At 36.9% G+C, this 144,179-nt stretch overlaps 1 protein-coding gene across 1 annotated transcript; it reads left to right on the top strand.

Moving 5' to 3' along the window:
* The first annotated feature begins 68,120 nt into the window (after nt 1-68,120).
* Nucleotides 68,121-129,489, top strand: LOC149237183 (cysteine-rich receptor-like protein kinase 42). The gene is made up of 10 exons (XM_089369188.1): nt 68,121-68,132; nt 68,224-68,775; nt 68,932-69,019; nt 69,132-69,272; nt 69,373-69,512; nt 69,594-69,831; nt 69,929-70,163; nt 70,275-70,329; nt 70,531-70,683; nt 129,106-129,489. Exons 1-10 carry the CDS (start codon nt 68,121-68,123, stop codon nt 129,487-129,489), a joined length of 1,998 nt encoding a protein of 665 aa, XP_089225314.1.
* Nucleotides 129,490-144,179: the final 14,690 nt, after the last annotated feature.

Here is a 144,179-nt window from a genome sequence, read left to right as displayed (position 1 = left end):
GCGTACCCCGACTTTTTCCTATATAGGAAAATGGTCGGAGTACGCAGCCCACCTTCAGAACAGCTGCGTACCGCCGCTCTGTATTCTGAACGCGGGGTGCGTACCCCACGAAAGGCGGATTTTCAAACCCCAAACCCCAAATTTAACCATTCAAATTTTGTTCCATGAATTCTAATCATTGTTTTTTGGTGTGTAGGGCACTCACCATGCTAGATTGGAGAGAAAGAGAACACGAAGACATTGATTTGGCCGCAATTGGTCATCAACCTTCTATTGATGCGTTAAAAGCATGCGGTCTGTACAAATACTGGGCCATACCTGGCATGAGGGGCCAGGTGCCATTCCTTGAGTGGCTGGTTGAAAGGTGGAACATTCAGGATCAATGCTTCTACATCGGAGAGAACCAACTCGAGATAGAGCCCTCCGACATATATTTTCTCTCTGGCTTGCCTAATAGGGGCGAGCAACTGACTCTGTCCGGGACTAGGCCGGGTGGCCAATCCCTTGCTAGCCTCCGTCTAGAGTGGTGCAACAATCAAAACCAGGAGAAAGGGATAGAAATCAAGTACATATCCCTGCCCGAACTTATGGTGATAGCCTTTACTGTTACCAGAATCTGCGGCGCAGCCGCCTTGCACATTGCCACCGGGTCCCAAATGTGGATGGCGATAGATTGCTACCGAGGCACCATTTTCAACTGGTGCGATGCTGTGTTGGCCAATATGAAGGGCCAACTAACCAGGGCAAAGAACGGACAACTGAAGACCTTTGGATATGGGCCTTTAGTTGTGAGCTTTGCCCTAGAGAGAGTTCCAATGCTGATCCCCCAGCATCTTACTATTCTAGCTGGGGCTCCTTGGGAGCCTAAGTTGACGAGATGGGTTGTGGTAATGGCCCGGCATCCTGATGAGGGCGCGACAATTGTTCGATTTCCTGATGGTTACTTTCACTGGCTAGAGGGCCAGGTCTTTGCTATTCAGGATTTTCCTTATGCCGGAATGGATTTTCGAAATGATCTGGACATGGTTCTTCCACAGGGAGAACAGTGGGATGACAGAGGTACTTCATTTTTCACAAGTTTTTAAATTATCTATTTTTTTTTTATTTTTTTTATTTTTTTTTATATATCGTCTCAAAACTGACAGTAGCAAATTTCCAAAATGCAGATGTAGGTCCACGGCATCCGGCCAATCTCCGGGCTTTTGAGAGAAGAGTACCAGCTGTACCAGCACCAGCCCCACAGGATGCGGCCGCAGAGACCTTAGCCGAGTTGGAACAAGATCTAGAGCGTCTGACGGCGGGTATACCAGAGACCACCATAGATGACATTCCTATTCGACTTCAGCGCTATGTGGTCGCAGTCCCAGGACCTTTCAGGAGGTTCCTGTGTAGGGTAGCGCGGGCAGTGGTCTCGTATAGAGAGCACCATCAGTGATTGGCTAGTCACTTTTGTAGACACATATGACATTTTTGGATTTTTGTACTTATCATTTTTGCCGATCATAAGGTGTTTTTCAACCAATGATCGAAGACGATGTATATTTTTGACACACTCCTATCTATATATATATATCATTATTACCGGCTTATCTTGTTTAACATATGTGATGAAATGTTTTTAAATTTACTTGCATGATTATCGCAAATGTTTGTCCAACATTCGAGAAGCAATTGCATCTGCTAATGTATTTAAAGACCTTGGAATATGCTGATATTCAATGTAATCAAATTCACGTTCCAAGAGACGCACTCTCAAAAACAACCTTAATAACACAAGATTTCTAATGGCATATACTCTATTAAGCTTTAATACAACGAGTTCAGAATCTAACCTCACTATCAAACGTCGAATTCCAAATGAAATAGATTCAGACAATAATTCAACCACTGCACTGTATTCTGCAATGTTGTTCGTTGTTTGACCGAGGCTCACCCCATGCATAGAAACTAACTCGTCAGAGGGCGAATAGATAACCCAAGCTGCGGAAGAGATATTCTGTGTACTACGACAAGCACCATCGGCAAATCCAATGTACGTTTGGAGAGGCGTTGACATCTGCAATATCAAGAGTAAAACCAAGATAAGCCAGAATAACGACGAAAAACACACTTTCTAAGCTAAGCACACTATCTAAACTAACAAACATACTAGCTAGAAAGAAAACCTAACCTAACTAAAAATTCTCCATACCCATCATTTAAGCATAATACCTCTTTAGGTAAAGTCCATTTCTGGGTTTACCCAAAGAGTCCCCATCAAAATCTACCAGCTCATAGGCCCCTTTTGCTAGCTTTCGCTTTACAATGTAGGGTCCATGCCACATAAGAACGAATTTTCCAACACCTAGCTTATCGTTAGCTTGATCATATAATAGCACTAGGTCTCCCTCCGAAAAACTTCGAGGGGTCACATTTCTATCATACTGAGCTTTCATTCACTTCGCGTGAGTCTCGATTGCCAATGCAGCGTCACGTCGAGTCTCATCTAATTGAGCTAAGTATAATAAACGTTTCTCCTCTTCGGAAGTAGCTGGGAGTAATTCGACAGCCATTTGAAGTGATGGGATTTCGCATTCAATGGGTAACACAGCTTCCAAGCCATAAACTAGCTGGAAAGGAGTGAACCCTGTTGAAGTTTTCACTGAAGTTCGGTATGCCCATAGCGCTGAAAATAACATGTTGTGCCAATTCGACCGATGAATACCAATGATTCGTCGGATCATGATAACCAGAACTTTGTTGATAGACTCAACCAAACCGTTGGCTTGCGGATAATAAGGAGTAGAGCTATCGTGGCGCAAACCAAGCTGGCTTGTAAGCTCAGTCATCATGATGTTTCGAAAATGGCTCCCATGGTCAGTGATGATCGCTTGCGGGACACCAAACCTAGTTATAATGTGATTGAATACGAAAACTGCAGCTGTTTTGCCGCTTGCGTCGAATGTAGGCATCGCCTCGGCCCATTTAGTAAAATAATCAACCGCGAGGATGATATACGCATGCCCCCTGGCCGAGTGAGGGTTACAAGTAATAAAATCGATACCCCATTTGGCGAAAGGACCAACGGCAATTATAGGATGGAGAGGAGCAGGTGGTGCGCGCATCTTGCGATCAAACACTTGACAGTTGTGGCATTTTCGGACCGCAATGATACAATCTTTAAACATGGACGGCCAGAAATAGCCAACACGCAACACCTTCTGAGCTGTGGCATACCTAGACATATGACCGCCACACGCTCCAGAGTGACAATCATTCAAAACCCTCTCAGCCTCTTCGTGAGTTAAACAATGTTGAAAAACCAAGTCTACCCCCGGCGATAAAGTGTATCTCCAATAATTCTGTATTGCTGGGATTGAAAACGAATTTTTCGACGCTCCGACTTTGAAGCTTCACGCCGAAAGGTTTGGGTTTGGAGATAGATGATTATATCCCCATACCACGGATCTAAAGTACTGATAAGAAACAAAGATTCGTCTGCAATGGACTCCTCTGCCACAGTCTCTGTGTCAGCACGCGGGAAATCACACATCAATTCCGCAAAAACTAAGGATTTCTTAGACTTGGACTTCTCGAACTCCAAGTCGAACTCTTGCAGGATAACGATCCATTTAGAGTACTTGCCCCCTAGCAGTTGTTTAGTCAAAATATAAATCATAGGGTTGCAATCCGAAATAACTGTAGTTTTACGGAGAAGAATGTAGTGACGAAAACGCTGGACAGCTTGAACGGCTGCCAGGGCCAATTTCTCCACATGCGAATATTTTAACTCAGTGGGATTTAACGTCCTACTAAGATAATATATCACATGTTCCGTTCCGAATTCATCTTCTTGGACTAACACCATTCCAATAGTGGAATGCGAAGCTGCGAGGTATAAGAAGTAGTCCTGGTTGTAGTTGGGAGGATGCAACAACGGTGCATGGGTCAACGCGTGCTTAAGCGCATCAAAAGATTGCTGAGCAATCTCATCCCAAGAGAATTGAGCGTTCTGTTTCAACAACCGGGTAAAACCCTTAGTGACCTCGGCGTAGTTTGGAATGAATCGGCGTAAAAAGTTTGCTTTCCCTTGCAAACTTTGGAGTTGGCGCAAACTCGAAGGAGGAGGCAATTTGATGATAGCTTCGACCTTCGAGGGATCGACGCGTATGCCGGCTTTGGAACAACAAATCCCAGCAATCGACCCGCTTCTATACAGAATACACACTTGTGCGGATTCAACCGAATACGATAATGCCTACACCTCATAAATATTGCTCGTAAGTGGACAAGGTGATCAGCTCGATGTAAAGAATGAGCAGGCAAATCATCGAGGTACGGTTGCACAATGTGCTTGATGTCATGAAAGGCGTAAGACATGGCCCGTTGAAAAGTGGATCCGGCATTCTTAAGCCCAAAAGGTAATTTGCAGTAAGCAAATGTCCCCCATGGACAAATGAATGTCGTTTTTGGTTGATCGGCAGGTAGAATATTGATTTGATTATAGCCCGAAAAACCATCCATAAAGGAAAACATTTCACTTCCAGCACAATCATCAATTATTTGATCAATATAGGGTGTAGGATAGTTGTCTTTTGGACAAGCTCGATTTATATCCCTATAGTCGATACAGATTCTTATTGTTCCTTGTTTCTTGATAACCGGAACAATATTCGATACCCAATCCGTTAACGGGATCGGATAAATGAAACCTGCTTTCAACAGCTTTTCAACCTCTGCTTTAATGGCAGCCACTTTTCGAGGGTGAATCTGACGCAACCGTTGCTGGACGGGTTTAGCGTCCGGGTAGGTCTTGATTTCATGGACAACAATAGCGGGATCGATTCCTGGCATTTCCTCGTAGGACCAGGCAAACACGTCACAGAATTCTTGGAATAGGGCCTTGTAAATTTGAATTTCATCATCTGTACACGAGGCACCTATATGAATGTTCTCAACAATTCCGGGCTTCACTGAAATGTCAATGGGAACAGTTCGAGAAATATTCCCTAAATTCAGCTCTGAATCAGGATGTTTCGTTGGACTTTGAGCTTCTTTGACATATTCAGCGGTAAAGATAGATGAAAAATAATTTTCAAAGACATCAGCCTCAGGTAAAAACGAAGATCTATGATGGAGATCTTCCCATGGTAGATCGTCTACACTTAGGATTTCGCGAAGTTGCTCGTCAGATGACACAACTTCGGGAAACGCTATCCGTTCTGAGGTTGATGTGAAAAGTGATTCCTCACTGACCACATTCATTTGGTCGATTTGGGTTGAACACGGGTCGGTAAAAGACATGACGGCTTCGTAAGAAATTTCATACGGACTCAAAGGCATAGCATCACCGAATGAGTCTATCTCAGATTCAGATGGGACAATCCAAGGATCATCGTAAATAATGGTGTCTGATGTAATCATATGAATTGATGCAAATGAAGGGTCTCGTTGATTAGAGGGAAAGGAAAAGTTCCCAGTAAACCGGAATCTTTAACTAAACCTACGCCAACGTCCCTATAAGGGATTGTCGTCTTACCAACATGCTCGATACTCTCTGAAGAGGCTGGGTCGGATGAAAAGTATGTCAGCTGATCAATTGTCACAATCTTGCCATTATGTGGAAACTTTATTACTCTGAAGACCGATGAAACGACCGCTGTCATAGCATATGACCAACTTCAACCCAAAAGAAGGTTGTAGTCTAGAGGGGCATCAACCACCTCCACATCCAGACTAACGGTTTTACCTTCTACCCCTATAGGCAATTCCTGTAGAATACCAAACAGACGGAACCCACGGCCATCAAAGGCCTTAAGGATGGTCGGGGATTGGTTCAACGAAGGAGAACCAAGCGATCTCCAACACTGAATCGACATAATACACGTGGAAGCTCCCTCATCAATTACAGTCCGATGAATAAGCCTGTTTTTTACTATCACTGGAATCTGGAAAGCCATTTGATGGGGTAGGCGCGGTGTACTATTTTCTAGATCGAAGATTATCAAATTCGGGTCCTGAACATCAACAGCTCCGATAGCCGACAAAAGTAATTTTCGTTGTGCTGGGCATGATTGCAGCACTTCTAAAGCCGACATTGCTGAGGGTGAAACAGCTAAGTCCTCAACAATGTTGTAATTCTGGGCCGCTCTCGCATGTGGATTGAAAGCAGACCTTCGAAGTACACCCTTGGCGGGCGGTTTTATTACTAAGTCTGGGTTAGGTTTTTCGATCTGTAGTGGATCGGAACTAGGAGCTGAGGTTGATGGATTAGAATGAGAAGATTCTGCTTCCTTACCATCAACAGGATTCTTACTACCATAATCTTGCGACCGATTCGCAATCCTCACATGAGACATCATCAAAATGGGTTCTTCACTGGTAGTCGAGGAAGAACCTATCATCTTACTCTCCTGCTTTGGAAATGGATCTTTCAACACAGCAGGAGTGGGAGAACCTTTGACTATTTTCACAACCTCGGCCCGATGAGGGCAATCTCTTGTAAAATGATCCTCTTCACAAATAAGACAAGGATATCAAGGTTTGCGCTTTTCGTCATTGGTTTCCGACTTTTCTGTTTTCTCCTTCGGAGCCTTGTCGTCTTTAGCCTTCTTCTTTCCTTTCTTCTTTCCACCGTTTTTTGATTTGGCCGTAGATGACTCTACAGCGTGAATATCGACGGAAAGTTCAGGAGAAGACTCTCCTGTCGGGGAATCAGGCAAGGTGATTATAGGAGTAGTAGAATTCTTAGAAGACTTATTCTTGCTCTTTGTGTTCACCGTACCAATCATACCATCAGCGGCATGAGATCCCGAAGGAGCAGCAGCGATTTGATTCGATTTTGAAAGATCCGGGATCTTCTCGTGTAACGTACCCGACTGAGTATAAACTAAGTCAAGGTACTGTGCCTGAGCAATGACTTGCTCCTCAGTAACTACTCCGGCCTTAGCTACATCTTCAGTAATCTTCGGTAATAATGATTTAACAAACCATTCAGCTAAGATTTGGTCCGGGATAAAAACTTTCACTAACCTTCTTCGACGTCTCCACTCATGAATGTGATCGGAAATATACGTGGACGTCGATTGTTTTAGTGAAGTTAATAACTCCGTGCCGTTATCGTATCTGACCGGCAACTGAAAGTGAGTTAAGAACGAGGTAGCTAACTGGCTAAAATTGTAAAAAGAGGCCCGTGGTAACTCAATGTACCACTTGGCCGCGAGACCAATGAGTGTATGCTGGAAAAGACGTAAGCGGATCGAATCATCCGAGATAGAATTTGAAGCACACCAGAGGTGGTAAGTCATCACATGATTCAACGGATCCTCTCCACACTTACCCTCGAACTTAGGTATATCACTGGGAAACTTATTGGGCATTGCCGGCCAAAACGGAAGATAGTTGATTGGATCGTTCGTTAGGCGCGACAAGTCTGGTAAATCCAAAGTTGCGATAAACAACAATTGCCGGTTTGGATCTCTAAAACTCTGAGTCATTACACCAGCTCCAGGAGGAGGATATCCAGGATAACTTGGAATAGGCATTGCGTTCGGGATATTGTATCCTCCTGGAAAACCAGGATTAACCGGACCGTACTGGGGTTGTTGAGGTTGTTGATAAGTGTACCCAGGATACGGTTGATACTGGTAAACCGGCTGCTGGACAGCTTGCCCATATTGGTACTGTCCCTGGTACAGTTGATAAACAAATTGTGGTTGAGTAGTGACAACCGTACTTATACCAGGCTGACCTACAGGCATCTGAACCGTAGTTTGAATCATAGATCCAGACAAGGGTACGAATGTCTTAGGAGTAGTTGCAGAGACAGTAGAAACAGGAGCTGTCGATACTTCAGAAGTGAGTGCGATAGACGAAACAGATGTTGCAGTAGTTGCAGCAGTCGTTTGAGATGGAGTGCTAGGTGCAATGGGCCCAGACTGAGTAACTACTAAAGGTACAAAAGCTTGAACATTTGACTGAACTGGTTGCTGGGGTGGACCAGAAACTAAAGGTTGTCCAGTTTGAGATGACAACTGTACACTTGGTTGCAACACTTGTTGACCTTGCGAAGGATCCCACACTACAGTCATTCCGGGGTATTGACCCATTTGACCCATGACAGGTTGAGGATATTGAGATCCATAACCGGATTGAGGATAGGATTGATAATTGAAAGGCACATTTCCCGTACCTTGAACGAAAGATTGACCTTGAGGCGGTTGATAACCTTGACTCGAGTATTGACCTTAAGGGAGATAGCCTTGAGGTAAATACTGATACTGGGGTTGGCCTTGGATAAATTGATACTGAGGTTGACCCTGAGGTACATATTGAGGTTGGGGTTGGCCTTGAGGAATGTATTGTACCATGGGTACATACTGTCCTTGAGGCTGCCCCCTAGCCACAACTTGAGTACCTTGAGGTTGCCCCCCAGGCGTTACTTGAGGCTGCCCCCCAGGCGGTAATTGACCACCTTGAGGTTGAGAACCGGGATTTGAACCTGACATAATATATATGTCTCCTACACCCAATAGTTTATTACCATTGTTTCCAGCTAATAACCCATGTTCAATGGGTTGAGGAGATGCTCCCGCAAAAGTACCAGACAAAGACTGATACCCAGTGGGAACAGAAGGACCGCCGTACAAAAATGATTCAGGAGTTTGAGTGAACACAGACGACTGACCAGACATATTTACAGGAGTATAAATACCTCCAGGTGGAAAAGGAGTATGAGGTGGAGAAAAACTTGACCCTGAGTTGTCTAAATAATTAGTTAACGAAAGGTACCAAGTAGTACTTCTAGGAGGACTGTAAAATATGGATTCACGCTCCCTTAGATCAATAGTAGGTTGATCAAGGTTAGAGATGCCTAATTCTTCCTCTGGAGCAAGTTCTTCAATAGCAATCAAACCAGCAGGAAGATTTTCGGTGATAACTCGTTCTACTCTTGGTGAATCTGGAACACTAGAAGTTGGAGTAACAGGCTCAGATATTTCAGGTTCCTCACCTAAATCAATAGTAGATGAAAAACTACCAGCAAGCTCGGAAACTGTAATAGCTTCGGGATTATAACATGTCTCTAGTCTTTGGTAATCTGGATGGACTACCAAGGAAGACTCTCCTTCTTCAGGTGAACCTACTCTACTGCCACTAGGAGGAGTTACAAGGACCTTCAATCCTTCGTACTGACCCGGGACGTCTTCAGGAGGTCCACCCCGCGATCTACGGAGTTTCCTCAACAAATCAGTTCCGGTAACAATCTCAGGTGACTTGCCCCGAAGTCTACGGGACTGTCTCGGTAATTCCGCCACAGCTAAAAACTTTTAACTACTACACACGAAAACAAAGTAAAATCTCAAATCAAACCACCTAAAGTCGCTAAAGAACCAAACAAATTTGAATCACACGCCTAAAGAATCTAGGGCGTCAAACCATGCACAAAAAGTAGCCTTCCGGACCGAAAACACTAGTTGGAGATGAAACCCAACATTGCCGAATTCAGTACAGAAGTGGAGGGTGGAACAGTTACCCCGGCAACCTGCTTAATGAATAGACCGGCACAAGTTCCTCCACTATAACCGTCTCGAGTGAAGTGAACCCCCCGGAAAATCCAAGTGAGTATAACCGACGTCTGCTCCAGGTACAGTGGGATCTTCCCTCCACCGTCACCTTGGGTAGAATCCTAAGATTATGGCCACTAAGGTTACCAACAGCGGCAAATACACCTGGGGGAACAGTCTAAACTCCGACAGCACGCAAGGGCAGAGTATCAAGCTCAATCCCCTTACCGGCTCCTTGACAACAATCCAAGGTTTACCGATAAGTGACCCCTGGCTCCTCGACAATGGTTAATCCGAGGTTTACCGTTTGTAATACGTGCGTGTCTGGCGTCGTTCCCAACGAGGGAGGATTGATCCCCTCACTGGTTCGGACACGAGATCGTGCTTCTCCTTTAAGAGGAGCTTTCCCAGAGTATAAATGCAACAGTTGGATTTATCCTACCACAAGATAGGCTACTTGTTTGGTTTTGTTGTCTTGGAGAGTTAATTACTCTCCTACTCCAAGACACTAACCTGATCTATATTGGGCTTCAGAGCCCTAGTAAAAGAAAAAGTTACTATGTTGATTTTACTTTAAGCGTTAATGTTTATGGTTTTCTTTAAAGACAAAAGGTAGCGGAAATGAAACCAATGGTGTGTAGACTTGACTCAAACCACTACAAAGATGCACTTAGGATGATTTACACTACTTTTCTTTTTCAATGAAATTCTTAGCTAAGAAAGTTTAGAGAATGCAAATTTATATAAAAACAACTCTCTTGGCAATGAAAATCAAAGAAATAAAACTCTTTATCTTTCCAAGCATACAAACATGACCACTCATTACATGCACGAAAACTTTTCAAAGGAGATTTTTTTGTATTTTTTTTTTATTTAATAAAGCATATAAATCTATTTTAACGAAAATCAATCTCAAAATCTATAAAATCTATGAAAAATTGACTCACAAGCAAATCAAAAGGAAATTTACTCTAAAGCAAACCTAACGAGGCAAAATCCTACAAGGATGATTCTAGGTTGTTTTACTTGACCACAATCAAGCCAAGGACCAGCTAATGCAGAATCAAAAAACTAGTCAAAACAAAACTCAAATCTTTTTGTTCTTTTTGTAAAATGGAATTCAATACTCAATCAACAAGCACTTCAAAATTTGCCAAAGAGACAACTCAAAGGTGAGTTGCTCTCACAGGTAGACTTTATGACAGGTCCGACTCCTAAGAAGACTGACAAAACCAGAGAGATCTAAGGCTTGACAACTTCTACCGCCAAAGTCACTACAGGACCTACTCAAAAATCAAACCCTAGGGCTTAAACTTCTATGAAATCCACTAAAACACTCAATGCTATCGAAACAAGTTCGGGTGAAGATCTTTGACAGGAGACTAATGGATCTGGGCAGTAAAAACTAAGAAAAAGCAAAATCTAAGAGGAAAAATGTAAAAAATGGAAATTTCTTAATTTTTAGCAGGGTACGCAGGCAACCTGTTAAGACAGGTGCGGGCCCGCTCTGTGCACACAGCAACAGTGCGTACAGGTACGCACTGTGCAATACTCAGAGGGTGCGTACTACTGGAAAAACCAAGAAAAACTAAATCTAATTTAACCCTAAGCTAGCCCACCCAAATACAAAGTCACACAGCAAAAAACCAGAAAATAAATGACTTTTCTCAGATCAAAGTTGCATACAAAGGAAAAAAATTTCACATCAATGGAGTCCCCAGCGGAGTCGCCATTTTGTCAGGCGGAAAGAGTCGATAGTGCAGACACAACCAACCTCCCTAGGCGCCTAAGACTCTCTAGTGACAAACAAGACAAACAAGAGCAATCCTTCTCTAAACATGCATTTACCATACAAGAAATCAAGTGTTTAGATCCTACCTATAGTCCAACGCTGTTGTAGTAGTCCAACCTCGCCGATCCGGATGAGCTCCTCCTTCACTTCGAAACCTACATTCACTAACAATCAAACGATTAAATAGCACTTGATAATCTCATAAAATAAAACATATTTAACATATAGACCAAGGAGTACATGAAACAACTCATAAATAACAAGTTATTGAGAAGAATGGACTCATTTGCATTAATAGGAAACAAAAGGAACAATTACAACCTGAGCCTTGGTGTTGTGCAAGTCCCTCCTAGGGTCCATCAAGAGTTCTCCTTTACTTTGACAAAGCTCACCCACTTCCAAATGAAACAAGAAAGGATGGGAATCTCTCCTCACAAGCTTCTAAATGGGAGTCCTAATTCCAGCAGCATCTACCCTTAGAAATGTTTAGCTTTCAACCTCTCCTCCTTCTGGCCCAATGCATGTATTTATAGTGCTCAAGAGGAAGTTAATCAGGTCCACCATCAATGGGATAATCCCCTCTTTGGATGGGATAGCTCCTCTCTTGATGGGATAAGTTCCTCTTTCATAGGGGTACATGAACCATCTGGAGGCGCTCAATACACGTCGAACAACCTTCTAGAATGCTCTAGAAATGACCACAAGTAATTTTTTAAAGATGAAACTCGTGCCTTTTGACCTTTACAGGGGTACGCACCTGCCCCTGTACATACAGAGCGTACAAGTACGCAGTTTTTGTGAACATTAGGTGCGTACACGTAGGTAAGGCCGAGAGAATCTGCGTACCCAGAGATAAACACATTTACAAAGACTTTCTCTCTTTTTGGAGTTTGACATGGAGAGCAGAGGCATAAGACTTGCCCAGGAGGATAGCATGACTGTTGATAGAGCCATACTAACTGTACATAGCCATGGTGACATTTTTTAGTGTAACACTTTCCTTTCCATTAATGCCAGCCTAACGGATAGTTTGATTGGGTCATTAGCTACCTTCTTGAAGATGGGGTAAAATATAAAGCAAGCAACCGTTGGTGTTCTTCATCTCAAGGGATGTCACAATATCAATAAAGCAAGATACCTTTAGCAAACAGTAAGTTTGATTGATCAGCATAGGTTCACTGCAGACTTGAAGTGTTGTAGTAGATATGGCTGCAATGAGATCAGCTTCATGGAAATACTCGATCATGACGAGTGCAATTTTGATCCACACCAGCTTCTATGTCAAATAGATCTTGTGGTAAAAAACTTTTGAACTCAGTGACCACAATGAAAAATCACAGACTTAGCCCTCTTTCCCTCTGCTCTACACAGCGCTCTGTTTTTAGTTGTACATATGGTTGTTGTTATCGCCTTTGGGCTTTCAATTTGTTATTGTTACCATTGCTAAATGCCAGATTTTGTACATGGATGCACAAAATGTTTTAGGTAACCAACCCTATATGTAAAAGCATGAGTACCTGTATGTTGTGGCCTATTTACAAATTGAGAACTGGAAAGAGGTTCACCATTGCAAAAGTAAATGTGGAGGAAGTATATCCTAGGCTTGCAAAAGTATAATTTCTGAAACAGAGTTGTCCTGCAGAATTCTGAAGCAGAGTTACAATGGGTATTCCCATAATTAGTGAGATAATCAAGCAATAATCTGCAGCAGTTGTAGATGGCTTCACTCGTCACTTACCAACAAAGTGCAAGTGAAAAAATCCATCTTCTAATCCACCAGAAGATGCTACAACTACTATGACTAATTCTTTTACGAGTATGGAATTATCAAAAATTGATATATATCTATACATATAAAAGCATGAGTACCTGAATGTTGTGGCAGAGAGGTAATAACATGCACTTGTATCAAACCTGTTATGACAGTAAAGAAATGGTATTCAGACTAGTTCTCAAACCTTAACAAGACTAATAGAATATGTACATAATATATATGGGATTAGCTTCGGGTTAAGTAAGCTAACAAACCATTCTTAAATCAATGTCAAAGAGGATCAGTACAGAGCTGGGAATGTCAGAATGAATGAAGTAAGTAGGAAAAAACTAACCAACACACAATTGAATATACACAATTCATCAATTCACTCCATTAGGTTTGTAATTTCCTCAAAGTTATGCCAATTAAATGACAAGATTAAGTATAAATCAATTCAAGATAAGTCAAAGAAGACATCTAGGAGATGAGCCGCTTCTTTATGTACTTCAGATTAGAGAGGAATTACACCATGAAAACTGAAAAACTCAAACCACACAGAGGGTAAAATATGAAACATTTGCTGGGTGCCAATGGAAAACACTGTGGAATGTATCCATATTTTTAATGAGGTTTCAAGTCTACGATCCAACCAGCCTATAGTCATTGCTATCAATGAGCCCAAGAAGTCATTCCAGACTAGCTTGTGAGCCAGCAATGATTATAGATTCACCGTGGTCAAAACTTCACCTTGTCCAAGTCCCCTTGGGAAGTAGTGTTCCAGCATATAGATAATAATGTCAACAGAAGGATTTCTCGGCCTTTGTCCATCATGACAAGACTTCACATTTGTTTTAAGATTCTAGTAGCCATTCATTTATTATAATTTATTTGTCATGTTGGGACCCTTCTCAATTCGCCTCTAAATTCAGATAAATGGAATTTTATTTGCATTAAAATCGCACTTAAATTTGCCTCTAAATTCATTCTTTTAAGAGAAATTTGCATAAATTTGTTTCTCTCAGAATTAAAGAAAAGTATTGTTCTGGTTTACAGTTTACCTAATGAGAGGGTCGAGACTACAACAACGAAGCCATGGATTATTCTTAACTGTACTGAAGCCCTTCGAATGTGGTGTGCATTTGTGTATGCCCTAACTCCTCCCTAGACAACACGTATGGTGAAGTCATGAAGGTTCTCAGTAATGGATGAAACGCAATCTTTGAAATATTTTATAGATTGGTCACAACACATGGGACGGGTGATCGAACAGCCTTGAATAGCCGAGCAAGCAAATTATATTATATATTTTATTATTTTCATTAATTTAATATATAATATACATGTAAGTTTCAATTATTTATAATAACAACTTCGCTTACATGCATTTTGACAGATGTTGTCTTGCTCCTGACGCTCAGCTTGTACTTCAGCGAACGGCCTCCCACTTCCTGAACTTCGAAAATGAGAAGCAAAGACGTGTGGAAGGTGACCCTAAACACGTTGATAGACGCTTGTCTAAAGCCACACCCTTGAAGCCTCAGTACCCGCAACGAAGGTGTCGTCTACTGCACCAGCCACCCCCATGGAGGCTCAGTACGCACCACGAAGGTGTCATCAGCTACAGCAATGTCAAAATAAAACCAGATGGGAGCGGCATATGCTTCTGAAACCTCCTTTACCGTTGGAAGAAACGTTCTTGGTCTTTGTTTTTGTATGCTTTCATAATGCAGGTCAGTAGACGTGGGAATGAATTCATAGTGAACCCTGAGAAGGCATTTGTTTATGGAAATGAATTCATAGTGAACCCTGAGAAGGCATTTGTTTATGGATATTGGAAGGGAATGAAGGTTTATGTATATGGGAAAGCATTAGTTTTTGAATTTGCTGCAAGACATTATAGTTTGGCCTTCTTGTTTGTATTTTGGAGGGTATTGAAAGAGTTCAAGGAGCCTCAGAAATTGATGAAAATGCCGAGAACAAGAAACAAAAGGTCGACCATGGCCCTACTGACACTAATTATGAACATTCAGTGAACATATTAAAAAATGAAGCAGTCGAATTTAGTGAGAATGGTCAAAATAGTAGGGCTTATCTAGAACCCTCTGATTTTCTTTTAGTCATCAAGAATCTTGCTTTAATGAAGACGTAGCCCAAAGATGGTAAGCCTATATGTGGGGGCTTTTCAGTTTTTATGATACGAATTCATGCCAGAATTCAATGTAATGCAGTACTAACATTGAAAGATTCCCCTCCCTACTCTGAACCCTTTAAGCAACTAAATCTCTTCGTGCCATAGCCTGATTTTTTCGTGGCTCTGCCTCTCTTCAGGTAGCAAGGTCGAAGTAGTAAGCAAGCCCAGGTCCGTTTCAATTCATCTCCCAGCCCGGGTTTGTTCGAGCCATCCTAGCCAAGTTCCGAAGCCCGAAATTTAGCCAGCAGCAGTGGCAGCCATGGGTTCATTATCTAGCCTACAAGCGATCCCTAGCTTTCCATTCTGCTCTTTCAACTTGATCATGGGTTCATTATCTAGCCTACAAGCAATCACTAGCTTCCCATACTGCTCTTTCAACTTGATCAAGGCTTACTAAGTAAGTAAAGCATATTTTAGAGAACCAAGAAACCAATCAGTTATTGCTTTAACTAGCTTCTATAGATAGCAATGGTATCATTTGTTCTCGTGAAGCCTCAGCCCTGACTTTATCTTTTGGTAAAATAGGAAAGCTGTTGCACAGGGAATGCCTTGACCAGCGAGGGAGGGCAGCATGAGAAACTAGCAAGGAATAGCAGCAAAAGAAGAAAGGAGGACACTTGCACCTGCATCTACCTGCACACCTACACCTGCACACGTGCATGCACACATTGAATAACCCATTGCTAAATCATCTACATGCACACATTGAATAACCCCTTGGTAAATCATAACATCTAATGTTTTCAAGTAATGCTAGCATTAGTTTCCCCCTCATTTCAGAATGAGAAGGAAATGCAAAACAAAAAGTTGATTATATTATATGGTTATAGCCTCTAAATCATAACATTTAATGCTTTCAATTAATGCTAGCATTAGTTCCCTAATTTCTGTTGAGATTTTCTGTTAATTAAATTTGGAAAAAATCTCATGAATGTGACAACAATAGGATTTGTTGCTAAATTAACTCCATTTTTCCTGATGGGGAGTTATGGCATCCTATATTTGTTGTGAGTGAATTTATGATTCAGTTTTCTACTCCCAGCTATAAAAATGTAAGCCCGTAGAGGATATGGGTTATGAGAGGGTGTGAGGAATTATGTTGTTGTAATCTCCTGTTGAGTAATAAGATTGTCGATGCCTCTGTTTGGTGGACGTAGCCCAGATTGGTTGGGTGAACCACGTTAAAATCTCTGTGTCTTCATGTTGGTTTATGCTGTGTATGCTTATTTAGTTTCCGCTGTGAGTTTTTTGCTCTTACAATTGGTATCAGAGCAATGTTGTTGAGCTGGTACATGCGTGGCGTCTGTTGCCTGTGCCTGAGCGGCTGAGAGGCCAAGTCTGCTGCGTGTGACAGAGACGCCGGCGGTGACTCTGGATCAGTGCAAATACTAGCGGCCATGGACTGCCAGACCGCAGATGGGTGGACTATGAGCCTGGCAGCGTTGGACTACGAGCCTGGCAGCGAGTGCGGTGGACTGCGAACCTGGAACCGAGTGTGGTGGACTACGATCCTGGCAACATTGAACGATGGTGAACTGCCATTGAAACAAAATTCGGTTTGCAAGTGTTTAACGGCATGGTGTTTTTCAAGTTTTTTTTGTTTTTTGACATCGATTATTAACATGGCGTTGAAGTGTTGAATGTCGTTGAACTGTTGACATCAATTATTAAAACTCCCTTGAACTGTTGAAATGTTTTGGAATGTGGTTTTTGAAATTGGTCTTTAAAAAGGACAAAAACGTTTTTCAAATGGTCACCTTTGTACATGAAATCAAAAGGTCGATTTGAAGTTTTTATAAAGTTGTTATGAAATGCCTTTTGTTTTTACGAAAAAAAAGAAATGATTTGTATGGGTTGTATTATATATGTTATTATATTTATATCATATTTTGTTTTTTAAATTGTAATATGCCATGACATTATAAGGCAAAGGCATTTTATTGATGAAGGGCAATTTTTAAATAAAAACTTCATTTATTAAAAGCTACAATTGGATATTTTGTGTGACACAACATGGAAAAAACTCAAAGTGCTCGATTTGAGATCGAGAAGTTTAATGGTAAAAACAACTTCGAGATCTGGAAAGTGAAGATGTATGATCTAGTCGTGCAACAAGGCGTGGCGAAGGCACTGTTGGGAAAAGCTAAACAACCTTACACCATGACAGATGATGAATGGAGTGACTTGGATGAAAGAGCACTGAGCGGCATTCGACTGTGTTTGGCAGATGATGTTTTGTTTAACATCGTGTCAAAGAAAACTGCTTCTGGTTTGTGGACAAAGCTTGAAAAGTTGTACATGACAAAATCCTTAACCAATAGGATTCTTCTAAAGCAACAGTTATACAGTTTGTGCATGAAGGAAGGTACATCTATTACTGATCATTTGAATACCTTTAATACTCTCCTGGTGCAGTTAGAAAGTATAGAAGTAAAATTTGAATCAGAAGATAAAGCTATGACTTTATTATGCTCGTTGCCCGAGTCATGGGATCATTTTGTTACTTCTATAAGTCTTAGTTCATCAAAAACCCTTGAATTTGATGATGTTGTTAGAGCTTTGTTGTCCGAAGAAACAAGGAAGAGGTCAAATTCAGAAACCTCTACATTAGAAGCAATGATGGTCAGAGGGCGTTCAAAAGAAAGACACTTCAGTAAGCACAACAACTCGCGTTCAAAATCGAAAGGGAAGAAGAGTAAGGTAAAGTGCTGGTTTTTTGGAAAATCGGGACATTTGAAGAAGGACTGTTGGAAGAGACAGCAAACATCTAAGGAAGACTCTTCGATAGAGAAGAAAGAAGAAAACATGACAGATACAGGTTCGGCATCCATTTTAGCTATGAGTGATGAAGTGTTATTAGTAAGTTTGTCTAATCATGATCAACATTGGTTGTTAGATTCTGGTGCATCAAATCACATGTGCATTCATAGAGAATGGTTTAAAACTTATAAATCAATCAATGATGGAGTAGTTTACATGGGTAATGATGTCACATGTAACATTGTGGGAATTGGAAGCATCCATATTAAAATGTTTGATGGGACAAATAAAATTCTAACTGATGTAAGACATGTACCTGAACTAAGAAAAAATCTCATTTCACTAGGAGTACTAGACACTAATGGATATAAAACCTTTATTCAAGGTGGAGTAATGAAAGTTTATAAAGGAATTTTACTAGTAATGAAAGCAAAGAAGGTTGGAAATCTTTTTCAATTAGGAGGAAGAACAGAATTAGTTCATGCTCTTACAGTATCTGAAAATGACAGTAATTCTATTCATTTATGGCATCAAAGGTTGGGCCATATGAGCAAAAGAGATTTAAAGATTTTATCTGATCATAAGTTACTTCCTAGTTTAAAGTCTGTTAAGTTAGATTTCTGCAAACATTGTATATATGGGAAACAAAGCAAGCAGAAGTTTAAAACTGGAAAACATACTAGTAAGGGAATCCTTGATTATATCCATTCTGATGTTTGGGGTCCATCTCCTACAATCTCATATGGAGGATCTTCATATTTTGTATCTTTTATTGATGATTTCTCTAGAAAAGTGTGGGTCTACATGTTAAAGAAGAAGTCTGATGTATTCAAAGTTTTCAAACAGTTTAGAGCATTAGTTGAAAACATCACTGGAAGAACCATTAAATGTTTAAGAACTGACAATGGTAGTGAGTTTACATCAAAGGAATTTGATAATTATTGCAAAGATGCTGGGATCGAAAGACATAAAACCACTGTATATACTCCTCAGCAAAATGGAGTTGCTGAACGCATGAACAGGACTCTTTTAGAGAGAGCAAGAAGTATGCTTAGTAACGCTAATTTGCAGAAGGAATTGTGGACAGAAGTGGTTTCTACAGCTTGTTATTTGATAAATCCATCACCATCAATTGCAATAGGATGCAAAATTCCTCAAGAGGTATGGAAAGGTCATCCTTGTGATTATTCTAAACTGAAAGTTTTTGGTTGTGATGCATATGCTCTAGTTCCGAAACATGAACGTTCTAAATTAGATGCTAAATCAAAATGATATATATTTGTTGGATATGGTGATGGGACTAAGGGATATAGATTGTGGGATCCTACTACTCACAAGATCATCATTAATAGAGATGTTAAATTTAATGAATCTTCACTTGAAAATCCAGATGTAGATGATAAATTTAAACAGGATAATGTATCTAAGCTTCAATAGATTCAGTTTGAAACCAGTTCAAATACTGATGATAGTCAAGATGAACAAGTTTCAGATGCAGATCATGAACAAGTTTCAGATGCGGATCATGAACATGTTTCAGATGCAGATCATGAAGAAGTTCCTACAGATAATAATCAGCAAATTGTGGAAGTACAAGAAACATCTTTAAGGAGGTCCACAAGAATGAAATGTCCTCCTAAAAGGTATGATGATTATGTTACTTCAGTTGCTTTAACCGCTAATGATGATGAACCTTTGTGCTATCAGGAAGCTGTAGAAGGTTCTAAAAGTGAAAAGTGGAAAGAAGCTATGAAGGACGAGATGATGGCATTAATCAAGAATGCCACATGGGATCTGGTAAAACTTCCTAAAGATAGAAAAATTGTGGGATGTAAATGGGTTTACACATTGAAAAGGGGTGTTCATGATACAGAGGATAGGTACAAAGAAAGGCTGGTCACAAAAGGTTTTTCTCAGAAAGCAGGCATTGATTTTCATGAGATATTTTCACCAGTTGTAAAAATTGTTGAATTGTATTAGCATTAGTTGCTTTACTTGATTTAGAATTACAGCAACTAGATGTTAAAACTGCATTTTTACATAGAGATTTAGATGATTAGATTTACATGGAACAACCGGAAGGGATTGTTCAAAATCACAACAAGAAATTTGTCTACGGGCTCAAGAAATCATTGTATGGTCTGAAGCAGTCGCCTCGACAATGGTACAAGAAATTTGATTGTTTCATGATGAGTCAAAATTATATAAGAAGTGAATATGATCATTGTGTTTACTTAAGAAATTAAGTAATGGAATGTTCATTATCTTAGTGTTGTATGTTGACGATATGCTTTTAGAAAGCAAAAGCATAATAGAGATCAACAAGTTAAAGGCTCAGATGGCTAGGACATTTGATATGAAAGATCTAGGAGCAGTAAGACAGATTTTGGGCATGGAGATTTTCAGAGACAGGAGCAATGGTAAGCTGTGGCTATCACAACAGAAGTATATTGAGAAAATACTCTTGAGGTTTGGTATGAACAATGTGAAGCCTGTTTCAGTCCCTTTAGCTTCCCATTTTAATATTTCTTCAAGTTTATGTCCTAATACAAATGAAGAAAAAGAATATATGTCTCGAATTCCATATGCAAATGTAGTAGGTTGTTTGATGTATGCGATGGTTTGTACTCGACCAGATATTTCACATGTAGTTGGGATTGTCAGCAGGTATATGGCAAATCCAGGAAAAGAACACTGGTTAGTAGTAAAATGGGTGCTTCGATATCTGAGAGGCACCAGTGATTACTATATCACTTATAACAGGAGTAGTGAATTTGTTTGTGGATATGTTGATTCCAATTTTGCAGGTGATTTGGATAAGAGAAGGTCAACATCACGGTATGTATTTGCTCTTGCAGGTGGAGCTATTAGTTGGATGTCAAAGCTATAGAACATTGTTGCTTTATCCACTACTGAAGCAGAATACATAGTTGCTTCACATGCTTGCAAAGAAGTGATTTGGTTGAAATGTTTGTTTGGTGAGTTTGGTAGGTTACAGGACAACATCAAGTTATTTTGTGATAGTCAAAGTGCAATTCATTTGGCTAAGAATCCGGACTATCATAGTAAATCAAAGCATATACCTATCAAGTACCATTTTGTAAGATAGGTTATCACTGAAAGGGGAGTCTCTCTTGAAAAAGTGCATACAAAGGAAAATTGTGCAGACATGTTCACGAAACAAGTTTTGTTAGAGAAGCTACGTTGGTGTCGGGCTTCTCTTGGCTTGCAGAAAAGATAAAATAATAATAGAACAGGGTATCAGGCTAATTGTTGTCAAGGTGGAGATTGTTGAGATTTTCTGTTAATAAAATTTGGAAAAAATCTCATGAATGTGACAACAATAGGATTTGTCGCTAAATTAACTCCATCTTTCCTAATGGGGAGTTATGGCATCCTATATTTGTTGTGAGTGAATTTATGATTCAGTTTTCTACTCCCAGCTATAAAAATGTAAGCCCGTAGAGGATATCGGTTATGAGAGGGTGTGAGGAATTATGTTGTTGTAATCTCCTATTGAGTAATAAGATTGTCGATGCCTCTGTTTGGTGGACGTAACCCAGATTGGTTGGGTGAAACACGTTAAAATCTATGTGTCTTCATGTTGGTTTATGTTGTGTATGCTTATTTAGTTTCCGTTGTGAGTTTTTTGCTCTTACAATTTCAGAATGAGAAGGAAATTCAAAACAAAAAGCTATTATATTGTATGGTTATAGCCTCTGACCTGGAGAAGAGGTGAAATAAGATGGCTAATAAACTACTTTGCGTGGCTAATAAACTACTTTGCGTGGTTGAAAATACATTTAAATCTAAAAACAATACACCAAAATTTAAAAACATTGCTTATTAGTTATAATTGATCCTTCAAACTAATGCTAATAACCACCAATTCGATTACTATAGTCCCTGGCCATTGCCAGATGGAAGGGACTAGTAAGCACTAATAATATGAATATGATATGAATCTTAATTAAAATGGGTCTATTCACTCGGTAGTGAGGCAATAATATTTTTAACTAACAATTTTCAATTAATTTAGTAATTGTGATCAAATTTAGTAATTGTGATCAATAACTAAATAATTTAGATTTATAAATTAATAAATTAAACCACTTATATTTAAAACATATAGTGTATAAATATATAATATTTTTAAAAATATAATTTATATAATTTAATATTATTACAATTAAGTAAAATTATATAAGATTAAAATTGTTATTTATAATAACATAATGAAAATTTTGTTTAAAGATTAAAAATTATAATATTTTATTAATTTAGCAAGAGAAAAATAAGATATTGGAATTTTGGTATTCAATATGTTATAATTTTTTATTAACTATCAAATTAAGGTTTTATTAACAATTTATAGAATTAGATATTGGAATTTTGGTATTGAATATGTTATAATTTTTTATTAACTATCAAATTAAGGTTTTATTAACCATTTATAGAATTAGATGTAACAAATTTTCAAATAATATAACTTAAACATATTAAACTATTTAAGAGGTTAGTTTGTCTAAAAATATGGACAATGAAGTTCTACAAAATAATTCATAAAACAATACAAGTATAAATAGAATGAAATATTGTGTAAATCACCATGTTAAATATTTATGAAATGATTTGGTAAAATTATAAAAAAAACTAAGAAGATCCTCTATTACATTATGTTTTGCTTTATATGGTACATTATATATGTAGAAGTTATATTATATATTTAGAAGTTACCTGTGTCTATTACGCTACCAAAGGTGGTCCAACTTTTTAATAGTTAGTATTTGCATATCCCTTGGCATGTAACTTGTTATTGTCGATGCACATTTGCAATGTTCTTCATAATGGATTGAATTCTTAGAATGTGCAAAGTCTATAGGTGTCTAAGGTGGGTCTCCTTACAACTAAGGTGGCCATTACTAGATTGTTGAGGTGACACAGACACTTTTTTATTGACACCAATAACCATGCGAGAACCATAATTTTCCAATAATGGCTTAAATTTATGACATTGGATATGGATTGGAATATTGGAGTGACATACGCAATGTGGACATTCTCGAATATTTGTTCTGAGATTTAAAAAACCCAAAAAACATTTTAAAAGGTCCAAATATTTTTTTGACCGAAAACTACAAAATTTGAAATGTATTAATTCTTGTACAAAACTAGAACACTTGGATAGTTATACATATTACTTGTCCACCCTTAGAGAGTATTGAACCTCATTGAACCAAAATTTTCAATGAAAGGTGTAGATTGCTGTTGTCACTAAGAAATACTAACATGCTTGAGCATAATTTCTATGCATTGAAATGTTTCACTTTATGGATTTTATACCATCGTGTTTGAACCCATATATTGACATTTAATGGATGTCATCAATGAATCTCATGTGCTCTTGAAGGAATTGTTGGTCAAAGATGATACATGCATTTTTTAATTATGTAACATAACAAATGACACAATGTATCATAAGGTCGTATAAATACTATAACCAATATTTGCAATTGATACAAAATTGATTCTTATGTTCTTCCATTATAAGTTGAAGGTCGTGGACAAAGTCTAGCAATAAATGTTAATTTTTTTAAAGTATAGTAATTGAATAATTTTAGATATCAGTGTACATGATGTTATGTATATCATACTTATCTATACCATAATATAGTGTGAAATTGTCTCTCCTTTTTTGTATTTCTCACCTTTACAAATCATGATTTTGAACAATGCTTAAAAAAGATTAAAATAGTTGATACTTTTATTTTGCATCAAACCTCATGGACACCTAAAGAGTTTGAGGGTTGTACCTATTGATATATATATCTTTAGTAGGAATTTTTTGTTTCAACAAAGGCTACACTTGATAAATAAACCTAGATCATATCAAGACTAACACATTTGGCAATATTGGTATTTTCATCAAATATGGTATCCTTTCATGACGTGTTCTTATTCCTAGGTGTATTTTATTAAGAACCCATATTGTTTGATGTCTTGAATTCATGTTTCTATTTGAGATATCTTTTTCTTTCCAGTGCAACAACTTTTATTCAAACTACAAAGCAAACTGAATGTGTATGCAAGCATATTGACATTAAACAACTCAATATATAGTTGAAAATAGGGACTAAGACCACTTATGTACTTCAAAATTTTATGCTTCGAATCTACAATGTGCATATTTTCTAAGAGTTTAAAGGATTCTTTGACGTATCTTTCTATAGTTTGTGTTTGCATTGGTGCAATTGTATCCATTATTTGTAAAGTTTCTTCTTTTTCTTTGAATTTCTTCTTTTTCTTTGAATTTCATAAAACTTCCTTGACCACTACAATGTGGTTTTTTCTTGTGTTAATAAGGAATTTCTTTTATGTGGGACATCATCTATTGATTTTCTTCCAAAAAAAGTGCACTATGGTGGATGTCCTTAATGTAAAAATGACAATTGTATCACTTAAGGTGAAATCAGTCATAGTGAAGTAGAGTTAAAGATACCAAATCTAGTCGTCTACAACATCTGCATCAAAATTTCTCTTAAGGATGTTAAGGATCTCAAGATTGATACAATTATTGAAGGCCGAAACACCACTAAAATATTCATACCCTTGTCTATCATATCTTTTTTTTTCTCAATTGAGGGAATCCTAATTATGTCACTTGATTGAAACTATTGCGATCGTATCCTTTATAGTTCTCACAATGAACTTTCACAATCTTGTAGGTAGATAATAGAAAATAGAATAGGGTTGGTAGTTATAAAAAGTTTTAATATAGTCGACATTGGGAGAAAATGATCAACCCAATTGCAACAATTGTAGTGTATGGATATGATACCAATGAACTAATTGTATGATGGAATCAAAGGGATATTTAAACATATTGGACTATTTAGGTTACTAACACGAAAGAATAAACAATCATGAAGAAAAATAATGAATTAAAAAGAATGAGAAATTTTGGATCAAAACAATGTTTGTATAACCACATGAAATATTTGAGTCTAAATACAAATACAATGCTTGTAGAGTATGGCCATGATACCAATGAACCAATTCTAGAATAGTAATCAAAGGGAAATTTAAATGTATTAGGCTATTTAAGTTATGTCCTTGAAATAATGAATATTAATGAAAGAAAATAATGAATGAACCAACATAAATAAAATTAAATCACATAGTATTTGTGTCATTTTGAAAGGAGAAGATGTTATGATATCCCATAATATCCTTTTTATGGCATTATATATGCTAGAACATAATTGTAATTATTTTAACCGAATCAACAAAACCATGGGAAAAAACCACCTAATAAATTTCTTTCAGGGCACTAAGACCCCCTCCGCATACACCCCAACTAGGGGTGTACTAAGCCTCCCCTTGAACCCCTCCTTTGTTCGCGGTGCATATAATTTGTGCAAAGAATATAACATACGCCCAACAATGATTGATTATCTAAATCATTTTCATCAATGACAACACTCAAAAGTAAGTGAACTATAATATTAAAGGTAAATCCCCATAAAGTTCTTTCAAAAAATGTTTTTACCAACATAGTTCTTAGGGTAAAATCCATCAAGATGGGTTAATATTTAATTCAATAATGAAATTATAGTTGTCATAAAAAGGTACAATTTGTTTTAACCAATTGTTTGTAATTAATTAGAATTCAGATAAAATATGGGTGCTTATTAGTCTTTATGATTTCAATGAACCTCATAAATATCCAATAGACTAAATGTTTCTTTATGTCTATGATTAAAAATGTGTCTAAAGTTTTTCCAAGAATAAAATTGCTTTATACAATTAGACTTACTTCATAAATTAAAACTACAGATTCAGTGCATATCTAATAAAACACATCAATTCAATGGAAAGTTTCCAACATTGTTCGGGAAATGATTGCCACAAATCCCATCAATCTCTCATGTGGTGTTCACCCTAATAAACGGTTAAATACTTGTGTTTCCCCTACATCAAGTTAATTTCCTTCCACCCATGATTTTCAATATTATTGGAAGTATAAAGTTTGAGTAAGATTATGTTAATAACTCCACCATTATATAGTTTATTTTTAGAAACTTTTCCAATACAATTACTTCTTTTACAAAGCATCTTTCATTTTGCTTCTAAGAACATCATTCGATTGATTTAAATTTATTGATTAAGATTCTCCAAATATAAGAATTTGGTTAGAATACCCCACACACTAGATACATAGGAAATTCTATTATTTTTTGGATAACCAATTTTCTCTTCGGGCACATACACATTTACCTCACAACTACACTCTTATTTATGTGTGACAACTATTGATTAACAACGAATATTAATTTCAAATGGAGTCGCATTAGTAGGACAACAATGAGTGACTGCATAACAATATCTACCTTTGTTGTGAAAAATCCAAGTTGTCAAATCTTATGTTTATCGTCACTCTTTTCACCTTCTCTTTCATGGTTCCACTTCATTCTCAAGTAATTATCGTCACTCTTTTCACCTTCTCTTTCATGGTTCCACTTCATTCTCAAGTAATAAAAATATATTATTTAGGTGTACTACTTCACTTATGGAAAATTTTGGTATTTGTATTTGACCAACATTCTTTGTTTTCCCAGTCCTAGAAACTCTCCACTAAGTGGCGTACATAAATTTAAATGCAACAAGATAACTATTTCTTGGCTTCTAAGAATATAGACAAAAAAAATCGCTTCCTTTTCAACTTTAATTTCTAAATTGGAGAAGGTCATGACTACCTTGTGATCTATGGATCACATCCTTGACCATTGTTACTTAGGTCTTTCATACATTGATGTTAATCCACTACCTACAACAAGTGTAACTACATCAAGGTTGCAAAGGGCATCAAACCTCACAATCTTAGTCAATATTAGTGCTCCATGAGCCAACATGCATGCATCGATCTTGAATTTCACCTCCACTTCCACATCTAAAATTCATCTTGTGAAGAGATAATTTCGTGCAAAACATAAAACATGCTTCACATCAATAATTTGCTTGATCCTTCCATCTTTGAGCCTCACCTATATTCTTTGGCATCTAATGATTCCATATCTAAAATTTCCACTTAAGAGAATATTCCTTTCTCACAAGCACACTCTTCATATTCTACAAACTAGTTTTTATGAAAAACCATGTGAGAAGATGCTTTGATATATATCAACCAATTTTGAATATTCCCTTGAGAGACTTCTTACTTTTCTTGTGCCCGTTTTTATGGCATTTCCATTAAATCATGTTGACCACACTTTTCTTTATGGCATGTAACCAAGTTTAAATACTCTTTGGAGATTATATTTACTTTTCTTATGCATTTTGTATGGAATTTCCATCAAATAATGTTAACCACGATCCTCTTCATACTTTGATGTCTATCAGAAAAGGTGCTTAATTTGAAATTATAATTTGAAATAGATTATCATATAGAATGTCTTAATTTCATAGTTCTCTTTGGTGGATTTTCTTCTTGTTTAGGACCATGTAAGAAGGTGTTGTTGGTGTTGGAAATTTTTCATCCAAGGGGGTCTCCTCGATGAAAAGTCCTAATCATACTTCACATCGTTTGGTGTGGGATCACTTCTGGAAATAATGTCTAACTTCCATATGTTCATAGATATTTTCCTTGGCTATGATGGTTAGCACAAGGTAGTAATATACATGTATTTTTGGATGAACAAGTGAGTATGCCTTGTGGAATGTTCAACTTCAGAATGTATCAACGTTGTTCCACCAAAAGGGAGAGAAATGTGAGCCTTTAAAAGAAAAGTAATAGCATCGATCTAATAAAGGCATACGAGCACATACATATCAATGAATCATTGATCAAATAGAAAAATAGTTTAAATAGAAGCAAGATTGTTAGAACACGTACACCACACCTTCAAGAAGATAAGTACCAAAGCCATGGAAATAGTTCAATTTGTTTAGTACACATGAAAACAACATACATCATAAACATTCAAATAATAGTCTTACAATATTTACAACATACACATGAAAGTGCTTTGGCTCAAAAACTTTAAAATTGAGTAAAAGTTCCAAGATACATAAAAAAAGTGAACACCACTAACTCCAATAGTCGACCATTAGAGAAACCACTTGCTCCTCCAAAAGAACTATCTTCCTCTCAAATGCCTTGCAGGAGGAGCAAAGGAGAAAAGTCTGTTACATGAGCTATGAGAGTGTATATGTAACAAATGGGGTGACCATTCACCTCCCTTATGACTCTCCAACTATCCTCATGATTGTTTGACTGCTCTATGACTTTTTGACTCCTTCATGAACTTTCACATTCTATGGATGACTCTTGGGCTTCCACTGTACATTACATTCTCAAATATTAAAATTAAATAATCCACAAATTATGTGTTGAATGATGACCCATGACATTACATGACACTAATGACATGGAATGCATGATGATATGACAATGTCAAGACACTCTTGTTGCTACTATCTTTGTGTCTTCTTGAGATATGGAACATGTTCTTTTTCTTCCTCCTTCATAAGACTTGAAGGTAGGGAGTCTCCAATATGATCTTGATCTTCAACTGATATTCCAATTTGGTGTCCCTTTGTATTTCTTTTATTGATCAATTTTTCTTTGTAACCACAAAGGTGTCTTCTAGAAAGGTCTCTTTCTTCATCTCTTTCATCATCATCCTATCATAACATGATATAATACTTGCAATTGAAATCCACTCATGAAAAGACGACATCGATATGATAAATCCATAGTATAACATGCTTCACGACAATCATGAACTGAGATAGAACTAGGTGATAGGACGAGATAATGACTCAAGGATTGGAAACTTGCGCAAATCAGGAGGTCAGGGGTCTAGACTAAGCCTGCGCAGTGTAAAATTCAGGATTTCCAGGGTGAAGCAACTGAGTAGTTGAGGGTTTCAAGGGGTCAGGCTAGAGGCTTGAGGTTACCTATTAGAAATAAATTAATGGAGAAATGAAATACAAAAAATATTATGGAAACGAAGATATAGAAATGCATAGAACAAGAGAGACACAAATATATGTGGTGTTAGAGTCGGTCCTTACAACCCTCCGTCAGAGATATTTTCGCTTTTGCATATCAGTTTTAGGTGTCTCGCTTGTTCCACTTCATTGCATTTCGCTAGGGGCATGCCATTGACTGACGAGGGGGTCTGGTTGTCTTGTGTTTCCTCATGTTTGTCCCTACAAGTTTAGTGAAAAAACAAATTTTCTCAAAAATCACTGAAGTCCATAATCATGCATTCATTGTCATAAAAGTTTTGTTTCGTTAAAAAGTCCTAGAATCTAGTGTTGTGAGTCCTTTGCATATGCATAATAAAAGCCTGCAGGCCATGAGGTTGGTTTCACAAGATTTTCACTTAATATGTTTCCTCAGAAAGCATTTAAAAACATTTTAGGTCCAAAACTCTGTTTTGGAACGAAAAATTGTTATTGTAAGAAATTATATTTGTTTTATCTCAAAGGGTTTCAGAGCAAGCCTCTGATCTTCTCCAAAGCCAAAATGCCAGATCCCTGCAAAAATCAACAAAAAATGATCAGTCCAAACCTCAAAAAAGCATGAGAAAATCAAAAAGCAGTGTTGTATTAAAAGACCAAAGGTGAAAAAGTGCCAAACATTACAAAGTGGGTTATTGGATCAATTTAAATCAAATCAGATTTGGTGAGATATTTTGTTTGTATATAAAAGGGAAAACAAGTCTATTTGTTCACAAATTCCCAAAGCAAGATCGTGTTCAAATGTTTGAAGGCCAAAAACTGTGATTGCATAACCGTGGACAAAGTTGGAAGTGTGCACTGCACATTGGGTGGTGCGCTGCGCTTTGGGCAGCACTGGCCAACGTTAATTTACAAAGGCGCTGCGCATAGAAGGGTGCACTGCGCACTGGGTTTGCGCGATGCGCATTGAGTAGCAGCAACAAAAAAAACTTGGTACATGCGCCGAGAACATACCCAAATTCACTCCAAGCTTGCAAACATCTTGACACCAAAGCCATGTCGGACACGGATTCAGAGTATGAGCAGCAGTATGACAGTGATTCTACAGCAGAGGGTAATGTGCCACGAAGGTCTCGCAGAGGTGGCAAAGGTGGTAAGCCTCTCAGGGAAGAGCCTATTTCTTTGGTTCAATTGCAGGCTTGCCCGCTTGCAATGGATTGTTTTCGTCGTCAGTCATGCTATCACTATTGTGAGCTAATTTCACAAATTCAGCATCATCGTGAATTAGCTCGCTTGTTTGTTCTACATTTACATGATGGCCATGTAAACCTCGCCGGAGTTAATTTCATTTTGTCACCAGAGACTATTGCAGAGGCCACTGGGATACCAAATATTGGAGAGCAATGGAATAAGCGTCAACAGCTAGAGAAGTCCTATTATGAGCCATACATCAAACCTGGGTATATGAGGCACTTGAGCAGGGTTTTTCCTTTCCAATACCTGAATGATCAGTTTGCACCTTTGATGAAACTCATCATTCGGTATTTCAGTTGTGAGGGCAGATTCTCCCGTCTTTATGCATACCATGTTCGTTTGTTGATGCATTTTACAAGGGTACGTATGATGAACATTCCATACTTCATGTTTCGCAACATAGAGAAGATGGTGCCTCTTGTACAAAGGAAGACCCCAACACAGCAGCATAACAGTATTTATCATTATGCGTTGATCAAAATCATAGTGGTTCATCAGTTGGCACAGCAGGGCATCACTTGGGAGGATTTTATTTCTCGTGACCTTTTCACAGTGCCTCAGCCAGCTCCAGAGATAGTTCATGATGAGGGAGAGCCTTCACAGCAATTTTACATCCTCGAGACTGAGCATGTCAATGCTCCAGTGTATGTGACATATCAGCGAGGCCACAGGGCCTTATTTGCAGCTACACGACGAGTACTATCTCCACATGGTATGGAAGGGGTCTCACCTTCTTCTTTAGCACAGGTACAGGTACAGGTTCAGGACAAGGGCAAGAGGTCAATGCATGAGGAGGGCCCTTCAGGAGGCCATGATATTGATGCTACATTTACTAATGTGGATAGGAGCTGTCCTAGCTCGGAAGTGAAGGAGATCATCCAAGAGCAAAAAGCTGAGATTAATAACTTGAATGACAAATTGTTGAGAGCAGAATGGGTGATCAACTATTTGGAGCAGTGCAATAAATAGTTAGAGGATGAACACACACTTATAGAGCTACGACAAATCCGTGAAGACCGACAGGCTGCCCGAAGACATATACATGAGATGACACCTATTGAGCAGGAGATAGAAGCTGACCGGGAGACTTGGCTCGAGAGGGTCAACATTCACTTAGAGAAGTTGTTGGCGAAGGCCAATAGAGACAAAGACATGCTTCGTCACATGAAAAATCATTATTGGGCTCGCATGCATGTTGGCAAGGCAAAAATGAAGATTTTGCAAAGGAGGTTGAGCAAAGCACTAAAATGGCGAAAGAAGCTAGATCCACTTCGAGTTTTGGCCGAGGCTTTGCTGGCTGAGCATGACACATGATGGAGGGTCTTCACTCCAAATTTGAGTGAATTCGGAGAAAATTTTGTCATTTTGAAAATTTTGGTCCCCAAAAACAGGTTTTTTGGTTGTACGCGCATGCGCGCTCGCTTTTGATTGGGACACTTGCTGGAGGAAAACTTTATATTTTTGGGTTTTTCATGGTAATTTACACATGCTCATCTATTGCCGAAGTATTTCATCAAGTTCTGGATGGTCAAAAGGCACAAAAACACCATGAAAACCACCTTGCTGCCACCTTTTGCAACAGCAGGAAGTACCTCTGGGAGAATGCAGTTTTGAGAGGGCAAATGAGCTCCAAATTGGAAAATTCCACTTGGGTTGGAAAGTAGACATCCAGGGCTTTCCAACGAGCTATCGTGAGCTCAATTTGGATGCCGGGAAGTGCCTCAAAATCAGCCTGAAAAGTGCACTGCGCATAGAGATCAGGGCACTGCGCATAGAGGATTTTGGCCAATTTTTCACTTTCCAGCTCAGAATTTCGGCCATTTTTCACCAGTTTCACTCCTTGATGTGATTTTTGACTCAACATGATGTAATTTGATGTATGTAAGGTAACATGGCACTTGTCTACCTTCTTCTAGATGATTCATTCACAAATTAGCAAGAAATTAATGTAATGAATCAGTTTCCTTCTTTTTAGAGGCAGGTTGTTTTGGTCACCTAGATTCTTGCTCCATGTTTAGAATTTGTTCAAACTGCTCCTAGAAGGAGGAGCTCGACCCCTAGAGGTTAGGGAATGAGGTTAGCTTGATCTATATATGTAAATTTTCATTCAGTAGCACAGGTTGGACTCTTGGGAAGATCTTGGCACACTATTGTACATATTTTTCATATTTTGGCTAAGGAAAGATCAGAGGTTTTGCAGCACCTGTTGGGATTCTTGAGGCTTTCAGTTCTTGATGGTGTTATCTCTCAGTTTATTGTAAGTTTATTCATGTTTAATGTATGCCATTCCCATACATTAATGAGGTTGAATTCATTGTTTACAGTGCTCTTCCTTTAAATTTGTTTAGCTTTACATGTTTTCGCCAGTTTGGAGAGGATCCATGTTCTCCTTTGCCCTCTTCAGCTCCTTGTCATTATGATCCATCCATATACCTGATCAAAGGCATCAAGGCTATTGCCTACCTCGCCCCAACTCGAATTCTGCAAAGATCTGACCTCAATCCCCGGACCCAAAATTGTTCTTTCCCATTTCTCCAACAAAAACCCAAAAAATCTAAATCAAATTTTCCTATCAATTTACTAGCCTAAAATCAGTTCCCATTCTAGAGTCATCTCGCACCTTATTTCTCATTTTATCGAGATTGACTGGAGAGAGCCCTCTCCTGTCCTCGTAGGGCTAGCTACGAGGCTGAGCTTGGTTTGATGTTGCCTTGAGTTTTGCCTTCCTCAGCCTGAGGCAGATTTGAGTGCTAACATAGTGGCGACCATACTGGGGAAGAAAATGGTTTGTTTGTTAATGTCATTTGTTTTATAAGCTACAGACGGAGCCTGAAGATTAGCCAGGTAGCCTTCGAAACGCTTTTGCTTTGCATTAGCGGAAGTAGATAAACGCTGCTTCAGTCAATCTCCGGTCTAGCTTGTAATCGTGACATCTAACTTGTTAATTGCCCCAGTACATGTATCAAGTTCAGATCTGATTGTTGATGGTGGACAATGGTCAGACACATATGAAGGCTGAGACATTCACCTGGCGACTCCAGCTCGATCCAGAGATTCCAGTGCTCACTGATCCATTCATGCAATGGTAGGGTATGTGGCAAACCCTGCACTTTGTGAAGTTGTAAAAGAAATTAGAGATCAGTTAGCAGATTTTGAAATTGATGAAAGATTTTTCAGTGTCGTGCTTCAATGTTTAAAATCTCTGAAGTTTCCTCTTGAAGCTAAAATGGGTGTCTGTGAGTTAATTGTTGAAAGAATTGAGAAGGAGATTCAGTGTTTAAATGATCAGATCCAATCATATGATTTCCGAGATTCCAGAAAGTTCTTGGAAAGTCTTCCTCCTTCAAAACAAGAAACAATAGCGCTGCATGTAGATGTTTTCATTGGCAGTTTGCAGTTGGAGGTCTATGTTGAGGAATTAGGGCAGCAAACAGAGTCTGGTTTCTTTGATCCTATTGCAACATACATGGAAATTTTTTTCAGTTTGAATGATAGATCAAATTGTTTTTTACACAACCAGACTCGTTAGGTGCATGTAGGGCTGCAAGCAATTGCATCTGTGATCTGGTTGAAGCACTCTCAAGCAGAATGCTTCTGAGATTTACTTGATTGGTTGATATGGAATTACAACATTACTTGATCTATCAATTTTGCAGCAAAGTAGGTTAGATTTGTACATAAATAAGGTGCCCGAGGCAGCATTTCAGTTTGCGGTATTTGTTTATGTACATGTTGCAGCATGTATATGTTTTTGGATTGGTATGAGTTGTTTTGGGTTTGCAGTTGTTTGACCATCCATCGCCCAATGGATAAGGCATGGTCTGCTCTCCTAGAGATCTGTCGTTCTTGGCATCTCCAAGGAGTTACCATCCCCATTGGAGCCAATGTTAGAGTCGGTCCTTACAGCCCTCCATCAGAGATCGTTTCGCTTTTGCATATCAGTTTTAGGTGTCTCGCTTGTTCCACTTCGTTGCATTTCGCTAGGGGCATGCCATTGACTGACGAAGGGGTCTGGTTGTGTTGTGTTTCCTCATGTTTGTCCCTGCAGGTTTAGTGAAAAAACAAATTTTCTCAAAAATCATTGAAGTCCATAATCATGCATTCATTGTCATAAAAGTTTTGTTTCGTTAAAAAGTCCTAGAGTCTAGGGTTGTCATTCCTTTGCATATACATAATAAAAGCCTGCAGGCCATGAGGTTGGTTTCGCAAGATTTTCACTTAATATGTTTCCTCAGAAAGCATTTAAAAACATTTTAGGTCCAAAACTCTATTTTGGAACGAAAAATTGTTATTGTAAGAAATTATATTTGTTTTATCTCACAGGGTTTCAGAGCAAACCTCTAATCTTCTCCAAAGCCAAAATCCCAGATCCCTACAAAAATCAACAAAAAATGATCAGTCCAAACCTCAGAAAAGCATGAGAAAATCAAGAAGCAGTGTTGTATTAAAAGACCAAAGGTGAAAAAGTGCCAAACATTACAAAGTGGGTTATTGGATCAATTTAAATCAAATCAGATTTGGTGAGATATTTTGTTTGTATATAAAAGGGAAAACAAGTCTATTTGTTCACAAATTCCCAAAGCAAGATCGTGTTCAAGTGTTTGAAGGCCGAAAACTGTGATTGCATACCAGTGGACAAAGTTGGAAGTGTGCGCTGCGCATTGGGTGGTGCGGTACGCATTGGGCAGAACTTGCCAGCGTTAATTTACAAAGGTGTTGTGCATAGAAGGGTGTGCTGCACACTGGGTTTGTGCGCTGCACATTGAGTAGCAGCAACAAAAAAAACTTGGTACATGCCCCAGAACATACCCAAATTCACTCCAAGCTTGCAAGTAGACATCTTGACACCAAATCCATGTCGGACACGGATTCAGAGTATGAGCAGTAGTATGACAGTGATTCTACAGCAGAGGGTAATGTGCCACGAAGGTCTCGCAGAGGTGGCAAAGGTGGTAAGCCTCTCAGGGAAGAGCCTATTTCTTTGGTTCAATTGCAGGCTTGTCCGCTTGCAATGGATTGTTTTCGTCGTCAGTCATGCTATCACTATTGTGAGCTAATTTCACAAATTCAGCATCATCGTGAAGTAGCTCGCTTGTTTGTTCTACATTTACATGATGGCCAAGGAAACCTTGACGGAGTTAATTTCATTTTCTCACCAGAGACTATTGCAGAGGCCACTGGGATACCAAATATTGGAGAGCAATGGAATAAGCGTCAGCAGCGAGAGAAGTCCTATTATGAGCCATACATCAAACCTGGGTATATGAGGCACTTGAGCAGGGTTTTTCCTTTCGAATACCTGAATGATTAGTTTGCACCTTTGATGAAACTCATCATTCTGTATTTCAGTTGTGAGGGCAGATTCTTCCGTATTTATGCGTACCATGTTCATTTGTTGATGCATTTTACAAGGGTACGTATGATGAACATTCCATACTTCATGTTTCGCAACATAGAGAAGATGGTTCCTCTTGTACAAAGGAAGACCCCAGCACAGCAGCATAACAGTATTTATCATTATGCGTTGATCAAAATCGTAGTGGTTCATCAGTTGGCACAACAGAGCATCACTTGGGAGGATTTTATTTCTCGTGACCTTTTCACAGCACCTCGGCTAGCTCCAGAGATAGTTCATGATGAGGGAGAGCCTTCACAGCAGTTTGACATCCCCGAGACCGAGCATGTCAATGCTCCAGTGTATGTGACATATCAGCGAGGCCACAGGGCCTTATTTGCAGCTACACGACGAGTACTATCTCCACATGGTGTGGAAGGGGTCTCGCCTTCTTCTTCAGCACAGGTACAGGTACAGGTTCAGGACAGGGGCAAGAGGTCAATGCATGAGGAGGGCCCTTCAGGAGGCAATGATATTGACGCTACATTTACTGATGTGGATAGGAGCTGTCCTAGCTCGGAAGTGAAGGAGATCATCCAATAGCAGAAAGCTGAGATTAATAACTTGAATGACAAATTGTTGAGAGCAGAATGGGTGATCAACTATTTGGAGCAGCGCAATAAACAGTTAGAGGATGAACACACACTTATAGAGCTACGAAAAATTCGTGAAGACCGACAGGCTGCTCGAAGACATATACATGAGATGACACCTATTGAGCAGGAGATAGAAGCTGACCGGGAGACATGGCTCTAGAGGGTCAACATTCACTTAGAGAAGTTGTTGGCAAAGGCCAATAGAGACAAAGACATGCTTCGTCACATGAAAAATCATTATTGGGCTCGCATGCTTGTTGGCAAGGCAAAAACGAAGATTTTGCAAAGGAGGTTGAGCAAAGCACTAAAACGGCGAAAGAAGCTAGATCCACTTCGAGTTTTGGCCGAGGCTTCGCTGGCTGAGCATGAAACATGATGGAGGGTCTTCACTTCGAATTTGAGCGAATTCGGAGAAAATTTTGTCATTTTGAAAATTTTGGTCCCCAAAAACAGGTTTTTTGGTTGTACGCGCAGCGCGCATGCGCGCTCGCTTTTGATTGGGACACTTGCTAGAGGAAAAATTTATATTTTTGGGTTTTTCATGGTAAGTTACGCATGCTTAGCTATTTCCGAATTATTTCATCAAGTTCTGGACGGTCAAAAGGCACAAAAACACCATGAAAACCACCTTGCTGCCACCTTTTGCAACAGCAGGAAGTACCTCTAGGAGAATGCCGTTTTGAGAAGGCAAATGAGCTCCAAATTGGAAAATTCTACTTGGGTTGGAATGTAGACATCCAGGGCTTTCCAACGAGCAATTGTGAGCTCAATGTGGATGCCAGGAAGTGCCTCAAAATCAGCCTGAAAAGCGCGTTGCGCATAGAGATCAGGGCACTACGCATAGAGGATTTTGGCCAATTTTTCACTTTCCAGCTCAGAATTTCGGCCAGTTTTCACCAGTTTCACTCCTTGATGTGATTTTTGACTCAACATGATGTAATTTGATGTATGTAAGTGTTGTGGTCACCAACAACCCCCCTCTTTGATTGGTATTAGCAATAACACCAAGCAAATGGGGACCCTTAACAAAAATCCAGAAAACATTTTATCAAAAAAAAATTGTATTTTAACTCCCTAAAATCTATATCGCATCGCAAGAAGAGAGTGAGACGTTTTCCTGTGCACATAATAAGCTGCGAAGAAGCGACGTGAAATTCATCGCATCGCTTATATTATGAAGCGCTCTCAAATGAAAAACTTAAGGAATCGCCGACGGCCGATATGCGACGTCGCATATCGCAACATCGCATAAACAACACACAATGATTATGATTAACTGCGATTTGCGATCTGCGATCTGCGATGAATGCGATCATCAATTCCTGCGATGATACATCTTAAACGACGCAATCCTCGACACTGCGATGCGAGTCGCAGAAATCACTCATCGCAAAATTTCCTCGACACAGCGTTCAAGGAAAGCTATCTGCAGACCAAAATTGGGCGCGCGCCTTAAAAAGAATTTAATGATTGTACGCCAAAGTATCCGAGAAGGATTGTGTTGTGTTTTTCGAAGAGTCAGTTCATTATGAGTGTCATGATTATGCATTCATTAGAGCTTAAAGCTTTCACGTCAATATTTTCGTTGTTACTCTTTTTCTTTGCGTAAACTCCAAGACAGCAACTAATATAAATCAATGTGCAGGAAACATCTAAGGAGAAGGGGAAAGCATCAATACTCGGAGAACAGAGAAGAAATGCCTTCACAAACGGATGCCGCATGCAGCAGGACCGCGGATTCCAGAGTATCACTCAACGGAGACTGATGGAAATAGACTATCCAAGACTCAGAGTCAAAGGCGCACAAAAGCAGCATGTTCACAAAAGATCTTGAAGCTTAGACTGGGTAAAGCAAAAAGAAAAATGCTAAAGAGGAAAAACGCACCAGAAAAGCCTGGAACAAAGAACGGAAACAGTTTTCATTACAGAAAATTGTTCAGAGAGCAAAGTCCATAACTTGCTCAGTCATTCGCCAGGCTGGAAAGCGAAATAGCAATAGCACAATCAGTTTGAGATAAATTTGGGTTATTACCAAGAATACATACAGCGAATACACCGAGTCAGAGGAAAATATCTTCTAGTTTGTCAGAAAGCGGTGCCAGCTCTTGTTGTTTCTATTTTCGTAACTCAAATGAAATAAGAAGACAACCAGCCGACTCTTCCCAGGCGAATGTTGCATTTCTTACAGCACTAAGGATCAAATAACGGTTAGAAATTAGATTTAATTTTTAGAAATAAATTTGCTTTAGTAGAAGGGCGGTCATTTGAAGCCGTGTCCTAAATTTATGTAATTAAGATTAATTAGTTAGCAATATTTAAACCCTTCTCAGGCATTTAGAGAAGGGTCCGGAAATTTGTCAAAAAACTTGTCCTCAGAACATGCACTTTTGCACCCTCGGAGGGGGTTTTTGGTGAATGGACGGATCGAGATTTATCAATGTTTGCATTTAATGTCTGCTACTGATGTTGCACTTTTGTACTCTTAGTAGATGTTAGAACAAGTAGAGATAAATCGTTATTGCTTGAAGCTTATGAGTGGAACCAGTCATAAATGGTACTTTTATCTCTTGACCTGTTTCTGTTCATATTCTTAAAGTGATATGCAGTTTCAGTTGTTTATACGTTAATGCATGAATGTGTGGGTTACCATTTGGCACTTCTGTACGGTGGAGTCATTTATTTGTGCTTGATATATGAATAACTTATTATGCGATATGCTGTTCACAACTGTTTTGCCTAACTTTTTATGCAGAATGGTTTATCTTAATTGATTTCTATTCTTATGATAGCTGAATGATCTTTATTACCAGTTATTGTTTGAAATCTTTTTAGATCGCATAATAGAAGAAATACACCCCGGGTTAGTGTAGATTAGATGTGTTGTTTTTCCTTTATTAGATTACAATAGCATAGAGTTAGCTTAGAAGTTTGAATTAAATTAGCTTAAAACACTCCTAGATCAGCATCATTCAACTCTACACACACACACACCCCTTAGATTGGGAAACTGGTCCCATTATCCCCAGTCGGACCCGCTATACCAAACAGATAAGGAGCTGCCAACCAAGGTCCGGACCAGGTGGGTATCCCCCTTGTTGTCAACCCGATTTTCGGGCCTTCAACATATTTGGCGCTAGAAAGAGGGCCCGGACTATGAATGGCATCTAAATCAAAATCTAAATACCATTCTGAGAGTAAATCGCCCTCACCAACTCCCCCGACTTCTCCAGTACGATTAAATCTAGAGTCAGAAGTCGCCCGGGTATCAACCGCTGCTACATACCCTAATATTTCAGACCAACCTATCATTGAACCCCCTGAAGTTCAAACTCTGATTCGCAAACTCCAGGGATTTTCTATTTTTTCTCAGAAGTCTGAAAAATCTCAAAGCAGCGTGACTTCGCAGTACAATCCTGCTCATCCTCTGACCAGATTAAAGAGTGAAAAATTTGGCATCCAGCCAACTGATTTCCCTCTTCCCACCAGGAAAAGAGCAAGGAAAACACCACCAGAGTCTGACAGTGAGACTCTTTCATCTACGTCGTCCATCTCAACTCCCTCACCGCGAAGTCAGCCACCCACGTCTTCATTTCAAACCATTCATCCATCTTCCACAACCCTTCCTCTTCAATCATCAAAGAACATAATACCTTCATCTTCCCAGCATCAGGGATCATCCTCTGCACTTACATTGAGTAGCAGCTCAACGATGGCCCAGTCTCCATGGAACAATCCTGGGGCAGTTTTGATGCCTCCACCTCTGAGCCCAATACCGGCCCATCCTGAGAAATGGCTACCCAAATTCAATCCAGAAGCAGGCATGCTAGCTGAAGAACATATCAATAATTTCATGCTTTCTGTTAATCTCAACGGAGTTACCAACGAGGACGCTGTCGTCCGGCTTTTTCCCTACACGATGCAAGGAACAGCCGGGTCATGGTACTTTTCATTACCTTCCGGGTCTATCACAAGTTGGGACATTTTTCAAAGTCAATTCCTTACCAAATTTGGCGATGACAGATCAACAACGACGTTAATAAATGACCTATCCAATCTCAAAGCCGAGGCTAGAGAACCCATCAAAGACTTTAACTTACGGTTCAATAAAATCCTCAACAAAATTCCTGCTGCTTCCCAGCCCAGCGAAGAAGTGAGATGTGAATGGTATATTACTGCCTTACCATCGAACTTGGCAATCTTCGTGGATAGGGCAAATAAGACAACCTTAGTTGAAAACTTGACAGAGGCGATAGCAGTAGAGAAACGCGTAGTAGCCCTGGAAAAGAGATCTGCGATAGAGGAACGCAAATCTAAGAAAGTCTCCTACAAGGAAGACCCCAAGAAGAAACAATCGAAAGATCCTTTCGATTTGGAAGGATTACAAAAAGTGTTAAAAACCATGTCCAATGAGATGATTGACATAAAAAAACAAGTAGCAGAAACTTCTTCGAGAAAGCCCTATAGAGCTTTTAAAAGAAATCCTTCAATGGAGGTGAAACCGCCCAACGCTATCTCAAATGTCGAATCTGAAGAAGAAGAAGAAGAAGAGAATACCACTGAAGGGCAGACTGATGACGAAGAAGTTGTGGAACTACAAGGAATGTGGGATTTCATCCTCCCACAAGAAGAAGATCAAGAAGCATTTCCGGTTAGTACACGAAGCAAAAATCAACTTGATCCTCCCCAAACTACCCCCAAGCAGAAGGGCGCAAGCCCTGCAGCAAAAGATAAAGTCGCAACAAAGAAAACAACCGCAAAGGCGACTCAATCTAGCCCAGTCCGATCAGATCAAACACCTCCATCAAGAACACTCATTGTGTCGGATGAAATGGAGTATAACATTATTGATGACATGAAAAAGACTAGGGCTAATATCACTCTTTATGAGTTGAGCAAATTAAAACATCAACAGAAGATAATGATGAAAGAATTACATGCCGTGCCTACTACATCTTTGCCTACAGCTGTAGCTTCCCACAACATGGGAAGACCTCCAACCAACACGATCAATAAGATTGACCCAAACGACATCGCCTTGATTGGAGGGAGATCAAGGTCTCACACTCCCCCTTTTCTTCTCACTTACGAAATTTTCAACAAAAACGTGCACAATTGTTTGGTTGATTCTGGTGCTTCAACGAATATTTTACCCAGATCAATATGTGCCAAGTTGAATGTTCAACCGCAAAAATCCGCAGTGCGCATAGTTCAGCTTGATCGATCCCAAGTCGAAGTGATTGGTGAACTTAATCAAGTGACCATAAGATTTTCATCTAACCCGAAGGTGTGTCAGGTTATTGACATTCTAGTAGCTGATATCCCTGAATTCTATGGCTTAATTCTTAGCAGGGATTGGTCCGAAAAACTCCATGGATATTTCTCAACCGACTGGTCGCACATGTGGTTACCCTACAATGGTAAACCGAATCAAATAAAGGTTGAACGAGAGTTACACTAGAAGTACATAGTGACAGAATTGGAGGGAGAAATGAAGCAATAGCATACAACAGCAGCATCATAGGAAACTACTCGGTAGATTCTTTCCTCGGCAATTTTAATGCTCATACCTCACCTTACTTAGAAAATTCAGTTTTGTCCCAAGTCGAAAATTTTTCCCAAACTGATGATTCGAAGTGTGTTAATTTTTTAGATAACTCTGTAAATACATCCTTGTTTTGGAAATTATATTTTGATGGCTCCAAATCTAACGAGGGAGTAGGAGCAGGATGCGTTCTGATTAGCCCAGACGGAAATAAGACCATGCTTACGTGCAGGCTTGAATTCGATTGCACAAACAATACAGCGGAATACGAGGCCTTGGTGCAAGGCCTATACAAAGCAATCGGGTTGAACGTTAAGTACCTTCAAGTCTTCAGAGACTCTGAAATTGTCGTCAAACAGGTACGTAACACCATACATTGCCTATCAGGTCATTTGAAGCACTATCAATCTTTAGTTCAAGATCTGACTACACATTTCATAGCATTCGATATTTCGTCAATCCCAAGACTCCAAAATGCGAGCGCAGACCTGTTAGCTAACGTAGCCTCTAGACTTATTCCCTCCGAAGATTTTAGTCCAGATAGATTCTCTATAGAATTAATTTTTAGACCGTCCATCCCTGACAACATTACAAACTGGAGAGTGTTCAATGACGATCCAGACATTGTAAATTTCCTCACTTCTGAAGGATCCTACTCAAATCAAATAATTGACGAAGACCATCACGATCATCAAATACAACAGCATAGTACTGATAATGCTATACCTAAGTCGGTGGTTAAATTAGAAGACTTATATGATTTGAAAAGTCAGTTTAAAAGGTTTACCAATGCTAAACTTTACAGTTCGACTCTGAACTACGATTTAGTAAACCTAGGAACCGATGAGAAACCACAAAACATCAATCTAGGCCACGGCCTAGCACCTGAAGAGAAATTAGCATACATCCGTCTTTTGAGACAATACAGACATGTTTTTGCCTGGAACTACGATGAGTTGAAAACATACGACACTTCTATCATTCAACACACTATCCCGATGATTGACAATGAAAAACCTGTCCAACAGAAGCTCAGAAAAATCCACCCCAATTTAGAAAATTAGATAAAAGCTGAGCTAAATAAGCTGTTGAGAGCCAGAATAATCTTCCCCATCAGACATTCCAAATTGGTCTCTAATATGGTACCCGTTAGAAAGAAAAACGGAGATATTCGAATTTGTATTGATTTCCGAAACCTCAACAAAGCCTGTCAAAAAGACAATTTTCCCCTCCCACCTATGTAGCAGATATTACAGGCAGTAGCAGGCTCAGAACTAATGTCTTTTTTGGATGGATTTTCAGGATACAATCAAGTGCTGGTGCATCCCGATGATCAGCTAAAAACCACATTCCGAACTAAATGGGGCACATACGCATATCGGAAGATGCAATTTGGTTTGATCAATGCCGGCGCTACATTTCAGAGAGCCATGGACATCGCATTCAAGGGCTTAGTCAATCAATCTGTAGTGATTTACTTGGATGATATAACAGTGTACTCCAAGAAGCGAAGCGACCATCTCAAAGACTTGAAACAAATCTTTCAACGATGTTTAAGGTATGGGATTTCACTTAACCTGAAGAAATCTTTTTTCGCATTGAGTGAAGGTAAACTTCTAGGATTCATAGTGTCAAAATCTAGCATTCACATTGAACCTGACAGAATCAAAGAAATTTCCGAAATATCCATGCCTCATAACAAAAAAGCCATGCAATCTTTCCTTGGTCAAATTAATTTTGTGAAGAGATTTGTCCCAGATTTCTCACGTATTGTTTCTCCTTTGCAAAATATGATCAAAAAGAATTCAAGTTTTAAATGGGGTCAAGATGAGCATGAAGCATTCAACTTGATAAAACAAGCCATCATTAACGCTCCATCTTTAGCAACCCCGAATTTTTCAGAATCTTTTATCTTATACACATTTGCCTCAGAAAAATCTTATGCCGCGATTCTAACTCAAACAAATCAAGAGAAAGCGGAAGCTCCAATCGCATTTTTTAGCTCGAATTTACAAGGTGCTGAACTCAACTATTCCGACGTAGAGAAACAGGCGTACGCTGTTTTCAAAGCAATCAAATATTTCAGACCTTTCTTACTCAAAGCCCATACTAAAGTCATAGTACCATTTCCAGCGGTAAGAAACCTTCTGATACAGAAGGATGTGGGCGAAAAAAGAGCAAATTGGATCACCGCTTTACAAGAGTACGATCTTGAGATCAAACCAGCAAACATTGTAAGAGGCCAAGGCTTCTGCAAAATGTTGGCTGGAGCATCACAAATTCCTGAGAATTCATCTGACGAGGTACATACATATGAGGTAAGCCTAAACGATGCAGAATCATTATATGCTGACACCATTTATTATCTTAAGAATGGGTATGCTCCATCACGCCTGGATCACACCAAGAAAAGAGCTCTGAGGTTGAAAGCCAAACAATACCAGCTCATAAATGATGTTCTGTTTAAAAAAAATTATGATTCTGTGCTTCTTAGGTGTCTTGAGAAAACTGAAGCCGAAAAGGTTTTGCAGGAACTCCACGATGGACCAGCAGGCGGACACTATGCTGGAGATACTACTGCACATAAAATCTTACGTGCAAGATATTATTGGCCCACACTATTCAAAGACTCACACAGTTACGTGAGGAAATGCCAAGTCTGCCAGACTGCTGCTGGGAAACAAAAGAAACCGTCCATGCCACTACAGCCGGTAAACATCGAGCAACCATTCAGCCAGTGGGGCTTGGACATAATAGGTGAGATCGTTCCTCACTCTTCTAAGCAGCATAGGTACATCCTCACGGCAACAGATGATTTTACTAAATGGGTAGAAGCAGTTCCTCTCAAGACAGCCAATTCTGAAAACATTATTGAATTCATAGATCAATTTATAATCACTAGGTTTGGATTGCCAACGGCCTTAATATTTGATAATGCTTCATACTTTTCTGGAAATACAATGACTGAGTTTGCACTTAAAAGAGGGTTTAAACTGAAATATTCGGCCAACTACTATCCGCAAGGTAATGGATTGGCTGAATCAACAAACAAAAACCTGATTAGGATTATTAAAATAACAGTCGACCAAAACCAAAAGAATTGGCACAAAGCGTTGGTAAATGCTTTATGGGCAGATAGAATAACAAAGAAAGCTTCAATCGGCACTTCTCCCTTTAATTTAGTTTATGGGAAAGAAGTGGTTCTTCCAACTCACTTAGTGATTCCCTCTTTATCTTTAGTACAACACATCGATGAGGTACCTACCTCCTCCATACAACTAAGACAAATGGAAATAATTAAATTAGAAGAACGACGAGAACAAGCTAAGAAAACCCATGCTCATCACCAAGCGCTGATAAAATCCTCTTTTGACTCAAGCATAATGACCAGAAAAAATTTTCAGATGGGAGATTTAGTTTTAAAATGGGATAAGGCTCATGAAGAAAAGGGCAAACATACGAAATTTCAGAAACTGTGGCTTGGTCCTTTTCAGATTGTAGAAGTCATAGGCCCATCGACATTTGTGTTGCAGGATTTAACAGGTAGAAGAGATTCTTTGCCTGTTAATGGACAGATTCTTAAAAAATATTTTCCATAGAAGATTACTCTTCTATTTTTTGTAGGATAGTTTTAGTTTTTATTTGTTTTCTCTTTCTTATGAATAAAACCAGTTGTAGATGGTCACTAAAATGGTTCATGAAAAGGACACCAATTCTCTATCAGATTTTGAGCTTTTCGCTTGTACAAGTAGCAAAAATTTTCGAAAGATCTGATTTTTATTATTGACAGGTAGAGTTAACTTTAGCCTAAACATTGATGCTAGTTTCAACTTCAAAGATTTGATGAAAGCAACCTTTTGGTAAAAAAAAAATTATATCAGCACAATGAAAGGTATCAATAATAAAATAAATATTCTCTGTAAGGTTGCTGCTTTCAAACTCTATTATTATCGTCCAGAGCTTTCTTAAGGAAAGACAATGACTTCCTCCTTGCTAAAGGAAATCGCAACGTTCAGAGGAAAAATCCTAGAAAACACTATATCTCAAAGAATAAGAGGTCTCATCACGAGCCGGCTTATCATGATCACAGATATTATAACTTGCTGACTTTGCCAATACTGTCTACCAAAATAGGGCAACGACTCAAGATTGTTGCAATCAAAAGACAAGGGGTCTCATCACGAGCCAGCTTGCTCAGCAAAAGTGTAAATCAAGTGAATGACTGTGTCATAATTTGGCCACCAAACCAAGACATTGTTCTTTAGAGAATAAAAAAGGAAAGAGTGTCAAAAAGGGTTTTCCTCTGAAATGTTGTAAATAACCTCAAGCAGGATAAAGGATCATTGCTGGATAAACAGGTAACCCTATCGAGGCTATGGACGCTTGCGGGCAGCAGAGGCTCTACCTACGACAAATGAGCATATTTTAAAAAGGCCAGCGCGCAGAGAAGACCTTATTTTATCTTTAAAAGACCAAGTAGTATCTGGTGTGAATACAAGAACTAAGCCTGAGGAAACAAACGTTTGGAATATGAAAAGGTTGAGACTAAGTATCAATGCTAGGATAAGGCATAATATACTCTATCTGTCCATAACAAAATTTAGACATATGAAAACTTTTCTGCTTTGGAAGTTAGAATTCAATAGAAAAACAGAGATAACTGGTTCTTCACAGTGAATCGCCATTGTTGTGGTCACCAACAACCCCCCTCTTTGATTGGTATTAGCAATAACACCAAGCAAATGGGGACCCTTAACAAAAATCCAAAAAACATTTTATCAAAATTATTTTGTATTTTAACTCCCTAAAAGCTATATCGCATCGCGAGAAGAGAGTGAGACGTTTTCCTATGCGCATAATAAGCTGCGAAGAAGCGACGCGAAATTCATCGCATCGCTTATATTATGAAGCGCTCTCAAATGAAAAACTTAAGGAATCGCCGACGGCCGATATGCGACGTCGCATATCGCAACATCGCATAAACAACACACAATGATTATGATTAACTGCGATCTGCGATCTGTGATCTGCGATACTGCGATCTGCGATCTGCGATTTGCGATCTGCGATGAATGCGATCACCAATTCCTGCGATGATACATCTTAAACGACGCAATCCTCGACGCTGCGATGCGAGTCACAAAAATCACTCATCACAAAATTTCCTCGACACAGCGTTCAAGGAAAGCTATCTGCAGACCAAAATTGGGCGCGTGCCTTAAAAAGAATTTAATGATTGTACGCCAAAGTATCCGAGAAGGATTGTGTTGTGTTTTTCGAAGAGTCAGTTCATTATGAGTGTCATGATTATGCATTCATTAGAGCTTAAAGCTTTCACGTCAATCTTTTCGTCGTTACTCTTTTTCTTTGCGTAAACTGCAAGATAGCAACTAATATAAATCAATGTGCAGGAAACATCTAAGGAGAAGGGGAAAGCGTCAATACTCGGAGAACAGAGAAGAAATGCCTTCGCAAACGGATGTCGCATGCAGCAGGACCGCGGATTTCAGAGTATCACTCAACGGAGACTGATGGAAATAGACTATCCAAGACTCAGAGTCAAAGGCGCACAAAAGCAGCATGTTCACAAAAGATCCTGAAGCTTAGACTGGGTAAAGCAAAAAGAAAAACTCTAAAGAGGAAAAACGCACCAGAAAAGCCTGGAACAAAGAACGGAAACAGTTTTCATTACAGAAAATTGTTCAGAGAGCAAAGTCCATAACTTGCTCAGTCATTCGCCAGGCCGGAAAGCGAAATAGCAACAGCACAATCAGTTTGAGATAAATTTGGGTTATTACCAAGAATACATACAACGAATACACCGAGTCAGAGGAAAATATCTTCTAGTTCGTCAGAAAGCGGTGCCAGCTCTTGTTGTTTCTATTTTCGTAACTCAAACGAAAGAAGAAGACAACCATCTGACTCTTCCCAGGTGAATGTTGCATTGCTTACAACACTAGGGAGCAAATAACGGTTAGAAATTAGATTTAATTTTTAGAAATAAATTTGCTTTAGTAGAAGGGCGGTCATTTGAAGCCTTTTCCTAAATTTATGTAATTAAGATTAATTAGTTAGTAGTATTTAAACCCTTCTCAGGCATTTAGAGAAGGGTCCGGAAATTTGTCAAAAAACTTGTCCTTAGAACATGCACTTTTGCACCCTTGGAGAGGGTTTTTGGTGAATGGACGGATCGAGATTTATCAATGTTTGCATTTAATGTCTGCTACTGATGTTACACTTTTGTACTCTTAGTAGATGTTAGAACAAGTAGAGATAAATCGTTATTGCTTGACGCTTATGAGTGGAACCAGTCATAAATGGTACTTTTATCTCTTGACCTGTTTATGTTCATATTCTTAAAGTGATATGCAGTTTCAGTTGTTTATACGTTAATGCATGAATGTGTGGGTTACCATTTGGCACTTCTGTACGGTGGAGTCATTTATTTGTGCTTGATATATGAATAACTTATTATGCGATATGCTGTTCACAACTGTTTTGCCTAACTTTTTATGTAGAATGGTTTATCTTAATTGATTTCTATTCTTATGATAGCTGAATGATCTTTATTACCAGTTATTGTTTGAAATATTTTTAGATCGCATAATAGAGGAAATACACCTCGGGTTAGTGTAGATTAGATGTGTTGTTTTTCCTTTATTAGATTACAATAGCATAGAGTTAGCTTAGAAGTTTGAATTAAATTAGCTTAAAACACTCCTAGATCAGCATCATTCAACTCTACACACACACACACACCCCTTAGATTTGGAAATTGGTCCCATTATCCCCAGTCGGACCCACTATACCAAACGGATAAGGAGCTGCCAACCAAGGTCCGGACCGGGTGGGTATCCCCCTTATTGTCGACCCGATTTTCGGGCCTTCAACAGTAAGGTAACATGGCACTTGTCTACCTTCTTCTAGATGATTCATTCACAAATTAGCAAGAAATTAATGTAATGAATCAGTTTCCTTCTTTTTAGAGGCAGGTTGTTTTGGTCACCTAGATTCTTGCTCCATGTTTAGAATTTGTTCAAACTGCTCCTAGAAGGAGGAGCTTGACCCCTAGAGGTTAGGGAATGAGGTTAGCTTGATCTATATATGTAAATTTTCATTCAGTAGCACAGGTTGGACTCTTGGGAAGATCTTGGCACACTATTGTACATATTTTCATATTTTGGCTAAGGAAAGATCAGAGGTTTTGCAGCACCTGTTGGGATTCTTGTGGCTTTCAGTTCTTGATGGTGTTATCTCTCAGTTTATTGTAATTTTATTCATGTTTAATGTATGCCATTCCCTTCTTATGCTTCTGAAACTAAATGAATGAGTAAATGAGGTTGAATTCATTGTTTATAGTGCTCTTCCTTTAAATTTGTTTAGTTTTACATGTTTTCGCCAGTTTGGAGAGGATCCATGTTCTCCTTTGCCCTCTTCAGCTCCTTGTCATTCTGATCCATCCATACACCTGATCAAAGGCATCAAGACTATTGCCTACCTCACCCCAACTCGAATTCTGCAAAGATCTGACCTCAATCCCCGGACCCAAAATTGTTCTTTCCCATTTCTCCAACAAAAACCCAAAAAATCTAAATCAAATTTTCCTATCAATTTACTAGCCTAAAATCAGTTCTCATTCTAGAGTCATCTCGCACCTTATTGCTCATTTTATCGAGATTGACTAGAGAGAGCCCTCTCCTGTCCTCGTAGGGCTAGCTACGAGGCTGAGCTTGGTTTGATGTTGCCTTGAGTTTTTCCTTCCTCAGCCTGAGGCAGATTTAAGCGCTAACATGTGGTTCACCCAATTTGGACTACGTCCATTGAGAAACAGTCAGTCCCTCCTTTTATATTATCCAGCAAAATGAAAATATACAATCTACAGAAGATCTGTTGCAATTTCCTCTTCTCTCTCACATAGTTTCCTCTCCCTTTCTCGCTCATAATAATAATACACAACCGAAATACAATTCTCTCATATAAACTGAGGGTTTCCTTCTAGGGAAAAACAAACTTAAATTAACGTAAATTCTACCGCTAGATCATATTCATAATGGATGACCTAGATTAACTATGAAATTACAATATTTTACAAGGAATTTTTTCATTTACTTTTATCTTTAGGGGCACTTCCCCAAAACCCACGCCACACATGGGATCCAAACATGTAGCCACCCCCGTTGGATCCCCTAGGAAACAATAATGGTGGGTAAAGCCTCCCCACACCCTCTCATCGGGGATTGGGATCCGAATGCAGCTAAAACAAGACCTATGAATCAGGAAGGTAATAGGCTCCACATCCAACACTACCCACTGAACATTTCTGGAGGGACAGTGGCTAAGGACATGCACAATTACGTGATTAAATATTTCAAGTATGAGGCTTGTTTCTTGAGACTGTGTAGTGCATAAAAGAAGGTGATTGGAAGGCATGGGATGCACAGTTTTGGAGCTTAAGGGTTGGAACTGAACATTAAGACTTTGTAGTGTGCAGTTTTAGAAGGCACGAACTATGCATTGCATAGTTCCAAGAGTCAAGTTCTGAGCTTGAGGATTGAGACTACGTACTGCATAGTTCAGGATGGCTGAGTGAGGTCAAGTTGTTTGGGAAAGCACTTTTCTGGATTTGTCAAAGTGTGGGATCAGTAAGGCCAAAATGAACAAGGACAAAACTTGAGCATGATCAAACACTTAGAGTAGTTTACAACACAACATTGATCACTCATAACACATGAACAACATACTTCTCTTAATGCGATGACATTGCAACAACTCTCCCCAAGTTCAACAGTAAAAGTATACTTTACGATGACAGTGACGACACTTGTGCGATAGTGCTTGAAAGTTTGGGAATGAGTGTGATGCATGTCTACATGATAAGAATGAGTCATTACCACTAATATTAACCCTGGAAGTAAACCAAAACTACATTCGTGTGATATATGATACTTTTTATGCCAAAAGAGGACACTTGTGACAATAAGAGGAAAGTCCAAACGGAATTGAAAGAAGAACATGTGAGAACGGAGATAGCATGAAAATGAAACTTATTAAAGTGAAAACAAACAAAAACGACAATTGTAAACAAGAAATCGACACTTGTGAAAGCGAAGGTGCGTAAAAGTGACAGTTGGAAAAAATGATTGAAATAGAATAACAATAGCAACCAAAAGTGAGAGATTGTTGATGAAAGTACACACTAAATGTCAACATAGGTTGAAAATTACACATCCATTGTCTTGATGGACTTGTGCTATCCATGTTCAAGCTTTCATAAAAGAGTGCACTCGTGGAGTTGCTGCGAACTAAGAATGTGTGAGTAGGTGACGTTGACACTTACAAACTGAGAGAAAGACTAGAATACTTTTTTTTTTGTTGAAGCAAGAGTCGAACCTTCTATTTCATTAATCGGTAAATAAAATACATAAAATACAACATTCCACGAGGAGCTATGGACCAAGGAAAAACCCATCTCAATCTGTTAACGGGCCAAAGGCAAAAGCCCTGACCCCTACAAACAAAACCTCAAAACTCTCAAAAGAAAAACAATGCTGAAGCTGGCTAACGAGAATAAAGTATTGGACCCGAAGAGGAACAAATGTACCAATCTATAAGGATTTCATGTCCGAATAACTCACAAACCCTCGAACCTATAGCACATACAAGAAACAACATTTCCCACCAAGAACATTTTGCATCCCGCTAAGAATAAAATGCATTAATGCCTCCCGCCATCTTCTTACTTGCATCTTTAATCTCAACCGTCAAACCTCCTCGCCTGATCCAACGACAGTGGCTTATTTTGCATTACTTAGAAGCACGACGCTTACCCACATGGACCCACCAACATGCTCGATCGTTCCTGACTATAGATCTGCCTTGCTTAATCCGACAGCTGAGGATCATATCGCACAGGTCTACATCACCGAACAATAGTGTGCGATGAGGGCGGTATTCTATCTGACCCCTAAGCCATGTGTAGCTCATAGAATGGAATCGCTCCCATTTCAGAAAAAACCACTTCCCGCTTGTAAGGCCTGCGATCACCAAAAAAACCACCCTAGACGCAGTATTGTGATTAAAGAAGGAAAACCCACGGTTTTGAGGCCGTCGAGAGTTCCTGGCTTCTAGCCCCTTGCTACATCTACTATGCCAGAACCAATGTAAGATGTAACTCCCGCCATCTTGCCAACCATCTAGAAAATAGAGTCTCCCGGGATGCTTCCACCTGGAGCCTCTATGAATGTACTTACCTAGGTTGCGGAGGCCGACAATGGCCTACAACCCACTAAAGACCAGACTGTGAAAAACCTGCTAATCATAAAGAAACTGAGTCATTTGGACCCCACCTCCGTGGCTCTATTTCGAAACACGATCCTATCTTCATCTGCCTGGTCGTAATAATTCACTTTTAATCTATTCTGAGGAAACTCTTGCCAACCCATCGCAACCCTATTTTCTGTACAGGTCACTCCTTGATTGGCCAGAATATCTACCAATTTATTGGCCATTCTTCGCACATGTTTAAAACTTACTGTTCGAAGGCACTGGAGGTGAATCTGAATCCATTGAGAGACTTGGATCAACCTCCAGTGTCTTGAGGCTTTTTCCGGCATCATACCCCAGCTAATTCTCTTAACTGAGTTAATGATTAACTCTGAATCAATGTCAACAATCACATTTTAGCCGTTATCTTGTACCAGGAAATCTAAACATTGCTCCATAGCTATTAATTCCACCATATTGTTGGTGGCTCTTCCTAACTGGCAATAAAATATGAAAAGAATACTTTTTTTCTCATCCTTTAACACCCCTCCATAACTAGCAGTGCCCGGGTTGCCTTTTGGAAGCCCCATCAATGTTGTATTTCAAAAAACCCTTAGGGGGAGGATGCCAGAAATATTGCTCAGATTCCATTGTTGTTACCTTCCTATCCAGGCCCTGAGGAATAAGTCCCTGCAAACCCAACTGACTGAGAATCCTCAATTATGCTACTGAAGGAGGGTTCTTAGGGAGATTTTGCACTATAGTGCCAACCGTCTCCTTAAGCTATTTTAAGATCTGCTCATAAAGGCATTGGGAGGGCTTCTTTTCATTCTTGAATATTCTATTGTTCCTTTCTTTCCAAACATTCCAAATAATGAAGCTTGGCGTAAGAGCCCATGCTGAGCCAAGAAATTCATAATCTGAAAAGTTTCTTCTCCAATTGTTTAGGGTGTTGATAATACTCCCTTTTTCCCTATCAGTCTATTGGAAAATGGTGGCAAAAGAATCCCACAACCTAGAGGTAAAAATGCAATTGTTGAGAAGGTGCTCCATTGTTTCCTCTTGGGCTTCATAGAGCTGGCATCTGGAAGTTCCCATGACACCCCTCTTGCAAACGTTATCCTAGGTAAAAAAAAATTATGCTGAACCAGCCACATGAAGAGTTTAATTTTCATCCAACCTTGATGCCTCCATAGGTCTTGCCAAATCCTATCTGGAACATGGGAATCCAGTTCAAGGAGTATGAGTTTTGCCTCCTTAAGATTAAAGGTGCCCTCATTATTGTTGCCCCATCTCAGTTGGTCATGCCCCCCTGACACTAAAATCTTCCTTTGTTCTAACATTTTCATTAGTGCCTCTACTTTAGCTTTTAGGAGGTTGTCATCCCTATAATCAAAGTTCCTCCAGGTTCTCCATTTTCCTATACTGTTGGTTTGGTCCCAAAAATCTTTTACCTTAGATAACCCTTTAGAATGTGTCTCTTCCTTTAGGTCCCCCAAGTCCTCTTTTAACAGTATAGGTTCTTGTTGCCATTTATCCTCCCAGAATAAAGCTAAGTCTCCCTCTTTGATTTCCCAGAAGCTGTTTTCTTGTACTAAGCCCCTGTTCTCCCAGGCCTTATTCCAAATGTGTGAGCCCTTTATATTTCCAGACATCCTTATGTGATCATTATTTTGCCAAGTGCTGGCATATTTTTCTTTCCAAATAATATCCCATTGAGCCTCTAGGTCTTTTACCCAGCACCACCATAATTTTGCCCCTAAAACCTTGCTTAGAATCTCAAGATCATCCAATCCAAGACCCCCATGGTTTTTAGGTTTGCAGATTTTTTCCCAGGCTACCAAGGCCCATTTCTTTCTTTCTTCCCCCTTGCCCCAAAGAAAGTCTCTTTGTATGGTTCTGAATTGTTGCAGGACTCCTTTTGGTGCTGGGAGAGCTGATAGCATGAAGACTGGGATTGATTGAAGGACAGCCTTTGTAAGCACCAACCTACCAGCCAAGTTTAAAGATCTAATAGTCCATTTCCTGATTTTATCTTGCAACTTATTAATCACCGGCTCCCAGATGCTCTTGTGTAAAGGTTTAGCAGTTAGAGGAACTCCCAAATATTTTGATGGGAGGATCTCCCTTTGAAAGCCCAAAATTCTAGAGATATTCCTCTGAATAGCAATATTAGTATTAAAGAAAAAAATCTTAGATTTGGAGAGATTAACTTCCATACCTGAAGCCATGGCAAAGTCACTCAGGATTTGCTTATACGCAAGAGCTTCTTTGACCGTGGGGATTCCCTGCAGCATGGTATCATCAACAAATTGTTGATGAGTTAAGGCCTATCCATTATCAGAAAGTTGGAAACCTTTGATATTACCAACTTCTTTTGCATGCTTGATAGACCGACCCAGTCCTTCCATCATGAGTATGAAGAGAGCAGGAGAGAGTGGGTCTCCCTACCTGAGGCCTCTTGAAGAAATAAAAGTCTCTGAGGGAGAACCTTTAACCAAAATTGAAAAGCTAGAAGAAGTAACCAGGGCCATGACCCATCTAACCCAGTTGTGATCAAACCCAAAAGCAATAAGAACTTTCCTAAGATAGGTCCATTTCAGCTTATCATAAGCTTTGACTATTTTGAATTGCATGATCATTCCAGCCTTCCTATTGCTAGTCAGAGAGTGCACCACCTCATGTGCTTGAATGATGTTATTGAGAATTTGTCTACCTTCCACATATCTAGATTGTTCCATAGAAACTAGGGTAGGAAGAAGAGGTTTGAGTCTATTGGCCACAACCTTGGATATTATCTTGTAAACCACATTGCACAAAGTTATGGGTCTAAACCTGTCAGGAGTTTGAGCCAAGTCCTGTTTAGGAATCAGGGAGATAAAGGAGGCATTGAGCGCCTTCAAAATAGTTCTATTCATCCTGGAATCTTCTATTACATTCAGAATATCTTGTTTGACTATATTCCAGCAAGCTTTAAAGAAATCTACATTGAAACCATCTGGGCCTGGCACCTTACCATTCTGCATTTCTTTGAGGACCTCACTAACCTCCTCTTCAGTCACTGGCCTATTAAGGTTGAAATTGTCCTTTCTAGACACCAACCTAGGTATATGCCTTGTTAAGTCCCTGATGGAATGTTCTCCATTTGAACAGGTTTCCTTTGCTATACCTCGAAAGTGATGAACTAGCACAACTTCTATTTCTTCATGAGAATTGAGAAGATTACCTCCCTTGTCCTTGATCAAAGAAATCATGTTATGAGCTCTATTCGCCATAGTGGATCTATGGAAAAATCTAGTGTTACGCTCTCCTTCTTTTAGCCATTGAACTCTAGATTTTTGTCTCCAAAATATTTCCTCTTGTTTACATAAATTCTCCTAGTCTTGATGATATTTGGTAACTTGATCACTTCTGACTTTATCAAAGCCATCCATGATAAGGGCTTGGTTGAGTTCTTTCATTTTACCTTCAACATATTTTTTTGCTTCAAAAATATTGCCATATTCATTCTTGTTCCAATCTTTGAGCTTGAGCTTGATGTGTTTTAGTGTTTTTTGAAGAGGGAACATTCTTGTGCCCTGAATATTCAAATATTCTAACCACCAGTTGGAAATGTTGCTGATGAAATCTGGGTGGGAGAGCTGAATATTCTCAAATGTAAAAGGTCTATTCCTGGGGGTACCAATGCCCTGAACCTCCAATTGAAACAGCCAGTGATCTAAGCCTCCAAAGGGGAGAACTCTTGCTATCATTTCCTTGTCAATGAGCATAAGGTCCTCTGAGATTATGTATCAGTCTAATTTTGAGGCCACCTGAGACTCTCCTCCTCTTTTTTGTTCCAAGTAAAGAGACCATTACTCGTTACAATGTCCACTAGCTTCATATTATCTATAAAAGTTTGAAATGCCAAAGAGTCTTTGCTTAGAATTCTGGTTCCCCCTTTTTTCTCCGAAAGTGATTTGATCATGTTGAAATCACCCCCCAAGATCCATGGTATTCCTATATGTCTATCTCTGAGATCCTCTAGAGAATCTAGAAACCTGAGTTTATCATCCATTCTTTGGGGGCCATACACATTCGTGACCAGGTAGGTTTCCTTATCTCCCACAGGCTGAATGACCACTGATAAATAATCCCTAGATGCCTCAACATCTATTATGCCAATTTTTTGGGGGTTCCAAAGAGTGAGTATACCTCCTGTTGTATTCTCTGCTTTAACTTCCAGAAACTCAAATCGATTGAGCCATTTGCTATGAATTTCTTTTATTTTTTGAATGGAACATTTAGTTTCCTAGATGAAGATCACATCCAGAGCTACTTGTTTCATTCTATTACTAAGTAATCTTTGTTTTCTTTTACTGCCTAGACCCCTGATATTCCAAGAAGTGAACTTCATAATTAAATATTTGTAAAGGAGTAGCTAGTTAGGTCTTTCATATTACCTGAATCTATCATTACCTTTCCACATTCCATCAATAGCTCGTTCTGCTTTTTTCTACCTCTTTTCTTTCCCGGGTTTCTGGGTGCTAATCCTAGTGTGGTTTTCATAGTTTTCACACCTTCGCTACCATGCTTTTCATTGTTTCTTTACTTCTCCAGCCCTTTGGTTTGAGTTTTCCATATAAACAGTTGTTGAACTCTATTGAACTCTTCTGGAGGTAATGAGTCTAACCCCTCCCTCGTTCCTTGTTTCAAGAATCCTTCTAGATCTAGGTTCTCTTTATCAAGAATCTCCTGTAGTTCGTGGTCCTCCATTTCCATCTCATTGTGGGTCATTTCTTGGTCCATCTCCAGTTTTCCATCACTCATCATAGTTTCTTTCTGTTTACTAATATCTTGTGTTTGTTCACCATCTTCTTCTTTCTCCTCCTTCGTTGGACATCGTCCCTTTGCCTGATATGCTTTTGTTATCACTCCTTCTTCTTCTAATACTTGGAACCTGTTCTGACTGGCCTGTTGCCCTTCTGTTTGATGTAGCTTTGGCCCCCTTTTGTCTCCTTTTCCTTTATGTACCACTTTGTGAAAGCTTTTAGGATATTTCATTGTGTTAGCTTTACTCTTGTTCTCTATTTTACTGAGAGGGTAGTCTCTAAATAGGTGCCCATGCTCATGGCATTTGCGACATCTGAATGGAATATGTTCATAATCTACTGTTTGCACCCATTCTTCATCAAACACTTCCAAGATTACCTCATCCAGTAGAGCTCCAGAGAGATCCACCTCCACACATATTCTTGTAAAGGAAGTATATTTTCCCCTTCTAGTGGCCTCATAAGCTTTGAAAAAATGCCCTAACTTATTTCCTATGGCAGATAAGGATTCTGTTTGCCAGTAATCAAGAGGTAGAGAGTAGAGTCTTACCCAAACCGGGACTGAGGTAAAAGTCTCACACTCCGGGACAAAGTTCATAATCCATGGTTGTATATAGAGGCCTGTTGCTGCATAAAAGTAGGGCCCTCCTTCAAACACTCTGTCCTTATCTTCAATATTTGCAAAGACCATAGTAAATAATCCCTTTGACCCAAGATGTAGGTCTATGCTTCCTTTTGGTTTCCAGTGGTATTTAATCCACATTTGTAAATCTTTTTCAGTGGGCCATAAACCCATGAATTTACAAATGATTGCATATGTCTGCATGTGGTCCCTGTGTGCCTGCAGAGCAGGATCATTTAAAACTACTCTGGGTGTGATCGCAGCTTTAGGTTTACATGGTCCCTTTTGTGCTTTGTATTTTGTTCTCTGTTCCTTTTCTTCTTCCTCATTTTCTTTATTGCTATTATTCTCCCTTGATTTAGTACCATCTTGCTCCTCTTCATTGTTCCTTTTCCTTCCTTCTGAAGGACCTCTATCATTTTCTATTGGATTTTTACCCCTGCTGGCCACAACCTACTTGTGGGAGGGAGTGGAGATCCCTCCTTTGTGTCCATCCATGGAGAACAACCTCTGCAAAAGCCTGTAACCCTATCTATTCACCCGTGCTCCGTCGTCCGTTAAAATTTTCCCTAAATCACTTGTTTCCTTCAAAAAAATCAATTTCTCACTTAGGTGGTAATCTTTGAAAGACTAGAATACTTAACAAAGCATCGATCTCCCATAAAGTGACCATGTAACGAATGATTGAAAGATCCACAATAGGCTCCAAAATTCAAGAATAAACCAAATTTTGGAGGGTGTTTGTCACAGTGACAACAAAAGGCCACAAAACTCATTGAATTGTTCTTACAATATTATCCTATGAATCTAAAAAATCACAAAGTAAAATTATACTATGGTATTCTTTAAACATACTCATGCAAATGGTAATGAATTGATTAGTTTTTTATTAAAAATACTCAAATGATAAAATTGAAAGCCACAAAACTCATCCAATTGTGTTTTTTTACAATATTATCTTATGAATTTAAAAAATCACAAAGTAAACTTATACCATGGTCATCAAACAAATATTAAAAACATTAAAAAACAATATTAAAAAAAATGAAATAATAAAATTAAAGGAAAAAAACTCAGCAGTTATCCATACAATATTATCCTATCAATCTAAAATTTCACAAAATAAAATTACACTATAGTCTTCATATGATAATGAGTTGATTAAAAAAATTATTAGCAATATTCAAATAATGAAATTGAAACATTCATTTGAATGAGCTCAAAAGAATCAATTTAATTTATAGTTTATTAAACTAAAAAATTACCATTAAGTTATGAACATCAGATCTCTCATTCTCTATTATCTAGTCATCTTACTTATACAATAACAATCCGCACGAGGAACCATTATTATTTAAGCCTCTATGTGGATGTCGTTATAGTGTTAGGAATTTCACACGTGCAGAAAAGAAAATACCTAAATCAATAGCCACTGCAACAATTATTGTTTAAGCCTCTATATGGATGTAGCCATAGTGTTAGAAATTTCTGACCTGAAGAAAAGAGAACATCTAAATCAATGTTCATTATCCCGTTTAACTGAGTAGCGTTTCACGTATCGAGTACAACTTTCAACCATCCCAGAGCTCCGATTAATACCCGAGGGAAGTCAGGCTTCTCAATTTGGTAACAAGGGATACCGAATCTAATCAAGTCCAAGAAAATAAGCACAAGTATATCTCTAAAAAAATATTCATGGTTATTATATTTAGTTAGATTGTTAATATTATAATCAGGAAGAGAGGTGAAAATATTTCATTTTCATTCTTGAGTTATAAATAAAATATTTTGATGTATATATTAAATAATTTAATTTTACATTAATTTTATACCAAAAAAAAAACTAATTATTTTATATATATATCAATATGGTTTGAATATTCATATTAATCAATATATTGTATATAAACATTATTTGTGTATACAAATATACAAAGAGAAAGTAAAGAAAGAAAAATGATTTTGTTAAAATATTTCAATGTTCAAATAGAAATTTAATTAAAAGTAAAATTATTTAGAGAAATGTGTTATTCATTCAATTTTTAATACGAATTAATAATAATAATAATATATTTAAAATTACCATTAAAATAATAAAAAATTATACATTCATTAATTGATGATGATGATGATGATTGTTAACGTCCACTGAGACAAAACTTTGGTCTATCGGACCTAAAGAAACGAATTATTTAGTTTGATTTAAGATTTATTCCTATGCTCAAAAATCTTGGAGAGCAGTGTCCCAAGCTCACTATAATTTTGACATCGTAAAAGGCTAGGAAGGTTAGTATTGCAACAAAGATTATGAAACTGAGATCTAATGTGGTTGTACACGAGACACTCTAAGAGGAAGTGATTTTCATCCTCGATGTTCATATTCTCATAGCGATGGTAGATCCTTTCCATCCTTGGTGTTTTATGAACTGCCCAACGACCTGTTTCACTATGGAGCTCATGAGAGTTCGTTCTAATCTTGGCTATATTAGTTTTCTTCTTTGAGCTAGTTAAAACATAGAGATACTTTTGATCTTCTAGGGTGGGGTTGATGACCTCCTTATAATATCTTAATTTTCTTTTAGCTGCTAAATCTTTCTCACACTACCTTTTTTCTTTGAACTTAAAAGTAACAATATTTTTAATGTTATTAATGTTTTGCAATGCAACATTCTCGTCGATCTCCCAATGGTTTAACCAGGCCCTAGTGTCTTTATATCAACCTTGTTTGAGCCTTAGGTGGTTTTGGCTAGAATTTAATGATAGCTTAGGAAGTCTATGGTCTCCTATGTTATTGAGTTTGTGCTTGTACAACAGAAGCCTAGTCATGGCTAGGCTTTCGATAGGGGAAAGACCCACTTCTATAAGGAGAATGGGATAGGGTGTATTGCTTTTAATTTTGAGATTATGCGTTATAAAACACTTCTGGATTTGCTCAATCTTTCTCCAGGATTCTCTAGAGATGCTGCAACCCCAAACCCCACATCCATATAAGATAACAGGAGTGACTAAAGTTTCAAAGAGGAACTTCTTTCTATCTCACATTACGAGGTTTGTCATTTTACAATTATTTTCAAGACCAAAATAAGCTTTCTACCCCCCATTAATCCTTTTCTCAATGCTATAGTTCCAGTTGAGCTTGTGATGAATATCAATTCCTAGGTACTTGTAAGAAGACACTTCCTCCAAGTTACTATTATCATACATAAAATTAGCATAAGTGTCATTCTTGGATTTGATAACCATAACTTTTGTTTTGTCAGTGTTAACAGTCATACCCATGGTAGAGCAGAAATCCTTAAGAAGTCTAATTTGCTTATCAAGATCATATGGGCACCTTGCGAGAAGAACAATATTGTCAGCATAGAGAAGAAGGATGATGACTATCCCAGCTAAGATCGTGTCAGCACAACCTGCTTCCTCTAAACAACCTTCTAGCTTGTTGATGTAAATGCCAAATAGGGTAGGGGAGAGGGGGCAACCTTGTTTAACTTTGATATTACACTTAATATCTTTCGACTAACCCTCATTACTCTTTAACTTAGCAATTACATTCTCGTATAACCTTATAGTTGCATCTCTCAACTCGAAAGGAACCTTTAGCTTTTCTAATCCATTCCATAGGTTGTTTCTAGGAACTGTATCGAAAGCCATTCGAAAGTCCACAAAGCAACAAAAGAGATTGGATTTATCATTGCAGCATTCCTCCACAATGATCCTAAGCGTAACGAGGTGGTCCATTGTTGAGTGTTGCCTTCTAAAACCTACTTGGCCTTTAGCCCGCTTACCTTCACTTTCAAGCCATATGCTCAGCTTTTTTTCCAAAATAATACCATATAACTTGGTTCAGAGAGGGCTGATCATAATTTTCCAATAATTAGAGGGGTTATTTGTATCCCCACTTTTAAAAATAGGGATAATGAGGCTCTGAGTCCATGGTTTAGGGAACCCTTGCTTGACCACTTGATTGAAAAACTTGTGGATGTGGGAGATGAGGACAAGACCTCCAATTTTTAAGATTTCCGCCTGATAACCTTGAATGTCCTTAGCTTTCCCATGATCCAGGAGTTTAACCCCAAAATCAATGTCTTCTAATGAGAAAACTTCTTTTGTTGTGAGCAGGGTTTCAAAGTTATCCATGACATTTAGATATTCATAAAGATTTTTAAGATAGGAATTTCAGTCGTGTAAAGCAATTTTATTATTATCATTAGATTTCCTAGTTATAATCTTCCTCCAGAATTTCTTAGGAGCTACTTTAGAGAGGTGTAAGATATTCTCTTGTCTTTTACGAATATAGTACTTTTTTTCGTATTAGTTAGGGCTTTGTATTTTTTATCTTGCCAATTTTAAGACATTCATCAACAGCGTCCTTAATTTCTCTCCTCGGAATTTTACAATCTTTGTCATTTCATGGGTTGGTTTTGCTATTTCTTTTATTACTTTAAACTTCAATTGAGAGCTTGTTAATAGAATATGAGAGGGTTGTAGTAAAATTATGACAAAGGTCTTCTATGTTGTCTATACTAGATAAAGGAAGCAAATTAGTTTTTAATTCATTTAGAAAGAGATCATTTTTATTTCTAACAAAGATTAAGTTCTTTTGGCTATAAGGATTATCTTCTATGGGATCTCTATGCATGACAAAATTGAAAGTTATAAGTGAAGGCCTATGATCAGAGCCAGGTTCGTGGTCATTTAAGATGTCAAAATTTATTGTTTCGTTGTATAAAGGGAGATCGGAAATAACATAGTCTACCACGCTGCTACCAAGCCCATGGATGCAGGTCATCTCGCTAGAATTGGGCCACTTCTTTAGACCGTTGCAAATTATGAGATCCTGAGCACTATAGAGCTTAACTAGCTCCGACCAAAACAAATTCTCCCCGAGGTCTTTAGAGCTCCTTTTATACCGGCTAGCTAGAGTAAGGTCTTCATCTAACCAAAGAGAATTAGGGTTGGAGTGATTGCTCAGAAGAACAGCTTGGTTGCTTGAAGTTCGAGCATTAAAGTCACCCATAAAAAGGATATTACCTTCATTCCTTAGGCTAGAAATATCATTCTCTAAACCATTGTAAGGACTATTCTTATCTAGATTCTTTTTCTTATAGAAGTTAGAATTGATGGGGGGAAATAACGGATTGCTATGTAGGTCTTTTTATCATTAATGTGAATAATCTCTATCCAACTATATTGGTTGTAACGGTCGTTTTTATAAATCCTAGCATGGGGAGAGATGTTCTTCTTAATGTAACAAGCTATACCTCCAACGTCTCTACGAGAGGATTGCTTGTTCTAGGTAGACCATAGTGCAAAGCCAACTATGTTAGGGATCTTAGATTCTTCGTGCTCCCAAGTTTCAACAAGCAATATAATATCAACATCATTCGAGATCCAACTTAGCTTGGGGCCTTTGTTCCATGGAAAGCCCCGACAGTTCCAAGAAAGAATCCAGAGCATGTTGAATTGCTATTTATTACTATCTTTTTGGTTTCTATCTCAAATAATGGCTTTTCTATTTTTGGTTATTGTCCATTTTCCTTCCTTCCTAGCTTCTTTTACTTTTTGAACCCCCTTTCTTAATTCTGCTTGATCTTCTGGAATGAGATCTTCATTTATAAATATTCCCATTCTTTTTAGACTTGAGGTACGAAGTATGTCATACTTATGGTCAGTAGAGCTCATATTTATTTGGATAAACCTTCTTTTATTCTCAGTTAGTTTCTCCAACCTTGTTGCTTTTGTGAGACACGTTGTTTCAATTTGTAATCTATTATGTAATTATGCTTGTGCTATGAAAAAGTATCCTCGTCTATGTACTCTTTCAAAGCGAAGGTTATAAGGTTCAAGGCCCTATTGTTACGTCTATCAATTTTTTCATTTCATCTTTAACTGGTTTGATATCTAATTTACCTACCACGCTATTTAGGGTTAGGGTGAGGCGGTTATTAACTTTTTCTTCTGGTTCTTTAATCTTGTCATTCATTTAAAGACTCTCTAAAGTATCAACATCTCTTTGCTCGGATGTTTGATTCGTATCTTGGTTTTGTTTTTCTATAACCTACAACCTAGTCTCCATAGCCATTCTAAAATTATTTTTATTTTCACCACAAATTTATCAAACATAATAAAGAATTAAATTCTTAATATATAATAATTTTTTTAATTTTACATATAATAATAAAAAAATTATATATCAAAAATTTGATAAATCTATGATTAAATTAAAAAAAAACCTAATAGAATGAATCTATATTAATTTATGCTTATATTAATTTAACATAAATTAAAGCAACTCCAAAAAAAATTAATATTGAAATGGAAAAATAATTAAATATAAAGTCATATAGAAAAATGTATTATCCTTTCAATTTTTTATACACAATAATAATAATAATAATATATTTAAAAATACAATTAAAATAATAAAAAATTATACATTCATTAATTATATATATAATTATTTTAGATTTATTTTTATTTTCACCACAAATATATCGAACATAATAAAAAATTAAATTTTTAATATATAAATTTTTGTTTTAGTTTTCCATTTAATAAAAGATATATATATTAAAAATTTGATTTTTTCAGAAACTATATAAATCCATAATTTAAATAAAAACATCTATATTAATTTATAATTTTATTAATTTAACATAAATTAAAGTAACTCAAAAAAAATTGTCCCGCAACTAATAAATCAATGAAAGGGGAATACAATTCCTGCAACCATTACATCAATAAAATCGAAATTTACCGCAACTAATAAATCAATGAAAGGGGAATACAGTGCCTACAACTATTACATCAACAAAATCGAAATTTACCGCAACTAATAAATCAATGAAAGGGGAATATAGTTCTTGCAACTATTTTTCAGGAAGAAAAAGCATAATTGTATTATATTGAGACTATATAAAGGATCCAGATAGTACATTGTCAAGCATTTGAAGCTGGAGAATCTAAAAACAAAAGGAACAAAAACTAGAGGAAGAGTCCCTCTATGAAAAAGAGGCGGTTGTGCAGCTGCACATTAGAAACAGTTCCAAATTGATCTTACAGCACATGCAGATTCTGAGATGAAAACAGAGATTGTTCAAGACATTTCATATACCATACATATGCCAAGATGAAAAACGAAAGGGGGCAAAATAGCAGACCTGGAGATAATTGAAAGGAGATTAAAAGCCAGGGATAGAGAAATCTTGTATGACATAGGATTCCTCGCCAAATATTACCTTCATGGACCAGGTACCTGTTGCTAGAAGAAGACCATCCTTTGACAGGCAGTCCGCTTGTTGGTTCTGAGCCCTGAAAATGGAGCTATCTCTCATAAGTCCCCAGTAAAACATAATCCTGTCCATCCAGCCTGCGAGGTGTGGGTTCCTGATATTGCACTTTCCTTTGACATGATCGACCATGATCTTGGAGTCTCCAAAAATTGAAATGGACTGTATATCAAAAAAAATACAGAAAGCCAGGAGACCCGCAAGGGCTCGCGCCTCAGCCATGCTATTGGTGCCCTTTCCTGCATGCCATGAAATAAAATATTGAAGATTCTCATTCATTATAATGTGTAACCCACAGCCACAGGATTTTTGCTGAGCAGCGCCATCAAAAAACGCCCTAGGGGTCCTAGAGAGATAATCTTCTTGCACATTTCTGTTGACAGCTTTCATTTTGGGTTGCTTTTTTGGGACAGAGTCATAGATGGATATGATATGTTGTAAAATATCCTTGAGAGGCTCTTTCACTTCTTTGAAAATTTTCCTGTTCCTCCATCTCCATGCACACCATAGGACAATAATAATGAGAGATCTCCATGAATCTCTCTGCCCATTCCACCATTCAAAAGCTGCATGTGTTGAAGCATGTAAAACAAGAGGAAAGCCATATAATACTGCCAATTCATGCCATATTTGCTGAATTGAATGGCATTGGAAGAACATATGAAAATTGGATTCCTCTTATAATTCGCACATTAAACATCTGCTCGGTCCGTGCCATTTCCTTTTCTTTAGATTCTCCTAGGAAAGATTTTTATTGTGGAATACTAGCCACGAGAAGTAAATTAATTTGGGAGAGCATCCAATTTTCCAAAATGCTGATGGGAATTTAGGATTTGAATGCATGGTCTTAAAACCAATCAGATCTGAATAGATATCCTTTACACAGAGCTGTGTATTTGTTGTTTGCGCCTTCTAGATTAGATAATCATGTTGTTTGGATCGATGAAAACCGCAGTATCTCAAGAAATCCCTGACAACATTCCACTTCCTTTCTGTAGGTTCTGGCATACCTAGATCACAGGCCTCTTTCCATAAAGGAAGTGGCCCATGCCATCCTGCTATAAGTTTATCCCACCTAAAAAAGCCTTTGCTATGGAGGAAGATTAGAAGCCTTTCGAGGATGGAGATGCTCTCTCTCCCGCACATGATGGGATCTATCCCAATGAGGATTCTGCTGCCAGATTGTAAGCACCATTTTAGATTCTTTAGGAAAAATTGCTCTATTTTACGAAAACTGAGCCATATAGCTGACCCATACTTGGCTCCAATCCTTCCCAATCTGAACCAATATTCCATGATTTTGCCTTTCAAATATTTCATTTTTATAGTAAATCTCCACGGCCCTTCCCTGAAAATGCCTCTCCATAGTGATTTGCACAGAGGTGCTTTTCCAAAAACCCTCAAATCCAATAAACCCCAACCTCTTGAATTCTTCGGCATAGAGATTTTTTCCGTTTTAGCAAGATGATATTTCCACTGTTCTAACTTGCCGTCCCATATAAAGTTTGCAGTTATCTTGTTCATTTTCTAGATGATACTTGCAAGGAGAAAGAAGATGTGTGCCCAATATACAACAAGTTGAGTTAGAACTGCTTGAGTTAGAACAATTCTTCCTACCAAAGATAGACACTTGTATTTCGAGGCAGAGATCTTTTTATAGTATCTATCTATTAACCATTGCCAATCTTCTTTAGTGTAACCCTTGGCCTTTAGCTGGAAACCCAAATATTTTAATCCTTCATTAATATACCTCGTCTCTACCCCAAACAGCACAGAAATCCATTCCATTGTTTCCATATTGGCATCATTGTGGAAGAGAAAGGATTTAGATTTGTTAATTTGTAAACCAGTAGCACTCTGGAACCTGTTTAGAATGTCATTGAGATATATCCATGAGATCCTTCACAGCATTGCAAAAATGAGCACATCGTCAACAAATAAGTTGTGCGAGATGTAGTTGTTGCGGCAAATCTTCACTGGCCTGCATCTATTTTCAGAAACTGCCTTATTAATATGAAGGCTTAGAGAGTTCATTGCTAGAATGAACAACAGAGGAGAGAGAGGGCATCCTTGACGCAGCACCCTCTCTGTTGGGAAATATGGAGAAGGAATCCCATTTATAATGACATCATAGTTCACGTTCTCTACACACGCCATGAGCTAGTTTATGACATTTGATTTTAGGCTAATCTTAGCTAATAAGCATCTAATGAATCCCCAATCTAAACAATCAAAAGCTTTTTGTAAATCAATTTTCAGAATGGCAGCTTCAGATTTATTTGAGAGCATGGTAAACAGGCTTTCTTGAGTGTTGGCTACTTCATCCAATATATTCCTCCCCTTTAAAAAAGCATGCTGATCCTTTATTAAGGAGCTGGCTAAGGTGGCCTTGATCCTTTCAGCAATAATTTTTGTGATGATTTTGAAGGTTATATTGCATAAAGAGATCGGCCTGAAATCTTTAAAGGAGTCCGCTTCCAATTTCTTTGGGATAAGAGCTATCTGCGTGGAAGATGTAATTTGATGAATGCTACCTGAGATTCTTGCTGCCTCAACCATCCTCAGCAAATCTAGTTTGATGATATCAAAGAAGTGTATAAAGAATTCTATTGTCCAGCCATCCGGGCCAGGGCATTTGTCCTTCTTGAAGGCCTTCATAACTCCTAGAAGCTCTTCCTCTGTTATGGGCTGGAACAGGCGATCATTTTTATCATCATCGAACATTTGAGGGACCAGATCTATACCCCATAAGATATCTTGAAAACTGCAATTTTCCCTTCTTTTATATTGGTTTTTAAAATGTCTCACAGCTTCCTTTGAGATTTCTTGTTGTGAGAAGAGAAAGCCTCCCTGACCATCACTTATTTTCCATATGGTGTTTCTCTCACGCCTGGCATTTGCATACTTATGGAAAATTTTAGTGTTTCTATCACCGTCCTTGTGCCATATTGCCCTACTCTTTAGTCTCCATGAGACTTCTTCCTGCTTCAGAAAATTTTGTTTTTTCCTTTCTAGTTCATTTCGACGGCATCTCATGCTAAAAGGAAGTGAGTTGGCATCTGAATCCTTGGATATACTGTCCAGTTCCTTTTGTATTTCTTGCAGGGCCAATTTGTTCACCTGTTTCTTTTTGTATTGCCATTCTTTGACCACTTTCCTCATAGTGGATAGCTTGTCTCTAAAAGTCATAAAAGGGGGGGAAGTATTTTTTGCAGATAAGTCCTTCCATGTTTTTGAAATAAGATCATTGAAGTCTAGATCCTCTAAGCATAATCTGTTGAATTTTAAAGGGTAGCCATTTCTATACCCCTTTTCCCTCCAGCTAAGAGAAATCAGCCTATGGTCAGATATGTATACATTCTCAATGGATGAGAATGGCATGCCCATTTTATCAATTATGCTGACATGTACAATAAACCGATCTATCCTTTTTGCAATGTAGGCTTCTTCTGTTCTTCCATTGTCCCACGTAGGCATCATTTTTGGTGGGGAGACATCTACAAGGTTTCTATGCAAGAGTTCATACTTTATTCGATCAGAGAGTGGCAATTCTACATATCGAAACGGTAGCACGTTTCAGCTTAATCTAAACAAGGTTTTGGATTCACTGGCGAGAAATGTTTATGCCACCGGATTCAATACCTCTAGAGTTGAAAGTCAAAGCAACAATAGTACTATTTATGGGCTTGTACAGTGCAGGGGAGATTTAGATTCCTCGTATTGCGAGAAGTGTGCATCCACGGCCAAAGCGGACCTTGTTCAGGTTTGCCAAAACACTTATGGATTCAATCAACTAGACAGCTGCTTCTTGCGTTACGATGATCATAACTTTTACAATGACATTGAGAGTAGGAACCTCGCTCAGCCAATAAGTGTTCTCTGCAACACTGGGAACAACACTCAGCCACAACAGTTCACAAATATCGTGATAGCCTTGCTCTCGAACAGTACCACTGAAGCTCAACAGAACCCCAAACTGTTCTCTGTAGATTCAGTCGCTGGCTCTTCTAATGCATCGCAGATTATTTATAACTTAGCACAGTGTTGGAGAGATCTGTCCTAGACAAGCTGCGGGTCATGCCTGACTTATGCCGTACAAAATATATTCAAGTGCCAACCTGGAGCTCTGGGTGTACAATTCGGATCTCAGAACTGCTACTTGCGTTACGAGGTTTATGAATTTTATAATGCTTTAGTTGTATCGCCACCACTAGCGCAAAGTCTTCCCGCATCCTCCGGTAATTTTTTCTCAAGGAATACATGGGTATTGTGGCTGTGGGGCTTCGTTTATTTCTATTTAACTAAAACATAGCTTACTGGTTACTGACAGCTTTTTTTGTAAATTCGTAGAAGGAAAGACACCTAGCGTCTTGGGTATAAGTCTGGGAGTAGTATTAACCACTGTGTTTGTATTAATTGCAGTCATATGCCTTTGGAAGTGGAATATTTGCTCCCTTCTAAAACCTCCGGAAGAGATTTATCGAATCGGAGGTACTGAACTTGCAGCTAACTTACTCATTTTTATGGACATAAGATGCTTCTGATTACGTTGTGTGCAAGATAAATAGACACCTTGTAATTGCTTTCACAGGTGGGGAAATTTTTTTTATCTTAGGGCCGAGCATAACGAATCCAGAGCTGATTTTCAAGTACGAAATTCTGAGAGAGGCTACCTCCAATTTCAAACTAGAGAACAAACTTGGAGATGGAGGTTTTGGATCCGTCTATAAGGTGAGAGCTTAATATCTCACAATTAAATAAATTAGATATTCACAGATAGAAACAACTACTAAAATTCAATGAAAAAAGAAGAAGATTTTGAAGTTTGTCTATCTGCAAGGGGTTCTCCCTGATGGCAGAGTGGTTGCAATTAAACGGCTCTATATGGGTACAAGACATGCAGATGTTGAATTTCTGAATGAATCGAATCTCATCAGTGGTGTTCAACACATAAATCTAGTGGAATTGCTTGGTTGCTCAGTTGAAGGCTTAGAAAGGATACTAGTTTACGAATACCTCCTGAATAATAGTCATGACAAGTTTCTATTCGGTTTCTACTCCTCCTTAATCCCTTGATGGTTCTTGGATTCATTTGCTTTTATATGTAGCTTGCAGGTAATAAATTTATTGTCTGTGATCCATTGCAGATGCAACGAAATGTCATCTAATTGAGTGGAAAGAGAGGAATGAAATCATTGTTGGAACTGCACGTGGTCTGGCCTATCTTCATGAGGAATCCCATATCCAGATCATCCATAGAGATATTAAAGCCAGCAATATTTTGTTAGATGGTAAACACAGACCCAAAATAGCAGACTTTGGGTTAGCTAGGTTCTTTGCAGAAGATCAGAGCCACATCACCACTCGGGTTGCAGGAACTTTGTAAGAATTTTCCCCTAGGGTTGCCAACTAATTGTTTCAGTAAGTTACACACGTACATGAATCAATTAGAACTCATATTATGGAGATTTGATTGCGTATGAAACTGTGCAGAGGTTACATGGCCCCTGAGTACAGCTTACGGAGACAGTTGACAGAGAAAGCAGATGTATTCAATTGAGGAGTGCTTCTACTTGAAATTATCAGCGGAAGAAAGAATCAAAGTTCGAACGAAGACATGGAGTTTCTCATCGAAGGAGTATGGTTTATGTCAATGTCATCTTTCGAATCTAAATTTTCTCAATTCTTTATAGTGTTACATCCATTGCTAACAAAAGCTTTTATGATTTTGTTTATATTGACGAAGCAGACATGGAGACTATATACAACAGATAGAGCTTCAGAAATTACGGATCCCACATTGGAGGACAGTTATTCCTTGGAGGAAGGGATTAGAGTGATTAGAATTGGTCTTCTGTGCATGCAAGCAGCAGCTGTGTTGTGGCCTTCAATGTTCCGCATGGTTGTTGGGAATTTCTGATAATTCCAAACAAAAATGAACAGAGAAAAATGCTTTGTTTCTTAACACAGAGAAGACAAAAATAATGTTTCTAGAGGACAGAGTTTTACACACAAAAACTTGTATTCATTAAAAGGAAACCCACTGTTAAAAAAAAACTTCCTCTAACAGAGGGATTACAACAATCACTGGAGCCCTCTCCATCTACACTACTATGCATTACAAAAATACTCTTTCTCCTCTAGAAAAATTAACACTACTGTGCATTACAAACTCTGTTTCTACTTACAAATTTTACACTGTTGTGTGTAAAAAAAATTCATTTTTCTTCATACATACACGTTGCTGCGTATTTCATATTACATATATATCAAAAAAAATTATTACATTCATTTTTACTTGTGCTACTCCCGTGAATAAAAAAAACAATAAAAATAAAATATCTTTACCTACTTTTACCAACCGTAGTAAATTTTATTTATTACTTCACATGGTGATGAATTAATTTCTCATCCTTCACCTCTGGTTCGAGCCGCTACCATATCGCACGGCAATATATTTTTAATAACCGTAGATTTGCCCCACTTTAATCGGACGACTGACACTATTACCCGGAGGTCTCTTTTTACCGTACTTTACGCACCGGGGAAGTTTGACTTTACAAAAGCTGCTCAGACACGTGTTCGTCGTTGATTGTGATCGCTGCCCCCAGGGCAATACCACTTGTTCATCAAAAGCGGTGCGGGGAAACTTTCGCTGTTTTGCACTGCAGTTGAAAGTACCATTTCAACACTCCCCTTTAATTTCAACTGCTGGGTTATCAGTCATACCCAGACATTTCCTCAAAAACTCAAAACTTTTATGCCCCAATGGTTTGGTCAGAATATCTGCAACCTGCTCCTGAGTTCTGCAGTGTTGTAAAACAATTTCTCCATTGTTTACCAATTCCCTGATGTAATGAAACTTTGTGTCAATGTGTTTCGTTCTCTTATGAAACACAAAATTCTTGGATAATGCAATAGCTGAGCTATTGTCACAAAAAATCACAGTTCCTTTTGCTTGTTCTTGGCATAAACTCCTTAACATCCTTCTCATCCAAATTGCTTGACACGCTGCTGCTGTAGCTGCCACATATTCTGCCTCTGCTGTAGACAACGCTACAATAGGCTGTTTTTTAGAAGCCCATGAAATGGCTCCTGAACCCATGTGAAAAACATAACCGGATGTGCTTTTCTGATCATCTACACTTCCAGCCCAATCACTATCAGTGTATCCAATTAAATCTGAACATTCTGAAGTAGTATATAAAATGCCAAACCTTTTAGTACCTTTAACATACCTCAGAATCCTTTTTGCTGCCTGCCAATGTGCTTCTTTTAGCCTCTCCATGAATCTGGAAATTAAACTAACAGCATGCATTATATCCAGCCTAGTTGCAGTCAAATACATAAGGCTGCTAACTATGCTCTTGTACAAACTAGGATCAAAATCTTTGTTGTTGTCCTCTTTGCTGAGTTTTAATCCAATCACTGTGGAAGTGATTGTTGCTTTACTCTCCTGCATATTAAATCTTTCCAGCACTTCATTAACATATTTTGCTTGTGAAATAAAAATCCCATTTCCATTTTGTTCTACTTCTATTCCTAAGAAGTATCTCAGCAAACCCATGTCAGTCATTTCAAATTCTTCTTTCATGACTGTTTTGAAATTTTCAATAAGGTAATCATCATTACCTGTGAAAATAACATCATCAACATATAACACAACAATTAGTATTTTACCATCCTTTTCTTTGATGTAGAGGGTGGGTTCTCTCTCACACTTTTCAAATCCATTTTCTAGTAGATAGGAATCTATCCTACTGTACCACGCTCTTGGTGCTTGCTTCAGCCCATAAAGAGCTTTCTTCAATCTGCACACTTTGTGCTCTTGACCTTTCTTTTCATAGCCTAGAGGTTGTTCAATGTAAACCTCTTCCATTAACACTCCATTTAGGAATGCTGACTTCACGTCCATTTGGTAAACTTTCCACTTGTTTTGTGCTGCTATGGACAGCACTGCTCTCACGGTTTCCATTCTAGCAACCGGTGCAAAAGTTTCCTCATAGTCTCTCCCATACTACTGCTTATATCCTTTGACAACAAGTCTTGCCTTGTGTCTTTCTATTTTGCCTTCAGCATTACTCTTGGTCTTATAGACCCATTTAACTCCAATGACTTCTTTTCCTTTTGGTAGTTCAACTAAATCCCATGTCTTGTTTCTTTCTATGGCATTGATCTCCTCATCCATAGCTTCTATCCATTTCCTATCCTTAATTTCTTCTTCGAAATGAACAGGGTCATCAACATGACAATATACAGCAAATAAAGAGTTCATACCTTCATTTGTTGCCTCTTGTTCATAAATGTCACTTAAATTTCTGAACTTCTTACCTCTTTCATTTGGTGTACAAGTGCTTGAAGAAGCACTTGAATTTCCTCCTTGTGGTGTGCTTGGAGAAGCACTTTTATTTCTCCTCAAGGATGTCTCTTGCTGCCCTTGTGTTGGTGCTGCTGTTTGGGGATGTATTTCAGCCATCTCCTCATCATCTTCATCATGTGACAAAGAGCTTTTAATATTCATTGTCTTCTCTATGCTTCCATCCCAAGCTTCCTCCTCAATGAACTGAACATCTCTACTCACAATAAGCTTCTTGGTGGATGGATTATACAACCTATAAGCTTTGGATTCCTCACTATATCCAATGAAAATACATTTCTCCCCTTTGCTGTCCAACTTCTTCCTTAGTTGATCTGGAATGTGTGCATAGGCCACACATCCAAAAACTTTCATGTGGGAGACTCCTTGCTTTGTTCCACTCCATGCTTCTTCCGACACTCTGTTCATGACTGCTTTTGTAGGGCATCTATTCAAAATGTACGCTGCATAGTGTATAGCTTCAGCCCAGTAATCATTTGGCAAATGCTTTGCCTTTAACATACTCCTCGCCATATCCATGATTATCCTATTCTTCCTTTCGGCAACTCCATTTTGCTGCGGAGTGTACCTGGTGGTAAACTGCTTATGAATTCCATTTTCTCTACAAAAACGTAGAAATTCTTTGGAGATCTACTCACCTCTTCTATCAATTCTTAGAACTTTGATATGCAGCCTGCTTTGGTTTTCTACAAGTTCTTTGAAATTGCAAAATCTTTTAAACACTTCACTTTTGTTCTTCAGGAAATAAACCCAAGTTTTTCTAGTAAAGTCATCAATAAATGTTAGCATATAGTGGCTGCAAGTGATGGAGTTTGCATCAGTCCACATAAATCTGAGTGGACAATCTCTAAGGGTGCTTTTGCCCTTATGCTTTTCCCAGATGGAAAACTTTCTCTGTGTTGTTTCCCCAAGATACAACCTTCACAAAGGCTGTTTGGTTTCTCTATCAATGGTAATCCTCTTACCATTCCTTTTCTATTCAACAAGTTAAGACCTCCAAAGTTGAGATGTCCAAATCTCAAGTGCCACAACCAATTTTCATATTTTGGTTCGCTTTGGAAAGCCTTTTGTGTCACCGCTGCTATTTCTTCTCCATTTTTTAAACCTGCTTTCATTCTGAGAGGGAACACCCTGTTCTTTGTCATCTTCACTTCAACAATACATTGTTTGCTAGGTTTTATCCATGATGGTGCATACATTATCCACAAAGAAAACATTGTACCCCTTTTGAATAAGCTGTCCAATACTTAAGAGGTTACATTTCATTCCAGGAACATAATAAATATCTGCTATGGTTTTCTTTTCACCTTTCCTTGTTAAGACATTTACTTCTCCTTTTCCCATAACAGAAACTTTATTATCAGTCCCTAGTGTGACTTGTGACTTCAAACTCTGATCTAGCATAGAAAACAGGGCTATGTTTCCTGTCATATGGTTACTGCAACCGAAGTCTAGAAACCATACATCTTCACTCTTTTCTTCGGTCATATTATAGGCTAAAAAAAAATTATCTTCGCTGATATTTTCTCTAGTGAAATTTGCACTGGTTCTATTATTCATATCATGCTACTTCTTCCTACATTCATTTGCATAATGCCCATATTTTTTACAATAGTGACATTGGACATTGGATTTATCATACCTTTGTCCTTGAGTATGATGTTGTCCACTTTATTGGCTGCTGCTTTGGCCTTGGTTCTGATTTGGATTGCTGCCTCTTCCTTGAGCATTTGCTGGACTGTTTCTTCCACCTCTGTTTTGGCTTCTGCCTCTTCCTCTCTTGTTTCCTCTGCCTTGACCTCTTCCTCTTCCAAAGAACATCTAGGTTTTAAAGGCATGTTCTAGAGATAAGTTTTCATTTCTACTCAATCTCTGCTCATGTGTTATCAGTGATGCATGTAGTTCATCAACTCAGAAGTTTGTGAGATCCTTTGTCTCTTCTATGGTGGTGACAATCACATCGAACCTTGAGGGTAGGATCCTCAATAGTTTCTCCACAATCCTCTTTTCTTCAAGAATCTCTCCATAAGACCTTATCTATGTGACCACACCAATCACATGTGTGAAGAATGAGTCAATATTATCTGACTCCTTCATGTAGAGAGTCTCAAAATCTCTCCTTAGCAACTGTAGTTTTGCTGTCTTCACTTTCTCCATGCCTTGATAAGCTATCTTGAGAGTTTGCCATGCTTCTTTGGATCTCTTAGCTGCTGCTATCCTTGGAAGCACACTCTCATGCACTGCTTCATACAAAAAGTAGAGGGCTTTAGAATCCTTCTTCTTATTGCTCTTCAACAGATCTTTCTCTGCCTGAGTTAAATTATTAAACTCATTTTCATCTATTGGTTCTTCAAAACCATCCTCAACAAATTCCCATAAGTCTTGGGAAGCAAGCAAAGATTTCATAGTTATTGCCCAATAGTCATAGTTTTTCCCATTAAATTGTGGGAGCTGGGTATTACAGATATCCATGCTACCACTGGCTCTAGCCATTCTTGCACTCTTAACTATGCTTCAAAATACTTGACTGTGTATTTAAATAACTAATTGTCCTCAACAGTAACACAAAAACTAACTTGAGAAATACCTTGGATTCTTTCTTGACTGAGTCTTCACTCTACTGGAGAAACTGCTGCAACAAGAAATCCTTCCTTCAGCTTCTTTGACACCTTCAAAGAACCTGGACAAGCTCTGATACCATGTTGGGAATTTATGATAATTCCAAACAAAAATGAACAGAGAAAAATGCTCTGTTTCTTAACACAGAGAAGACAAAAATAATGTTTCCAGAGGGCAGAGTTGTACACACAAAAACTTGTATTCATTAAAAGGAAACCAACTGTTAAAAAAAAACTTCCTCTAACAGAGGGATTACAACAATCACTGGAGCCCTCTGCCTCTGTACTGCTATGCATTACAAAAATACTGTCTCCTCTAGAAAAATTAATACTACTGTGCATTACAAACTCTGTTTCTACTTCCAAATTTTACACTGTTGTGTGTAAAAAAATTTCATTTTTCTTCATACATACATGCTGCTACGTATTTCATATTACATATATATAAAAAAAAACATTACATTCGTTTTTAAAATATCTTTACCTACTTTTACCAACCGTAGTAAATTTTATTTATTACTTCACATGATGATGAATTAATTTCTCGTCCTTCACCTCTGGTTCGAGCTGCTACCATATCTCACGGCAATATATTTTTAATAATCGTAGATTTGCCCCACTTTAATCGGACGGCTGAAGCTATTACCCGGAGGTCCCTTTTTACTTTACTTTACGTGCCGGGGAAGTTTGATTTTACAAAAACTACTCAGACACGTGTCTGTCGTTGATTGTGATCGCTGCCCCCGGGAAATAACGCAATGCCTTTTGCCATTATCGTTACCATGTCAGACATCATTATTTTCTTAGTAATGGTTGAATCGTTTTTAAATCTGGGAATTCAGCTTATATTTGTGTACAGTTACCAAGTTTGAATTCTAATCACGCAATGCCTCTTGGCATTATCGCATACCTTGTCAAATCTGGGAATTGTTTACATTTTTGTACCGTTACCAAGTTAGAATTCGGATTCGAATTCATGCGATACGATAAGATTTTAGATGAAAATCAATTCTTTTTTAAATCAATTCTAAAAAACTTGACAGTGCACATCTTAAACATTTAAATATTTATAATTTATTTTCTTAATAGAAGTGAAAATTACTTAATGCATCTCAATATCATTTATATGATCCGTAGTGTAAGAAGATATAAACAATTAAAAAACAAGTCTTATCAACAATTCATTTTGGCTTCTGAAATTTTGATATCTAGAATTTTGATATTTGAAATTGATTTGCAAAAATCAAAAGTAAATATTAGTATTATAGTATACTCTTTCAGATCTTCTCAGTAATAGTAGAATGGTTTTCAAGTTTGGGAATTGTTTTGTTAGCATTATCGTATACCCTTTCAGATCTTCTCAGTAATAGTAGAATGGTTTTCAAATCTGGGAATTGTTTACATTTGTGTACAGTTACCAAGTTAGAATTCGGTTTCGAATTCATGCGATGCGATAAAATTTTAGACGAAAATCAATTCTAAAAGAATTGACAGTGTACATCTAAATATTTATATTTTTTCAATTTTTTTATTTTATTTTTTTCCATTCATTTGAAATTTAAATAATTTCCAATATTTTGATTAACATGTCATTTTGGAAACATTTCAAAATGTTATTTGATTAACTTATCATTTTGGATAAATTTCACAATCTTATTTTTTAAAATTTAAATCTAAAATCTCTTCTTAGCTTCAAAAACCCATTTAAAATGATTTTATAATTGATACAAATTAAAATTTCATTTTTCAAAGACTTATAGATTAAAAATTACTGCATGATATAAATATATTCGAAAAATCAATTATCCTTATGTGGTATGCTCACATTCCGGGTTCAGCTCAAATTCTTTGCTTTCTTGTTTTCTCAGGTTTCTAGGCCCATTTGTTAAGACTGAAACTGGAAAAAATTAATTTTTCGAAGCCCATAAGGCAACACTGGAATTGAAACTGAAAACTAGTAATATTTCCCAACGCACGATTAGTTGCCATTTCCTACACGCAATCCGGCCGCCATCTATTTTGTGTTTAGAGGGCCACTTCATGTATTCTCTGCAGCCAAATTAACAAATCCTCCTCGTGGATCAATTATGAATCATGGATTTTCGACAGGCTGATCCACACTAGCTATTTATACTGTGCCATATCGAATTTTATCGAATTATTTTATATTTGAATCGTATAGTTGAATTTCTTTTATTTTTTCGAGGAAGCAAATTTGGTAACTATGGTGCACTTCTCCATAGAATTTATTGAGATTTAGACTTCAATATTGAATATAATGAGGTTTTTGAATAAAATGTGGTCATTAAGGAAGATACTTAGATTTCGTTTATGATTTTATTTAAATATTTCATATTATAAAGTTTTTGGTTGTAATTTTTTCAAATTTATTTTTTGAGTTTTTATCCGAATTTAGTCCATATTTTTTTTTTTGAGAGGGTGTTCTTTTCTTATTTAAAATTAGTTTACTAGATAGTGTTATTGTTATTTAATATTTGTTGTTTATTAGATGGTGTTTTTTGTTATTTTAAATTTGTTTTTGAATGTATAAATAGATTCAACATTTTAAAAAATTTGTGGGAATTTTAATTGTGTAAAGTTTATAAATCAAACTTATGCTTTCAACAAATTCCTTTTTCAGTAAATTTGTCTAAAATATATATAGAAAAAATCTCTAAAAAATCATGCTAGTTTCATGTGGCTAAGCCTAAGTTCACTAGGAAAGTAGCCACCCACTCTATAAAAATCCTTTCCTAGAGTGATGTTTCTATCTTCAAGAGAAGGGAAGGCACAATTTCCCCTAATCTGGCCTCCCCTTGGTTATACATAATCAGTGTTTGAATCATTTTCATGTGGAGAATAGCAACTCCATCTCAATGTCGTGAGAGTGCTCAACCACTTGTGAAGGGGAGCAATCTTTGTTTAATATTGAATAGTGGCAAGGTAGTGGGATCTAGCTCCTTGTGTTTACTTGTATTTAACAAAATCAATGTAGGATGTTAGACCACTCTTTGCACAACTTCTCCCCAAATCCTCTTACATTATTCTATAGTCTTCATGGATAATTTGACAAGGCATGAATATTTAAGTCCTTTATGCACCTAACAACCCAAGATCAATGATATCCTTGCATTCATCTTATGAATTTATCAACTCCGCTACCAGTTGTGTGACCCCTCCATCCGAGGAATCCTCACAAGATCCCCTCAGTGTTCCTTGCATGCACGCTTACCTGGTTGGATGACATCCTTACCCCCCTTGACTCCACTATAATCTCTCCTGGTTATCTTTCCTTTCAACAGAATACTTAGGTGAACATCAAATTCCTTTGGCGCACCCTCACACCTAGTAGTTTTATCATCCTTTCCACCAGACCTCCCACAATGTTGTGTCAAAGAAGAGATGTTGTAATGGCTCGACTGATAGACGTGAGGGAAGTTATCGAGATCACTCTTGAGTGCAATCAATGACTCAGAGATATAGGGATTCGACTTTGGAGCACATTTAGTCTACAATGGACAGAGCGACTTTGGAAGCTATGGAAGAGCAGAATGTTTACATTGATGAGGATATACTTGGACATGTTGTAGATTGCTTCCTTGATCCGAGTTGTACATGTGGTCGAAAAACTTTGTATCTATGCACTATTGAGCTCCATTTCCATATCAAAATGTTTATTGGAAAAGCTTTGGAGGAAAAAAGAGACAATAACAAACGAATTTCTCTACAACTCAACATTGCTTAGGATTGAGGCCTTGCTTTCTAAGGGAAAGATACCATCTTCTCCAAGAACCCTTATTGTGCCAATTGACATGTCAACTTCAAACTAGTCTATTTTATGGCTAATTTTTTTGCTTACAATAGTGTTTTTGACTAGTTGTGGATGCCATAGTTATCTTAGGCGATGTCTAGCATAGCTCCAATTTTTTTACTCTTAATCAGAAACTTCAGTACTATTATTTAGGTGAACACTTAGTATGTCAATAGTATTTTTGAGCATTATGTGATTTTTTGGACAAATACAATTTTTTTATTTTTATTTTTGACTGGTTTCTCAATGATACAAGACAACCAAAATAAATTGTTGTATGCTTTTTTGGATAATCAATAAAATTAAAAATTAAAAAAATTATATATCTCCATTAGTTAATTTTTTTTAATAAAAATTAAAAATTAAAAAAATAAATAAATTGTTGTATGTTTTTTTTGGATAATCAATAAAATTAAAAATTAAAAAAATATATATCTCCATGAGTTAATTTTTTCTAAATTTATTATTATAATAAATATATTGAAATTCAAATTTAATAAAAATATATTAATTTTTTTTTAATTTAACTTTAGTATAAATATATTTAAAAATATTAATTTTTTAATATTATAAAAATAATACAGCCAATAGCTACTTTAATTCGCAATTGTCTTCTTATGAAATACCATATAAAGTTCAAATCCCGCAGCCTAAAAGAAAAATATAATAAATTCTTTAAAATCACCACATTTTAAGATTTCTTTTTATATTTTATTACTATTCAATATTTTTTAAAGAGACAATTTTTTAATAGTTAAACATCACATTTCACAATTCAAAATTTTATTTTATATGTATAAAATTATGTACTGATTTATTTTTTTTAATTTGTAAAATACTATTAATAAATTAATGGAGAAATGAGTCAGGTACATATTTTAGATAGTTTAAAATTAAAATTTATTTTTATAAAATAAATAATATCTATTTTTTTTTTTTAATAAATAAAATAATATTTAAATTTTCAATTTTCAATAAATATGCATATGTATATGTATGTGTTCATGTGAAAGCATATGCATTGCACACTTGTATATGAATAAGTTCTTATTCTAATCTTAATTTTTATTTTTTCATAACACATTTATTCTAAACCATAATTGGCACCATCCATACCACCACATAAGATGGCATTAAGTTTATGAAACATATTAAAATTTTATAGATAGAATTGAAGAATGACAAACATGAACGGTGTGATATATCTTCAAAAACATTTATTTTGAAAACTAACACTAGATATCTATTACTTCTTTAGTTAATTTGGCTAAGTTCATCAAAATAGGCCACTTGAAGTGCATTATAATAGAATATGGCACTTACCATTTAAATGGATTTCATTTAATCAAATGAAAAATATCACGAGTTACCTAGTACATGCATTTGTAAACTATCCATCATTTTACCATATAAGGTTTAACCTAATCATTCTTAATATGTCAATAAACATTCCCCCCTTTAAAGTGACTTGGGATAATCACATATTTCCATCAAACTCTATTAACTGAGTATCTAGGATTACAATGACCCCCCTTAATTTTCTCACATATGTCTCCACTTAGAAATTACATTGGCAAGATACAGAATAAGGGGTATGCACGTTAAAAGTAATCTTATATCCATATGCCCTTTTACATCTAATTAACTCCTGCCTCCAAAATACTTGCCATTAAATACTCAAGAATATGATGATATCAAATGTCAACTTCATTTCCCACATCCTTCTTGCTTCAAATACAATTACATAATTTGAGTAATTATTCATTATTTGCTTAGATTTTATTATGACATTAACCATGGATCATAAAGCCATGAACCATTACTTCATTTTGGGTCTCCAATGCCCAAGATATAAAGAATTATCATATTTATCTTAAGGAACATATTTTCAATATTTAACGTAGAGCATTTCTAGAGTTTTCTTTCAAGCCAAAAGTATACCTAGGAGGAATCAAAATTTGTGTTCCATGTCAATGACAAAAATCTACAGCCATATTCCTACAAATATTTTAGTATGAAAGATAAGTAAGGCATATAAATTATTTGTTTAAATATACTTGGAAAAAATTGCCTAGGCTAACTTGGTGTTACTTTTATAACCATATTTTCCACTTCATTTCAGTAGAGAGAACCCAGTTCAAGTTTCCTCAGTTGCTAGCCATAATGCATTCCTTTTTACCTTTTTTTTCTTTCTCATATGGGTATTATACGGAATTTATTAGATGTTACAGGGATGAAATTAAATAATTGAGTAATTTCTCATAACTATATTATCATGATTTCATAATTATAAAATAATAATTATTACACAATTGAGAAGAAAGTTCATAGTGAATTGGGAAAAGATCATAATTGAGCATAAAACTTGTGCATGACTTGTAATTGCTTGGTTAATATGCCATAAAGTCTATCCATGACTTGTATCCACCTAATTCACATGCAATCCAACCAAAAAGTGGAAGGAACAAATAAGATTCTCGAAAGCATCACCACCAAAACTATTAATCACATATAAAAGATTGGGCTGACAAGCTTCTTGAAGTTTTATGGGCCTACTAGACCATATGGAGAACTACCATTGATTGTACCCTTTATGAGATAGTATATGGGAAAAGAGTATTGTTAGCAATCAAGATTGATATCCAGACACTCAAAACAACTATCCAAATTGGGATTGATCTAATAGTGGCTCAACAGCTAAGGCTCCATATCAATGAACTAGATCAAATTCGTTAATATGATTTTCACCGAGCAATAATGACACAAAATCAAAAGGTACAGTTGCATGACAAGTTCATCAAGGGGAAGAAATTCAAGGATGGATATTGGGAATTGTTATTTGATTCCAGGTTTAAGGACTTCAAAGGGAAGTTTCATACTAGATGGATTGGACCTTACGAGATTGATTTTGTCTGTGATAGTGGATGCATTAAAAGCTTTCCCATAGATAAGGACATAACTCTCCTAATGGTCAATGGACACGAGCTTCACTTATATGATCAACCCCTATCTAAGGAATTCATGCTAAAATCACAAGTGGATAGCCTAATAGTGACTTGGAGTTGGTGGAGAAGTAGATGATCCATGTTGAATGATTCATTCTTTTGTTTTGATTTTCAAAAAAATAAAAAAAAATAAAGAAAGGGAAATGACCCATCTATGAAAATCCCTAGGGGCATATATGGGCACATTCCATGTGAAAATCTTCTCCCACTAGCACATTACATGATTAAAAAATAATTACCTTGCAATTATTGTGTCAATTCTTTTCCAATAACTATGGTTGTTGTTGGTGCACTAAGATGTCTTTTTATAGGCAATCTTAATTCCTACATTAATTGTCAACCCAAGGCAAGTATTTTTATTTCAAGAGTGTCAAAACCATATATGGAGTGAATTTAGAGGTTAACTAATAATAAATCATTGCAATTTCTAATGATTATCTTCTTCAAACTCAATCCAAACTACTCTAAAAGAAGTAACTCTGAAAGAAATTCATAGCACACTCTGCAATTCTACTTAACCTATCATGAAAGAAAATGGATCTGAATACAAATTATAAAGAATCACACTTGGTAGTCTTAAATAGAATTGAAGCTAACTCGTTCACTCATGAAAGAGAACTGTAACAATTGACAACAATGATAATTGAAGAGAAAATCCAAATTGAACAACAAATGATATTCGAATAACAAATGGTATCTAAATGGAAAATGACTTTATAAGCATAAAGTGATGAATTCTATCTCTGAAATGTATGATAACATTACTTGAAATGGATAATGATCTAAGCTGGAACTAGCATAACCAATTCAATCAAAATCATTACTCATATATAACACACAGATCAATCTGAATATTGAATGAACAGTAAAAGCAAATTGAATTAACAATCCTTAAGATAATCAGAAGTAATATTAACTTAACATTAACAAGCGATAAAGAATAAAATAGAAAATATTATCACACAGGTGAAGCAGTAGATCTTCTCTTGACTGGGCCCAGAGTTGCCAGAACTCTCTTCTAAGAGATACTCAGAATATAAGTATGAGTTAAACGCAATCTTTCTTCATTAAAATAAGTAACCAAGTTACAACATCCAAGATAACAGTATTATATGTCCAAAAGAATAATTACAAACTGTGAAATTCTGAACTCCATGCAGTTTTGCCTTTCGGCCTTATATATTACATTTAGAAAGTAAATAGATAAAAGCGAATCCTTAGGATCAGGGGATCTTGAGGATTTCGCTATACTTGATCTAATTTTGTCATAAAATAGTCATTGGTTTGCCCAGTCTTTCGTTGTCCTTCCTTGCCTCTGATGTTGTCTCTTTCCCTTATGAGATGTTGTCATTCTGTTGATTGAGCAGCTATCGATCAATTCATGTCTTCTGCACATAAAGATAGTAAAAATTAGTTTTTCCTGCTTAGATTCGTCTAATTTTTTACTCATTACTTTTACTCGACTTTAGCTATTATTTCCTCTACTTTTATTCATAAACAGAGATAATCATGTGAGGATGAGTGCTAAATAAAGCTATTACCAAGGAGAAAACATACCTTTTTCTTGACCCAACATACTCCCCAGCTTACCTTGTTGCATGACCTCATGTAATTAAATAGTTTAGGTGTAGTTGAGTTAGGGAATAGGCAGGATATACCTCCTCCCTATAAATTTTGAAGCCATTTTTCTTCTTAAGTACAACAAAATTCTGGTTAACTTCTTGATCCTTCAAGTTGTAGTCACTACGATACTTATCTAGAGGATACCATATGATTGGAGTTCTATACCGACATCCTATCCATTCAGGCCCCATGGTTAAGACCATGTTACTGTACTTATGGAAACGAGAGGAGGCAACTTTAAAGTTCCGGTATCCAAATGGTTCTCGGTTTCTAACAATAGTGTTGGAGACTTCCCACCTTTGTCTGGCTGCAGACAAGGCTTCCTCCTTAATCTCTTGGAAGTACTCCTTTCCATCTTGTATAATATCTATGTGAAATGGCCCCAATTGGCCCACAACACCATCTTGCTTCATAAATTTCTTGTGCCTGACAGAGAGATGCAAGGGTTTTGTAGGTTCCCCTCTAACCCATAGGTCGATTCCATATTCACGCTTTCTAAAAGTATTGTGAGCCTTGGCCCACTTGAGTTGGTTAGTAGCAAAAGAGATAAATGCATGGAATTGGACATCCCCTATAAAGGGGCTAGGGTTGCTGTCTCTATCATCCAAAAAGAAATTGTGCATATAAAGTTCACAGAGGAGGCGTTGTACCTGCTCATTCTGCTCTCTGAAGCACTTGACAAAGTTTAGGGTAGTTTTGATTTCCACAGACTTCCCAGCCTTAACAACTTTGATTTTCAGTAGGAAGTACCTTTCCAGGAGGAATAATGCATAATTTGTAGTAGGGGCTTTCATGATAGGGTGTCTGAATAAAGAGAGCAAACAATTTCCAATTGCTCTTTAGCCTTTTGTAATTATTCCTGTGCTTTCTCAACCTTTTTCTGTTCAGCCTTGCACTGAGCAAAGGTCTCATCCTCAGTCACTATTAGTGCCTCAAACTTTCCTTAATTCTTGATGTATACGTAGGGGTACTACCTCCTCCTTGTGTTGAGTTAATTCCTGCTTAACCTTCAGTAGTTCATTCTGCAGTCTCCTAATAAATGCCTCCCTTACTAAGGGAATGTAAGTAGGTGTCTCCTATGTTTGGGCTTCATTATCTTGTGTCTCCATAGGCTCAGTTTGGACAACAGCCTCGACTGCTTCTTGAGTTAGGAAACAATCAATTGGGATGCTTTCTTCAGCATCATTTTGAATGGAAATGTTCACAGTAGGGTAGTTCGTTTGGGTCTCCTGTGAACAAACACAAGGGTCTTCAGTCTGCATTTCAGTGTCCTCTACAAGACATGGCTCTGTCTGAGTTTCCTTTGAATAGACCAAAAGAATCTCAGTTTGGGTTTCAGCATCCTTTCCAAAACAATGTTCTGTCTGTGTTCGTGTGGTCTCCCTTTCCACTTTCAATTTTCTAGCTCTGATTTCCTCTTTTAACCATTGTCTTAGCTGCCTAATTATTTGCTTATGTTTTCTATGTTTTTTAAGCATTTTTATAAGCATGTCCTTACAGGAATTCTTTATTCTAGGACTTCCAACTGGCGGTGGTGCAGCTGCATTTTCCTCAGGTTCATGCTCGGGTGGTATTGTGTCAGCATCAGGGAGGGTTTCAACTGGAACTGTATCTCCTGATGGAGCTTCACCTTCTAGTTCTTATTCATCATGAATTTTTCTCTCCGGAGACAGCAATAAAATGGTGTCTCCTGAGCAATTATTGTTCTTTGGGTTTTCTTCTAGGTAGGCCTCATCCTCAGGGGGCATAGAAAAATAGTATTGCCTGGTTGATTTTCATCTCCCAGGGTTTCATTTGCAGGATTTTCTTCACCTGGGGGGTCCACTAGATCGATATATGTTGTCTAATTTTCTTCTCTAATAACTTCTTCTTCATGCACCTCGTCTTTAATGGCTTTTTCCATAGAAGGGATTGGTTCCCTCTGTTCTTCCAATAAATTAGTAAATGACAGGGTTTGATCATAACCAGGGCTATCAACAGAGGCAGACTAGCTGGGGGTGCAATTATGTCCTTCAATATTCTGAGATTGTTCTCTTCCCTCACCAAACATCCGGATGTTTTCTAATACCCTCGCCACCTCTTCCTCATAGTCTTGCAAAGGAGTATTCTGTGGACTTGGAGGTGGTGTGAGCGATGACTCAACCTCATTTATTTGAATTAGAGTATGTCGTTGGGACTTCACCTGCACAAAGCACCTGCATTTTGTTGGGTTCAAGGGCACAGAGGAGTTTTTCCTCTTCAGTGTCCTTCTCGAACCTGGGATTCTAGGCCCTTGCCATTTTGTTATTGGGTTTTTGGAGGTGGGGCCAGAGTAGGATTTACAATATTGTCCCAGGTTAGCTGCTGTGAGGCCAGTACATGCATGATAATCAATTTTATTAGTCTATGATGACTGATGACGGTGTGTGGGTCTTAGCTTTCCTAACTCGTCGAGCGACACCATGCAATAGAGAATTCAAATAAAACAACAAATTAACTGAAATTTTCTATTTTAGGATGGCTAATAATTTGAGTTGGTGGGGCTTAACCACATCCTGGTGACCATCGCATGTGATGTACCATTGCACTATGACTGCCAATTCCTGCCATGGTTGTCTTAACGCTGATGGGTGAATCCCTTTCCCTATTCGCACTAATTTCTCACCTAGGTCCTAGAACACTCTAACCGCATTGTGCAGAAGGACGTGCTTGTACATCCACTTTGTTCACTCAGCCAGAAGTCTAGTGACTTCAGCTATGACCGCTTCAGATACTGTTATGTCCTTGCCTCTTACCATGGTGCTGCCATTCTACAAATTCTGCAAGAATTTGAGTGTCATTTCTTCGTGAAATCCCTGCAATTTATTCATATATTGGAGCCAACCAGCATGCTCAAGGATTGCACAAGCCTAGTCCGATACCATGAGTACTGTGGGTTCATTTTAGATAGCTCTACCTCCCATGGCTGTTGTGTTCCTGTGACTGCTTCACTTGCATGGACTTCTCTTCCACTTTCACAATTTAGAACAACAACAAAGATCGTTAAAGCAATTAACAGGAAAATGACGTTGATTTGGGAATTAACAACATATACAGTCAAGTCATTTGTCTTGTCAACCATATTTGACGTAGGCTCATAATCAATTCGCATGCCATCCATAATGGTCGTTGTTGTTTCTCAAATCGAAAATACCTTGATAATAATTACGCATACCCAATCATCATGCAGTCCTTACCCGGAAATCAATTTAATAATTATCATTCAATTATCCATAACTGTCACACACGTTGTTCATATGCATACCATACCCCCTCCAATGGGAAAAGGGCATCCAAGTCCGCCAACCATGTGAAAAGCAAGGACATGAATTGATAATTCATAAATGTAGGCAACCAATCTTGAAAAGAGATGCAATTTATGACAAAGCAATTAAAGCAATACATGTATTAGAGGTAAAAATGGCCGAAAAATATAAAAACAGATACTTAAATCATTATGTGAAAATATTTTCACCTTAAGCGGTATTAGTAATAAATGCATAATTGATGGTAAGTAGTAATGACTGTCATAAAGTGATTGGACAAATATAATATAATGAATATATAACAGAAGTTACCATGCATGTTGGCTTGTAAGAGTGTTTTTCATATGGGAAATATCCTTTGAAATGAATTCATAGGTGGCAATAGAACAAATAGCATTTGGTAGTGTAAGATAACACTCCAATACCACAAGTAGAGCCACTGCTACGAGAAGGCGTTCATAGCCTCGACAGGGTTTCTTTTTAACCCCACAAATGAGCCAGAGTCCTCCTTTTAGTATGTAGATGATTCTTCTTTTCCTGCCATAAAGAGACCACTGTGCTGGCATGGTGGCCAAAGCGAAAATTGAAAATAAAAACTCAAAAGTGTTGTTCAATCGATTGAACAACAATCATTCAATCGTTTAAATAACAAAAATTGAAAAAAATGAAAAAGTGTTATTCAATCGATTGAACAACAATCATGAATTCGTATGAACAATGAAAATTGAAAATAAAAACTCAAAAATTTTGTTCAATCGATTGGACAACAAGCGTTAAATCGTTTAAACAATGAGAATTGAAAAATAATAAGCACAAAAGTGATGTTCAATCGATTGAACAACAAATCTCAAATAGAAAAAGCACAAAAGTGTTGTTCAGTCAATTGAACAACAATCGTTCAATCGTTTGAACAACGAAAATTGAAAAATAAAAAGTGCAAAAGTGTTGTTCAATCAATTGAACAACAATCGTTCAATCGTTTGAACATCAAATATTAAAAATAAAAAATAAAAAAATAAAATAAAAAAATCAGAAGTGTTGTTCAATCGATTGAGCAACAATCGTTCAATTGTTTGAACATCAAAATCAAAAATGCAAAAATGTTGTTCAATCGATTGAACAATAATCTTTCAATCATTTGAACAACGAAAATTGAAAAAAACGCAAAAGTGTTGTTCAATCGATTGAACAATAATCGTTCAATCGTTTGAACAACAAATATCAAAAAAAAATGTGGAAGTGTTGTTCAATCGATTGAACAACAAAATAAAAAATGCAAATATATTGTTCAATTGATTGAAAAACAATTTCCACATAAAAGAATAAGCATTGTTCAATTGATTGAACAACAATACTCATGCAAAAATAAGTGTTGTTCAAGTGGTTGAATAACAATTCTTACACACAAAAATAAGTGTTGTTCAATTGATTGAACAACAATTGTTCAATGGATAGAAAACAACACACACATAAACATAAGTGGTGTTCAATTGATTGAACAATAATCGTTCAATCGATTGAATAACACTTACCAAGCACTTAAAACAAGAAAAATCCTCATATTTACGTGGTGATACCTAACTGAATTACTATCAATCAAAAAGAATATATACATTATTTACAATTTAAATAAAATCTCAGTTTTTTGAAAGAAAGGTTGCAAGGTCATCATTCTCTGCACCTAAGATTTGCATGAAGGGTCCTCGCATACCTGCTCATAGAAAGACTCCTTGGTGAGTGGTTTTTGGTAGAGACACACGCGATGCCCATTCAGCTTAAAATAATGGCCAAACCCGTCAATGGTAGTCAAAGTAGGAGTGTCATTGTTATGTACTTCTTGAATCTCATAACAGTCGAGCCATCTTGTTTGTCAGTTGTCTGGAAAATCCTAGAATATGGAGTTGTAAAGGAGTGCCCAATCCCCTTTTTGAAATGTCTTTTTTTTTATAAGGTTGTCATGCCACTTTTCCCTTTGCTACTGAATAATTGCAATCCGTTGCAAAGCTAGCAATCGAGCTTCATCTAGTTCATTTATTTGTTGAAGTTGCTTGGTTTGGGTTTCTGTTAAATCAAGCCCCACTTCTTGAGTCATTCTTAGAGTCTTTATTTCGAATTTGACCAGAAAAATAGGTTCCTTGTCGAACATGAGTTGGTATAGAGAGTATCTAGTAGTATTCCTTCAAGTCATGCGATAGGGCCACAAGGCATTTAGAAGTCTAGCAGCCCAGTCTCGCCGATGTGTTGATATTGTTTTGATCAGAATCACTTCAATGTCCTTATTGGTGCTTTCAACCTGCCCATTCACCTGCGGGTGATATGAGGAAGTGATTGTGTGTGTAATTTGATGGTTTCTGAGAGTGGCAGCTATCTTGCATCCTACAAATTACCCTCCCTCGTTTGTTATCACTTCCCACAGTAAACCATCTTGAATGAATAGCCCAAAGAGGAAGTTAATCACGACTTCCTCTGTAGCTCTTGGTAAATCTACTGTTTCCACCCATTTCGTCACATAATCTGTGGCAAACAGTGTGTAGGCGTTCTGATTTGATGGTGGATGGAATGGGACAACAAAGTCCAACGCCCATCGTTTAAAGGGTTTTATGAATAGTTGGGGTTGCAGCGACATTTCATCAGATTGGCTAGGTCGGCCGATCCTTTGGTATCTATCACAAGCCTGTGCATTTTTCTTAGCATCTTTAAAAATAATGGGCCAATAATAGCCCATACATAGTAACTTATGCCCTGTCCTTTGGTCTGCGAAGTGCCCTCCACAAGGCTCATCATGGCAAGCTTTCAGGATGTCATAAATCTCATCCTCGCGAATGCATCTGCATATATACATATTAGACCCTGTGTGAAAAATATATCCGCTAACCCAAGGGAATTGGGCGCTGCGCTAAACGATTTGTTTCCTCTCCCTTAATTTCAAATGCCTAGGCAGCTTCCCTACTACTAGATAATTTGCCACATTTGTGTACCATGGCGTCTTGATTGTCACGGAAAATAAATGTTCATCTGGGAATTGATCGTCTACTTCCAGTGGATCATTTACGTTTGGGATTCGAGACAGAAAATCAGAAATTGTGTTTTCCTTCTCCGGACGATCCTTGATAGTAATGTAAAATTCTTGCAAAAGAAATATCCAACGAGTCACTCGACCATTTGTGATAGGTTTGTTAGCTAAATACTAAATGGCAGAGTGATCAGTATACATAAAATCTTGGTAGCCAGTTATATAATGTCTAAATTTGTTTATTGCATAAATAACAACTAAGAATTCTTTTTATGTTACTATATAATTAAGTTTTGCAAGAGTAAGAATTTTTCTAATATAATATATAACATAAGGCTTCTTGTCCTCTTCTTGGTTGAGGACAACGCCTATAGATGCATCTGATGTGTCCATGGATATGTGAAAAGGTATCTCCTAGTTTGGTCCATGTAATGCTGGTGCCAACGAGACTAGCTTCTTTAAACCTATAAAAGCTATGTCACATTTTTCAGACCATTTAAAATCAACATTTCCATTTAAAGCGTATAAAGGTGCAGAAATTTGTGAAAAGTTTTTAATAAATCTGCAATAATAGCCAGCATATCCCAGGAAACTATGTACCTTTGTTTAAGTATAGGGGGTGGGTAGTAAAAGAATTACCTATAACTTTACTAGATCTACTTGTATCCCTGCTGCAGAAATATAATGTCCCAAGATTATGTTGGAAATAATACTGAGAGGGGGGGTGAATCAATATTATCAAATCAATTATTTTATTTCCCAAACAGATTTGTATATGCTACTTCAGCTAAGTGAACTAGCGTGTACATGCGACTGTACTTAAAGCAACTGGCGTATATGCAGAGAACTTTTGATTTAGCCAATTTATCATGCATTGAACTTTAACCAGTATACCAGAGATTTATTAGACAGTGCAATAAAAGCAGAATAAAGCATCACACATAAGCAACACACATGAACACCAAGATATAAGGTGGAAACCCAATGTGGGTAAAAACTACCTACTGTTGTCGTCTCTGTCTTCTTTTAATAATAAGAAAATATGTTTACAATCTTGTACTGGTGCAGACTCATACCAGTACGCAGGCTTCTACCTGCAAAAGGTTACAACCTTCTCTCATTCTCCAGCTTCTACTGGAAAGGGGATACAATCCCATAGCTCTTGTACTAGCCGATATGTTTACTAGTACATAGGCAGTGACCTGCAGAAGGCTACGACCTTCTTTCTTCCTCCAAGGACCACATTTCATAAATTTTCAGACTGGATCCATCAACAACATCATAACAACAATACAATCATCAAATACATTTGTGTCAACCAATCACTGAAACTCAATCATCATTTTCTGAATCAACCAACAACTGAATCAATCAATCACTTTGACAACCCATCGTCGCTGTAGCAAATCACAATCAATTTGATCATTCAGAACACTGTCACCAGAACTCAAAGCAGAACCCAACACTCTACAACAGAAAACAGAAACAACGGAAACATACTTCATAAGGTATATGCTACTTCCATGTGTCAAACCAACATGTATACACGCTTTTATCAAAGCCAACCAGCCTACACATCTGCAAATATTCATTCATAATTCTGCAGCTATTCAGGACTTCAGTTATACCCAGATCATAATATTTACAGAATAACACATGCTTTAGTATTCAAATCTAGACTATACATGATCAAACCACATAATGATAATTCATTTCAAGCCTTAAGATCTTGATCCATCATTAGATCTAATCCCTCATCAACCACTAAGGTTCATCCTTGGTTTAGATCAAGCACAACACCATAAGCCAATAACCTGCATACTAGATCTCACACTTCATCAGATATTCAATATTTGCACACCTGGCCTAGTGATCTTCTCCTCCTTATATAGTTTTAGGCCTTTCTCAATACCTTGGACCAAAGCCACTTAGGACCAATATCTTGGACCAAATACCTAGGGTTAATACCTCAGACCAAATACCTTGGATCAAAATACCTTGGACCAAATACCTCAAACCAAAAACTTAGTTTTCCAAGATATACACACTTTTCCTTTTGTGAAAGTGCGTGTGTACGTATACGCTACTTGTGTTCAGTGAACCTACGTTTATACACAACTTGGTCAAGGTGAACCTCCGTATACCTCCCTTTCCTCATTCTTTGTAGTATGATCTGTAATTCTTTGTTGTTGACATGTTGTACTGTGATCTTTCATCTGAGTGAGTTGCCATCAAGGACAACACCTATATCATAATGCCAACAATCTCCCCCTTTGGACTTGATGGCAACAACAACACCAAGTCACTCTCCCCCTTTGACATCAAGGGCAAAGGGTGGACCAAGATAATTTCTCCCTTTGACATACATTATGCTGGTCATGCTCCCCCTGAGTACATGCTGAATTCTCTGATTGAGCTCCCCTTTTGTACATGCTGAGATGTACTGAAACCGTCCATGCTCCCCCTGAGCACAAGCAAAGTCTGCAAAAATATTTTCTAAAAGAATAACATGACTCTATAACTCAACTATGTGAGGATGACCTTCCTATCACTAATGACTCATACATACATCCATCTCCCAACCAAGTGGGGATATACAAAATTTGACTCATCCACCCAACCAAGTGGGGATATACCAATTATTTATACATGACAAAAACAAGAAATATTACATCATCCATCCCATGTAAAGTGGGGATATAAATTACATCATTTGTCCAAGAGGACTCATTCAAATGTATGAGAAGACATATCACACCCTAGACTTTTACATGACTTGAGCAACAAATGGTATAAATATCTGAAGCCATAGCTGGACTCAGCAACCATAATGCCAACAATGTTGAATGTACGTGAAGGCTAATGCTCCCCCTGAACCGGTGCTACCTATGCATTGTTAATAGGTCAATGATGAAGGCATCTTTGTCAGTCAGATAAACTTAATGAACAGAGCATATTAATCATCAATATCAATCAGTGAACCCATATCGGAGCCTACCCCACTGTTAGTCTGAAAAACATATATGCTCCTTGACCCACAAAAACCCATGTGTGTATGCGACTATACTTCATGAAACACGTGTATAATAACCTTTCTTTGAAAAATTTGATTTAACAGCAGGATGATGCAGGAACTACTCCCAGCTTTTGTCTGAGATATTCAAATGCCTTTCTGGGCAGTGGTTTAGTGAATATATCAGCAACCTATTCTTTGGAGGGAACATATTCCAATTTGACATTTTTTTCAAGCACTTGTTCACGTAGAAAATGGTATTTGATGGGTATGTGCCTGGTCTTGGAGTGCATGATTGGATTCTTTGAAATACTGATGGAACTTGTATTATCACATAGAATGGATATGGGTGGAGTACATGTGATATGAATGTCTTGCAATGTTTGCATCATCCAAAGTAGTTGTGTGTAGCAAGATGCAACAACCACATATTCTGCTTTAGCCATAGATAACACAATTCAACTTTGTTTCTTATTGAACCAAGACACTAACCTGGAACCCATATAGAATGCACCACCACTAGTGCTTTTTATGTCATCAACATTTCCTACCCAATCTGCATCTGTATACACATGAAGAGTAAGATCTGTATCTCTAGGATACCATAAACCAAAGTTCTGTGTTCCTTAAAGATATTTGAAAATTCTTTTGACTGCCTGAAGGTGTGATTCCTTTGGATTTGCTTGGAATCTTCCAACTATTCCTACTGCATGCATGATGTCAAGTCAGGTACTTGTTAGATAAAGTAGTCTGCCAATCATGGATCTATAAATTGGTTGATGTACTACTGTTGATTCATCATTTGAGCTGAGACTACATTCTGTTACCATTGGGGTACATACAGGTTTAGAATCTTCCATGCCATACCTTTTCAAGATCTGTTTGAGATATTTGGTTTGTGAAAGAAAAATACCATCTTTATCTTGTTGAACTTGTAGACCAAGAAAATAGGTAAGTTCACTAAGCAAGGACATTTCAAATTGTTGTTGCATTACTGAAGCAAAATTTTGACTCATGGATTCTTCATTGCTACCAAAAATGATATCATCAACATAAACAACAATTATTAGCAATTTATTAGTATCAATCTTTGTATATAGATTGCTATCTGCTGACCCCTTTGAAAAACCCTATTGGTGTAGATATTTGTCAAGGCGGTAATACCAGGCCCTTGGAGCCTGTTTTAGACCATTTTGAGTCTGCATACAAGTTTTGCATCATTTCCAAGAACAAATCCTTCTGGTTGTTCAATATTAACTTCTTCTTCTAAATCTCCATTAAGGAAAGAAGATTTTATGTCCATTTCGTATACTTTGAATTTCTGAAAGCTAGAAAGAGCTAGAAACATCCTTATGGCTTCAAGTCTAGAAACAGGTACAAAAGTTTCTTCAAAATATATACCTTCTTGTTGAGCATACCATTTACAAACAAGTCTGGCCTTGTTTCTAATAACTTCTCCATTTTCCTTCAGCTTGTTTTTGAATATCCATTTAGTTCCTATAATATTTTTATCATGAGGTCTAGGAACTAATTCCCAAGTATTATTCTTTTCAATTTTCTCAAGTTCTTCATTCATGGACTTGACCCAACATTCATCTTTGCATGCTTCATTTATATTTTGAGGTTCAGTGGAGGATAGTAATGCTAGATAGTTTGAGGTTTCTGTAATAGTTCCTCGTGTTTGTACACCTGCCTCTTTTCCCCCTAAAATTTGAGTTTCTAGATGATTTTTCTGAACATACCTAGACGAAGTCTTTTCTTCTACCATTATCTCTTCTTCTGGTGCTTCATTGGTTTCTTCTTCAGAATCATTGTGATTTGATGTGGGAAAATAATCCCCATTTTCTTCATTGTCATAATCTTCGGTTTTTATCTATTTTGGATTTTTGCATGCTTCATAAACTACAACATCAATACTTTCAACAATTTTCCCAAGTCTTTTTTTATAACATTTATATCCTTTACTTCGGGAAGAGTAACCAAGAAGAATACCTTCATCTGCTCTGGGCTCAAACTTACCAAGTTTTTCATGAGTCCTTTTGATATAACATTTGCTTCTAAAAACTTTGAAGTATTTTATAGTAGGAGTCTTACCATACCAAAGTTCATGTGGAGTTTGAGTGTTGTTTATCCAAACATTTGCTTGGTTGAAAATAGTTACGGTGGCGAATGCAGCTTCACCCCAGAAGGTTGTAAGAGTTCTAGATTCATCTAACATAGCTCAAGCCATTTGTTGAATAGTTATGTTCATTCTTTCTACCACTCCATTTTTCTGAGGAGTCCTTGCAGTGGAGAACTACCTTTTTACTCCATGTTGTTCACAAAATTCAAAGAATTCATCTGAGGCAAATTCCCCTCCTCGATCAGATTTGAGGCATTTGATTTTGCGATGTGATTCATTTTCAACTAAGCTTTGAAGGCTTGGAACTTTTCAAATTTTTCATCTTTATGCTTTAGAATACCTATCCAACACATTCTAGAAAAATTATCAATGAACAAAATAAAGTATTCTTCTCCACAAGGTGTCTTTTTCCTTGATGGTCCACATAAATCAGTATGGACAAGTTCAAGAGGCTTACTAGCTGACCCTTCTTTCTCAATAACGTGAGCTGTGGTTTTCTTACTGAATTGACATGGTTTGCACATTGTATTTTCAGGGATGTTGATATCTGGAAGATCACGAACAACCTTGAATCTGCATGCTTTTCTTATTTGAGAAAAGCTTAGATGTCCCAATCTTTTGTGCCACAGCCAGTTTTCATCATTTTTGCTTAGATAGCACTGTTGTTGTCCTCCCTTGAGTATGTATAAGTTGTTTGGAGTTTTTGTACCTTTGATCACGGTTTCTCTTATATCAAGCTCACGAACAACACATCTGTTTGATCGAAACACCAATTCATTTCCTTGATCACACATTTGACTGACGCTCAACAGGTTATGCTTTAGACCGTCTACATACATAAAATTCCCAGCTTTAACCTTTTCTTTCAAGAAAACAGAGCCTTTACCTTTTCTGACAACAGGAGTGTTGTTTCCAAATGAGACATTCTTTTCCTTTTCTAATGCATTATATGAGTGAAATTTTTCTTTGTCACCTGTCATGTGTTTTGAGCATCCACTGTTGATGTACCACTGATTTTCTTGTCCTTCTGCATACAAGGCTACACCACATATTTCTGTTTGAGATTCTTTCCTTCTCCATATCTTGGGATTTAATGGAGTTTTCTCCTTTTCAAATGTTTGCCGAAATTTGCTCCTGCATTCAGATTCTTCATGGGAAAAGTTGTTACAGATTGAGCATTCTATTTCATTTTCAACAAGAGAAAAGTTATTATAGGAACTTTTCTTGATCCCTGTCACATTCATTTGATTTCGTGCTTCTCTAGTCATGATGGTTTTGTAAGAAACACATTAAGCAGCTTTGTGTCCAAAATTATGACATGAGAAACATTGCCCATTAAAGAAGTTCTTGCGACTATCGAATCTATTGACCTGGTGATTGTGGTTTCTATTGATATTCATCTTTGGAGAAAATTGAGTATGATTTATATAAGGTTGGGTGTGGCTTCTATTCATCATTGAAGCAAATTGAGTGTGATTTACCTAGTGATCTGCTTTATGCCTTTGCTGACGATTGTCATACTGTTCATTATTCTTTGCTGCATCAAGATAGCTTTTAGTGGAGGTTGACGACTTCTGTGATTGAGATGCTTCTTCAGTATATCCAAGACTTGTCTTTATCAGAGGAGAATGCTGCACTTTGATAATTTCATTTAAGGTTTCTAATCCTTTAGCAAATCTAAGATTGAGAGATTTCATTTTCTCAAGATCCTTTCTTAGACCCACAATTTCACATTCTAGTTTTTCATTGTGTTTTTCTTTTTCAGCAAGTTGGTATGTCAAGGTATCTATAATCATATTCTTTTCTTCTAAACAGATTTTGAGTTTAGAGATTTCTTCATGAAGGTCATCTTCTTCTAAAGCATCCCAAAAATTATCATCGTCATAAGCCATTAGAAGTCTATAGTCATTACTATTTTCATCTTCATCACTATTTGATAAACCATTGCTATCTTCATGAGTATAGTAACTTATTTTATTTACAACTTGTTTTCTATTCCATTTTGCATATTCCTTCCCTTTTTCATATTTATCTTTATGAAGACATTTGGCAGCATAATGACCGACTCTGCCACAGGCAAAGCATTTGAAGAGTAGCTTACCCCTAAATCTTCCGGAACCTCATTGAAGCTTCTTGTCAAAGTTTACCTCATCTTCTTCTTCTGAAATATGTCATGATTCATTGTTTTCTTCCTTTCCTTTTGTTGAAGCTTTTAATGAAGCTTCTCTCATATCTAATGGACATTCTTTTCTCATCTCAAAGGTAGTGAAGATTTCGTGAAGCTATGTCATAATGATAGTCTGCAGATCCAATTTTTCTTCTATGGCAGACACTTTTGATTCAAATTTAGTAGACAAGGATCTCAAAACTTTCTCAACTAAGGTAACTTCCTTTATATCTTCACTTAGATTCTTCATACAATTAACAACCTCATCTATATGTAATAAGTAACTAGCTATACTTTGATCACTGTGCATCTTAAGAGTTTCATACTGAATTTTGAGAGTTTGAAGTTTAGCACGTTTTACTTGAGAGTCTCCTTCGTAGCTTAGAACGATTTTTTCCCATATTTCTTTGGCTGATTTGAGCTGCATGACTTTAACAAACACTGATTGTGACAGACTTCCCAATAAAGAATTGATAGCCCTGGCATTGGTTTCATATTTCTTTTTACCTGTCGTATTTCTAGGAATTGCTATTGGAAATGTGTATCCTCCTTCAACAATTTCCCAGACATCCGTTCCAAGTGATTGTAGATAGGTTGTGGTTCTTATTTTCCAATAAATAAAGTTGCTCCCATCAAAGATTGGTGGTCTGATGGATCCCATGCTTTCTTGATTACTCATTATGATGGATCTCCCTTCAAGCGATCAAGCTTCTTCTGAAGGACCTGGTCTGATACCAATTGTTGGAAATAATACTGAGAGGGGGGGGGGGGGGGGGGTGAATTAGTATTATCAGATCAATTATTTTATTTCCCAAATAGATTTGTATACGCTACTTCAACTAAGTGAAATAGCATGTACACGCGACTGTACTTAAAAACCAACATATATGTAAAGAACTTTTGATTTAGCCAATTTATCATGCATTGAACTTTAACCAGTATATCAGAGATTTATTAAATAGTGCAATAAAAGCAGAACAAAGCATCACACATAAGCAACACACATGAACACCAAGATATAAAGTGGAAACCCAATGTGGGTAAAAACCACCTGCTGTCGTCGTCTTTGTCTTCTTTTAATAATAAGAAAATCTATTTACAGTCTTGTACTGGTGTAGACTCATACCAGTTCGCAGGCTTCTACCTGCAGAAGGTTACAACCTTCTCTCATTCTCCAGCTTCTACTGGAAGGGAGCTACAATCCCCTAGCTCTTGTGCTAGCCAATATATTTACTACTACGTAGGTAGTGACCTACAGAAGGATACGACCTTCTTTCTTCCTCCAAGGACCACGTTTCATAAATTTTCAGACTAGATCCATCAAAAACATCATAACAACAATACAATCACCAAATACATCTGCATCAACCAATCACTGAAACTCAATCATCACTTTCTGAATCAACCAACAACTGAATTAATCAATAACTTTGACAACCCATCATCACTGTAGAAAATTACAATCAATCTGATCATTCAGAACACTGTCACTAGAATATAGTCACTAGAACCCAATGCAGAACCCAAAACTCTGCAACAGTAAATAAAAACAACTGAAACATACTTCATAAGGTATACGCTACTTCCATGTGTCGAACTAGCGTGTATAGGCACTTTTATCAAAGCCAACCATCGTACACATCTGCAAATACTAATTCATAATTTTGTATCTATTCCGGAATTTAGTTATACCCAGATAATAATATTTACAAAATAACACATGCGTCAGTATTCAAATCTAAACTATACATGATCAAACCACATAATGATAATTCATTTCAAGCCTTAAGATCTCGATCGATCATTAGATCTTATCCCTCATCAATCACTAAGGTTCATCCTTGGTTCAGATCAAGCACATCACCATAAGCCAATAACCTACATACTAGATCTCACACTTCATCCGATATTCGATACTTGCACACCTGGCCTAATGATCTTCTCTGCCTTCTATAGTTTTAGGCTTTTCTCAATGCCATGGACCAAAACCACTTAGGACCAATACCTTGGACCAAATACTTAGGGTCAATACCTCGGACCAAATACCTTGGACCAATACCTTGGATCAAAATACCTTGGGCCAAATACCTCGAACCAAAAACTTAGATTTCCAAGATATACGTGTTTTTCCTTCTGTGAAAGTGCGTGTGTACGTATACGGTACTTGCGTTTAGTGAACCTGCGTGTATACGTAGCTTGGTCAAGGTGAACCTGTGTATACCTCTCTTTCTTCATTCTTTGTAGTCTGATATGTAATTCTTTGTTGTTGACATGTTGTACTATGATCTTTCGTCTGAGTGAGTTGCCATTAAGGACAACACCTGTATCATAATGCCAACAGATTACACCTTCGTCCATCATCATGTGACACTTGACATTGGTTAAATATAACCTGGTAGCAATGCATTGTTCTAAAACCTTTTCTAATGTTTTTAATGCTTGATCAAAGTCATCCCCATATGGAGTAAATTCATCCATATATACCTCAAGTCCTTCACTTATCAGATTGAAAAAAATGCTGAGTATAGCTCTTTGAAACATGGTTGGGGCATTGCACAAGCCAAATGGTAATACTCTGTAAGCGAACGTACCCCGGGGACAGGTGAAGATTGTTTTGTCTTGGTCTTCAGGGGCGATCTAAATCTGATTGTAACCACTGAAGCCATCTAGGAAGGAAACGAATTGCTCCCTTGCCAAGGTATCAATGGCTTGATTGATAAATGGGAGAGGGAAGTGATCTTTCTGTGTTTCCTTGTTCAGTTCCCGGTAATCTACACAGATACGCCACTTCCCATTTTTCTTGGGGACGACCGCCAATGGAGAAAAGCATTTGTTATCCGAAATAGGATAAATGAAATTCACATCCAATAGCTTGTGTAATTCTTCTTTCACAATATCCTTAAGGTGTAGATTCAATCTCCGTTGAGGTTTCCAGATAGGTCGAGCATCCTTTTCGGTATAGATGTGATGTGTACACAGCTGTGGATCTATACCCTTCATATTGGGATAATCCTAGGCAAAAGCCCCTTTATATTTTTGCAGGACCTGAATGAGCTTTTGCTGTTGATCACTATCCAAGCTATCATTAATGTTTAAAACTTTGCCTGGTTCAATTTCCACTAGCTTGTTGTTATGAACAATAGTCGTCTGGATGTGTTGATCATTGGTATCCTTCAAGGGATCTTCCAAGGCTTCATTATCAAGAATTGCTTTCAGCATTTGACACTTTACATTGCTCACATTAGCTGGCTGATTGATGAAATTGTTGATAACATCATCTTCAGTCTAATCTTTGAATTCTAGTGCCTCTGCTATTGTGAGTGGTGAACGGATGCTTTCTTCCAGGTATGCTGGTGGTTGTTTACATATTTTTACAATGGGCAGACTTGGTTTGGTAGGGGGATATAAAACAAGATTTTTTACAACATCCCCCTTTGCAATAGTCATGTTGCCCTCTCAGAAGCCTATATATGCATCAACTGTCGCCAACCAAGGTCGACCCAATATCAGAGGGTGCCCATCCAATCGACTCTTCGGGTTTATAACAAGAAAATCTACTAGATATTCCCATGAATCAATAGAAACCATAATATCTTGTAGAGTTCCTTCTGGCCTTACCATTGAATGATCAGCAAGTTCTAGTAAGGTGGTGGTTGGTTCCAAGGCTGTAATACCAAGTTCTTGACAGGTTTCTGCTATTAAAATGTTAATGGTTGCACCTAGATCAACTAGTGTATTGGGAAAAGAGCGGCCATATATTTGAACTGTCACTATGGGATTCCCAGGATCTTCATACTTTATCGGAGTTTCCCCTCCCAAGAGTAAATCAGATAAGGTTCCTACAACATGAATGGTGGGTGAAGTTTTTTCTTTCCTCATAGGCTTCTTTACACATAACTCTTTAATTGTTTTAGCATAGATGGGAATGTCCTGAATGGCCTGGAGGAGCGGAATTTTTATACAAAGATTTTTTAGTTCCCCTACAAGATCAAAATCTAGGTAAACAATCAGCTTAGGTATCGTTAACCTTTCGGGGAATGGGGGAGAAGTGACTATGAGTTCCTCTGGATCTTTCTGTTGATCTGTCTCTTCTCCTTGTTTCATTTTAGTATCAATTACAGGTGGTGGTATATGTATAGGTGGTGTTTCGATCTCAATTGATGGTTGATCCCTATTTTCCTCAGGGGTGATGATATATCTTGACCTCAATCTAGGTTCATTACATTCTTTTTTCTCAATTTCATAGTTTGAGCTTTCAACAATTTACAACAACCTGACCGGTCCATTATTGGGATTCAGATTTGGCTGGGCTGGAAGTTGAGGGCGCAAAAGAGGCTGAGGATTTTGTTGTAATGGATAAGGAGCTAGCAATGCAAGTTGAGGTTGAGGACCTGTTCCCATAGGAGTATTAGATATTCCCAAAGGTCACTGCCAATTTGTAGACTAATTCAGATTTTTAGAAGTGGAGGCAAGGCACTAGGATTGATAAGGATTGCCTTGCCAAACAGGAGTAAAAGAAGAATTTGGCCAGCCATTACCTGGAAAGGATTGAGTTGACCATGGTGTCATAGGGAATGGCTGAGATTGCCAATTAAAGTAGTTTGATTGGCCTTGCCATGCTGCCATAGGGTTTTGTTGCTGATTAAACTGTGAAGAAGGAAAGAGCTAGGATGCATCTTGTGACATACCTGGAGGTTTGGCCTACCACTATTGATGTTGGTTCATTAAATATATTGTCTCTATCTCTTCTTCTGCTTCCTTGAACACTGCTTTCAGCCCTGAGAGTGATGGAAATTGTTCAGTGGCGTGATCCTTGGTACAGATAGCTCATGCCTGAACCATGTCTAATGGACACTCCTGTTGGTTGTGCTTCTTCCGACGGTGTGGGTAGAAAACAACAAATTTTTGTTCTGCTAAAGCTTGTTTTTGTTTACCCTGTAGGATGTCGATCTGTGTTGTGAGGGTGCCCAGCATGTCCATTTTTAAATCTTCCAGGAGGTTACCGATTTCCATTCATGTTACGCCTCCATTGTGTGGTTTTCTTGCCCTGCTCATGGGATCTCGGCTTGTTACTCTTGTGCGTGTGCTTCCTCGTGAACACGTGATACACAAGCAAACGATTTCATCATAATATTCCTGAGAAATATCTCCTTTCCCAATTAAATTTAGAGTTTCTAACCATTCCTCTTTCATTCCTTTAATTAAGATATCTCTTAGGACTTCTTTTGGTAGGGTGTTGTGTGGAGATCTCTGCAAGTTATAATGAATCTGTTCAGTATATTATTATAGAGTTTCATTACCCTTTGCAGCCATCTTAAAGATTTCATCTTTTAGCTCCCTAGTCTTGTAAAAGTGCTGGTATCTTGTGAGGAAGGAGGTTTTCATATCGTCCCAGGAATTAATAGCACATCCACCCAGACCCATGAACCATCTTAAAGCTTCTCCTTTCAAAGTAGAAGGGAATAGTTCTAGCTTTTGGGGGTTAGTGGTGTAGTCATACCCTCTACAGAGGACATCAAATTCGAACAAGAAGGCATCGCGATCCTCTGTGATCATCCCATGAAAATTTGGGATGCTCTACAGAGGAATAGCCCTCATGGGGGCATTGGCCACTTGGTCAACTATGGGGTAGTCCAATGTCGAGGTTTGACCTTGAGGTGGTTTATTTTCCATTTGGTCAAATATGTGCCAATACCTTTAAGGGATTTCAGGGGGTGCTTTTCGAGTAAGCGGAGGATTAGCAACCCGAGATGGCTTTGCAGCACTGCCTATATCTGGGATCACAGGAGACCCTTGTTCAGATAGCTGAGGTCTTGCCTTAGTAGTTCCACTGGTTTCTCCTTCTCCTTATCTTAAGTTACATGATTTTCCCTCTTGTAGAGGACCAGAATGTAAAATTACTGTAGTTTCAAGACTCTATTTAGATCCTCCAATTTGGCTTTGAATTTCAATGTGAGTTGCAGATGGTGAGCCTGCTGCTTAAGGGATTACAGTAGGACTTTTTCCAGATATAGCATGGAAGGTTCACCGATCCCTTGGGTTTTTTGGATTTTTCCGGGGGTTTATGTTCTTTTTCTATCTTTCTATTCCTAGTCATTCATAAAAACCAATTCCTATTTAACCTCTAAGATTTTGCTGAAAAGCAGGTTGGTAAGAAAGCACTTTACTTTCTAGGTACGCAGGTTCTTACCTCCCATTTTTAAAACCCAATTATTTTGCAACAAGATAAAAAGGAAATCACTTTGAAACACTCTCCCCGGCAATGACGCCAAAATGTTGGTGCACTTAGATCTCTTTTTACAGGCAATCTTAATTCCTACATTAAGTGTCAACCAAAGGAAAGTCTTTTTATTTCAAGGGTGTCAACAATATATATGCAATGAATTCAAAGGTTAACTAATAACAAATCGTTGCAATTGCTAACGACTATCTTCTTAAAACTCAATCCAAACAACTTTGAAAGATGTAACTCTGAAAGAAATCCATAACACACTCTATAATTCTACTTAACCTATCATGAAAGCAAATGGATCTGAATACAACTTATAAAGAATCACGCTTGGTAGTCTTAAATAGAATTGAAGCTAACTCGCTCACTCATGAAAGAGAACTATAACAACTGACAATAATGATAATTGATCAACAAATCCTAATTGAATAACAAATCTAAATTGAATAGAAAATGATACTGGAATAACAAATAGTATCTGAATGGAAAATGACTATATAAGCATAAAGCGATCAATTCTATCTCTGAAATCTATGATAACATTACTTGAAATGAACAACGATCTGAGATGGAACTAGCATAACCAATTCAATCAAAAGCATTACTCATATATAACACACGGATCAATCTGAATCTCGAATGAATAGCAAAAGCAAATTGAATCGACAATCCTTACGATAATCAAAAGTAATATTAACTTAACATTAACAAGTAGTAAAGAATAAAATAGAAAAGATTATGACACAAGTGAAGCAGTAGATCTTCTCTTTACTGGGCCTAGAGTTGTCAAAACTCTCCGCTAAGAGATACTTAGAATATAATTATGACTTAAACGTAGTCTTTCTTCATTAAAATAAGTAACCAAGTTACAACATCCAAGATAACAGTATTATATGTCCAAAAGAATAATTACAAACTATGAAATTATGAACTCCCTGTAGTTTTGCCTTTCGGCCTTATATATTACATTTAGAAAGTAAATAGATAAAAGTGATTCCTCAGGATCATGGGATCTTCAGGATTTCACTATACTTGATCTAATTCTGTCATAAAATAGTCATTGGTTTTCCCGATCTTCCATTGTCCTACCTTGCCTCTGATGTTGTCTCTTTCCCTTATGAGATGTTGGCGTTCTGTCGATTGAGCAGCTATCGATCAATTCACCTCTTCTGCACATAAATATAGTAAAAATCAGTTTTTCCTGCTAAGATTCATCTAATTTGTTACTGATTACTTTTAATCGACTTTAGCTATTATTTCCTCTAGTTTTATTCATAAACAGAGATAATCATGTGAGGATGAGTGTTAAATAAAGCTATTACCAAGGAGAAAACATACCTTTTTCTTGACCCAACAATTGTTTATGCAGGAAAGAGTGTTGTTGATTAATGGTTGTTGCAATTCTTGGTGTTGTAACTCCTACTACTATAACTCCCATTGTTGTAGCTCATGCTACTACAACTACTACTATTGCAACTCCTCCTATTACAACTACCATGGATGCAACTCCTGGTGTTGTGACTCCTTCAATCAAAACTCCTACTTCTATGTTGATATATCCATTGATGTAACTCCTATTACTATAAATAAAATTGTTGCAACTCATGCTGCTACAACTCCTACTATTGCAACTCCTCCTATTACAACTACCATAGATGCAACTCCTGGTGTTGTGACTCCTTCAGTCAAAACTCCTACTTCTATGTTGAGACTTCCATTGATGCAACTCCTATTGCTACAAAGCCTCTTGCCACAATGTTGGTTGCTAAAAATTCTATCATTATAACTCCTTAGGTTTCATCTCATGTTGTTGCAACTCATCTTTCCATGAATTTGGTCATGTGATTCTAGTTGTTGCAACTCTTCTCGCCATGACTTTGGTTGCTCTGATTCCAACCTATTGTTGCAACTCCACCAAAGAACACACAATTTATGTACCAACTTCCAACTTAGCCAATCATAAGAAAGAAGATTCATCAAGGTAAGATATGGGAGGTACATTTACCAACACTTCACATAATGAATGATTTTTAAGTGGCAAGATTACTTCACTATCATTGCCTATTTTTGCCACCCATTTACGTCATATTCTTGAATCATAACTTGACCAGTGAAAACCATTAAACTCATCAACTCTACACCAAAATTGAAAACTATTACCCGAAATTTCCAAAATACCATTTTCCTCTTGTAAACAATGGTAGTCAAGAGAAATAGCATTATAGGTACCATGGGAGGATTTCTTATTCATCATGATTCCACTAAGGTTGTAATCCTACGAACCTATGACCACATTCAAGGAATTTTTCAATGGGAAGGATGGATGGAATATGTGCATAGTTTGAAGGGATATGATGCAAAGATAGCAATGGATTTAAAATTGAATTTGAGGGATAAAAATTCAGTAGGGCTAGGGCTTTTGTATAACTGATGGAGGAGATTCTAGTTGAACTAACAGGGCTTCCTCAAGAAGGGGAGTAGGGGTACTCCAAATGGACCTCCAAGCCTAATATTTAATGGAAACTCTTTGAACTTGGAGAGAGCTTAGTAAATAAGGGGACAATATTCGATTTTCGATCTCTACTAAACCCCCGGGGAGTTTTTGCTTCATTCATTTAGAGCTACGTCACTTGTGAGGGACGTTGTGGAACTATATATTTATAGCACACCTTCCTCCTCGACAATCTTAGACATTGTCAATTATCAATCTACTGTACTTCTTGCTCAATACCATGCAGTACATGGAAGCCCATGTACAGAAAGCCAATAGACCAAGATATGTCTTCCCACACCAAGACCCTATTAGACTAGTTGTGGAGAGGGATCTGAACAAAGTAGGAAGAACATGGGAAGAATTTATTACAGCTCAAATGGATGCAACTATGCAGGAAGAAAAATAAATAGTCTTAACTTCATTGGTTATAGAGTACCCACCAATTCCTATTGAGGAAGGAGGGCCAATCATTGCAATTCCATAAACGGAAAGGAACCGTGAAATTGGGATAATTAGTAGCAAACCAACCACCAAAATAATGTAAGGGTATCAAAAGAGACCCCCTACATTTCTTATAAAGAAAAGGACATGGTACACTCCTACTATAGCCCAAACCCTTGCTACTACAGAAGGAATAGTTGGGGCAGAGGAAATCCTAGAACACTAGAAATACACCACCCCTGCTGATACACAAGAACTAACAGAGGTAGAGAAACTAGGATTTGTAGAATTTAGGGCTTGTGACCTTGATAACACAAAATAAAAAACAAGGAGTGTTCTTGGGGAGGGTTTTACCTCTTTTATGGATGCATATTCAGATGAGGCCAGAAATACAACTGCTGACACTCTTGAGAGTGTAAGTGTTGCCACTGATGCAGATGTAGTTGCTCTTACTCCTAAAGATGTAATCACTTCCACTCTTGTAAGCTCACCCATTGACACTTTTTTTGTTGACCACAAAGAAAAGTTGTTCTTGCTCCTGTGGGCACACCTACTGCCACACCTATGGAAATCAGTATTAAAGAAGAAATTGTTTCCATTCCTACAAAGCATGAAAAAGTCAAGAAACCACCCTCTTTGTCTTTGTATACCTCACTTCTTAGAAAAAACAAATTACTTACAATGAAGAATAAAAAATTCTAAATTATGATTGATGTAATGAGGAAAATCTTGAATGAAGGGTGATCCTCTAAAGGATTAGAATGCTTTACCCTGGTAGAAAAATCTATCACTGCCAAGGAACCTATGTGTTACAGGCCATTGTGTCACACTTGTGAAAAAGGCCCTAAACCTCGATTTATTGCCATGCATTACATTTGGCATTGATCCCCAACAAAACCAAAAGAAAAAAATTCCCAAAATTTGTAAACATTCTAGATTACAATGGCTCAAAACCCCAATTTAAGACTCCATTGCACTGACTCTCTTGACAAACTCCAATAGCGCAGGTTACACACATGCAACTTGCACTAGTAAGCACAGGTTTCCTTTACAATAAGTGCGATGACACTTGGAAATGAGGTAAAATAAAATACAATTTTGAATATTTCCCTTATAGATGCTTCAAGAGATGATTCTTCCATTTACAATTGAAGATTATCTCAAATTCCTACTAGTAAGTTTTTATCTCTTTTCCCATGGACCTTATCCCCTTTCAAAATGGATCTAGCCCTAGTATGGAAGATCTAGAACTTCCTCAATTGTCCTATAAAAGAACTACCTACTATAGAGTATGGGTTAGATTTTCGAGACTCTGATTTTTCCCTTATGTTTTCAGCTCGAGTTTGGAGGTCCATAATCCATCCTTATGCATTGGTGAGATTGAAGGTTTTATCATTGTGACAAAGAAAGGATGAGCATGTTAGGAGAGATTGTTAGAAACAATGGAAATCGAGACACTACTGGGGGGGTGAATCAGTAATGTGGCTAAATTATACATTTTTTCACAAATTATACTTTTCAATCACTTTAGCGATTGCTCATGGATCAACAATGCAACTCAATCTTAACAGAATCATCATCAACCACATGAGAAAAATATACATAATAAACCAATCTTCAATTTATTACTAGCTTCAACTTGATTACATCATTTCCCCATAAGATATTATTTGTGCGTTTATCAAATACTATTGAAAGGAACTTCTATCCCTACTCATTTGTCAGTGTTCACTAAAAGGGACTACTACCCTTGCTCCTTTATCAGTCTCTGCTAAAAGAGACTCTTTCCCTTGCTCATTTATGAACACTCACTGGAAGGGGTTGTTGCCCTTGAAAATTTACTAGCACCCACTACATGGAGCTACTACCCCTGATCTATAAGCTACCACTTTCCAACCTTGTTGTTCCTTCTTTCATCCATTTCAAACAAGAACCAATAGGCCACTTGTGTCACAAAAAAACATTTTTTTCTCACTGCAACTACTCACGAAATCCACCATGAAAACATCTTCAACAATCTCTGATCACTTATAAAAACACTATCACATTTAGTAATTTCACATTACTGAACAAAACACCAAATTTTATGCATCAACAACATCAATCACCAATTCACATCTTTACATCTCTAGAACAATTTTTAGATACCAATATTGGTCTTTGATTCACCCTTGATGCATACCACCATTATGCATCACACGGGACCAACAAATTTCAACCTCTCATCGACAACTCATCCACACACACACACTCTTGCACACATAAACATTGTTTCTAGAATTATGCTTTTAAAGGATTTTGTACTAATATTTTTGGAATTGAACTTTAGCTATGTTGCTTTCAAAAAATTGCATGTTCATTTAATTTTTTTTCTTTGACATGTTCAACTAACTCTTTGGAATATTTTCTTTAAGTCTTCAATCTCTAATATGTAGTTCCAAACTCAAACTCTGATTTTTTTCCTTAATTTTTCTATTCTATCTTTTTAACAGGTTTTAGCAGTGCTCCTATTTTTAGTGACCCTCCAAATTTGGCTTAGTTGCAAAATATTCCACTTAAATGATGCCAACTCATTCTTGGACTTGGATTTAATATTTTAGTGCTTTTGTTGTTATGTTCAGCTTAATTTCCAAACTCCAAGAGCTGCTGACTCCTTTCATGCCAAAACCCGAAGGATTTGATTAAAAATGTTTCCAAAATAGTTGTCGACTCATCGCATCCTTGCCTGTGCCTACTGCACTTTAGCATAGACCAAAATACCTTTTTAATATGACGCTACCAAAATACGCTACCAAATAATATTTCAATGCCCCCCTTTTTTGTTATTAACAATGCATTGCCAAAATAGACCTTCATGGTATTTTTATTAAAAAAATATTGTAGCCAATTCTGCCTTTTTTTGCCTTAGCACGTTTTGCACTAGCGCCTTCCTACTTTCCTTCCATATGACCAAGTCTTCGTGACCATTGTCTAGGCCTTTAGGGGCTAAGTTGTTCGTAGGCTAAATTTCTTTGTTAATTTCTCCACGCCATTGGCCTTATTTCTATGTGAAATGACCAAGGACTAGTGCTAAGGTTAGAGCTCCCAAAAGCAACGCTTTTACTTTGTCCTTTTTCAATACACCTCCGAGCTCGTGCCTCTAAGGTGATGTCACTTGTCATCTTCTAATATGTTGTTGTAACCAACCTGTCTATCCTCTATGTCCCAACACGTTTTCTCTTGGTGTATTCCCTTTGTGCCCTCTTATTTACCATTGGGGTCATCCTTATGAGATATCGTGTCATGTGGTGTCACCCCAGCCTAATTCTCATTTTCTTCAGTGTTGATGTGTCTTGTCTCCCGCTTCATGATGATTTTACTTGTGAGCCGTTATTAACCAGTCGGGCTCCACCCAAAAGGATGACATCACTCTGATGTAACTTGTGCTACATGTTAGCCTATATTTGGTTACAAATGTCACTCAAATATGGGCCTTTTGGGTACCCTAAAATTCCAAAAATTATTTCCACATGTCCACCTCCGATTAGGCGGTTGTTGATGTCATCATCCTCCCATCATCCAAGGAAATCAAATTCTACCACCTGTCCTCTATCAGAGAGGAGAGAGAAAGGGTCTAAGGCTTTTTTTTTGCAAAATTCCCTTTTAAAATATCTTCTAAGTGTTCTTCCCTTTCCTTTATGGTCACAAAACCATTCATGTTTTGTTCACCCCCCTCGGCATGGTTTTTTGTTTTAGAGAGGGGGGTGCACAGTCAACCTCCACCATTGATATCTAATCGACAGTCTAGTCAAAACAAATTATTGCACAACCCCTTTTCCTGTAAACAACTCGTACACTCAAATCCATGCATTCTTTTTCATGTGTTAGTGGGGACACATGTCACATAAACTGTTGTTGCACTTACCTGTAGTTTAGCCCTGCTTCTTGCATCATCTTTCTCATTTCATCCCCACGTTTAAATTTGTGCAACTTTTGCAAACCTCTGAGGTACAACCAACATAATGCCTCTACCAATATTATGTCATTTACTTGCGTCATCGCACTCCTTGCATCCTGCTCAATCCATTTGAGCATTGTTTTAATTTGTGACATGGTATTGTCGTTGGGTGGTCTCCACTTGAGCCACTAAAAATGCTTCCCACTGCTTTGTTGTCACCAATATCTTCTCGGAGCTTTGTATACCAGATGCACCAACCTTTTCACCAGGTCTATCAATTTTTCCAACTTTGGCTAGGTGCCAAATCTCATCAAACCACCTCTTATCTCTACTATCTTTGACTTGAGGTCACCAAACTTTGATTGGCTCTATCTTTTGATCTAGGAGGCCATTTTCAAACTTTCGGATAACACTAGAAAGCGGTCTCCAATATATTTCCATATGGGTGGATTTCTCCTATGTTAGAGAGAATCTACTCCACCAAGGCTAGCTCCAAAATATTTGCACCACTCTCATCCATGTTTCTCCTTTATACCTCTTCTTTGAAATAGATATTATGAGGCCTTCTTGACACCTATATTTCTTCTTCTTTTTCCACCTTTGTTGATTTTTCCTTTGCTACTTTTTCCATTTCCTTTACCTTTAGATTTTTCATAAATGACAATATATTTACAACAATCTACCCCTTTGGCATTTATGGAAACACCAATATCAAACAAAACATCATCACCAATTATATACCAATGATCAAGCAAAGACAAGTGTAATTCTCTTCTTTGTCTTTTATGCTTCTCTCTATGTTTTGCCTGAGGCCCTTCTCCCTCTTTGTATGAGGTTATTTACCATATTTTGTTTGATAAAGAATACCTCTCCCCCATTTAACCTCAATAGCAAGGATACTAACAGGCTTCCCTGTCAACATTCTCCCTCTGTCTTTTGATCTTATGGACCTTCCAACTGCTTCTTCTTATGCTGAAAACCTCATGTACCTCTGATATGCTCCAAGAATCTTCCTCTCTATCATGTGAAGAAGATTGTGTTGAAGGGATAGGAGTAATTACTCCCATTCTCCACCTCAAGAAGGCAAGAGGGATCTCTTTCTAAAAGAACACTTTCTTGTGAAACTAAGCCATGAGAAATGATTCTTGTTTGTCTGAGTCCTACCTATGATTACATTCATAATAGTGCCTACCTAGACACACACACCTCACCTGTAGCAACAATAACAATCTTTCCTATGCATGACAACATAAAATTACAACACTTTTTACAATCATAAAGGGACTCTCATCAATGCATGCCTAGACAAACATCGCATCTTGCATTTCTCCAGGTAAAGTTCTAATGACAAAAGAATCACCATGATACATTTGAATAATTATGAACAACAGTCATATAAATGAGGACTTTCTTACAAAAAAATGGATTTACAATCTCATATTGACAACATGAACACCATACTCTAACAAAGAGTCTAATGATTGTATATATCAATTCACAGTACCTTTGATACCAAGTGTTGAAATGATACAAATTCCTGAATTGACGCCACTGATAGAAAAATTGTTCAGCACTTGATAACTGAGTGTCCTCATCCTATGATCGTGCTCCTTTAACCACAATTTGATTCCTAATACTAATTACCAATTTGAATGGAATTATAACATAAATACCATTAGCCTCTATCTTGTAGCAAACAACTGATACCAATTAATGATACCAACTATCAACGAATAATTTGAAACTCAAACCTTGACTTGATTACACTCTCCCTATGGCCATGCTCCCTCTTTGTATTAGGAATATTTAAAAAATACTTGCTAGAGAAAATTCAGCAGTAAGTAGATCATCACCATCTATATATACTTGGTCTACCAATTTGATTTGACAACAACATTCAATCAACCACACTACTCAACAATCAACATAAAATAGCATACTTACATTTATCCTTCAAATGCATTCACTGGTATGTTCCTTTATGGTCCATTTATTTGACCTTTCTAGCTTCCCTTGAAGCCAACCTATTCTCTCTAATGAAGAGGAAGAGGGGATCTACTCCCCCCTAGTAGATTATCTTCCTTTTTCTTCTACACCTGTATATGAGATGATTTCTTATGCTAGTTTTCCTGACTAGGTGACTTTATGCTATTGCTTGAGTATACAGACCACTGATCATTCCTTTCATTAGCACCAATTAAAGCCAATTTGAAATGTACCTGTTGATCTTCTCTCTCACTATATTTATTTCAAGGACTATAAGGGTTTATGCTACTTATTTTGTCTAATTTGAGTCTTTGCCTATTGCAGGTTATATAAGAGAGATCAACCACAGGAATTTCAGACTTTGATATGTTAACTCTCAACTGATTATCTTCAAAACCAAATAATTTTTTGTGTTGCCTCCATGATCCATTTGATATTCCTTTCTTTTGAGTGCTCAAATAGCTCTTGCACAGTTACCCTTACTAGCTCTCATCATAATCCATGCCTCTGATTACAACATTCTAAAAAGAGAATTTATTTCCAGATTTGCATGCAACTGCTTTGTACCCATAATTATTACACCTGTAGCATTCAACATTATTCAAGAAGGGTACAAAGGAATTGTTCTTCTTAAGAAGGTTTCTATCTATCCAATTTCTTAGACTGATACTCATTCTATTGGTGCTTTTGGGCCACTCAAAATATTTCCTTTGAGGGGAAAAGGCTCTTCATGCTTGGTTGTTCGAATTTCTTTTAGCAGTTCATGGTTGTGGCTATAGCACATTCCACTTCTACTACTACACCTTATTTTTCTTCTTTGGATGCTTGGAGGCAAAGAGCCCTATGTTACTACAATAGAAACATATGAGGGGTTTCATACCTTTGTTTTGATTTCTAGAGATCTTCTGGTCTTCTTGGTGTTGCATTCTTTTCTCTGCCATTGTTGTGTTGTAAGGTCTTCCTTTACCCACGTTTGTGTGTGTTGTATAGGTAAATTATCTCTGCGGACAGAGATGATCCCTCTAGACAAATTAGTGGGACTAGCAACCTATGTGACAATATACGAGACACTTTCCTAAATTAAAATCGAAATGAGAGAAGAGGAAGATGGCCTACCTCATTATGATGCTATAACACACTCCTTTGTTGAAGATATAGAATAAATTTCTCCTCAATTTCATCTCTATTGCTCATGGCGTTTGGATACTTGCAACAGAGATGAAAGAAACAACAAAGCATACAAGTACAACAAGCATAATCGAAAGTAATCCACTTAAAAGATCAAGGAGCATTAAGATAAATGATGCATTAACCCAAGCATTTATGGAAAGTGAACCAAGAGTTGTATATATTAATGAAATAAAGAAGGAAGCATACAACCAAGCCTTGATGTCAATAAGCTCTCCTTGAGTGAATTTCCAAGTCCAAGCTCATGCTCTCCAAGCACTCCTTCTTCAAGCCAAATGAGTAGCATGTAGGCACTATCTCAGCATAAGGGTGCAAATAATCAGAGACCAACCATTTGGGAATGGGAGAGGATGAATATATAGGCAGGGAAAGGGAGTTAGGATCTCTCCAAAGATAGGAGAAGTCCCCCATCTCAAGGAGGTATCTCATAGGGATAAGATCAAAGGGAAATATTGCGAGAATTCAACCACATCCACACCGAACAAACTCCAGCTCGTCATTCTGGAAGCCTCTAGATCACAAAGCTTCTTGTACTCTTTGGGAAAACTTTCCTTTTAGGGATCAGCATGAGTATCCAAGTAAAAAGCGTGCTAGAAGTGCGAGTCTAGTATAGTGCAACTTGTCATCAACACTAGTTGCTAGTGTCACAGTCGCGCTGGTCCTGAAATTAGGGTTTTAGAGCTTACTTCTTCAGGGAAGGCTCAAGGCATGTTTCCATCAGTGTTTCAAGGAGGATCTGAACTATATATCAGGATGGGTACACTGCATGATTGCCAAGTTTTGGGCACTTCGAGGTATGACACAAGGAAGTGCAGGAGGTGTGACAAAATATTGTGTAATAGATGCCCCCTAAAGCATGAAGGAAGAACATGGAGTGATGGTTGAGATTCTTTAAAAGATTTTGCAAGGATGAGAACAAACACTATCAGGAGACCTGCAAATACATATACAGATCTGATACAAAACAGGAATCCATGGTATGGACACAACCATCTGGATGGAAAGGACTATGTGAAAGGATTCAGAGCATCGGAAAAACCATATGAATGAAAAGGATCATCTGTAAATATAAGATCCAAGGTATGGATGTAGCCTCCTGATATAGAAGGATCATCATCATCATAAATATGAAGTCCCACGGTATGCACACAACCATCCGTATAGAAGAAACAAGTGTACAATCATGAACAGTACATAACTCCACGCATCCCGATTTATATCAGACAAAACTTAGGGTCTTGCGCTCCATCCCAACCTAATCAAAGTATGAATTCTAACATGCGCATGAATGTGTTGAAGTCAAACATGCTAGAAAACCACCTGATTACGGGTCAATGATGCGAACCGTTAACATGCACGAGAGAAACCACCAATAATGAAAATGCTCCTCAAAGTATGATAGAACAATCTGTGAATGTGAAAATGAATATGAAGTCAAACACTCATGGAATCATCTGATCGAAGGCCAATGATGAAAACCTATCGTTGGATGCAAAGAAATTTCCATTAAGGCATGCAATCTCTAAGGTACTGAAACGGAGTCTCTAAGTCACCTTACTAGATAATGAGTTGAAGTCGACAGGATGTGACCCATCGAAGGAGGGCCATGATGATTCTCCCATCATCGACACAAAATCAGAATAAAGTGAAATAAATGAGTATGATCCAAGATTGTAGAAAAAGGTTAGACAATGTATAGGTAATAAACTGCAGATAGGACTTCTCTTGAGCATATCGGCGACACGAATCCGAAGCGTGGCAGCATTTGACTCAACATAAAACCAAGGGTCATGATGATGAAATGGAATAGTAAGATGAGAGGTAAAATAGATCACCCAAAGCCACAAAGACAAGTGACTGAGCAAGGATATCGTAAACCTAACATGAGAAACAGATGAGTGTCATGTTCAAGAGCGACATGTTGCCTATACAAAAGATATTTCACTTTCATTTTTCCCCACTATTTCTAGCGAGTACCCCAGTTAATTTTTATCATAGGATAGCATATGCTTTTCTTATAAGTTCATTCTTCGAATGAATCCATCTTAGTAAGTTTTACGAGCCTTAGGAAGGAGAAACTTAGTCTCATCATCGTGACAAGTCTTTCGTCATTTAATTTTTAATGAGTCCGATGGAGGAATAACTCGATATCTTTTTCATATTTAGAGAGTTTAAAAAAGATATGAAAAAGACAGCTCCATCATGTCCCTTTTCATAATTTGTCTCTCAAATCCAAAAATATAGAAAACAATATTTGAGAGAACCTCTTGACTGTGTCAACCAAGGTGTACCTTTCATAAATAGTCAATCTCAACCTGAAAAAGGGGTAAATGTACACTGAGATGATGTCAATTCATTTATTTTAGTAAGTTTCAAAAAACAAGTACTTGTCGATCTTTTCATATTTCAAGAGTCATAAAATAGCTTAAAGATGACTCTAGTGGGGTTTCTTTTTCGTTTTTTTTTAACAAGTCTGAAAAAGAGATAAAGCAAAAACTTGTTGAATCAATAAAAAATGATCATTGTAACCACCTAAAAGAACCTATAACTGCACAAAGACAATCACACATCATTGATATCGAGGAAAATAATAAAATATTGGAAAAAATGTGTTTAAAAACTTATAAATAAACTAAAAGTAAAAACATTTTTACCATTTCACTTGGAGTAAATTGGAGAGTACATTTTACCCTATTTTCCTTGATTCTTTAGGCAAGCAATGTGAGAGATCCAGGGCATCATTTCACAAACCGTCAACTGCAGGTAAGAGCTCTTCCATTTTCCTTGCTTTTCATTCTACTTTCATGCCATTTCATAGGATTTTTTCTGGTTAAAATGGAGGATTTCAAATTTTAAAATTGGGGGTGACTAACACAAATATGCTCATCGGATCCGCGTTGATCGCCCCTAAGCCCACAAGGCTCATGAATTGCCAGTGTGGAATCAATAAAAATAGACATGTTGGCTGTAGGGTGGAAAAAATAAAAATAAATCCCCTCTCTTGATCAATTTTTTTGAATTTTTGATCCGTGAAAAGGCATTTAATTAATGTAAATGGCTATTTTGCAGGAGATTTTGACAACATGGTCATCGAATGGAAGAAAAGGGGCCATGAGGTAGAATATCACTAGGCTTCCTAAAATGTTGAATGTGTCAATGCTTTGAGGGAGTGCAGATTATTTAAATTCTTCCGAACCCCAAGACTCAGAGCTCAAAATGAGCTGCTACACTATCTGATCAGTTTATAGGATGTTGATCGACAGATATTCATCATTGGAGACTAAAAACTAGAGATGGAAGTAGATGATATCTACTTCATTACTAGATTGCCTAGAAGAGGGGAAAAATTCCAACTCTTTGGATCTGGTGGTGGAGATGAGAGAACCAATGCCTTAATCAGAAGGCATTGCCTGGGTACAGAGACAACTGTGAGCAGGAAGGTGAAGATACTGACCATTGATAATCTTCCCTTAAGGATAATTCTACACACCATGGCTCCTATAGCTCAGTCGCAGGCTTTGCACGAGGTCTCAAGATCACAATTCTAGTATGCAGTGGATTTCCTTACTACAACAATGTTCAATTGGTGTGAGGGAATGTTGGCAAACATGAAGAGGCAACTGACCGAAGGCAAGTTGGGAAACCTGAAGTAGTTTAGCTTTGGTTTGATTTTGGTAACTTTCTTTTTGGAGCACGTGGCACTATTTTAGTACCAATGGAAAGAGGTAGCGGATCCTACTCCACAAGATCTGAGGCTGCTCAAATGGAGTGAGATCATGCCTCATGGAGGAGGGGGGCATCAGATGCATTTCCCTCCATCGTTCTTCGGTTGGTTGCACCGAAAATTGATCGTTGTCGATGACTATACCTATGCAAGCACGGACTTCAGAGGGGATCTAGATCTACCTCTACCACCAGGTGAACAGTGGATTGATGCAAGTAAAACTTGTTTTTGGAATTTGCAAGTTTTATGAGTTTTTTTTTGTTAAAGTGTATCTGAGAGTTTACTTGTGATAAATGTGCAGATGTGGGACCAGAAAGGCCTCCTAGGATGTCGCCAATAGCACGACGAGTAGCACATTAGATAGAAGATGCTCCATACGAGGAAGGAGCAGATCCTATGGTAGAAATGGAACAAAATCTAGAAGTGATCACCCGAGGGATTCCAGAATATGCGACTATAGATGATGTGCTGTTGTGATACTAGAGGCACACAGTAGGAGTGTCTATGAGACTACGTCATCCATTAGGCCGAGTGATCAGAGCGGTCTCATGTTATTGCAAGAATCATGTGGGCGAATAGCCTTTTCTAGTCATGTTTTTTGCACTATTGTAGGCTTTGAAATCCATGTGTCCCAGAACACTTATTTTTTGAAATTTTGATGAACAAACCTTGATATATATCTATATATATATATATATATATATATATATATATATATATGATGTGATCAGTTTTATAAGTTTCACAAATTTCTATCAAGAACATAATTTTCTAATGCATCTGTTAATGTATTCAAATTCTATGGAATGTGCTGATATGTGATATAATGAAAATTTCTTTCTAGTAATCGAACATGTAGATACATACACAAAATTTTTGGATTTCTTACTGAGTAATGACTATTCAATTGTAACACAACGAGTTGTGAATCTAACTTAACAACTAAATTTCTAATGCGAAGAGCAATTTTTTCTGATAACAGTTCAATAACTGCATTGTACTTGACAATATTAATAGTTGTTTTTCCCAGGAAAATACCTTGTAAATCGGTCAACTCGCCATCATGGAAAAATAGTTCCCAATTCGTGGAAGATAAGTTATGTGTGCTACGACAAGCACCATTAGCAAAACCAACATAATGATTTGACGACATCTGCAAACCAAGTGGAACACAAGGTAAGCAGAAGGAACATGTGTGCAAGGAAAATAATCACACCAAAAAATAAAAATTGCACACCAATGAATTCACACACTAATGTACAAAAGTAATTACACGGATGATCACACGTAAAAAGTTCAGATGGAGCCCATTTTCAGACTCGGGTAATTGATCAACAAAGAATGAAAACAAAGTTTCACCATTGGCATGACGTGTAAGCATCGAATCGGCCAAATAGTGGAATAACACACATAAATGGCTATGCCCCCATGCCCTTCGGTCGAGTGAGGGTTACGAGTCATAGAATGAATACCCCATTGCGATAATGGGCGAACGGTAAAAACTCGTTGAAGAGAGAAAATCTTAAGCTTATGGTGAGAAAAATATGTCTCTAGTTGAAATATCTTGACAACTTCAGGTTGGACTAAAATGTCAATGTGCAAGGTAGTAGTAATATTTCCCATATTACCTTCCGAAAAAGCTTCATGCACTAGAACATGTGTTTGAAGTGGGTGTGTTGGGTTATGAGAAACAAAATCTTCAAGACATGAAGGAATCTCACCTAGACTTGGAAGAAATGAGGAACGATGATGGGCATCATTCCAAGGAGTTTCGTCAAGAGACATAACCTTTAAAATACTCTCGTCGGTGGGGAATATCTCATTCAAGGGATCCGAAGAATCCCAAGAACCAAGCCAAGGAGATTGCAAATAGGTATCCAGGTACATACTGAGAACAACATGACTTTCTGAAGCAGCTGCTGAAGCCGAGAAAATTTCATGATAAGCTTGTTCTAAGGGACTTAGCAGCATAGTGTCACCAAACGAATCAACCTGATCCGGAGAAGGAATGATCCATGGGTCAGTGGAGATAGAAATCATGTTGATCGAGGCGACATGCGAAGGTGGGAGAGGAAAAGTTCCCATTAAAGCATAATGTTTGAAAAGACCTGCCCCCATGCTCTCATATGGAATATCGGTATTTCCCACATATGGGACGTTGCCATTTGAGGCATCGGAAGAGAAAAAGGACAATTGATCGATGGTGACAATTTTTCCTTCATGAGGAAAACAGAGCACCCAAAACAAAGAGGAAACCACACAAAACATGGCATGGGTCCAACTTTGCCCAAGTAGAAGGTTGTAATTCATATTCGCATCTACAACTTCCACTTCTAACTCGACAGTCTTCCCTTCCAAAGTGATGGGAAAACTTGTGAGAATACCATAAGGACGGGAGCCTCTGCCATCAAAGGCCTCCAAAGTGTTCAGGGAGTGGTTGAGAGGTGGAGAGCCAATAGCTTTCCAACATGAAGTAGACATGATGCAGGTGGAATCACCTTCATCAATGATAGTCTGATGGATTGTCTTTCCTTTTATAATGACTTGAATAAAAAATGCAATCTGACGAGGAAGACAAGGAACATGGTTTTCAAGATCGAAAGTAATCAAGCTCGAATCAACACGATCAATGCCTCCAATAGCATACAATAATGATTTCCTCTGCATTGGAAAAGTTTGGAGAACTTCCAAAGCAGACATTGCCGAAGGCACTTCAGCCAAATCTTCGACAATACTATAATGTTGAGAAGCTCTAGCGTTCGAGTTATAGGATGACTTCCGAAGCACACCTTTGGGAGGTGGTCGGATAACGAAATCATTATTAGGTCTCTTGATATGGAGAGGACCAGAACTGGGTGGAGAAAAAGTAGAAGGTATATCAGTGACTTATTTTTCCACCGTCTGCTTTTGAGAGGTTCGATAATCTTTCGATCGAGTGGCTATAGAGATAGGCAAGGAACCCATCATCATGTAAACCTGAGAACCATATGAGGTAGAGGATTGTGGTTGGTCTACCAACTGAGTCTTCTAAAATGGGAATGACTCTTTCAATACAGTTGGGGTCCCTTTCAATAAATGACTAACTTCTGCACGTCGGGGACAATTCTTGGTATAATTATCTTCCTCACAAATGAGGGAAGGATATTTCAGCTTCCGTTTGGAGACATCATCAGCAGATGACTTAGGAGGATCTTATTTCAGGGTATCAGATTTTGCTTTCCCCTTAACGTCCTTCTTACCTTTTGAGGCTTTATCTCCTGCAGTAGACTGGACAATGTTGACCTCGGAGGTTTTACCAGGATTCGATGGGTTTTTCAAAGGATGACTAGAACTAGTATTCGAAACATAATTTTTCTTCAAAGAAGCTTTACTGGAAGTTTGAGATACTGATCCAATTACACCATCAACAGGTGGTAAATCGGGAGACTTTGAAGATGCTGGGTCTAAAGATGGCCTTAGCAACGACACTAAAAGCCAAATTTTTTTAGCAATAAACATGAAAAAAAAATCTGTGAATGAAAAGTGTTGATGCTCATCAACATCACTTTTTAAGGTTAAAATTCAATTTTTTTAACAACAACATTAAAAGATCAAACAAAAGGGAAAAATAACCCATAAAAAAGAAAAATTCAAACAAAAATAATTTAAAAGAATATATATGAAATTTAACACAAAAAAATTAAATACTTAAAAATATAAAAACTAAAAACAAACATATTTAAAAAAAAATATTAAAAACAGTTTAATTTTTTGTTTTTGGTTTAAGAGATATTATTTATTAAATTACAAAACTATATATATATATATATTAATTCCAAATATATATATATATATATATATATAAATTACAAAGAAAAAAATATTAAAAAAGAATTAATTAATTAAAAATACAAACAACAAGGAAATTGAAAAAAGTAAAAATAAAATAATAATAAAAAAATTATGTAGTGGTAGAGTGAAGGGGATCGACGGGTCACCCTGCATTGGTGCCAAAAGGCCACAGGAAGCGGTGGCTAGGTTGGTACACTTTCCTATGACCCTTTGGTGTCAGGCCAAGTTGTCGTCCAGAGAATAAAAGGCCTTGAGCAAGGGAAACATCAGCTCTGCCCATGACTCTTTGAAAAAAACATTAAAAAAATGGAAAAAAAATTGAAAATAAACATTAAATAAATATAAAATATTATAAAAACCATTAAAAAAAAAATTGAAAATTAAAAGAAAAAATGAAAATTAAAGGAAAAATTTAAAAATGAAATGAAAAAAAAAGTTCAGAGGGCGGAGTGTTCGCCGCTTCCCAGAATCAACGAGATCCATACACTACAATGTGGGGGATCGTCAATTATGAGAATCGAAGACCGCCCCACCCTCGAACCTTTTTTAATCAATTTTTTTATTATTTTTTTTCAATCTTTTAAAATAATTTTTCTTTTCAATAATTTCATTCTTTAATGTTTGTTTTTTTAATAATTTTTAATTGTGTTTTTTAATAAAAAAAAATTAATGTTATATATCTATCTATCTATATATATATATATATATATATATATATATGCGCGCGCGCATGTGTGTTTTTGTCAAGTTGTTTGAGTTTGACTTCAGGGTTGACCTATGGCTTCAGAAACCCAGGGGAATCTAAGATGTCAAAATCACTCATACATTGCACCCGACCTGGGCCACACCAACCCTTAACATGGGTGGATTTTTGCCCACAGAATTTCGAACCATTGACCTTCTCATCACGGAGTGACTTAGCAGTACACCCTATCACCGTCTATTCTACACCCTATAGGCATTTTTATTTTTAGTGTTTATTTTTTAATTTTTTTCAATGTTTTCTTAATATTTTAATATTTATATTTATATTTTAATTTTAATGCTTTTATCATTTATTTATTTTCAATTTTTTTTGAAATATATTTTAAAATTTATTTTTAAAACTTTAGTTTTATTTTTAATTTATTTTTTAAACTTGTTTTTTTTTTGCTTTTTTTGTATTTTTATATTTTTATTTTATAGCTTTGTTTATTTATTTTGTTTGTAGTAATCTGTTAATTTTTTTTTGTTTTAATTATTTTTTTTATTTTTGCAAGTATTTGTTTATTTTTAATTTTTAATTTTTTTTTATATTTTTTTTATAATGGGAGGTTTTTCAATTTTGTCTAATTATTCTTTTTTCTAATAAATTTTGTTTTTCACTGGTTTATAATATTTTAATTTTTTGATTTATTTATTTTTCCTTTTTTCTACTAAATATTTTTGTTTATTTTTTAAATTTTTGTTTCAAATATTGTTGAATTTTTTTTCTAAATTTTTGTTTTTTCAATTTTTTTTAATGCAATTTATTTTTAATTTTTAATTTTGATTTTTTTTTAAAGATATTTTTAATGTTTTTTTTCCTTTTTTTGTTATTTTTTACTTAAAATTTAAGGGAATAATTATTTTTAGAGAAAGAACTTCAAATGTTATTGTTTTTGGACATATAATTCATAAAAATTTCATGAGTTTTGCTATTTTTTCATTTTTTTTCTAGAAGAATGCTTTATTAAACTTGTAATTTTTAGTGAAAAGGTCTTGAAACGTGTATTTGTTTAATTATATTTATATGCATAATGTGTATTTGTTTAATTATATTTATATACAAAATGTGTTTTCTTTGTCAAGTGTTTAAATTTTGTTTTTTAGCTACAATTATTTTATATGTATTGATGTATTAATTAGTGATATATAAATATATAAAATATCCTAACTTCAAAATATTAATTTTATTATTCTTTTTTATCTTTGCAAAAATATTGAAAATTTCATTATAAAAGAATATTGCAAAGATAAACAAAAAAACACAAGCTTGAAAAACCCTTAAGAAACAAACATAAAAGAAGAAAAAGAAAAAAGGAATAAGACAACTTGAAAAATGGTCAAATAAGCATCATTTAAACTTAAAGCGTCAAAATATGCCCCCCTCCCCCCAAAATTGGTAAGAAAACGTTGATGTTGCATTATCAATTTTTAAAATCCACATGAAAATAAGAGACATATAAAAAAAATCCGTAGCTAATACATAAGAATATTTAAAGTGTAAAAAATAAGTCCTAAAATTGGTGGGGTGGGGGGAGGAGGGGGGGGGGGGGGTGGTGGGGGTTGTTGATGTTGCATCAACACTTAACAAAAAAATTGTCGACACTTATTACATAAGAAAATTTAAAGTGTCAAAAATATTCTCCAAAAACAAAACGTTGATTTTGCATCAACACTTTTCAAAATCAACTTTAAAATCATGATCTTTTATGACCTCTAATGAATTGAGAACTCAATACAGTTCTAATTAAGTTGGTATGTTTGTTTTCTTTATCAATCGTTGAAGTCGAAATAAATTCTTGCACATGTACAAATCCAAGAACCCACATACATGAGATGAAAACCTTCCATAAGTTCAACATAGCTATAACATATCCCTCCATAGATCTATTAGCCATAATCCTTTTACAGTGTGCTTGGGGTTCCAACAATTTTCCCGAATTGATGTAGTTATGCCCATTGCATCTTTGTCGGTCAAGTCCTCCCATTCTAAGATTGAGGCAAATAGGGAGAAAAATTAGTTAAGTTGGTTCAACACCAACAATAGGCCATGATATCGTGTAGAAAGTCAATGAAAAGTACAAGAAGTAACATGACTAGCATAAGGTTCCAAATAAGTTTCAGGTTGGTGATAAGGTATGGTTACATTTACAAAAGAGCACCTCATGAGCCCAATTAGTAAGCTCAAATCATTCTCATATGGTTTGTATAAAATCACAAAGGCAGTTTGTGACAATGCTTTCAAATTGAGTATTCCGTCATTCCTTGGCTTGCACCCAATGTTCAATGTGGATCTGCTTTGATCATATTATCCACCTTTGTTGGAAACCTCAAAGGCAGTTGAGCGATTTGTGACCACAAATATCAATGCTAACTACATTAAACATGCTACAACATATCATATCATTGACATCAAGACAAAGGATACCCACCAAGAACACATTCAACTCTACCACATTGTGAAAGTCGGATAACTTCTTCACCAAGGCAAGTGTCTTAGTAAGAGCCAAATTCAATAGAATTTTAGCCATATGATGGAGGAACTCAATGCAATTAAGACCATTCTTCTTAAGGGGGAAGGAATAATCTAGGTGGATATTGGTAGCCATCCACCTACTCCACTAACTCAAAGCATAAATCTCCATCTTGGAAATTTTTGTATACTTTTTTGGTTCCTAAACTTCCACGGCTATATTGAGGCCATAAAGAATTTTTTCTTCACATGGAAGGGACCCACTCTATATTTGTAAGAATAGCCTGGGTCAGTCTGAAATGTGTAGTTCTCAGCTAGAACTTTCCAGTGAGCTACTGAGCACACCAAACATATATTGTATGCATAAGTTATGACCCTAGGAATTTGATGTAGAGACTAACCTTAGTGGGGCCCACAATCCTTTTTGTGTCTTATCTCCTAGGGCTAGGTTTTCATATGTTTATGGTTTCCTCATTGCTTATGATGTTAGAAATGGTCTTTTGGCCTCACTGTAACTCAATCTGGTAAAGACATGTAGCCATCACATATCTACTCAGTGATAAGCTACCACCATTTGAGCTAGTTTATTTTCATTTTGTATCTTTGCAATTTCAACACTTTCCATTTATTAATAGAATACAAGTTTCATTGTATCTTTATGTTCTGATTATAAGTATGAATTTTATTTCATTCCCTTCATAAATTTGGATCATCACACTCATACATTACTATTCTATGATTAGTCTTCAACTTATTTAATCATTAAGCTTGGACTACTCTTAAACTTGATTAATAGTTAAGTTTGATTAGTGGTTAATTAAATGATTAACAATTAATTAAGATTAATAAATAAATATTTATTTATAATTATAATTATAATACTTAAATTAATATTTTATTAATTAGGATTCTCAAGAACCGAATTTGATTTGACTGACATTAAGAAAATATTATTATTTTGTTACTTACAATTATTATTTTATTATTTAATATTTTATTTTCTTTATGACCTAACAAGGTACGATCCCCTCGAAATAATAAAGGATAAGAGGATAGGTGGGAGTGACTCAAGGAAAGTAATGAAGGTTGGTAACATTAATTATGGGTTGTTAACTTTCATGAGGTGGGGGGAGGGGGAATCGGGAAGATAAGCGCAGGAAATTTTGGGAGAGAGGGATTCTTACTTGGGAACTTTGGGGAAATTTGGGAGGATTTTGGGGATTAGTTTGGTTTTGGCACTTTGGGTTGATTTTTGGGTTTGGAACTTTGGATTTTAGAGGTTTGGATATCAGAGAGGTGTATTTTAGTGTTGGACACTAGAGGGGTGTTGGCATAGGGATATCATACACACTATACCCATAGTTTGGACTATGGCTCGAAGGGCTAGGGAACTCGTGGATGTTCCCTAGATAGTAAGTTAGATATAATTTCCTAGATGGCATGGTGGGATATTAATTTGAGTGGTCCCAAAAAGAGCACCATAACCAAGCCACCATAACTAGATATTACTCTTCTTGTTATTTAAGTTATGAAAATTTCTGTAAATAAAATTTCTTTTACATGCTTTTAATATGTTGTGACAAATATATCTTGAGATGTTAAATATGTTGGGTATTGTTTTGTTATGAAATTGTGGAATGTTGTTATACTTTGAGGACTACAAAATGGGTTCTGACAATTAGTGGATGGTAAGTGTTCTTAGGCTAAGGGAACACTATGTGGAGTGTCCAAAAATTATATCAATTTCACTTCATTCAAACCCTAGAGGCCAACACTTAGTCCATGTGTAAACTCGAGGGATTTGATCTTGGAATCTCGTGGTACATAATATTTCAGATGGACTTTCCTAGTTGGTACGATGGCATATTCAATTAGGTGGTCCCAAAAGGAGCACCACAATCAAGCAACTGTAACCAGATATTCTTTTTCTTATTTTTAAGTTATGAAAATTTCCATTAATCAAATTTATTTTACATGCTTTTAATATGTTGTGACAAATATATCTTGAGGTTTTAAATATGTTGTTTTTTTGCTTTGAAATTGTGGAAGTTTGATATAGTTTGGGGACCCTAAATAGGTTCTTACAAATAATGGATAATGAGTCTTCTTAGGTTAAGCGAACACTACTGGGAGTCTCCAAAAATTCTACCAAATTCACTTCATCCAAATGCTAGAGGCCAACACGTAGTCCATGTGTAAACTCGAGGGACTTGAACTTGGAATCTCATGGTACATAATATTTTGGATGGACTTTCCTAGTTGGCATGATGGCATATTCAATTGGGTGGTCCTAAAAGGAGCACCACAACCAAGCGACTGCAACTGAGTATTTTTTTTTTCTTATTGTTTAAGTTATGAAAATTTCCATAAATCAAATTTCTTTTACATGATTTTTGTTGTTGAAGTTTGATATAATTTGAGGACCCTAAAATAGGTTCTTACAAATAGTGGATGGTGAGTCTTCTTAGGTTAAGCGAATACTATTGGGATTCTCCAAAAATTCTACCAATTTCACTTCATCCAAACCATAGAGGCGTGCATACTCATCTTTCCCTTGTTAAAGGAAGTCGTTATTGAGAATTGAGGATGCCCTAAAATGAGCAAGTAGATCCTTTAATGCTTACTAAAAAATATTTTTGTGTGATAATGAGCTAATGAATCCCACAAGGTTGAGCAAGACTAGCAAGGTCATAGTAATAGAAATACATAAATCTCTTGCACATTACATCATCTCTTCCACAAACATGTTCACTACTAACTTAACTATTATGTAGACATATTCATTTCATTGTTCATCTCAGAACAATCCCATTCCTTTCTTTCATAAACCCATTCATCTCACTATACAGTTGTGGTCAGGATGCTAGTTACTAATTTTTATCCAAAAAGGTCATTTAAAAGACCTAAATATATTATGAAGATAACTTTGATCAATCACATCTCCTTGTAAGTAATAATTTTACAAGTGAATCTCGACAAAATTCCATTCAACAATGTTTCTTTCAACAATATAATAGCATAAAATAAGTCTTATGTAAAGCATATTATAAAAAATGTTAGTGATAATTTTTTTTTTATTAGAAAAATCAACAATTGGGCTAGTCTTGTATTCCCATAATATGGGATCAATTCCAACCACTACCACTATAACTCCTAGGTGAACTATGCCACCCCAAAACATAAGCCATAAATAAACTAAAAAAAATTGAAAATAGAATTTTATAGTACATAATACGTCATTGTCACAGTGATGAGTAACTAAGTTGCCGCTAACTATCATTAAATTGATAAAAAACAAATTATTAATAATTTATTTTATTAACATTTTTTTAATTATATTTATTTAAATGTAAACTTAAATGATTTAAGTGGAATTTTATCCCTACCGAATAAAAAATATGTACAATGTCACGATATGTATATTTTGTACATTATATAATCCTTACTTTTAACAAATACTAATAATTTTTAGAATTTAAACCTGTAAAACAAACGTCTTCAAAATTTCCAAAGAGAATGATGTATTAGTGATTCATGAACTTGGTCGTTGTTATACGTCTCGAATTTTTTCCATTAATTTATTAAAAGAATTAATTGCTTTGGATAGTTTTCTTAAAAGGTTGTATTTTATAAAGTTATTTTTCATTCGTTAAAACTGTTATTAATAAATTATTTAGTTAGTGTTTATTAAGTCTTCTGAACTAGAGACATTCAAATTGGTCGAAAAGTGAAAACAACCTTAAAATATTTGTAACTCCTTGAATGTTTATCCCCTTTTCGGGATTTGAATATTAAATTAAAGATTCATAAAATATAAGGTTTATAAAATTATTTGATTTTCCATTAATAAATTAAATTTTAACTCCTTCAATGTTTATCCTCTTTTCGGGATTTGAATATTAAATTAAAGATTGATAAAATATAATGTTTATAAAATTATTTGATTTTCCATTAATAAAATAATTTTCTTTATAATGTGTGGCCTTTACGCTTATCTCTATCTTTCAATTTATTTTAATGTATTTTTTGTGATGTTTAAATATTTTCGGGAATAATAATAGAGTATTATTAAAAATATAAAGTAATGAAGTAACTGCTTTTGTTTTCGAATAAAGTCTCGTAAAAGTAAATATGATGAGAAATCATATTTTAAATATAAGTGGTTTTACATGATAATGATAATAATATATTTGAATGTATGGTATAAAATAATATTGTAAATGATAAAATAAAATTATGTAGAGGGGAAGAATGACATTGAGAGTAGGAAGAATACGCCAATAAGTATTCTCTGCAACACTGGGGACAGCACTCGGCCACAGCAGTTCACAGATGCTATTAAGGCCCGCCTCTCAAATATTACCCTTGAAGCTGCTCAGAGTCCCAAACTTTTCACTGCAGATACAGACGCTGAGCCTTCTAGTCTAACGGGGATGATCTACAGCTTAGGGCAGTGTTGGAGAGATCTGTCCCGGACAAGCTGCAGATCGTGCCTGACCTATGCCTTAGAAAATATATTCAAATGCCAAAGTGGAGCTCTGGGGGCACAATTCGGATCTCAGAACTGCCATTTGCGTTACGAGGTTTATGAATTCTTCGACAGTTCCGTTATCTCGCCAGAGCTATAACTTTATTAATGTATAGGGTATATATTACTCCTTACATTAATGGATCCAGAAATATTGGTTGCTCTTTAGTATATCTAGATAGAATTATTGTAATGTACATCGTCCAGAAGACCCGGTCAAAACATCATGCAGTGCAGCAACTTCTTCAACGAGGCCTTCCGATCGCCGATCCGGAGGTGCTTAGCTGGAGCCGACATGAAGTCAAAAAGTCTCAGTATTATCTTTAACTTCGTTTATTATTTTATCTTCTCAGTTATTTTATCTTCAGAGTCATTTAAATCCATTGGGATGCATAAGCTGAAGGAATTCAAAGTCGATCTTTAAAAAGTTCAGTTATCTGCTATTTTAAAGATTAAAGTTGGAAGTGGCCTGCACATGCAAATTGCCCAGTTGCACTTGCAGATTATCTATAATTATCTTGGTGAAATAAATAAGTAATTTACTGAACAATCGGGATTTAGCCACAAACCCAGTTGAACTTAGTTCATCTTGCGATACCGCTGGTATCAAATGCTTGCTTTCTACATAATTTTGTGCTATCAAGGTGTGTAATTTTTATAAGTGCAAAACTTCTGAGTGTGTAATTAATATAGTGCATAACTTTAATTCTTTTTGGTTATGGGTATTATTTATAGTAGTGAAAATAAATCTAAATTGGTATTATTTATATTAGATAAATTTTACATTTTTATATATTTTTATTTTTAATTTTCACATCTCTATATATAAAAATTATTCTCAATTTTTAAATTTACTAAAAATTTAAATTAATCTCTATGGAATATTTTAGTGATAGTGAGAATAGAGCATTTTGATATATCTGAAAAATGATTATAGCATTTTTTTCCTTTTAGATTTAATTAAGTAATTGTTATAAAATTAAATTAAAATAAAATATTTATCAAATATTTTGATTCTGAAATGAGTTATGGTTTTTGGGCACATGGTATTGATAAGCTATGATATTGTTATAAACTCTATTTAAAAGTTAATAATATCCATGATAAAATACTTATTTTCTTATTAATTAAATTTAAATATTATTACAAAATCATTAGTTTAATGCATATGGTAAAATGGATCTTAATTTATAGCTATTATCTATATGTTATATATTTTTAATGTGACATGTATATTATGGGTTTATTTTATCTTAAAAAATTAGTAATTTTATTTATAAAAACAATATTAGAGGACAACAAATTTAATTTAGTTATTTTTATTACTTTTAACTTTTTATTATTAATTGAACAAATATTTAAATGTACCCTCCTATATCCATTTAAACTCTAGATCTACTAAGCTTCCGGAGGGATCAAATCTCTTGAGGAACAAACCTTTTTCACAGTGAAAAGAAATTTCACCTCTCAACTTTTGGTAGATTAGGAGTGATGGATCAATGTTGGTATTAATTATATTATATAAATTTCAGGTCTCTATATATTAAAGTCTTCTCATTTTTAATATACTTAAAAATATCCACATAATATTTTTAGTAGTAGTGAGGATAGAGGGTTTAGATATATCTCAAAAGTAATTATAACATTTTTTCTTTTACATTTAATAAAAAAATGGTTATAAAATTAAATTAAAATAAAATGTTTATGAAATATTTTGATTGTGAAATGAGCTATGTTTTTTGGGCATGTGGTATTGATAAGCTATGATATTGGCCCATGGTATTGTAACAAAGCTTTTTTACAAATTAACAGTATCCATGGTAAAGTGGGGGTGAATATCCATGATTAAAAATCAAGTTTATTGTAAGTATTAAATATTTAAGTGCTTATTAAGTAAATTTAAATATGATTACATAATCATTATTTTAATTTATATGGTAAAATAGATCCTAATGTATAGTTACTATTTATATGTTATATATTTAAATGTATATGTATATTATGATTTCCTTTTATCTAAAAAGTTTAGTGAATTTATTAATAAAAAATTACAATATAAAAAATGGAATTTTATTATTTTTAACATTTTATTATTAATCGAGCCAATATTTAAATGTTTACTCTCATTTAGAGACACTACAACATATCTGAGGCTCTATATTACTTGTAACATTTTATTATCTTTTAATTGATCCAACTTGTAAATGTTTACAAACAAACATTTACATTCTTGACATTTGGGAATCTAGTCCCTCAAAAATTCTGAAAATTTCTTTGACCCTTTTTATTCAGCCACCACCCCCCGATGTTACCTTCTCCGTTTTGTTTCATCTACTGGTAACAAATTCGGGCCTTTTGAATCCATTCATCCATCGTTTTTGTGTAATCAAACTCCAGTTTTTCCTTCATAAACATAGGAAAATTGTTGATGAAATGTTGTACCTTGGCTTTTTCCTCCCTAAGGTATGGGACGTACCTCAGCAGGGAGGTAAATTTAGTGATAAACTCATCAATAGTCATCGGGATCAACCTTAAATCATGAACCTCTCTATCCTTCTCATCGCATAAGTGTTTAGTTAAATATTTTTCCTTGAAGTACTTTTGGAACTCGTCCCATGTGACCTCCTGATTATCACTTCCCCGAACAACTTTGACCTCCTCCCACCATAGAGTAGCTTTTTCCTGTAGTTTGAAAATGACAAATCCAACCTTCATGTTATTATCATATTCATATACTTGGAAGTATTTGTTCATGTTAATTAGCCAGGCCTCGATGGCTTCCTCAACCTCTCCGTCATACGTCGAAGGTCTTGTCTTCTTAAATTCGCCTTGCGGTTCAATTTTTTGCTTCTCCAAATGAGGCATTATCTAACCTTCTTTCCTCATCGTTACATCCCCCTTTTGATTCCTCATGGTATTCCTCATGACGAACTGTCTCTATGTGGTCCCCATTTCCTACACTGGGGTTCGGTACCTGATGATTTTGTCGATCTAATAGACTTTTTAGAATCCTCTCTTGTTCCTGTTGGAGTCTTTCATTGTCAGCTCTAAGGTTGCTCATTTCTGTTCGCAACTGTTGCACTGTCTCCAACAATGTTGCATTTGCTTGTTAAGACTCTTCTCCCAACTGCACCCACATTTTTGGGTTGGTTTCTATATATGGTACACGACACCCTACTCATGGTTCAGTTCTGCTCCGCATCTTGTTTTTTTTTTCTTATACACAGTAGCAATGTTGATAATCAATTTACCCTGCTTGGCCACAATGTTGAACACTAGGCTCTGATACCACTTGTAACATGTAAACACCATGTCAATTACACTCTTTTTTTTTTAACTTCTATGAATTATCCAGCCAGTAATTAATTGTTGTTTGATCTTTATAATTAATGTAATAGTCCTTGGCTTGTCTACGTTTATCATATCATTTAATTTGCATTATAAGGTTGTTGAATTTATGTGTCGCTCACTGGAAAATCATTGTACATATAATCCTTCTTGGTCCTTATTATTAATTTCATTTAATTAACGGAGTTGTTAGACATCTTCTCAATTAAGAAAGACTCTAGGTATGATTTCTAAACATTTAACACGAGTGGTCCCATGCTAACACCGCCCCAGTTCGAAGACACATCGCCACATAAATATGACAAACTCTCCTGAAATCTCTGTTGGGTTAATGTGCCAAGATCTAGAGCATCGATCTGGAAAGGTGGTCACAGACGGTGGAGATCCTTCTGGGGTAGATGAGATAACTGTGTGTCCCTTCAGATGGTCCTCCACTTTCCATTTTCACTCCTTTCCTCCACCGCTCTGCAACTCTGATGTAGTTAGGGTTTATGGAAAATTCAAGGCAGAGACTGTTCCGGAGGTAAACTGTACAGTCCACCACCATGGTTGGTCGCCATACATCTTCCTCGAGTTTTGTTTGTTGGGAGAAACATTAACTTCCTCAAGCACAGTTCCTCCAACCAAGCCATCTCTTACTCTAAGATTATTCACAGGATTCGCCCTTCCTTCCCGAACTCACTAGATTTTTCCTTACTGTGTTTCTTTTGTAAATCGTCATGATACTCCTCCGGTTGCTAAATTGCGTTGTTCATTGATTCTATAGGTTCTCTTCCTCCATGGATTCCAGTCATTTATCTTGCCGAGGAGATGGATTCGACCTGATTCTGTAATGGTTAAGTATTCCAAATATTTGGTTTCCCTTTGATGTTTTGTTGACCTAGGTTTGGTTCTAAATGTCTCTTTACTAGCGGGTTATCTAATCCATGTTTTCCTCTTATTGCCAGGTTCTCTTGCGGCCACAAAGACGTCAATTATCCTTTCGATATATGGTGCTAGGTTACTTTACAACCTCATTATGTTGGTTGAGGGTTCGCCTAGGGTATTAGTTGGTTTAGACAGGAAAAGGGGTTTTCCCTGTAAATTAGTTTGGGAATTTCTTTCATACTATATTGGGTAATGCAAGTGAGGGCTTACTATTCGTTTGGAAGATGGCTCTATCATTATTATTATTTTTTTTTAAAAGAAACAGGTTTTTCCCTTTCCCTTCTTGGTTTTTCTTTTGTATTTATGAAATGGGGTTCCTACTACCAAGACCATTCAAACCCCCTTACAATTCGACTAGGTTCTTGGAGAGGAGGTTTGGTTATTCGAGTCAACTATCAAGACTTTGTTTTTTTTTTAATTTATAATGTCTCTTGTTTCTTACAATCGCGTTGCTCAAATTGGATTTATGAATGAATGAATTATTTCCTGCGATGGCTCTATTTACTATTAAATCTCTAGATGGATGTGGTTTTCATAGCTTTAGACATAGAGATTGATTTTATTTAATAATTGATTTGGTACAGTTAGTTTTTCATTCGAATGTGCAATTTTATTTTCTTTTGGGGCTCTATTCCCTTCTGGTTTGCCATTTAACCGTGACCTTCACAGTCTTGGCTAATATATGTAACTCTTCTGGCTTAGTTTGTTACCCAACAGCCTAGAAAATATGGTGCGGAAACAGAGTCACTAGAATCTGTTCGCCTTTCAAATTGCAATGTAGTTTAATAGGCACCGATCCAGGGTCTTGAGGAACCCTCTGATGACATACTGGGACCGAGCCATAACTTATCAGAACCAGATCCAGTTAGATTAAACATTGTTGAATTTCTGATCCAGCATTGTTGTTCCTTCGCAAGTTATCTGTATGCGTGAATTTCCATTTTGCTTGCAACTATTGACCGCTCCCAAGGAAATATATGCATTTAACTTATTATTCTTTTTCGTGTTCACTCGACTTATTATCGTCTTGATTTTCTCAGGTTAACACACATGAAATTATGTATTTGTATATTAAGGAAAATAATCCCAACTCTTGCATGGAAATTTTGCTCCTTCTTTGGTGTTTTAATGAACAACCGCTTATTGTTTTATAATATTTATTTCTGAGTTTGTTTTTTTAAACGGGATTTACATACTATTGTGACACCATTACATAATTCTTTCCTGCTTAACTAATTCAGTTCTTGACAGAATTATACAAACTGGGTACTTCTATATATTGTTAACAAGAAATATGGACAACTGTTTTTTCTTTCTTTCTTATGTTTTTCAGTTAGAAGCACCACTCTATAATGCAAAAACACAATAATATGGTAAACTAAATTACAGTAATGTAAATTCATCAACTATACTAACCATAATTAGAAGTCTCTCCTCCCAACGTTGAGACAGGTAATGATGTTGAGGTCTCCCCCCGAGCTTCTACTCATCCAAACATTAGAAGTTCAATTCCAAAGTCATCTATTCTCCAAACCTAAAGACCCCCAGTCGAGTTTAGAGTCACAAATTGTAAGGATCTACTAAGGATTCCACTGGCCCAAGTCTAGCTCTGGAATCTCCTCAGACAACAATACATTGCTCACTTGCATAGCATCCTGGGTCAAGCTGCATATCCTTTGCTCTTCCCTCATCCTTGAGGCTCCCTCTCTCCTCTTACTCGCCAAAAAAAAGAGAAAACCTTCCTTGGAAATAAGCTTTTCTAGAGAGGAAAAAGAGACTCAACTAACCTCACTGCCTGGAGAGCTTTTTTTCTATTCCGTTAAGCATATATAAAATTTTCTTTTTAATACTCAAGGACTTAACCAAGTCTGAGTCGCTACATTTATTTGGTCTTCCACTTAGACTGAAATCAGTTCCAAAGTTTGTAAAAGTAAATAATGTCAAAGTTAAAACATAAATTCATGAACAATCTTATGGGTGTCACATCTTCCCCCCAGATGAAACACCATCCCCGGTGTTTATTTCAAAGTGCTTAAACAAATTTGTATATGCTTGATGCATGAATTCTTTATCCTCCCAGGTAGCTTTGTTCGAGCTGAAGTGCTTCCATTGCACTTTAACCTGGGTGATAGCTCACCTCGATAGCATTGTTTCTCTCTGATCTAGAATTTGCAGAGGTTCTACCAATAGCTCTCCATTTAGTTCGACCTACACCAAAAGATTGATGGTATCAATATAGATCACATTGGAAATGTTCTTATTTTGCAATTGAATTCATTATATGATTTACCTGCATATCCTGCCAACTAATCACATGTCTAGGGTCGTAGACATATATTTTTAATAATGAGACATGGAACACATCATGAATCCCCATGTGGGTGGGTAAGTCGAGTTGGTAAGCTACTTGTCCAGTCTGTTACAAAATTTGGAAGGGTCCACAGTATCTGCTTGCCAATTTGGCGCAACTGCCCCACTAAAGTGTGATTCTTTTAGGCTTAATTCGTAAATAGACATGGTCTCCCACTTGGAATTCTCAGTAAGTCCTCTTCTTGTCTGCATAAATATTTTGCCTATCTTGGGCATATTTTAGGTTCTGACACACCTTCTTAACTATCTGCTCCATTTCTGCGAGAATGTCATGTCCTAATACCAACTTATCCTTAGGATTATTCCAGCTTGTAGGCACCCTGCACTTCCTCCCATATAATACCTCAAAGGGACTCATTCCTAGAGATTCATGGTATCCATTATTATAAGAAAATTAAACTAAGTGGAGATACTTCTCCCAGTTTGTTGGATGACGCATTATGTACATTCTTCACATATCCTCCAACACTTGATTCACTCATTCAGTCTGTCCATTGGTTTGGGGCTGATATGCAGTGCTAACCTAAATTTGAGTCCCCAGTCCCATGAACAAATCTTTCCAAAAAAGCAGAGGTAAATTTCACATCTTTGTCAGAGATCACCACTCGTGGTATACCATGAAGTCAAAATATCTCTTTCATAAAATATCAGCAATTTCAATTCTTTTATATGTGGATCTCATAGGTACGAACTGAGTTGTTTAACTTAGTTTTTCCAGTACAACCATGATGGAGTCGTTCAATTTTTTGGTTTTGGGCAACCCTGTTATAAAATCCAATGTAATAGTATGCCATTTCCATTCCAAAATGGGGAGAGGTTGGAGCAACCCAACAGGGTGCTAGTGTTCCACCTTAACTTGTTCAAATTCCAAGCATTTTTCCAAATAGTCGGTGATGTCTCTTCTCATTCCTCGCCAAAATAAATTCTTTTTAATTACAGAAAACAGTTTCTGATACTCGGGGTGGGCAACATATGGGCTCATGTGAAACTCAACTAACATAAATTGTTTAACATAAATCTGGTTAGGAACATATATTTTGCTCCTAAAGGTTAGAAATCCTTCACTGTTTAAACTATAATCAGATTGTCTTCCTAATTTCTGTGCTTGATTAGCTTGCTACCATAAAAACCTATATTCAGGGTCATTGTGGGCCTTCTTCCACTTTCTCTAAGAACTTCGATTCCACTCGATTGTACTAGACTTCATATATACAATTTAATTTCCTACTCAACGCATCAGCCACCCGATTCTCTTTTCCCTTAAGATGTTTAATATCAAAGTTGAATTCACTCAGAAAAGTAGTACATTTCACTGGACGAGCATTCAGATGCAGTTGGGTAAAAAAAATCATTAAACTTCTATGATCAGTCATTAGCAAAAATTTCTTACCCAACAAACAATTCGTCATACCTTCAAGTCGTGCACCACAGCGGCTATTTCCAAATCATAAGCGAATTATAGTTTCTCATGGTCCTTTAGTATGCAGGATTTGTAGGCTATGATTTTTACATCTTGCATTAGTACCCCGTGATACCTTCCTGACATGCATCCATGCAAATAATGAACTTTTTTCCTGGGTCTGCTACTTTTAAAACAAGAGCAGAAGTCAATTGTTGCTTCAGGCATTCAAAACTTTGTTGACACTCTGTCGTCCACTTGAAAACCCTTCCCTTCCTTTGTAGGGAGGTAATTGGGTAAGCAATTTTTGAAAATCCTTCAATAAATCGACGGTAGTATCCAGCTAACCCCATGAACGATCAAATATCAGCCACATTCCTGGGAACATGCCACTCCATGATGGTTTTAATCTTTTTGGGGCCAACTACAATTCCTTCTACTGAAATGACATGGCATAGTTACTGGATCTGAGTTTGGTAAAAGTCACACTTGTTGTATTTAGCATATAATTGATTTTCCCACAAAGTTTGCAACACAATTCTCAAATGCTTTTCATTGTCCTCCACAGTTTTGGAGTATATGAGAATATCATCAATAAAAATTAAGACAAACTTGTCTAAACAAGGATGAAATATACCATTCATGAAGCTCATAAATGTGGCAGGCGCATTGGTAAGCCCATAGGGTAACACAACGAATTCATAGTGTCCACACCAAGTTTCGAATGTTGTTTTGCAAATATCTTCTTCCTTAATTCGTATTTGATGATAACCTGATCTTTAGTCAATTTTCGAAAACACCTTGGCACCCTTAACTTGATTAAAGCGATAATCAATCCTTGGTAGTGGATATTTATTGTTATTAGTCAACTTATTCAATTGTCTATAATCGATGCACAACCATAGTGTACCATCCTTCTTACATAGAAATAATACAAGGGCTCCCCAAGGTGACACACTTGGGTGTATATATCCTTTTTCAAGGTGTTCTTGTAACTGCATTTTAAGTTCTATTAATTCAAGCACACTCATACGATATGGTGCTCTAGACACTGGGCTCACACCTGGAATTAATTCTATGGTAAAATCAATGTTTCTCCTAGAAGGATGCCCAGGTATTTCCTCTGGATATACATCATTCAACTCCTGTATTATGGGTATATTTCCGACACCAGTTATTTTGTCCTTAGAATTTGTATAACCCACCTCAACTGCATAAAATTGGCAACCTTTTCGAATGCACTTTCCTAGCTGATTAGTAGTGATAGGTTGTAATTTAACAACTCTCTTAATTCATTAAATTTCTCGCTTTTCTCTTTGCTGTCCAAGGAAGCTCACATCTTTCTCTTTGTAGTCCACTATTAACTAATGTTTCTTTAGCCAGTCCATTCCAACCAGTATATCATATGTACCTAGAGGAAGAATATTCAAATCAGCTACGATTTTCTGCCCTGCTGCCTCTAGGGAGAAATTTACCACCTTAGCAACATCCCTTCGCTTGGCCCCAGTAGCCAGTTGCACCAGCCAAGGATTTTTAAATTTTATTTTTGGTAAGTTACTTAGTTTTACCAATTTTGGGCTAATTTAGCTTAAGGTTTCACCTAGATCAATTAGAATGGAAACATAATATTTAAATAGCTTCCCTTCCAACTCTATCATCGTAGGTTGATATTTAGCCTGACCATCATCTAAGTTTGCATTAATCCATGGAATATTTTTTGTCTACATCCCCGACCGTGGAGGCTTCTCGAAGATTAGCGACCTGCTCAGTATGAGCACGGTGAGGGCTATTTTTGAAATAATGAGGTTCCCCACAACCCCAACACTGCAGAGGGGGTTTCGACTGCTAACTAGTCTCTGGTCGACTTACCACCTATGATTGTTTGTTTTAAACCTGCTGCCCCATTCTCTTCTAATTCCTCCCATCCACTTTTGTCTGTATTTTCCAATTCATATTCTTGACATTTGTGGATCTAGTCCATCGAAAGTTCTGAAAATTTCTTTGACCCTTTTTATTCAGCCACCCCTTGTTACCTTCTCCCTTTTGTTTAATCTATCGGTAACAAATTCAGGCCTTCCGAATGGCTTCATCCCTAGTTTTTGGGTAATCAAAGTCCAATTTTTCCTTCATAAACATAGGAAAGTTGTTGATAAAACACTGTATCTTGGCTTTTTCCTCCCTAAGATATGGGACATACCTCAACAGGGAGGTAAATTTAGTGATAAATTCATCAATAGTCAGCGGGCCCCACCTTAAATCATGAAAATCTCTTTCCTTCTCATTGTAGAAGCATTCAGTTAAATATTTGTCCTTGAAGTACTTCTGTAACTCGTCCCATGTGACCTCCTGATCATCAATTCCCCAAACAACTTTGACCTCCTCCCACCACAAAGTAGCTTTTCCCTAAAGTTGGAAAATGGCCAATCGAGCCTTCATGTTATTATCATATTCATATACTTGGAAATATTCGTTCATATTAATTAGCCAGGCCTTGGTGGCTCCCTCAACCTCTTTGTCATACACTGAAGGTCTTATCTTCTTAAATTTTCCTTGTAGCTCAATTTTTTGCTTCTTTAGACCTCTCCCAAAGGAGGCATTATTTGACCTTCTTTCCTCATCATTATGTCCCCCTTCTGATTCCTCGTGGTATTCCTCATGATGAATTATCTCTATGTGGTCCCCATTTCCTACAATGGGGTTGGGTACCCGATGATTTTGTCAATTTAATAGACTTTTTAGCACCCTCTCTTGTTCCTTAGAGTCTTTCATTGTTAGGTATATCGTTTCTCATTTCTTCTCGCGGTTGTTGCAATGTCTCCAACGATGTTTCATATTCCTATCAGGACTCTTCTCCCAACTTCACCCACATTTCTGGGTTGGTTTCTATATATGGTACGTGCCCCCCTACTAGTGGTTCGATTCCACTCTGCATCTTGTTTTTGTTTTCTGTACACATTGCCAATGTTGATAACCAGTTTACCCCTGCTTGGCCACAGTGTTGAACACGGGGCTCTGATACCCCTTGTAACATGCAAACACCATGTCAATTACACTCAATATTTTTTTAACTACTATCAATTATCCAACCAGTAATTAACTGCTATTTGATCTTTATAATTAATGTAATAGTCCTTGGCCTATCTACATTTATCATATCATTTAATCTGCATTATAAGGTTGTTGACTTTATGTGCCGCTCACTGGAAAATCATTGTACATATAATCCTTCTCGGTCCTTACTATTAATTTCATTTGATTAATGGGCATGTTAGACACCTTCTCGCTTAAGCAAGACTATGGGTATTATTTCTTAACATTTAACACTGGTGGTCCTGTGATGGCACCACCCCAGTTTGAAGATACATTTCCACAGAAATATGACGACCTCTCTAGAAATATCTATTGGGTTAATGTGCCAAGATCTAGATCGTCAATCTGGAAAAGTGGTCATGGATGATGTAGATCCTTCCAGGGTAGTTGAGGTAACTGTGTGTCCCTTCGGATGGTCCTCCACTTGCCATTTTCGTTCCTTTCCTCCACCGCTTCTCAACTCTGATGTATTTAGGGTTTATGGAAAATTCAAGACAGAGACTGTTCCGGGGGTAAAATCTACAGTCCACCACCACAGCTGGTCGCCATATGTCTTCCTTGAGTTTTATTTGCTAGCAACGACGTTACCTTCCTCAGGAATGGTTCCTGCAACCCAACTATCTCTTACTCTACGGTTATTCACTGGGTTTGCCTTTCCTTCCCGCACTCACAATATTTTTCCTTACTGTGTTTTTTTTGTCAATCATCATGATATTCCTCTGGTTGCTAAATTGCATTGTTTTTTGATTCCGCAGGTTATCTTCCTCCTTGGATTTCAGTTATTTAGCTTTCCCAAGAGATGGATTCGACCTCATTCTGCAACGGATGAGTATTCCCAATCTTTGGTTTCCCTCTGATGTTTTGTTGACCTAGGTTTGGTTCTAAATGTCTGTTTACCAGCTGGCTATCTAACCCTTGATGTCCTCTTGCTTCCAGGTTCTCTTGTAGTCACTAAGACGTCAATTTTCCTTCCGATATACGATGCCATTTTAGTCTAGAACCTCATTATGTTGGTTGAGGGTTCGCCTAGGGTATTAGTTGGTTTAGACAAAAAAAGGGGTTTTCCCTATAAATTAGTTTGAGAATTTATTTCATACTGTATTTAGTAATATAAGTGACAACTTACTAGTCATTTGGATGATGGATCTATCATTATTATTATTTTTTTTAAAGAAACAACTTTGTCCCTTGCCCTTTTGGGTTTTCATTTTGTATTTTTGAAATGGGGTTCCTACTACTAGGACCATTCAAACCCCTTACAATTTGACTAGGTTCTTGGAGAGGAGGTTTGGTTATTCGAGTCGACTGTCAAGACTTTGTTTTGTTTTAATTTACAATGTCTCTTATTTCTTACGATAGCATTGCTCAAATTGGATTTATGAATGAATGAATTACTTCCAGTGATGGCTCTATTTACTGTTAAATCTCTAAATGGATGTGGTTTTCATAGATTTACACATATATATTTATTTTCTTTAATAATTAATCTGGTACAATCAGTTTTTTGTTTGAATGTGCAGATTTCTTTTCATTTGGGGCTTTATTCCCTTTTTGATTTCCATTTAACCATGACCTTCACGGTCTTGGCTAATGTCTGTAGCTCTTTTGGCTTAGTTGGTTACCTAACATCCTAGCAAATATGGTGGGGAAACAGAGTCACCAAACTATGTTCGCCTTCTGAATTGCAGCTTAGTTTAATAGACACCAAGCCAGGGTCTTGAGGAACCCTCTAATGACATACTGGGATCAAGCCATAACATGTGGGAACCAGATTCAGTTTGATTAAACATTGTTGAAGTTCTGATCTAGCATTGTTGTTCCTTCACCAATAATCTGCATGTGTGAATTTCCATGTTCCTTGCAACTATTGACTGCTCCGAAGGAAATATATGCATTTCACTTATTATTATTTTCCGTGTTCATTGGAGTTATTATCGTCTTTCTTTGCTCACGTTAACACACATGAAATTCTTTATTTGTATATTAAGGAAAATAATCCCAACTATTGAGTGGAAATTTTTCTCCTTCTTTGGTGTTTTAATGAACAACCTTTTACTATTTTATAATCTACATTTCTGAGTTTGTCTTTTTTAAACAAAATGTACATACAGTTGTGACACCATTACATAATTCTTTCCTGCTTAACTAATTCAGTTCTTGACAGAATTATACAAACTGGGTACTTCTATATATTCTTAACAAGAAATATGGACAACTGTTTTTTCTTTCTTTCTTCTGTTTTTCAGTTAGAAGCACTTGTCTAAAATGCAGAAACACAATAGTACAATAAATTAAATTACAGTAATGTAAATGCATCAACTATACCAACCAAAACTGGAAGGCTCTCCTCACAACCTTGAGACCGGCAATGACATCCACATCTCCCCCCAAGCTTCCACTTGTCCTGATAGTATAGGTTCAATTCCCAAGTCGTCTGGTCTCCAAACCTCAAGATCCCCGGTCTAGTTTAGAGTCCCAACTGGTAAGGATCTACTGAGGACAACAATACATTGCTCACTTGCACACTGTCCCGTGTCAGGTCTACGTGTCCTTCACTCTTCCCTTGTCCCTCAAGCTCCCTCTCTCCTTTTACTCAACCAAAAATAAGAGAAAACCTTCATTGGAACTACCCTTTTCTAGGGAGGAAAAAGTGACTCAACTGACCTAACTGTCTCGAGAGTTCTTTTTTTCATTCCATTAAGCATAAATGAATTTTTTTTTAATACTCAAGGACTTAACCAAGTTTGAGTCGCTACATTTATTTGGTAGAACTAGAGTTAATATGAACCTATGTTAGTTTTGAGCAACACATTAATAAAAACAAATTATGATAAGGATTTTTTTTAATTTTTTATTGTGTGTAATATGTACTTAGTTGATATTGAAATTCTATGCATTAACAAGTTAATACATGTCTACTCATACTCGGAAAGAAAAAACATCTCTCTCTGTTATATATATCTTTATTATTAATACTTTTTACAATGTTACATGTCACATATTTTAAATTAGAAAAAACATATTACTGAAATACACACACTCTCTATCTCAATATGCATAGTGGAATATTTGATTTATAGCTCACATTGAACTTTCTTTTATTGATATTTTTTAAATGTTATATATCAATTCCATATTAAGAATGTAATAAATTATACATATCCCTCACAATAGAAAGTGAAAATATAAAAATATAAAATTTTAATTTATTTATTTTTCTCCATATAAAATTGATATAAAACTATACTATTTAAAAAGAGGCCATATTTTTTTTGTTATTATATATATATATATATATATATATATATATATATATATATATATATATATATATATATATTTAATATTACATGTGAATGAAACATATTATGAATTAAGCTATAACTTAATGATATATTGTTATAATAATATTTATGCGACCTATTATTTTTATATCCATAGCTATGGTAGAATTCCATTGTCTCTCATATAGATTTTTCGGGATTGAATGAAATTGAAAATAAATCTTTGTGACTCATAAGGGTTTAAAGGTTATGAAAACATTTAAGGCTCATCTGTGTGTACCTAGGCAAAGATTGAACTCTACAGTGAAGGCATCTCTATAGCATGGGCGAATGTGATATCTCTGTGATTTCTTGGTGAAATTAATTTGTAAC

The sequence above is a fragment of the Pinus tabuliformis genome, chromosome 8 (genome assembly GCF_031772625.1).
Source record: "Pinus tabuliformis cultivar Carrire ecotype Pingquan chromosome 8, CPIR1, whole genome shotgun sequence".
NCBI classification, from domain to species: Eukaryota; Viridiplantae; Streptophyta; class Pinopsida; order Pinales; family Pinaceae; genus Pinus; species Pinus tabuliformis.
Note: the sequence above shows the minus strand (reverse complement) of the source record. Positions and strands in the feature narration are given on the sequence as shown.

Bases quoted from the DNA above. Each gene is read 5' to 3' on its own strand.
- LOC149237183 (XM_089369188.1), top strand. The intron at 69,513-69,593 runs GTGAGAGCTTAA...TGAAAAAAGAAG, and splicing joins GTTTTGGATCCGTCTATAAG to AAGATTTTGAAGTTTGTCTA. The intron at 70,330-70,530 runs GTATTCAATTGA...TTGACGAAGCAG, and splicing joins AGTTGACAGAGAAAGCAGAT to ACATGGAGACTATATACAAC.